Below are 101,582 nucleotides of genomic sequence, written 5' to 3'. Positions count from 1 at the left end.
TCCTGTCACCTTCACAGACGTTGCAATCAATTAGGTGTGTCCTCACGGATGGTTTGTCCAAGCCTGTTTTGTAGTGCTGATCAATCACCTGGTCCTTCTGCCTTTCAGAGATGCTCCTGCAGATCACATTTGGTTTTGGCCCTCAAACTGGGCAGTCTTTGCTGCCAGCCACGCTAAGTGCCAATAATCAGCCAGTTCTGTGAGCAGCATATAATTAAACTTGTCTCGTTTGGATTGAGATATTCAGGCTGCTGAACAAAAGATTTTCTCCTACTTCTCTGTGTTGGTTTTCTATGCTGCTGTCATCAAAGAATGCATTAGCAGCCTTGCAGCCCATATGGTCCAAGGTTATGAAACAAGAAAAATCTGTAAGAGGCAATAACTTTTGTTATATTACTTAATACAGAAAAACCTTGACATAGAAAAAGCGCATCAGCATTGTGCTCGTGGTCTGTTTGTCAAGACATTATCAGTATCGTTGTTCAACAAAAGACTTGCCTCTGGAACTAAAATAAAAAATGTTATTTAATATTTGTGCTACAGTACAGATCAGTCAAGATTAGGAGGCTCTATTTTGCTACTTACGAGCCCTAAGAGTTGGAGTTACTTTACATCAGTGCTTCCCTCCTCTTTGAAGGCCACTTCTGGTGCCCTTGAAGGGTTAGAATTGGCATCACTATGCTTTTTACAATGTATTAAAAATATTCTAGATTTTTAATTACAGCAAAGGCTGCTAAAGGACTTCCAAGAAGAGTTAATACACAGGCTACATACAAAGACACGTTACGACTTTCTAAAGCGCTGTGTATAACATCGAACCGCTGGCTGCTCCTGGCAGATGCCGTCCAGCATCAGTTTCCGTGCGTCAGCCCGCTCCCGGCCCCAGCGCCCAGGGGTGAGGCCCATTGTGCCGGGATTAGCCGCACACATGACCGTCCCACGGGGACAATAACCACCCTGCGGCTCCTATTCACAGCCCCTGGGCACAGGCAGGAGCCACAGAGGTCAGGCTCAGCGCGCTCCGTCCCAGTTATTCTCCAGCCCAGCCAAGCAGCAGCAGGCAAGAGCACCAGCAAACACGTTGGCTGTTACTTCTGGTCTGTTTTTTTTTTTTTTTTTCAGTGCAAAAACTGCTACTGCGAGACGTCTTTTGGTGCAGTCACCAGTATTTTGAAACTTGGGCTAATTTTAAAATATATATATTTTTGAGGCTTTTTTGTGTTATTAAGTGACTTGGAGTGGGACGATCTGAGAACAAAGCAGGCAGCTGGACCCCGCGACTGAACTTCAGCCCAACTGTTCAGCCGAAATACTAATCCTGAAGCAAGCAGGAATGGATTTCCTCGGGCTTACAGGGCCTGCGTGACCTATCAGTACAAAGGGCTCCCTCCGTCATCCTTAATGTGCTTTTGCTGAGTGTAGTATATGTAAGAAAAATGGAGTTTTTAACATTTTCTCCAGAGATCCACTGCTTTTCAGAACTGCTTGACTGCAGTGATGGCGATGAAGAGGAAATACTAGAATTTGGAGACGATTTACAGCTTAATCCTTTTGATGGCTTGCCTTACTCTTCCCGTTATTATAAGCTTATGAAAGAAAGACAAGAACTTCCAGTATGGAAAGTGAAATATACTTTTATGGAAAGTTTGCTTCATAATCAAATTGTGATTGTGTCAGGAGATGCTAAGACTGGCAAGAGCTCACAGGTGAGTATTAGAAAATACTTTGTTGAGCTTTTCTTATTTTTGGAATACTTATTATTGTACGCTTCTCAGAGATACTAATCATATTTTACTTCTTGCACAATTTTTTAAAATAAAAAAAAATAAAGTGTTCAATTTACTATTCACTTATACTAGATGCACCAGTATCCAGATTTATGTTATCCTGGTGTCTGGTTTTGGTTAGTAGTAGGCTGTTGCTACACTGAGTGCTGTGTGGCATGGTAATATAAAATATAACAGCATCCAGTTCTGAAGAGTTCAGCTGCAGTGCAGGCACACAGCTGTACTGGTGTCTAGCAATACTGCGTGTAAAAACAGATGTGCAGCCATCTATTGTAATCCGAGGTGTTAAGGCCAGAGAGAGTAAAGTACTAAAGGTGACAGAAAAATCAGTCAAATATAGATGTAAAGCATATATAAAAATACATATTTGAATAAGTTTCTGCAAATACTTACAGGCAATTGACACTTACTTTATGTTTCTCCATAAAAGCCATTTTACATAGTCGATGGTGTCTTTTAGGCTTCGGGGTAAGTTGTGTACTGAAGAATAATAATTTTCAGCCTGTGATTGTCTACTACGGTGTCATAAAACAACTAACAACAACCTCAAGCTACAACTTTTTACATTCTAAATACTAAATTTTAAAATTTCAAACCCTTTCTAAACACTGGCTGAGGAACATGTACATTAACTACTGTAGTTTAAAATTCAGAACCAAATATATAAAGAGAGAAAAAAATACTGTATATTGTATCTATCAGTACATGTACTGTAAATTTTTGTTTTGTTCGTATATGATAACATCACATCTCAACTTGAAAACCTATCAACTGTATAATTTCAATTCTGTTACAGAACATATCAAATACAATCCTTCCTTGCTGACGTTACAGGTGCATTTTCACTGTCTTCAGAGAGGCCAAGGCTAAGTATAAAATAGTCTAGGAGTTATTTCAAGCTGCTTTAGTATTTTGTCAGTAAATCATTCCTTTGGCATTTTGCTGGCTGCTATTTTGCTCAGCTGGAAAATTTTGTCATCTCCTCCCTTGTATTGACTAAACTTGTCATTTCTTCCTCTTTTTGTCCATCATCACATTGAACGTCAAGTGGAAATGGTAAACTCTGCAGTACCTCTGTTGGATTCAGCTCATATCCGTACTTGGAAAGCATGGTTTTGTTCTGATTAATGTTATATCAGGAAAGAAATACAGTGGATTTGCAGGCAGTTCATAAGAGAAGGTGGAGAAGTTCTCAGGGAATGAAGGACTGAAATCAGTAGGGCTGTTTCTCAGGGAGAAGCCATAGCCCTTCTCTCACTCCAGCTAAGAGCAAATGGTTTTTCAAGAACACACGATTTACAGAATTAATGGGAAATGCATCACTAAAGCCAAGATCTCAGTTGATTCCAAACATATACATATCCAATAGGACTATTAAATTCTACCGTTATAATAATGTATATAACAACCTAAGTCTGTTACTCCAATAAGCAGAGAATTGTCAAGCGAATATTATCAGCCACAATATGAGTGTTTATGGCTGGGAATTAGGAGGAAACTTTCCTGCATGTAAAGCTATAGGATAGTTTACTGTTGCAGGGCTTCTCGTACCTGTCAGAGACTGATGCTGGACACTGCTAGAGATCACATATGGAACTAGAAACATTATCCTTCAATTGAGAATTCCCATGTTTCCATTAAAAATGCACACAGCGCCTGAGGCCTGGAATATTTCTTGGAGTGGAAAGTCTTCACCCCCTGTAATTGACTGTGATTTATATAAAACAAATTTTGTATAATAATAAACTGCTTATTGACAACCTTCAGCTCTTTCAATTGTCCTAAAACAGGTTTAACAAGATGTAATACCTTACTGGCTTTTTAACCATTTTTATAAACACAAATAACTACACAGAAATAAATTTTATGTGGCTTATGTTGTCACACCTAGTTTACATATGTTAAGTAAAGCAAGGGATTTGAAACCTAATACTTTCACTGAAATAATATTTACAATGAAATTGTACATTCTTATAGCAATAACACATGATTTAGTATTTTCCAGTATTGATTTTCTACTGTAAATATATAAGCTAGAGAGCTACTTCATAACTTTCTGGAACAGTTCAGCTTCAGATACCTTGTTTGCAAAGTAATTAATCTGCAGTTGCATTTATTTATTTATTCAGGTATTTATCAGTTTGAAATCCTCTTCCTCCTGGGACACATTTCTCACGCCAAGCACCTGAATACAGCACCGCAGGGGCAGGGTTAGCACTAAGCCAGCTAGAAGCCTCAGTCAGCAGATGCTCACGGTGACACTGCCCGTACTGCCTGCTCCCAGATGCAATATATTCTCCCCTCAGCAATGTGTTCAAACTAATCCAAGTCCAGTTGAGAAACTCCCAGATAGACCTTTCAGCTCATGTCACCCCAACTCTCGACCGTTTAAGAGTGTCAGACTTTTGACATTTAGCTGGTGGATAATTTCTGTGCCAGGAGAAGCTCGTCTGCCCTTAGTCGGGCAGAGAGCAAGCGCCGGGTGCTCGGGTCGATTCGGTTCTTCCACAGATTTCTCCTTTTGCATTACAGCCTCTGTTAAACGTGTTAAGCCCTGAAGATGCCCGTTTTCTTGTTTACACGTAGATCCCCCAGTGGTGTGCCGAGTACTGCCTGTCCTCTGGCTACCAGCACGGCGTGGTGGTGTGCGCCCAGGTGCACAAGCAGACGGCCGTCTGGCTGGCCCTGCGCGCAGCCGACGAGATGGACGTCAGCCTCGGCCATGAAGTGGGGTATTTCGTCCCGTTTGAATGCTGCTGTACAACAGAAACCATCCTGAGGTTCGTGTGTTTAGTGTTTCAGCCCTTCAGCCTAGTGCGTGCCTTACGGTTCTTTGCGAGGATGCTGCAAAGGCTCGCAGTGGGCGGCTGCCCAGTCCTTTGTAAAGTTGCTTCTAATATTTTAAAGTATAACTATTGGAGGTTTTGCGATTAGCCAATAAACTGTAGAAGGCCTGAAAGAGGTATTCTGTATTTAATTGCAGTAGAGATTTAAATGGGGTAATGCTAGCATCTGCGCAAAAGTTCTTTAACCGTCTCGGTACACTCTGTATCCTTCTACTGTTTCTTACTCTGTGTTCCAGGAGTGTTTGTAGCCATAAGAGAAAGCAAAGCCAGAATATAAAAGCAATTAAAATGCTGTCTAGTTGAAAAAAAAATTAAAAAAAATCATGTCTAGAAAAGGGTGTATTCAGTAATGAGAAAAGCACTAAGGAAGATTTTTAAGGAATAAGAAATGTACATAATATGTCAGATATAGATAAATAAAAGCAGCCACACAAGGGTCCAGATTTTGAGCCACTCTGAAAGCTAGATTTGTTTTATCAGGTTACTTAATATAGCATATTAACATATATATGACTATAAAATTTGAGCCTTTTTCCCAGCAACATGAGCTCCCCCTGATTTCCAGTGCAGGGAAGGTACTCACCACTTCTGAAAATCAAGTTCCCCTGCTCTTCCTTTTATGTCTTTTCTTTTTCATGGAGAGCTGCGTACCCCTCACCCAGCAGCATGCCTTCCTGCAGCTGCACCTGATGTGAAAGGGAGACGAGTCCTATCCTTCCACATGTTGAAACCTGGTTCAAGAAAATTCAAAGTCCTACTGAGCAACACAGCGAAAAACAATATCCTTTGTAAAAATTATGAGTAGCAGGAATAATAGGAAAAAAAGTGGAGAAGGCCTTACAGTATGAATTAATCTCTCGTCTTGGTTCTGGCAGTACATCAAGTGTGTGTGTACACCTTCATTTCCTTATCTGAAAACATTAGTTCATAGCTTAAGGATTAGTTATGGCATGCAATATGCTGAGATAGTTTGGAAGATGAAAAGCAATATAAGTGATGATTTTAGGGCAGAATTATTTCTTCTTTTGCCTAGAGCATCTTTTCAACTATAGTGCCATTTAACATCATTGACTTTCATTGAGTTTTTAGCCACTTAAAAAGGATTTAAAGAGGAAGATGAGACTGTGATACTGTCTACAAAATAGGCAGTATTCATTCTTATCAAATCTGTCTTAGTAGAACAGAAAGAACAAAGCTGTCCCCAGACCTTGAATTAATTTCTTAGAGTCAAACCTGAATATTCCAAGAAACTTTGTGCAGTTTTCTGTTTGCATGGTGCAGATACTGTACAGACGATATGCTGCAAAGGGAAATGATGTCTGCTCCTCTTCTGAACTCCTATGGAGTCATCATCCTGGATGACGTGCATGAGAGAACTGTTCCAACTGATGTGTTACTTGGCATTCTCAAAGATGTCTTGATATCAAGACCAGAACTGAGGCTGGTAATACTCACTGCACCTCACATGTCCATCAAACTGCAGAATTACTGCGGCAGCGTCCCCTTCATAAGAGTGGAAAGCAAACACCATGCAGAGGTCGTATATTCCTGCAGCATTCAGGAAAACCATTTTCTGTCTGCACTGAGACTGCTCTTTGAGATACACCACTCAAAAGAGAAGGGTGACATTGTGATCTTCCTGGCATGTGAACAAGTAAGTTATTAACTCATTCTAGGATTTCTGATTTTAACCAAGACAAATTTACATCTGTGTTTTTATATGACCTATAAATATCTTGTTGCCAGAATTTAAGACACTGGACATTGTTAACAGCTTCATTTCAGGTTGTGTTTTTTTTTTTTTTTTCTGCAAAAGTGTTTTTGTATGCATAATGCTTCATTATCTGCCCAAGGAAGTGGTAGAGTCCCCATCCCTGGAGGTATTTAAGAGACAAGTGGCTGTGGTGCTTAGGGACATGGTTTAGTGGTGGACTTGGTAGGGTTAGGTGGTGGTTGGACATGATGATCTTATGGGTCTTAACTCGAATGACCCTATGAATCTATTATTATGTATATAATGTAAACTAAGAATCTATCAATTTTTTGTAGGTTTGAAGAAAACCATCCTCTTCCTGTGTGATGCAAAAAATAGCAAATGTGGCATACAGGGACAGGAGTCACAGATGTAGGGAGTTAATGCATTGCAACCCATTCTGGCATTGGGCTTATCATACTTTATTTTATCCCTTTTTGGCAGGAATGGACACATCCAATTCGCATAAACATCCTACTTCACATGAATGTTTTTACCCTAAACCTGCCTACAAGGTCTTTCCATTTGCATTCTCCTTTACAGTTGCAAATTTCCCAACCATTTGTGTACACAACAGCAGGAGGTAAATGCCACTCCAGAGGTGCTACAGATAATTCAGGAATCCATACGGATTTAGCTGTTCTAAACAGTGACATCTCTGAATCCCTAAAGTGACGCTCTAAATTCACTGCTGTCAGGATTGCATAATTAGGTCCTTCTCAAAAAAAAAAAAAAATCACAAAATTTTACACCCGTCAAACCAATGTGCCTATCACTTATATTCAAATAAACATTTTAAAATTTGGAATTATTTTAAATTATTATTATTTTTAATTTCCTGATAGTGGTCTCCATCCTTCCACTTTGTGAAATTAAATCTGCTTTAGAACAACAAATTAACTTTCATAGCTCCAGATTTGTGAGATAATGACTTTTCACAGGCAAAGATAAATTACTTTGAACTACCCAAGGGGTTTTGGTTTTGTATTTTTCTTTTGATTGTACTGCTATTCATTGTAAAAAAAAGGGGGATGGATATGTAACATTTTTAATGATGCTAGTAATCAGTTATAAGCTTCTTAGACACAAATTTTGCAAACATTAATGAATTCCCTGTATCAGTTCCTAAGATTACAATACATAATGTTAGAGAGAAAACACAGGCTTTCCATTTGGAAGTACTGGGAAGAAAGTTTTATTTCTGCTAAAAACAATTCTGACAGGCAAGCCCCACACAATACTAAAATAATAATTAATTTATTGCTGAGAAGAGATTACTTAGTTTTCTCTCTCATGATGAACAAAACTCTTATGAATCGCTACCCCACAGTTCACACCCCACGTGATCTTGCTTAACTGTGATTTAAAGTTTCAGCTTGCTAATGGCTCACTGTTCCTTAGCACTCAACTTTTTTCTTTCTACTGAACAAAAATGTGAATAAACCAAGAGCATTAACATTTTTGGTGTTGTCTTAGTGCCAGCCTTGCTATTAGATGTCATTACCATATTTTTGTAAGATTTCTTATGGAATATTGTAATTGTAACTACTATGGACGTAGTGTCACTCTCAAAGAGGAGCTCAATGTGCTTTTTCAATTTTGAAAATTTTTACTAATAAATTAAAAAAAAAATCTGTTTCAAACTGAGTGAGTCTATGCCTATTAAAAGTCATGCATAAGGTAAATTATTCTATTAAAAAAAAAAGACAAAACCAAAACAAAAAAAAAACTTTTAAAATTTGTTTTTGACCTCTGAATTTGTAACTGTTTTTAAAGGTGGTGTTCCATTAATGTACCTTAGGGGCATTTTATTTACTTTATTAGTCTTCACAAAATTTATTATTAACTAAGAAAACACTATAAAAACTTATATAAGTTTTATATAATAAGCCTCACCAATGGCTCACCTGAGTATCTGTTACAGCATTCCCAGGCCTGCACACATGACAAATTTGCAGCAAAATAACCATTTTTCAGAACTAAATCACAGATGTGGATGCATCCTACATGTCCTATATACATAAAGGTTAGAGGCCATTTCATAATTTCTCATTCTTGATGTTCCTGTACTATATTTATGCACATCTGCCTTCCCCTGGAGGTTGGTTTGGATAAGATTAAAGCTGGAGAGAACTGTTAAGGAAATTGCACAGGAGAAAAAGACATTTCAAAAAACAGCCCAGATTTTCCATGGTCTACATTTAGTGGAGATGTTTGCTGAATTCTCATACATACTTCTGTTCCATTCTGGTTTTGTCTTGTAATGATCATTCATGTAAGATTTAAATGTTGTTATAGTTTGATATATAGATAAACTTCATTTTAGAAAAAAATGTTTTAAATATTGATATTTGTTTTTCACATTCATCATAAAAAAATAATCTTTCTCCTGATTACAGGAAATTGAAAAAGCCTACCAAATTATCAGACAGGAACAGTCTAATTTAAATCCCGACCTTGGAGAACTCATCCCAGTTCCTTTATATCCCACAAAAAGAGACTTAATCCCCAAACCAAATCAAGACAAGCAGAAATGCTACAAAAAATACAGAAGAAAAGTGCTGCTCACCACAAGCTTTGGAGAATCTTTGATTTGGATTAAAAATGTAACCTTTGTCATTGATGTTGGTGTTGAAAGAAGAAAGGTTAGTAAAGTTAATCAAAATCAGGATGCCAAAAATGAACAATGCATAGAATTTTTTTTCAGAGTGCAGGAAAAGGAAAGGTATAATTGGTGCAAGTGATTTCTAGAAATATATATATATATATTTCCATTCTTTCATAAATCAGATTGTATAACATTTTTAACATTTCAGTTACCAAAAGGTAAATAACTTCCAAAGACATTGGTATGTCTTCAGTTTCTTAAATACAGAGCAAAATACAATTAGTTCTTGGCTACCTGCTGGCAGTTTACCTGGTTTAGTAGATTAACCTCATTCCTTATTTCCTTAATTCCTGTGTAAGCAGCGTAGTGCCACAAATTAAGTAACACAGAAGAGGGGCTCAGACAGGAACGACTTCTTTTTGAAGTTGCTTCTGCCCCGTCTGCATATGTGCTTCCATCCAAGTAGCTCAAAACATTGCAATTTATTTAATTAAGACCTTTTACAGTTCATTCTATGTCCTCAGTTCTTGTTTTCCATCCCATCCTGGGAAGAACTACTGCAGCAGCAAAACTAGATCTTGTTTCATTTATAAAAAAGAAGGATGTGAAGTCCTAACAAATGAGTGACAATGTAGGAACAAGTCACTGCATGAGCTGGAAAGCTGCACTACTACAGGCTTTATAACCGCCCTACATTTTCTGCTAGACAAAATAAATATTCCAGTAACAGGCAAAAGGAAAAATATCAGAGGTTCTGTACATAATCTGCTATTGAATCACCCAAATTGAAATTAAGTGTTCCTAAACTTTTCAAACAGGGATGACTAATGCTGATTAGCCTGGAGGGTTAGTTCAGGCAAAGGGTTGGGAACTAACACTACCTCTCATTTTCATTACAAAAAGAAAAAGAAAGAAAAGAAAAAGTGTCTAACACTGGCATTTTTAAGGGTTCTCATTTTGGGGTTATAAACTAACTCAGCCTCAAATCAAGGAAAAAAAAAATGGTAATACTTCTGTGTGGGAGGAACAAAAGTCTAAATACAGTTTTCAATTAGACCATGCATAACCCAGTTATTTCTGAACTACAGTTGTTGTTTCAGGTGGATGACTGAAATGAATTTCACTTCCATTTTCAGTTGGATGGAGATGAATCTCAATTCCACTTTAATTTGAAGCCTAAAGTAGAAGTCAGTGCTTCCAGATTTCTGTGAATCACAAATATGAAGTGATGGGAACAAATCAGTTTCAACACAGTCCTGATGGCTGTCAAATCACCTTTATCAATTACACAGTTTCTACCCTTTAATTCGATTACTTTGTCATAACAGCTGAAGCTCAGTCCTCTAGTATTCATTCCTCAGCAAATCAAATTTACATTCAATCCATATGGCTGGAAGTCAGTTCAATCTAGGCAAACGTTTGTGCAGAAGGAAATCCCACATAAGTCTTGCAGTTGGGATATATAATGAATTTACCCAGTGGAAAATAAATTTGTCCATTGTACTGAAGCACATTTTATCTTTTGATTGAAATCTTGCTTAAAGTAGACAAGGTTGAATCAGATGACTTGACTAGAAAAATGCCTTACCCAGCTCTTGCCGTATTGTACAGAAACTTATGGACATCACCTGGTGGTTGGAAAAGTGAGTAAATCAGCTCCTTATTCTAATCAAAATAAACGTAAAATTAAGAAAAAAATAAATAAAATGGGACCTTGCACATCCACATTACAGTCCTTGTGTCCTGTACTGACCTGACAGATTTCAGTATTAAGACAAAAATCTGGAGCTATGGAACAGAACATTATCAGGCAGTGTTGGGATTCTTTCTTTGGAAGAAATAAACTTTTTTGATGCTTTTCTTGGTGATACAATAGATACATTTTTTTGTGCTTTAGTATGTTACGTTTCTTCAGAAAAAGACATCCATCTTAGAGAATACTTACAGAGCTATTGCAAAACTTAAGCATCTGTCAATTTATCAAAGTGTTGACTGTTCTCATTTCCTAGCTGGTGAAATATACGTTATAAAAAGAAATGAAACTGTTATTACACACTGTATTCAATAACCTAGACAAAAATGCAGTACAGACCAATACTTCTGTAGTCTTCACTTACTTATCTGATGCTTAATATCTCTTTCATTTAAAGGTGTACAATCCCAGAATCAGAGCAGACTCTGTTATAATGCAGCCAATCAGCAAAAGCCAAGAAGAGATGCATAAACAAATTCTGGGCATGTCTTCATCAGGTAGAATTATTAGCTCAAAATGCAAACCCATCAGTGTAATTATTAATAGGATCAATGTGACAACGCAAACAAAGTAATTTTCCTGAAAACTCTTCCAGGAAAACTCTTCTGCTTGTATCCTGAAGAATTTACACACAAAGAAATGAAACCAGATTTACCAGCCAAAATACAGGAATCAAACCTGACTAGCATGGTTCTCTTCCTGAAGAGGATGGATATAGCAGGCTTAGGACACTGCGACTTCTTAAGTAGGCCAGGTAATGATGATGCACCATTTTTCCATATAGTTTATATTACTTTTGTGGTTATTTAAAGAATAATTTTGCCCTGTTATTCACAGTACTGTTTTTATTGAAGTACTTGTAATATAATTGCCACTGCTTTTACCACTTACCTACTAGAACAACAGTTCATAGTGCAATAGTTGCACTTAGAAAAAGGGTACCCACTATGAACCATTTGCTCTGAAAAAGACCATCAAGTATCTGAACGGAATTGGAATTAAAAAAAAAAAATCAATATTCCAGATATCTTCTCATCTAGGTTTCATATTATTTTCCTGGAGCCCACAAAGAAAATTTGTGTCCCATTGTACAAGGCATCGTACAGATACCTAACAAAATATATTCTTTTAATCAAAAGTTTACAACCCAAATAAACTACTCTTGTTACCTTGGGGATACATTTATAGGAATTCAGCTATCTTCTTATCCTCGAGCATCTCCAATCTGAAATTTACCATAAGCTGTTGCTTAAGGACAATATTATTTATAAAATAAACCCAAATAAACTTGATATTAGGCAGGAAATATGCTGAATTTTCAGTTAAGAGTGCAAAGAAAGTGGTTGCTTTATATTACTATTATTATTTTTTGTTTTACTGACTTCATATTTGGGGGCTTTTTCTACAAAAGGAAATTCTCCTCTGTTCTGACCTACCACAAAATCTGAGTACCACTGCAAATGCTGTTGATTTGAAGCTAATTACAGTGAGGGAAATACCACTGATATAATTGCTTTGGAGATCATGTGATGTGTTGCTAGTTTCATTTATGATAATTTTCCAGTGCAAATAGGAAGACCTTTCATATTGTCCTCCCCTTCCCTCTACACATGCATGGAATTAGAACAAACACTTGTCCTTCACATCTTGTGCACCTTAATTAATCAGTCACAAAGTTTAATTCCCACTGTTGGGTGTTGTGCTACATTCCAAGTGGAATTTTAAGTGGAATTTATTCTGCTTTTCCCTCGTCTATCTGCTTTGCAAAAGCATACCTAACAGAACTGTGAAAAAACATCGCCCTCCTGAGCAGTAACTAGTTGAAGATTGATGAGAATCAGCAAGTATTTTGGCCTTGCGAGTGTCACCTCCTGTGCTGGATCCAGGAAACCTTCATGGAAAATGGTTATGGAACAGAGTTGGTTTCCACTAAAGTTTAGAAAGTGTTTTACTAAAAAATAAAATAGAAATAAAAATCTAAAATATATTATTGCCTTTACTTCATATGAAGAAAGCTGTTCTTGAACTGCAGAAAGAATTAGTTATGTTACACTAGGAAACGCATTCAGCATTTTTGGATTTAAAAGCACAATGGAGACAGAGTTGGTATTCAGTAAGAACGAAATGCTAGAGGCATTTAAGGATTTCACAGATGTACGAATTCTAAGTTTTGTCTGTATTTTGAGATAATGCAGCTGAAGAAAGGATCTTGCTGATGTGTACAAAATCGTAAAGGCATTTGATGAATGCATCAGCTTTACTTGGATGGGCATTAAATATGAAAAAGTTTTTGCTAACTAGATGAAAAGTGTGAGTTCAAGGTATTGAGAAATTTGAGGAATTACTGAAACAGCGTGAGGAATGTTAGATACATTGCTTGACCAAAAAAAATTCCCACAAACACTGTAGGGGGTTAACTGAAATGGGATGAGAAAGTCTGCAGAAGTTCCTGGTCTTCCTGTCTCATGGCCCCACAAAATCAAACATTTGAAACACTGCTTTAATTGTGTAATAAAACTCTTCCCGGTTTATCCTAGGATAGACCACACAATGACTTTATTTGCCTTGGGGCTTTCTGCTTCTTAGTGGGCAAACAACCTCTTTCCTACTAAAACTTGGGCTGTATTCCTACTGCAGCTCTCCAAAGATGTCTGTAGAAGCCACCCTGTCAGAATACAGACAGTTTCACATACCTGGTGCTAAACAGGTTTGTCTGAAAGAAACAGGACTACTGATGTAAGGATATTTGTAAGGGGATTTAGTTATCTCACTGCACCGGCCAACGAACTCAAAACACGTCAAGCTTTCAAGCACTGAAGACCTCCTTTTGGGCCCTGCACCCTCCCAAGAGCTTTGGGTCAATGATCGGTACCTGTGGAAGCCCGAGTTCCCTCATCTGTGCTCAGAGCCCTAACCTGCACGCTTGGTGCCGTGGTGGCTATAGCAGCACAACAGCACCCAGCTGAGCCAGGGACTGATTAAAGCCACACCCTGAAGTTAAACTGGTCCCAGTTAAATTACAGCCCTGCGGCTTTTTCATCGGTAGTCATAAGGTCAAGTAGTTTTTAGACCTTTGTGGATTGCAAATTGCAGGGGAGTGTTGCAGACGAGGTGAAGAAAACAGCTTCCAGAGATGGAAAGCATCCTCTCCTCTGCAAGAGATCTGCGCTTCCCAAGAAAGCTTTGTTATTTTTGCAGCAGCTCAAGTTTAGTTGCACAAGTCTTCTGAAACCTGCAGTGATGAGGAAGGCTGAAGAAGATGAGGAGGGGTCTCCAAGATGGTATGCAAGCATAGAGTGGAGAAGATAAGCAACAAAGCTCCCAAAATGAGAGCCGTTTTGCCCACCCTCAGCCAAGCAGGGTACAAGATCAACTGGAAAACAAAACAAAACAACACTGCAATATTTCAGTATGCTCTCATTTGACTTTGCCAAATCAATTGCTGTTCAGAGGATATAGGTGCTAAAACCAGAAATAGCCTATTTTTCCCCCGCATAGTTTGTCCTGAGATTGACTACTTAATGGCTCTTCACCTCCTTGATTTCCTGTTGAGCAGAGGGAGCAAATGTGTTGCAGCTCCCCTGTCATGCTCACTCCCAGAAACAACGTGCCACAGGATTGCCCATGCACCATTTCTGTTCAGCTAACATTTTCAAGTTTTCTTTGCAATGGAAGAAGGAGAAGGGTTATGTTTATTTATTTATTTATTTATTTATTTATTTATTTTTTAATCAAAGGTGAATTTCTCCTAAAGAAAATGACTTCACCGAAGTGTCAGAGAAATGTATGGGCATGATCTGGCAAACAGAAAACAAATTAAATGTACACATAAATTCATTTATAAGGAAAAAATGCAAGATGCATAATATGGAAAGAATTTCTTCCAGTTGTATGAAGTACTTCTTCACAGCCCATTCCCTGCACACAGATTAGTGAACATATAGTAGATAAGCAAAGAAACAGAAATTACCTCAGTAAAATATTTTATTTCTGTTCAACAACATAATGCACAAGGTTTTCTTTTTCTGCTGCTCTTCCAGAAAAAAAATAAAAGCCTGGATTAACTCTGACTCATTACTGCATTATGAGAGCAACAAACATGTCAGGCTTACAGCTGCTGCATTTAATTCATGCTATAATCAAGATGAGCAAATGCAGCAGACTTGTTACCCTTTTTAGAATTCATGAGCCATATGAAAATGTATTTGGCACTGCAGTTCTGAAGTGCATTATTTGAATTCCTGTGCCACTATAATAGCGATGTCCTTACATGTTTATCAGTTAATCAGCTAGATCTTTATTGTGTTATATAATGGGAGAAAAGAACTCTTTTCACATAGATTGCCGCAACATTATGCATCACTGTAAATCACTGGAAAATCCTTATTTAAACTATGCAAATCAGTATAAAGACTAAGCCATGTAAAATTTCCGTAAGAAATCAAGGTGAAAGCAGTTTGCAGATTCTGCATTTGTGCAGAATTATCATAAGCAATTTTCAGATTAAAATATTTGTCGATGGCCATGGATCCCATGACATTTGAGACCTATGCTATTGTAACTCCACTGAGCAGGTATTTCTAGAATATCCATAGTAACAGGAGTTGTATAAATGTGTATCATTTCAAATCGTTTCAGAGAAAATTTGTTTGTGTGTTCTTTCATTAGAAACAGAGTGTGTCAAAGACAGAAGCCACGCGAGGTCTGCTCAACAGAGAGCACTTCATGGCGGATTTGTTACTCGAAGCTCAGTTGTCGATTCTTTTATGTTTTAATTTCGGAACTTGATTGATTAAATAGTATTACATATCGCATAATGGAAAGCTTTCTGATAGCGTAGATATGGCCACACACTTTGCATTCTGTACTGCAGCCTGGGCACCCAACAACCGAGCACATAGCATGCTGCATGCAGCCACCTGCTTCGAACAGGGAGCTGCTACCACTGCCCCACAGAGGGTACCCCAAAACGGGGAGGGGTGGCCCAGTACTGTTAAAGCTAGACTAAGCTCATGTCATTCAGTAAAAAGTAACAAAATAAACCATATTAATTATTAAATATTATTAATATTAAATATTTTTTCACACTTACAGGACTTTAAATTATACTCTGTGGATAACTGCTTGTTGCACAGTCATCTATATGCCTTGAGGATGACACAAAGCAGAAAGAAACCTGACTTCCTTCACAGTCACTGTTAGCCCTGCAGCGTGGCTGTAACTCAGGGCATTTATGTCAGGAAAACACAGGTCAGCCCCCATATCCTGGCTGTCCCCTCTGGCAGAACAGCACAGTAGGGTCCATTACCAGCCAGCTCGGAGGCGTGAAGCAGCAGCATAAGCAGGAATAGAAAGGCTACAAAGTATGAGTTTGGCAAAGGAATTTTAATGATCAATTATAACTATAATTTCAAAATAATAGCTATAGAATTGGTAGCATCAGAGCGTAACAGACTCATACAAAAAATCGAGCCTCAGAAGTTACAGGGAAAAAAAAGAGATTCAAGATGAAATCTGCACACAGAAGCTTGTCCTAAGAAACAAATACCAAGAAAAAATCTTTGCATAATTCAAAGAAAACCTGGCACTAGATTTCTCCATATCTTCAGTTCGTTATCCAAAGAGTAATGTTAAAACAAACAAACAAACAAAAACAGAAAACGCCATTCCCCAGAGCTGGTCTCCCTGCAGTAATTACTCTGGCAGCTCTTCATGCTGTTAAACCTAATAGAAAGTGGAAAAACTTGTGGTTTGCCAGGCAGCGAATCAGCTCTTTAAAGACAATGTCCCTTCACCTGACATCTGTTTCAGCTCCAACTTTCTAAGAGCTACCCTGACATCCACTTCAGCTCTAACTTTCCTACAGTTATTTCTGTGGAAAGGGAAGATCTATCAAGAAATTGGTATTTTAGGCACTCAAAACTTTCACTGAGTAGGAGATGAGAACACAGGGCCTGTCAAGTTAGATCCTCCAGATAAGCATGATATGCCAGTTCAATGGACTATTAATAATCATGAACTGTACCTTTCATTCCTGTCTCTAATACTCATTCTTTGTAGAACTTTGGGCAAATCACTAAATCATTTGCTTCCTTATGCAACAAGAGTAACACTTTCATATTTATTTTATCACCCAGTAAGGGCTTCAATTTCTGGCGTGTAGGATGTGATACAGAAAAGATTAAAGGTGCAGCTACCTTTAGAAACAGCTTACTCTGTTCATGTCAAAGCTGCAAAAAGCTGTGAAACTAAGAATGTCATTTTAAGTTAGCTTGAAACCCTCAATAAACAATTTCAATGCTAACAACGACATTTAGCTACACATTTGCTTTACAAAGCCCACGTGTGACCATCACCAGTAGGATGTGTAATTAATAAAAGTGGTCCAGCTTCCCTGAGACAAGTCCAGAGCAATCCAGCCTTAAGTAGCCAAAGAACACAGGCAAGGGAAAGAAAATATCGGAGAAGGAAATAACTTTCAAACTTCCAGGGATGTGACAGCTTCTTGTTGAAAGTACAGGATGTGTCTTGAGAGCTTCTTTTTGACTTTGCTCCTGTGAAAGCAGCAGCTGAGTCACCAAGCCTCGCGGTTTGCCTCCATGGCAGCAGCGGCCCTAAAAATAATGATGCTTGCATCATTATAAGACAATGCAGGCCGTTCTTTAAAGAAAAGCTTTCCATATTTAAGCATTTATACTAATTTTATTTATCATGATATACATTAAATGACATTACTACATATAATTACATTGTATTAATATAAGAATAATATCTAAAAGAACCCTTAAATGAGCATTTGCTGCCTTTACAATGGCTTTTTATTGACTGAGTTTGTGCCTCAAAATGCAGACTAATATACGAAACCCCTATTCCAATTTTCATTTTCTTACTATTCCTTCACCTGCTTAATCTACTTTTACCATCTTGTCTTTTCTAACACTATACAACTTTAGGAGTCAACTTTTTTTTTTTTTTTAATGTAACACTGATAGCAAAATTGGGAAGTAATTTGTGCTTATAAATCTCGAGGCAACTAACTCTAGTGCATAAAAATGCAAATTACTGATGCTATCAGGGAATTGAAATTGACTGCCATATAACCATATATTTTGTAACTTATGGCACAAACTACTTTGTTGATTTCTGGAAATTAGTTTTCCTTGATTTCCTAGTAATTACTATATGTCTGAATGACGACTCTAATTCCCCTGTATTTTCAGTCACTGATAACTCTTTCCTATCAGTGACTCTCATTCTTCATCAGATGTTACTTTTCATTTCCTTAAATATCTTAAGTATTTTCTATTCAGATGCTTCAGCTTTTGCAAGGCCTCACCTCTTACTCCATTGTACCTTGTATGTCTGATAATAAATGTTCTCTCTAGGCAGAAACCCATGTGAACTCTAATATTAAATTAAACAGGTTAAAACTGAAGAGTTTTGACTGAAATTTATAGAATCCTGAGAGAATTTCTCTGAAAATGAATAGTAACTGTTTTAAGATTAAATCATAACAATAACAGATTTACACTCTGGAGAAGTTCTGCAAAAGCAGAAAAAATGTAAAGGGAATTAATAAAGTATTTTCCTCTTCCTACATTATTAACTGAAAAGAGTTAAAAACAACAGGTGTTTGCTTGCTTCTCATTTCACTTTTTTCTTTAATTCATTATACCCAGTTAATTACAGAGCAAAGTGATGACAATAAACAAACAGTTTGTTGCCAATTAAGAAAAAAACCAAAGTCAAGACTTTGCTGCGGGAAGGCCAGGCACCCGGAGGTCGGTGTTATGGCTAAAGGTGACCTACCAAATCCTTACTGGCTGTCTTTGCTTTTAATCTTCACGATGCAGAAGAAAGCAAGAAATGATTTCTAGTCATCTATTAACAAACATACAACTCTAAACACACAGCCTGCTTGTGTACATTTTTTTTTAACTTAGAGATCTTGGGGCAATTATATGCAAACTGGCAGCAGCCCACAGAGATCTGAAAAAATTGACAGTGCAGTCATCAGTTTTCCAGGGCATGCTTGGCTGGGGAAGGGGCAAGTCCTGCTGTAATACAATTTTTGCCATAAACTTCAGAGGGACTGGGGTTTGTTATCCGCAACACAGAGGGAAAATATCAAAGAGCTCTTAAACTGGAGTAGGGGGAAAGCAGTCAATAATAGTACAGGGGCCAAGATATACAGAAAAAGATTCTGTCTTCCACAGCTTCAGATGCAGAAAAGCAAGATAAAATAGTGGAAAAAAGTAAAGGAGAAATTCAGCAGGATACTTGATGAAAAACAGAACCTTTGTCAAGCCCCTTTGCTATTTATTCCCATGCAGCTGAGAGGTTCAGAAGAGCTACTGCAAATACCATCTTTTTGTCTCTCGAGAAGTAACCGATGAGATGTAATGATAACTGATGAAAAGGGGATATTTTGTCTGTGCATATAAGCCATTTTCTGCATCTTCAAATCTTGTGGGTTGTTGTTTTCGTTCACCCCCTTCCGTCTGAGGAATGCACACCTATGACTTGCAGAGGTACTCTCATCCTCACAGAATAAGCTTAATAAGCCACTGAACAAAACTGATTAAATTGTGTCCATACTCCAGCAGTCTTCAGAAAAAAGAGCACTTCAGCCTGAAAGCTCGGTGTTCAATGTATGCAGAAGCAAAACTCCCCGCTGAACACTCCTGGCAGACCTCCACTTGCCTTCCTCTGACTTCGAAGATATGAAAACCATCACTTTGGTCCTTGTTCTCCTGCTGTCACTGTTCAGACATGCACCTTAAATATTCAGCTCTAGCTCATGATCTCCCTCATGTTTGCCTCTGTTTGAGTCCATCTCATACACGTGCTCCCTTCTCACCCTATGCGGCCCAAATTCACCCATTTATTTGCTACATTTTTCTCTTTTTCTCCCCCAAGTAGTCTCTCAGCCTACCTAATTATTTTCCTATACTCACTCATCATTTTTTCTGCCTCGCTGCTCTCGCTTCTCATACAGGTTATAAGGAAGTTATAACCTACAGTAAGGCAAAATTGAACATTTCATTTCGTGTGAACAGTGAGAAAGTACAGCCATTTGCTAGGGAGACATTTTCTTTTACTATGTTCCCATTATTCTTCTGGCATCGTGAGAAATTCCGTAAAGAGAAAAAAAAAATAAAAGCAAATACTCTATATACCTGCAGGATTGGTAAGACATGTACAACTCCTGTAAATGCTTGTCTTCTCCCCTGACCCTGGTTTCATGGTTATCCTTCTTAGAGCTGTTGTTACTTGACCACCAACCACTAAAGAGTATACACACAAAAGAAATAAGTATTCTTTGAGTAATTTCTGTTATTTTTAATACTGTAGTCAGCATTGTCTTGACTTTTAACAAAAACTGTTCTTGTAGAATAAGGATCAATGGTTATTTTCAGCCTTACAGTTGTTACCCCTTATTTTCCTCCTTAAATTTCCTCCTGAATGTTCTCAGCCTTCAGTTCATCTCATTTACTACTACTGCTTCTTACCCATCGTCAAATAATGGAAGCTGACTTCTATCATTTTCACATAGAAAACATACAACAGAAGTATTGCAGTGAGAATTCAGACATTCATTTACATGCAGCCATTCTCAGGAATTTGAAGTATTTTTCCTTTTTGTTAGCTCCTGAAAGCCTGATGCAGGCTTTGGAAGATCTCGATTACCTAGCGGCACTGGATAACGACGGAAACCTTTCCGAATTTGGAATCATTATGTCAGAATTTCCCCTGGATCCACAACTGTCAAAGTCGATTCTGGCTTCCTGTGAATTCGAGTGCGTTGATGAAATGCTCACCATTGCAGCCATGGTAACAGGTACTCCTAATTCGGGTCTTACTGCATGGCTTGGGCCACCTGCCAAAAACACGTCGACTTTTTCAAAGTCTGTTCACAGGGGCAATCCAAAGGCAAACTTGTATTGTTCACATCCTGCTTTTTCAAGTAAATGAGTGTCTTTGGCTGCTTAAGTCCTGATTTTGAGCATGCAACGAAAGACAAGTACCAAATTTGTAAGTAGCACTCCAATTCTGTGTTTCAGATGCCCCGTTAGCTTCCAGCCTTTTGTCAGAGCATGCACAGAACATTCCTTCCAAATGCACCTTCTTATCTCATTACATTCATGCACATTCATTACAGAGTGGAGAAGTAAATTAGGGGAAATTTCTAATTATAGACAATATTGAACTGTTGACCTACAAATAATTACTTTGTGATCTTGTTTCTCCACTTCCAATATAATAATTTATGAAATGAACATAACTTAAAGTGCTCGTCCCATCCTGTCCTGGTGGATCACTCTGCTCCTACGTAGCATTGTGGCACAAACCAGCTGGCCCCGAGCACTGCGCTTGTGAAGTCTGTAGCCAGAACATTTAGATTATAGGAGGTCGTTAACAGGAGGACTTTTTTCATGGATGTGACACAAACTTAGCCCTTTTGCAAGAGCCGCTGTTGAAATCTTACTAGACTCAGTTCTTCAGCAGCAACCCAACATTGAAGATTACAGGAAACTGAGAAAAATAAAAACAAAGCAGAAATACAGGCGGAGTTATTGACTAGAGTGCCTGGTTTGTGCATGTATCTAAGCATCTTAATAACTATCAGCTTGATTTTATTTTTGTTTTTTTCCTAAGCTCCTAATTGCTTCTTACACACGCCTCCTGAAACAGAAGAGATTGCTCTTACTTGCTGGAGAAAATTCTCACACCCTGCAGGAGATCACTTCACTCTTATCAATGTCTTCAATGCCTTCAGGGAAGCGGCTGCAAACTCCACAAGCCAACGTAAGTGTACCCATGTCAGACCAAATAAAGCCTTTTTTTTTTTTTTTTTTTTTTTAAGGAACAGTCATTGTTGGTATTAGGTTCATAAACCCTTTTTGAATTTTTTCTAGAATTGCTAATTTGCAGGGAGAGGAGAAACCTAAGATGGCAGCCTTTGCTAACAAACTTTTGTCTATTAACTAATTAGAAGTGACCTAGGACAGCACAACTCACCCAACAATAGCACTCACCCAACATTAGCACTTTTACAATCGTCATTTGAAGTGACATTGTAGAAAAACAGAAAGATGCTTCCTGCTATAAGAGCACAAAACCCAGGTTTCAGATGTGAAATGACACGAACCCAGCTGAGGAGGGACTTGATTTCCCAGCAGCCCAGCAATTGCTAAGGTGGTTGTCAGAGTAAAAGGAAGGTTTAAGGGAAGAAATTGGAAGTTGTAACTTTCACGACATTTACGGGAAGCCAAATGAAAGCCAGGGAACCATACAGCAGACAAAAGGACTTTCAGGGACTCTTCAGGTGAAAGAAGCTTCTCTGCTGCCAGGAGACATGCCAGAACAGCAGTTCCACTTTCTAATACAGGACAGCAGGATGTCCTAATGCAGGATTGTTTCACGTTCGGTAATGTTGAATGTCGGAAATGTCCAAGAGAAACTGTCCTTTAACAGCGCACGATATCACCAGCTCCACAAACATGATTTCACTTCTGGGTCCCAGCCTGAATCCAGAAAGTCAGGAAATACAGTTGCCAGTCATTCTATTTGAAGCTATTACCTTTTACGTACCAAGTAAGGGACGTCTAATATTTTGATTAAAAAATAGCTAAAATTTGATAAAATTACGTGAAGATATCAAGTATTGCCCACTCGCTTTACAGACAAGATCAGTGAGCCTAAGCTGTCCATATGGCTCTTGATAGCAGAATTTCGGACAGCTCTGACACAGCTACTTGCTCTAAATTGTGTTTAATCTATTGTACCAGTCAGAGCATTTTACAGAGCAGTATCTCTGCAAATAGTACCTATCAGTAAGACTGTGCTTTAAGCCAAAATACTGTTTTTCCCTCCACAGACTACAGTAATGAAAAATGGTGTCGTGATTATTTTCTAAGCTGTTCTGCACTGAGGATGGCAGAAATTATCAGAGCCGAACTAGTAGAGATTATGAAGCGTATTGAACTTCCCATTTCAGAACCGGACTTTGGATCACAAGAAAATACACTAAACATTAAGAAAGCTCTCTTATCTGGTTACTTTATGCATGTAAGGAAAAATACCGTGGTTTTATCTTACTGTGTTGTTAACTTACGTAGAATTCTTTCAGAGAACTTCAGTTAGGTAATGAAATCTTTTGATCATCAGAAAGGGTAAAAGCCCCTTTTCCTACACCGTATCAGACAAACACTTTAGCTGATTCCAATCTTCTCTCTGGTGTTCAGCTATCACAGCATGAAGTCCACATACTTTGCTGCAAAAAGAACGCTGTCAACATGCCTTTCACTCAAAAGAACTTTTTCACCTCAAAAAGCTCTAACTTGTAATGTTTTCTCAGATATTATTTCCTTTTTGAAGATGTTTTTTTGTGGAAATACACTGAAATACACTTGTCGAATGTTTAGGTATACGTAATAAACAGCTTTCTTCATCTCAAGCAAATGAGGTAACTCTAATTGTGCACATAAATAAGAAAGATTAATGCTTTATTTCCACTTGACAGCATGCTTTCCTGTACATCACTGTGCCCTACCCAAAAATACAAGAATGATTCCTCCAGATAAGTTATTACTTCAAGTGCCCCACAGTTTTTTAAAGTCTTCCAATTTTTAAGAATACATCTGTTTGTGCATAGACCCTTCAAAGCCCACCACCCAGTTCATACATTTACTGTATAAGCCTGTCCATATTTGTTGCAGATGGTTTCCTTTCAAATCAACATTCTCCTTAACAGTAAACCCCATTTCACAGTATTCAGTCCCTAGCTTTCCCCCAGAAATTTGGGAATAGGTTTATGTTCTCCCCATGCAAATATCTAGAAACAAGTTTAATGTCTGGATTGAATATAATAGGGAAACAGTGATCTATGCGTCTTGTACATTCAATTAAGTAATGGATAACTCTTTGCTTTTTTAGATTGCTCGTGACGTAGATGGCTCAGGTAACTACTTAATGTTAGCACACAGGCAAGTAGCCCAGCTTCATCCTTTCTCATCATATTACAACACCAGAAGAATTCCTGAGTGGGTTTTGTTCCACGAGTTCAGTATATCAGAAGACAATTTCATCAGAGTCGTCTCTGAGATATCCCCTGATCTGTAAGTTAACAATGGTGACACCACTTCTTCACTCGGGTCTCTACCACAAAAAAACAAAACTTAAGTCATAAACAGGGTCAGGATGTACGTGCATATTGAGAGCAATGCTTGCAGAACAAATCAACTAGTGTCTTTTCCTTTTTTGTTTTCATAAAAGTAGCTATCTTCTAGTTCAGCTGAGAAATCCTTTGTCTCATAACTGATTCAGGCACTGAGTGAGCCTCAGTGTCTGCCACTGTAACTGTTATCAATTCATCCACTGAAAAAACACCTTACAAGATGCAAAAGCTCTTACAAGGTAATATATATGGAAAAAAAAATCAAGGAAAAGTTGACACTGTGTACTTATAGATTAATCTAGCAGGAAAATTATTTGTTTCCTGAAAAGCTATTTTCCAGCAAATCTTTTTCTTGACATGTTTTATGTACCCAGCCAACTAAATCATTCCATACCAACTGTTTATGAATTCAAGAAAAGACTACAGCCTCTTCTCTGCAAAACGCTCTTTGTACTGGAGAATAAGCATTTCACTGTCCTCTCTTTTATTTCCAGTGGTTGTAAGAAAGTCTTCTCCTACTCTTATTGAACAAAAAGTATGTTCAAAATCCTGAGAAATTACTATTTAATGCAATCTGCAGTACTGAGAACTGAACCACAATGAACCAAAATCACCTGATGCATAGGCAGAGGATATTAAGTCCAGCAAGCCTACTGAAAGCACAAATCACTACTACATCTTCCAGACAGCTTTGTTTTTGAGTTTAAATACCAGTTTTGTAGCTGTATGCATCAGCGTATTGATAGTCTCTTGTATAAGTCTGAAAATAGCTATCCAAACACTTCAAAAATCAATTAAATAATACTAGTTTTGCCTTATTTCTTCAACAGGTTCGTGAAGTTGACACCTCAGTACTATTTTAGCAATCTTCCTCCTAGTGAAAGTAAGGATATTCTGCAGGAAGCGATCAATCACTTGTCACCTGTTTCAGCCATGAAGGAGGAACAGAAAACGAACAATGACAACAAAGAAAATGAAAAATATCACCAAGCTCCCACGGAACAAAGATGCATTATTCAATGATTTTAGACTATCATATATTAGATCAATATAAATAAAACAGTATATGTACTATACATCTCCATCTTAACTCATGTAGTTATTTTGAACTTCTAGCATAAATGTATTTACCAGAAGAAAACATACAGAAGCACTTTTGTTAACAAAAGGAGCTGCACACATTGTTTTGTTACATCGTAATATATGACTTAGATCTGGTTAAAAACATTTTGAGAAGTTCTTCAGGGTTTTTTTTGTAACACTGGACTTTTATTGACTGCTTAATGATGATACCAAAGTATAGTAAGATACAATATTGTGAAATATTAATTTGATGGGTATTTTTAGTTGTACCAACTACTTGTCTTTTAAGTGTACAGAGGAAGCATTTCAGTAGTACAAAACCGTTAACTCCATAGTAATCTTCTGAAAAATATAAAGTTTTGCATGTCTGATTTATAAAAAAAAACTTTATAGGAAAGTTCATGGAGAGAGATAGTCTTTGAGTTTATCCATAATTGCACTAATTCCATCAGCTGGAACTACCATAACAGTCCGCAAAGGTTTCATCGGTACATCATCAAAGGACCATCTGCCGCCCAAACAGGTGTCACTTTCCTCTTGCACAGAATAGTTGAACTTCAGAAGAGCTTTCTAAGCAACAGAAATAAATGCATTAGGATTAAGTGTTTTGATTAGCCTGAAGATAATACATCACCTAAACAAAGTAAAATTAATGATCCTATCATGCACATGCTTGTTAAGAAGAAAAAGTTATTTTCTTCCCTGTTGAAAGTCCACCAACACAACCTACAACAGAATCCACTATTAAGTGCATTAAACTATTTGCTTTTCACCTTATTTTACAACTCATATTAAACTCTAAAATGACTGCCATCATTACATTTTGGTAGCATCAGAATAAAAAACAAAAAGGAAAAACTAATACCCCTTCATTTGCTTACTGTGACTCATTTTACATGGTTTTAAAACAGCATCTCCTTTCATATTATTGCATCAAGAAATGTGGACCCTTAGAAGCCATTGTGCCTAATATTAGATGCAATAGAAATGGTCAATAATATTATTGGTTAATAATACTAGACCTTCAACCCTGGAACAAGAGCAAACCACTAGCTGTGTAATCTTGAGAATTAGCAGATCCGCCAAAACCCAGAGGAGAGGAACAGTAAGAGACTGCAGGCAGAATGGAGCCCACATGAAAGGGGATTGTTTGGGGCAGGCAACATGTGGAAGGCCTGATGGATAGGAAAAAATTTACTTAACAAGCATTTCTAGTAGTCACATGAGCCAGTTTATGAAGTATAAACTGAACTCCTAAGGAGAAAAACTAATCTAACATCTACCCTTGCAGGGAAAGTTAAGTTCCAGTCTCCCTGCAGTTTGGCTATTTACTAACTGTACCTCAAGGCTGTAAATTGAATTTGGGAAGACTGGAAGAACCATCAAATTAATTGAGTGGCTTTGCTAAAGAACAAACGATTTGAGCAATTGTTTTAATCTAAACTTTTAATCAACTCCAAGTCTGTTTGTAATACAGTTTTTCTTCTGCTCCCTCAATAACATTTTAAGGACCAGAATAAAGCACAGCCAAGGAACTGACAAGTGCAAGAAGGCATCTCTCTGTTTTATTCAGCTCTAAGTATCTGCCTCACTGCATTTAATACCATTTTATGGAAATCTAATTAACGTTGTGTGACTGGGGAGGATATACCCTCCAACACTAATTTATTCAGCGCATATATATTCTTAAGTTCAGAGACTAATCTTGAAGGATTAGGAAGGAATTCTAGTATTACAAGGATTCTAGTATCCTTCAGAATGTGTTAAATTATTTTGTTAAAAATGCTAGAAAGACTTACAAAGAAAAGTAAGTTCAGTTTGAGTCTACCCACTTGAGTTGAAAATTATTACAATTTAGATAAAAACGTACAATTAGTCTTTAAAACGCTTCTCTAAATAACTTAAAAACAAACACAAAATAGGTCTTTGAGAATGTAACACCTGGTAGACGCATGGGCATCACAGGCTTCTCCCCTTCATTTTTTTAATAGCATGTTTACACAGAGTTCATTTTCGGTTGGTAAAGCTGTTGTGACAAACACAAAAAGAAAACCCTAAACTTGTTGCTGCACAGAGGCTACAGCAGTACTCCCTATAATTATCCAAGAATGTGCCCGGTTACATTTTTCTTCTTCCCAAGGAATATAATCATAGCCATATCATAGCCTCTGCAGAGAGGAACGTCATGAATGATTACACAAGGAACTTGTGCCATTAACCATGATGCATGTGCAAGGACTTTATCCTGTAGGCACTGCCAGAAATGAAGAAACAATGGGCTCTTCACAAAACAATAACATTATAGAATAACATTTTTAAAGCTTCGGAAAAAGAAAAAAAAAAACAATGAAAGTTTCTATGCGTTTCAAATTACGTTTTTAATTTAATTTCCTGCATCCTTGCCTTTCTTGATTTCGCTTGTGACCAGAATTGTGTAGGCAGCCTGCCTTGGGAAATTAGAAGTAATATTTTCATCTCAGTATTTTTACACTTAATATTAATATACTTGTTCTGAGTATAATAGAAAAGGGAAGTGATGTCTACTTGTTTTCATCTTCAAAGGCCATATTCTGAGGAGTCTTTGAAAATAACAAGCATCCAAAAGGAAATCGACACATCAGCTTTGCACACAATACCAACAACACAACTGCAGAGCTTTGCATCTGTTAAGTTTCTTGGGAAGAATTCTCAGAGAAATAAATTTAATTGCATTACTATATCTAAACAAAGCCTCAACAGCTGTTTCTCTGACACTGGTCTAACTACATTAGAAGAAAAGGAAATGAGATCTGTGTTTTTAAGTGTTACCATGTACTGAAGGTTCTGATTGAAAGTCCAACAACAGAATACTCTGCGTGTTTTTTTTTGGAAACTTTATTCTTTTAAGTGTTTAAAGCTGTGACACATGATTAAGTTAGAGCACCCTGCAAGCTACTACCTGTTGTTCGAGCTGCTGCTCTCAAACACCACTTGTTACGTAGATCACGTTAGCTTAAACCCCTCTGACAAACCTAACCTGCTCAACCAGCAATTCACAAGCTCACAGCCGGTCTTCTCCAGTCAGCAGTTTAGCAAGTCGTCTGCATTTGCTATTATTCAGATTAAAGACAAGAACTCCACCAATAACCAAACTAAAAATGAGTAACAAATTGTTGCAAGGAACACTCAGAAGTCCTGGGACACGCTGTTAAATTCAATGCCCAGATTCATTACCATTTATTCATTCATCCTCAAAACGTGGACATTTCATTCACAAGTCTGACAATTATTACGTTCAGTTAAGGCTCTTCAACATCGCTACATAAGTAAAGAGATGGAGTTAATTCTCTGAGGCCAAGACACACAGAAAATAACACTTGATATTTCCCTTGAAGCCTCTGCCTATTGCAGGTATCCTTCACATTTTTTTCATCAACCTCACAGCTCTGGTATCAGGTAGTAATGCTGCCACAGGCAGTACCTAGGCAACAGCATTCTTACCATCATGCTAATTGTGGCCTGATACAAATCACATTAGTAAATTCATGCCAGTGCAGAGGGTTAATCAATAGTTTGGACTGATGGGTGCTTGTCAACTGCCAGCTGAACGTGAGCCAGCAGCGTGCCCACGTAGCCAAGAAGGCCAACAGCAACCTGGCCTGCATCGAAAATACAGTGCCCAGGACTGAGGGAGCGCTTGTCCCGCTGTACTCAGCACTGGTGAGACTGCTCCTCAAGCAATTTGTTCAGTTTTGGGCCCCTCACTACAAGAAGAATAGTATGAGTTACTGGAACATGTTCAGAGGAGAGCAATGAAATTGGTGAAGGGACTAGAAAACAAAAGACATGAAGAGTTGCTGAGGGAACTGGGGTTGTTTATTATGGAGAAATATGTAACCGTATCTTTGTAAAAATATCCCTCGAATTTATGGTGGTACACCTTTTTGTAGATGTTGTAAAGAAAAAATAAACATTTTGAACTAATCGAATCGAGTATGTTACCTCATAAAAGAATTCTTCCTCTGCGTTTGCAAACATTAATTCCTCCTTTTGCTGATTTCTCTTCCCTTCTCTCTTCTTAGAATTGCTCTTTGCAGCTTCTGTAAAGGTCTTGCTGATAAGAATGTAATAGTGGCACTTTCCACATGGTTTGTTTGTTCTCTGTGCTTCCGTCAACTCTTTCCTAAAGATAAATTAATGTTTAGAGGTGCAAGTTAAAAATAAATGTTTACACACACAATTTAAACCTTCAGCAGTGTAAAAGTAAAACTTATGATGTATTAGAATAGAAAGTATATTTGTACTGCATCCTATTCTTTTACTGGTGCCTCAGAAAAAAAAAATTTGTATACGCATTCCTAGTACTTAACACACTATTTGCACTTTAAATCAATAAAAATAAGGATGTCTTTTCACCTCCCTCTGCCAACATATCTTTTTTCCAGAATATTGTTCACGGCAAAGAAAGTATTTAAAAGGATTTGAAGTGCAGCTCTCCTTGAAATACATCACTTTATCACTTCCATGAGGAGCTCTAACAGCCAGAAGATACTCTTGCCCACCCTTGTGTTACACATTATCACTGCAATGCTCTAAAACCGTTAAGACAGAGAGACGGATATGAATTTGAGTTGTGACAAGTGCAGTCCTAGCAGTAAACCTCAAGATCAAGCCCTCGAGTACCTCGTTTTTTAATTTAAAAACCTTACTGACTAACCCTATCTACATGTTTTCTTTCATATAAAAGTAGTAATTCCTTGAAGGGCTATGTTACTGTTTGAACGAGCCTAACAGCAGCCAACCTAATCTGACTTCTAATCTCACCTCACAGAGAGGGGAAAAAAAAAACAACAAAAACAACACATCTTCGTTCAATTACTAGAGTTCCTTTACCAACATGATTTCCTGGTTCTCAATGTGGCATTAAAACAATATGCCATCGTATCACAGCTGATTTGTTTACTTACTGTCACCCAACCTATGGTGTAAATACAAGAATTCAGAAGAGATCAACCATCACCTAACCTGCTTCACTCATTTATCCGAAACTAATCAAAATACTGCATATGGTTTTCATGGGCCAGAACTTATCCACCTTCTAAGACTGTCCCTCAATCCAAAACTTCCGTTCCAGAGCCAGATGTTAACACATGATCAGAAATATCCAAGTTGCTCTATATTAGCAAAGTTACAATTTTAAAATCTTCCTAGATCAACATGAAAATAATCTGCAGTACAAAGACAAACTATAATACACACATAGCTATTTCTTTAGAGGAAATCTCTTAAAAATATGTGCTGCGATACCATCTTAAATGTATTGTTTGAAAAGCCTGAGGATGTAAAAAGTATTTAAAAAAACACAGAGGAGAGGAAATTTCATCTCATATGAGATGAAAATCGTTTTTTTTTTCAGTTCATGTCTTACTTATACCTATAGTATCAGTTCTCTTAACACAGTTCTATATAAATAAGATTTCTGAAGAGATATGAAGGAAAAGTACTGTTCAACATCACATCAAGAAAAAAAAAAACAACTTACTGAAGCTGCTGGTGCATGGGCAAAGCAATCTGTGGTGGTACATTAATGAATCTTTCACTTAGTAGGAAACCCACAGGCTTAGTATCATCTTTTAGGAGCTTATCCAGTTGTTCAACTACATGCTGTTCACAATTTTTCTCACACCGGCTTAGAATCAGCTCCTTGATTTGTTCAGCACATTGTGTACCCTAGAATCAAAGCATACATTTCCTTTACATTCACACATCTTGAAAATGAACCTCAAGAGAATATTCAAGAGGTCTATCAACGATTTCCTAAGTGGTCCCTAAAGCACTGTACAATGTCTCTGAAATTATTTACCAACCCTGAAGCTGAGGGTAAGCAACAGTTCTTAACTGATAGGAATGCAACTAGGAGCTACAACACCAGTACCTTCAGCAGAAAAAACTGAAATCTGCAAAAGATGAAAGTGAAGAAATACGAGAGGATGACAGTCCAGTTGCCCTGGAACTACTTGTTACACCTAATTTTAATTCTCTATTCTAATCTTAGCTTTATGTTTGACCTTCAGCAAGTTATGCAGGACTAGAAAGAAAAGAAATTCAGAATACTGAACCAACTGTCTAGGCTTGCTATACAAGGCAGAAAAGCAGAAGAAAGCCTCACTTAGGACAGCCTAGAAGTTAATCATGAATACCAACCTTCCTTTCAGTTAAGTTTAAGAAGCTTATAAAACCAAAGACTTCATCATCGTCGTCATCTTCATCACTGCTGTCTTCCTGGACCTCTGCTTGCTATTTAATAAAGAAAAAGCAACAATTCATTTTGACATTCTATTTCCACTCCCAGCAGCAAAAAATGTTCATCTTTCTAGAAGATGCTCTGCAGATGACAACCATCTAGGTAATCTGTACCAACGCACAACCTACAAATTCTGGTTATGGTTATGGAAGTGCCACATCATGGAATGGCTCTGTGTATTTAGAGCCAGCTATAGAGAGCAAGGTCATGCATCTTCTACAGCAGGATCTTTTGAAAGGCACTAAAATTTGATAGCTCATATTTAATATGCAGCTTACTGGCATAAGGGATAACACTACCTTAAGCAAAACTTTTTTTTCAGTTTCTAATGCAGAGGAATAAACCTACAAAGCCTTAAAAAAAGAACATAGAATAGAGCTTTAATAAGAAGGGTAAGAAAAAGCTCAACAACACTCCATATTAAGAAACTTGGCCAAGCAATAGGGGATCGTGCAGTTGTAACATAAGGATTATGTTAACCTTGGGCAGAAAAACTGGTGGCACGAGAAAACACGAGAAAGTATAGCAATGACACAATGCAACCAGGTACCATGGCATTAACTGTGCCCTGCAGCCACAGCCTGTCTGGGTTTGAAAGGAACAGCACCACGAGATCCTGAGCGCTATACAGAACGGTACTGAACAGCTTCCTTGGCCAGCAGTAACTCAGGAGTCTCTGCAGAGTGCTCCAATGCCACAGGAAAAGGAATTCAGGGCTTGCTTCAGGGTCCTTTCCTACACCCAAAGAATTCTGCAGACTACTGAGGAAACCACAAGAAGAAATTGCATGGGGGTATTTTTGGTGTATACTTCTCTATATCCTGAGAATGCACGGAAATTATAAGGTCCTATTTCTTACTGAGATGTAACAGAGATACTTCAGCGTTATGACTCTACCACACCAAAACTCATTAAGAAAACTGAAGAGACTTCTGTATGTGAAAAGAAAGCAATCGAAAGAGTAAATCAAATTCCTCGTTTGGTTGAAACTAGACATGGAAAATCTCACCTCCCATAGAACAATTATTCTCAAAGCAAGAAAGCAAGCAAATTACAAACAACATTAAAGACAGGAGCCGCTTCTGGAGATGTGTTATTTCATTTTAAAGTAAAAGGTATTGTGCCTAATTTACATAAGTGATTTCTATCTTACCTTGATAATACTTCCAATATGATTCTGTTGTATTAATATATCCGTTAATTCAGCAGTGTTAACAGGAGCTTTTAGAAACAACTGGAAAATAAAGAACAAGTATTAAGATGTTTTAGACCTCATACTATATCGCAGGCCACTCAGTAGAAAATAAAATTAGAAATTTCTCTAAGTTATTATGCAATGGTGTGTACCTTCTTTAACTTCCATTTAGTGGGGTTTGTTTATTCCTACAATGTGATACCATAAAGACCAAAAAGCAGCTTCTTAAAGTGCTTGCTCCTTGACTCTTCACAAGCTGGCATTTTGTGTATTGAGTTTGGTACGATCTGAACAGTTGCTGAGCTTAAATTTACAAGAACGAAAAGAGCCAACAGAAGACTGGAAGCTGCCACACTGAACACACACATTTAGAGCTGTAATTTATAAAAAGCTCTCCAAAAAGATGATTAACACTGAATGAGGTTTTCCAGGCAGCAACTAACACAATGAAGAAGGAAGGATTATACACACTGTGGCCTACGGTTCATTGGGTAAAGTTCTTGAAACTGTGGTTTAGTAGACACATTTATTAAAATGTGGGTGTATTTAATCTTCGTGAGCTGAACCACAGTAAAACTATGATCCCATACAAATAACATGAATCAACGACTCTGTGTGACTCTACTATTTAACAGAAATAACGTCCAAGCTAACAAGAAACCAAAGTACCTGTTGAAGTAACTTCTTTATCCCACTGTAGTCATTGTCTGATATTGAATGTGCTTCAAATTCAATATTCACTTCCTACAAAGAAGCAAAATGCAGAAAATCAAACATACTTTGCTGGAAGCCATATGAAAACAAAGCTAGACTATAAGAAACTTGAAGCAGTCAACATCAGAAGTTGATCTTATTTCCATCTTTCAGTAAAATCATCAATTTTACACTTTTTATCATTTCTTCTGTATTCTTCAGAGCACGCTTGTGAAATATTTTTTTTAAAATTAACTTAAAATTGCATTGTAAACAAACCTTCAATGCTTTGTTCCCCCAATCTGGTTCCCATAATTATGCTTACTATAACCACATGCACTCTTAGCGTAAAGAAGTTTGACCCAGCCACTTAAACTCTTAAAACTGCAGGATTGGAGTATAACGCCTTGGCTAAAGATGAACTTTTCTGCAGACATTTAGACTACTACATCTGAAACCATACTTCTGCTATTTCCTCCAATATCAACGGAATCGTTACCCCACTCTGGAAGTCTGTTTAGTAGACACACAATGAAACACAGAGCAAAAAAAGGATGTGACCTGTACCTTCTTCCAGAAACGTTCTACTGTTATTCTATTTTACTAGTACTGCCTGTCAAATCTGTATTGTCTACTTATATTTCTGTGAATCACTGTTCAAGATCATCTAAACTGACTTTGCTATTTAATTGTTGGGTTTCATTCCACTTTCTGAACGATTTAAACAACCGAGCCTTACTTTTTCACCCATTAAGACCCACAACTCTCTCTAATCCCAAATCAAGGTCCTGGACTTGACTGCCCGCTGGGAGAACAGCCTTAATAGCATATTTACAATGCAGAAAACAGGTATACAACTAATTTTGAAACGGGGAAAATGAAAATAAGGACGCTCATTATCACATATATTCTTCTGTGGTCTAGCACGGGTACGTGACACACAGAAAACACCCTCAAAACTCCTGCCACTCAAACAGTGCTCCGAGGCTCAAGAAACTTCATCCACAAACACCACCCTATAAACCACTGTTCTACCAACATTTTGTAGGAAAGCTACATAACGCGCTTTAAAAAATATGTAAGGTCAAACTAAGTCAATACCCATTTTATGTGGCACGTATTTCTAGTAAGTGGTAAATGTGCTTTTTTGTCACGTTAGTATGACTGATACTAATTTTCTATTGCGACAGGTTAAAAGTATTTTTTTTTATTTGGTAACAAGCTAACTGAGGCCTTATCTAAGAAAAAAAAAGTTAAATAACTCAAAGTAAAATCCTAGTGAATAAAATAAAGTTAGCAAAATATTTGTTTTGAAATATACCGAGTTAAAAAGAAAAAAACATGGATACTTCTACTCTTTTGCTCCATTTACACCCTATGAAAATGAGAAATGGCCTTATCACCCTAAGGCTGTAATAACGTTGAAATCTGGGGCCCATCCTCCCAGAAAGAAGCCCCTGCCCAGCGCCGTGCTGTACAACCGGCGCGTTCCCTACTTGTGCAGGCACAGCCACATAAACAGAGAGCTCAGGGAGGAAATCAACATGTGATCTTGATGCCTGGTGTGGCTCTTCTTTTCTTTAAATACACAGAAATTAACGCCAAATAGAGCACACGTGTGCTGAAGGCACTCCTTTTAAGCAGCTGGCTGTGGCTCCGCACAGGAGCTCGGCTGGTCGCTGCATCACTCCTTGCAGCTGCGGTCCCAGCGAGCACGGGGGTGTCCGCAGCGGTGTCCTGCTGGCTCCAGCACACGCCTCTGTGGCTCCACAGCTCACCTCGGTCACGACGAGCCACACGCGGCGACAATCGCTCACCTGGAAGAACAAACCTCGGCCGAGCGCGCCCGGATAAAGGCAAGGCTTACAGGCGGACCAAGGCCGGGGGCGAGGCGCTACCCCCAGCCCCCCCCCCCGAGGTGCCCCGGCCCCACTCACCTCCTCCACCCGCTCCTCCTCCGACCCCGAGCCGCCCGAGGACTCCGAGTCCGACTCGGAGCCCGGCCCCGGGGCTGGCGGCTGGGCCCGGGCCCTGCGCTTGGGCGGCGTGGCCATGGCGGGGCGGCGCAGGCGCTGCGGGGCCGGAAGGCGGCGGGCGGTGCTCGGGCCGGGGCCGGGTGAGGTGGGCAGGGGCCGGGGCGGTGATGGGGGGAGGCCGGAGGGGTGGGGAGGGTAGCGGGGCCCGGCCCGGACCGGGAGGGAGGGATTTGGGGTTCCCCCACGGGGTGCCCCCCTCGTGCTGCTGGGGCCGGGTGTGCCCAGGGCAGCGCTTCTGGAAGCCCTGGGTGTGTGCTCAGAACGAGCCCGAGCTCTGCTGAGGCACCCGAAGGTGTCCCGTAAATGTGTCCTCGTGTCCCCTGCGCACCGACCACCTCCACGCTTGGCCTGCTCCTGCGGTTCCTGGCAGGTGCCCGGCGTGTGGGAAGGGGTCTGGGGCCAGAAGTGAGGCCGTGGCACCTGTGGTGTTAGTCAAAAGAAACCGCTGACCCCAGAATCGGAGGAATCAAGTGCTTCCTGCTTGCTTAAAAAGGTTAATTCCTAGGCTAGTTAGAGGCAATGTCAGGCAAACGAACAGAAAAGGTAGTAAATTTAAGTGTAAACACAATGGAAATATGGTCTTCCTAAACAATAATAAAAAACTGAAAATGCATTGAAAAATCCTTCTCACCAGAAGTATGAAAGCTGCCACTAACATTTGAACCTCTAATGCAGCTCATGTTCTGCATAGGACTTTGGGTCTAGCTCGTGGAGAAGGATGGGTGCTGATGAAGCTGTCTGAAGAGGACTGGGCTGCTGCCGACCAGAAGCACAAGGCCTGAGGTCTAATTTTGGCTTTGTACATACAATCCGGACAGGTCAGAATTTGCTTGTCCCTTTTAGGTGTCAGGTATGTCCGTGGTGGGCGCTTCTGGTTGTTTGGTTGTTGGTGTTTTGGTGTGGTGGGGGTGTTCGGAGCTGTATTTGCTCTGGAGCGCTGCCAAAATATAAATGCTGATCCGTAGGGAGAGAATTCAGTGTGGGAAAAAGATATATCGGCAAAACCCTTTGCTGCAGTACAACTGTTTCACTGGGGCTGCATGCGATATATATCTGCATACGGTTTTCCATTGTATTTTTGAAACTATATCAGTCAAGAATCACGCTAATTATCAACATTGCTCCTGGTAAAAATCCATGATGTAGTGCAGAGGTCTGAGTTCTTTGCAGCTCCCCTGGACTGGCATGTCAGGGAACAAGTTTTGTGATAATAGACATCTAAATTGCAGAAATTATTCTCAAAAAACTCTGCTTGCGTTTAATGGTGTATGTATGTTATGTTAACTGTGATTTGGTAAATTTGTGAAATATGATTCACAGTAGCCTTACAAGTAATCCTTTTTCCTTCTCTGGTTATTAAACCCAGCTAATTTCTGTAAAAGAATATTGGTAATAAATACATAGTATCAAAAATCCTAGCCCAAGGTTTTTCAGAGTTTTTTTAATGTGTCAAGGGTGTCTCCAAATTCATCCCCATTTCTGTTTATGATGGAACAGACAATTCCTTTTACACTTGGCAATCAAACCTTATTGTGTGGCCCATAGAGTTTCTTACAATCAAAGTAGGGTTAGAGTTTAAGATATTTTGCAGCACTTGGTGTCACCTAAAAGCAGAAACAAAAGGACCCCTTTATTTCTTTTTGCAGGCTGTCCTCTGTCCTAAAGCTAGTTAGTTCACAATTAGTTTGGGGAGAGCTTTTAAAATGAAAATGCCCTGCAGAGTTTTACTTTGTAGACACGGTTTTATATTTTTAAAAAAAAGGCAAAGCTGCTCTAATAGGAGAGAATACTTTTCTAAGGGAGCAGGAACCTGGAGATACACAGCTAGTAATCAGCTCTGTATTTTAACTGAAGGCACAGTGATGTTGAATTTTACTGTTCAGTGCTGTGAATGGGAAGCATTTCAATGATGTCTGTAAGCATTAATAGTGCTCTGAATGCACAATGTGACCCAAAAGTACCCTTCTTCTAAATTAAGTAATGTGGACTAAGAGAAATAGCATCAAACTAGTTTGAGTCTTTGATCACAAAGAAATGCCTCAGAAGTTCTGATCACTCTTCTGGTTTGTTATCAGAGCTACCTCAGTGGTTCCCTAACCTCAGACTGGCCAATACAAGTTTTTTCCATCTTTGTGTGTGTATTTGCTGAAGACAGAAAATCTGTTGTCCTTTTATTAGCTGTTTGCAAGCCTAATGGCTTTTAAATGGTATTTTCTTAACATTTGAAAAGCAATCATTGAAGGGTTGTTATTGGCACACAAGCAAACAATGTGCTTGTTTCCTGAGCCAAAAGTGGGAGGCCAGCAGCATCCTATAAACTTGGCAGTGTAAAACTTACTAAGGTTATTCATATGCATTCTCATTTCCAGATGTAAGCTGGGCACCGTTTGACTCTGCAAAGTCCATGCATTGCTCTAAGTAGAAACTTTTTATGGTTGTTTAGAAGTTTATGCATTCCTCTCTTGATGAAATATAATAATATATAAAATGAAATGTATATGTTAAAATAGAAGATCTCTAAAATACACTTTCAGCAGTTCATAAGAACTTGCATGTAATTTTTTTTCCCATACAATCATCCAGTTTGTGTTGCTCCCTAGTGGAGTCTTAACTTCACCCTAGAAATTGACGTATTTCGGTTTGAAACTGACCGGGTGCGTCTATTCCTCTGAGACCTGGTCAGCCTTCCCTCCTGCCTGCCTGTTAAGACATCATTTTACCTGGATTCACATCGATGTGAGCAGTGTTGGGGCACAGCTGGTAAGAAAGTGGGTTTGGATGGGTTGTGACCCTAGCATTTTGTGTGCCAGCCCTGCTTTTGGAAATGGGTGTGTTCCACTTTTTTGTATGGTCACACCTGCTACCAAATCTGCAGAAACCTGTCTGAACTGCTTGGGCAAGAACAGAATGGCCGAGAGGCTTATGGCTGCTGAAAAGGACACTAATTTTTCAGCATTAATACCAGAAGCTCTCGGGGGTACTAGCTGATCAAAACAAATGTTGTTTTTGACTGTACAGACTTACAGATTCCCTAGCTCTAATTCAGTCTTCTGTTGGGCACTTGCAGCCCCTTCTTGGAGTCAATAAACAAGCTGCCTTCTGGCAGAAATGAAAATAAGCCAGTGGCTTCTAGCAGCCTTCTAGTGGTTGTGCAGTCTTGCTCCTTTTATAAGTAAGCCAGATGGCTGAGTCCAAAAGGCAGTTGTATGATCTCTTTGTAGAGGGGACAGCTAGCTAATTGCACCTTGCAGTAGTAGTTCATGGTATTTTGTAATTATTTTTTGGTTTCAGTATGTTTTCCATGTAGGATCTAAGTAAAATTAATTTGATTATTGTAACTCACCTTGTTAAGTGTGGATATTTACTGTGGCAAATAATGAATAATAAGAGATGGGTAATAAGGTTTAGATGGGAAGTTAGTTCATTTCTAACTAACTAAAGAAATAATTAGAGCTCTGCTCTCCCCAGATGAACCTGAATAGACTTTCATGTTATCTGGGGTTTTTATTACAATACCTTTGGAAATCATTCTTTCCAAAAAGACTTACAATCTTGTATTGTATACTTTGGAAGGACTTTTTTAATTTTTTCCTTATGCTTACATATTGATGACTTCATAATGTTATTAAACTCTATATATTAGCAATATATACTTTGGAAACAGGAAGGTTGGATTGGAGTGAAAATTTTGAATGTGGAAACGGAATGATTCCATGGTACTCATAGACTTTAAGGGTACCTGTAGATGTTTAGAGCCTAAGCACTGCAGCTGGAGTTGTAGTGAAGATTGTTAGTAACTTCAGTATCACAACAATCAGGGCTACAAAAAACTGCCTGCAAACTGTTTACAAGGATGTTGGATTTCTTTAATTACAGTCTGTTATAATCTTAGTGACTGAGAAAAGTCTCTTAGGGCTATTTAGGCTTAGTAGCAACTGGATACTCAGAAGTATTTGGGAATCTAAATCTTGAAAGCCATGGGATCTACTTTAGCATTTGCTATAGGTTGAAATCAGTGAGAATTGTACTTTTCAAGAATATGACCCCCCAGCAAAGTCCTTGTTTCTTTCTCTGCATGTGCTTCTAATTGCTGCCACTGACTTCACGGGGTATTTCAGAACAGCAAAGCCTAAATGGTTCCCATCGTGCCAATTTTGAGTACTGGAAGTCTTGTAGAAGTGGGCACTTCCACGTCTAACAGTAAGGTGCATGGAATTAAACACCTCAGTTATAAAACAACATTAACCTAGGTTTAAAAAAAAGGAAATTTAAAATCCACAAAATGACTGTATTATGACAGTCAGGTACTGAGTTGCTGGAGATGATTTTCTCTGGGTGCACTTACACCACCTGCATTTTGCAGTGCTTCTGGCTGTAGAGGAATGCGTGATGCCATGCTTGTTACTTGCACCCAATCTGTTTAGTGTTGTCTTAAGCTGCCTTTTCAGAGAAGTGTTTAGATATTTTTTCAAAGACAGAAATTTGTCCAAACAGGTCTTTTTGGTCTTTGAAGTTTTGAGGATTTCAATGCATTTCATGCACATGAATCAAACTTAAGACGTTCTATACATCTGAATATTTGTATTTGTTCTTTTTAAAGAGAATTAGCAGGAACATAACACATGAGTAATTAAGGTAAATGTGCAATTAGAGAATAGATTTGTTTGTTTCTATTAGTCCATTTGTTTACTTTGATGCTTATTGGATTTGCTTAAGGGTTGTAAACCACCATTGAATTCAGCACCAGAGTCACATTTTGAGGAACTGAGAACCTTCTTGCATTTTTCCTATCTTCCATTTTAATGGCAGAATATATTTTTTCAGTCTTGCCTTGTTTACTACAGATGTATCAAAAAAGGCATATGAATTATGTGCATTATATTCAGATATGTATGTCTTTATACCTGTTTGCATTTAAAAAAAAAATGAAATGCTGTCCTGCACATGCTTGCCCCCCTGAAAAGGGTGAGAGACCAAATACACCCAGTTATATCACTTGAACGTGCAGACTCCCTATGAGGAGCATAGGGTTGAAACTGGCACAGAAAAGGATAGAATAAAACAGAATAGAACAGGATAACGTTGTTACAGATAGGAGCACATTATATTGCTGAATGTGACTGCATTTTAAGGGTTGTTGCTTCCTTTACAAAATATTTTCTTTAAATTCACTTTCCTTGATGACTTTCATTGTAGTCTCTCCCTTAGGCGGTGTTATCTAAAGCCAGCATGTTATTTGCTGGTCTTATCAGGGTGGATATTCATTCCCAGAGAATGTACATTAACTGCTTACTCATTGTATAGACAGCAGCGCAACTGTTAGCGGACCAGTTTCTTCTGAAGCTGAGCTATTAAAGTTGCTATTCAGTAAAAAGACCTCTAGATCTATTTTAGATTCTTTTATTGTATTTCAGAGTTCTTTTGCAATTATTTGGCAAACAATGAAGGTTCTGTTACTGAAGGACCCCAAAGACAAAGATTCAGGACCAGATCCGTATATTAAAGTGAGTAAACTTAATAAAAGTAAACAGTTGTGCCACTTCACTATTATATAATACTGTCATCCAGTTCGTTAAGATAAATGAATCTAATTGTTTCAAGTGAAAAAGCTGCTCAAGCAAAATTAGGAGTACGTGTCTGAAATTACAATATCTTCTAAGGAAAAAAGTAAACTAGAAAATTGGCTGTTACAAATTTCCCATAACTGAAATTTTTTGTACTGAATTCAGCATTAAAATTCTTAGACAATGCTGATATTAAGACAATTTAATTTAAATTAATAGTGGTTATGTTGATGTGATAGTTCTATGATTACAAAATAATTTGGTGATTTCAACCAGAAATGTAGTGGGCAAAGGAGGCTGTGTGTTGCTGTTGCCCTTTCTTCTGTAGACTTCATTGATGGGAGTAGTTCTTGCTTGTGAAAGCAGTTCTGTTGACTTCAAGGAATTACGGAGATGTTCAAGGATATTGGCAGGGTTAGTTGATTATTTGTCACTTGGGAGTTCAGGGCTATGTGCTGATTCCTACTGTAACTACACAGTAGGAGACCTCAGTTTCACAGCTGTTTATTCAGAATCATGCTGTAATACTAAATCTACCAATATAGATTCACTAACAAAAACAAATCAGATACTGTTGTGTTTTAGTTTAGGAAAAAATACTTGTGCTGACCTAGTCAATTTTTTGAAAAAATATTTAAAATGTAGAAACTTATTTCAAGAACTGTACATATTTTTCCATAGGAATTAGGATTATATGGACTTGAAGCAACTTTGATTCCAGTTTTGTCATTTGAATTTGTATCTCTCGAAAGCCTATTTGAAAAGGTAAGTTTTGAGTTATTTGGGTTGTCTTATTTTCAACAAAATTTAGGCCATAATTGCCAAGGTGCAGTATCTTATCTTGATTTAATAATACTGCTGCCTGTTTTAGTACCTCTTTGTTTTTCTACAAACAGATGTTTGTAATACAATACAGCATTGTACCCAATAACAAGTATGTTGTTGATATTTTCTAAAGAATTAAGTTAGATAGAATAGTAAGGGATAGATTTCTGTGGGTGGTGTAGCATTTTGTCACAATAAAAAAGTAGAAGACTTGGGACAACTAAAGCTTACCTGAGGTTCACCCTTACATTGTGCTGAAGTTGTATACTGCATCTCCTATGTGCATGGAATAAAATTTCATAATTGCTGGTCTCTTTGTACTCTTTCTTATTCATTTTCATATGTTGAAAAGGTTTTCTGAGAGAGGTTACCTTTACTGAAAATCTCCAGCAGCATTTAATTCTGTTAGGTGTTTGAATGTATCGCAGTATGCGTTTACAGGTGACCCAAGAACAGTTTTCTTTTTTGTACTGATTTTTGAGAGCATGCTGGTGACCTTAACTGTCTTTTGAGTGAGCAGAGGGCAAGCAACAAGGAGCTGGCTGGGCAGTACCACAGTGTTAAGCTTGGAAAAACAATTGATTTTTCCTGTGTGAATTTGGAATACCTCCCATGTCGTTCCCCTATCCCAAAGGTCATTTCAGTCACAAGGAACCTTGTCTGCTCCTACTGATTTTCAGCATTAATATCACACAAAGTATTCAATGTTTGTATGCATTTATCATGTAAATATCCTGGTTACTGATAGTAATCAAATATTTGCCTATTTCAGTTTCAGATATTTATTGAAGCTGCTTTGTTGTTCACAAGATTATAAAGAATTGATCAACTTATTTTTTTAGATGTATATACTCACTTCTACTTAAATCTGCTGTTTATAAATAGCTCTCTCATCCAGAATCTTACGGGGGCCTGGTTTTTACCAGTCCAAGAGCATTAGAAGCCATCAAGATCTGTTTGAAAGAGAATAGTAAAAGTGAAGGTAAGTGCATATTTATATTCCTTGTTCTTTCAATTTCAGTATTTTGTGAAGTTTGTCACTTTATTTCACCCATCAGAAGCTGTTTGGAGTACTCCTTTTGAAAAAAACATCCTATAGCTCTTTTGACATCGTAAAGGCCTCATGCTAAATGGAGCTTTTAAGGGACTGAGTGTTGGTTTTTCTGCACTTAAGATGCCATTAGAAATGAAAAGGATAAAGCTTTTGGTGTAAATTACTAATTAACGTGGGCTTTTTCCTCAATCTGTTGTGGTTATCTTTGTTGAAGCTACAAAGTTATAAACAAACTCATGGATGAGCAGTATTTTGCTGCAGTGCCTGGTTTTGTTTACTAAACACTATCCTCCCTTTAAGGGAGGTGCTTGTTACAGAAACTGACCACTGCTGCTACTCATGTAATTCATTTGAAATCTTACAGAAAAAGCTATTTCTGTCTTGCATATAAAATTTCTAAAATGAATTAAGCGTTAGCTAAAAAGCAGTAAAGAAATGGTAGTACGTAGAAACCAACAGATCAGTTGTGAGGAAGAATCCTGCAGAGTGCTAAATACAAACTGGCATACCAATGAGCTATCAAATCTTTGTGAACTCTTCTAAACTCTTCTGAGAAGTGATAACTTCCAGCATTGAGTTCCTGTGGATATTTACGTACCCTTACATTTCGTGACTATCTGCTCCATATTTGGGCTGTAGTGATAGTAATCAATGTACAGTGAGTGAGGTTAACCTCTTGAATAAGTGGTAAATACACTGATACTGTTCACTTACTTTAGCATTTTCAACAGCAGAGGGCTATATTTCAATATTTTTGGATCAAATGTGACGTCTTTCATACAGATACCATCCCCTAATCTTGGTTAGGGCTTTTGGAAGTTGCTGAAGTATATACTTTAAACAAATGAGTCTTCATTTCCTATTCGGGTTCCTTTTAAAGCTACTCAATGCTTATCTTTCCTACTTTTTTTACTGATTTAGGAAGGTTTCCTCTGATTTACTTTTTACTGTTGTTGTAGCTTCTATTTCTAATATCTTTTTTCTTTCCTGAGAATGCTAGAAAAGAACTGAGTGTCCTATGCTGTATGGTTTTTAGACATGATAGTAAGACTTAATTTATTTAGCTTTGATCCCTTTGAGTTTCAGGCATAGGGATAAGGTACCTGGATTCAAGAATTAACGCCTAAAGGATGGAAAACCATTTTCTAGTAATTGTGGTCTCTGGTACATTTTATTTCAGAGCTAATAGCTTTTTTTGGTGTATGTTTAACATACAATCAGATTCTACATTTTCCACATGTAAGAATAAGAATTACTTTATAGAGTATGTAGTGAATACATATACATTTTTACCCTTTTTTGGTGTTAGAGAAGATTTTGTTCTAACAAACAATTCAATTTTAAATCTACATCTGTATTTGCAAGTTGTAATGTTCAGTTTGAAATTCACCAGTTTGTATGTTGAAATCTCGCTTTGTACTGTCTGCTGTCCTTTCTCAGAAGTTTTGTTGCTTTTAAAAATTCTTAATACAAAATATAAATGAACATTGCAAGTTGCATATGATCTGACATAAGGTGAAATAAGCATTAAAAGTGCTATTTTACATAAGCAGATAAGAGCTATTTACTCAAATGGAGCTTTTAAAAATGTGTTTTTGACTGCTATTTACACAATGGAAAGAATATATTGAAAATTCATTTTTATACATCCCCAGATTTTGCTGAAACATGTAGTGCTGTATTAGTATTTTGCTGTACTTGTAGATTTAAACAGAAGTCCAAATACACATTTAGCATTCATATTCTGTTGCCATATGGTTAAACTTACTGTTTTACAGCCTGGTCAAAATCTCTTAGACAAAGATGGAATATCAAACCAGCGTACGTGGTAGGAAAAGCTACAGCTTCTCTAGGTAAGCTGGAGTTTGAAAGAAGTCGTCTTAGATAAATCTGTCTTAAGTACAATTTTTGGAGAATTGGCAGCTGTTCAAGTGTGTTCAGAAAAAATATAGGTAAGTTTTATAAATTGATATTTTGAAAAACAGATAATGTGTATACAGCTATCTGAAATAAGCATGTACAGATCACCATCTGGTCTCCCAGTACCTTTTTTGTAATGTGATGGTAACTACTTCACAAATTTGGTCAAAAACGCATGCTGTTCTTAATTCCCAGATTATTTTTTTATTCTTTTTGGAAATGAAATCGGGCAACAGGAATTATAGCATAATTGTCTGAGATGGTAGGAAATCTGATGCACTGGCCCATCTTTCCTTCTGCTTCTGTCAGGTATTTGCCAAACAGAAGTCACCAGCATACAATCACGTTACTTCAGTGGGCCAGCTGCTTTATTTGTCTTCACACTGATTTTAATCCGATGCAATATAAATTTGGTGTGCACAAATAAAAATTCAGTGTAGGTTTTAGTTCATGTGAGACTTTCTTGTTGTAAAATTGCATAAAAGCTTTTATCTTGCCACTGAACCACGTAGGAAACATCACAAAAACCAATAGCATTTGAGAATTTTAAAAGTCTTGGTGTTTTTCTGCCTGTAGTCCAAAAATAATCTGGGTAAGTACTGGCTACCTTCATAAGAATGTTTTTGCAGGCAGGCTACTAACAATACTGGATCATGTAATGGTGACACCTAGCAAGCACTGTGAATCAATCGAGTCTAACCCAAATTAGTTAACTTGTCAGGGATTCATATTATGCCTATTAACTTGTTTAAATAACAGCAGCGTTAAACTCTGCAATTTTCTGATGGGATTTCTGCCTTTGTTACAAACAACAGCAGTAGCCTCACTGGGAAGTGAGCTCCAATCAGACCATGTCAGGAATTGCAGGCCATTCAGCATGGTCAGGCAGTGCTTTTTGCTTCACCACTTCAGGTGCGAGAGTTGAACTCTCCAAAACAGCTTAGCCATCCCCAGAATTTTTCATTTGTACTCCTTGTATGTGTGTCTCTAGAGCCAAAATTGAATCTTTCATAGCACGTTACTTGTTCAAATGCTCACATTTTTTGCTTTCAAGGAAGTGTTTGTGTGCTTAGATCAAATTGGGTCTCCCTTTCCAACCTACATGTTTCTGTGACTGAATCTGAATTGCTCTTATTGAATTGTTGCTGTTTTGCTGCTTTTGGTTATAGTGGAAGAAATTGGCCTTTCCCCACAAGGAGAAAAGACTGGAAATGCTGAAAAATTAGCTGAATATATTTGCTCAAGTAAGTATCTAAAATCTTCTACTTAAATTAAGCTCATGTGCATCGTTTATTACATATAAAGTCAGGTGTACCTTGAAGCAGAAAAGTATATACTACGTAATTCATCATATGTAGAGTCCTTGAATTCAGCTTCTGGGAAAATACTAGTGTTATCTCTAAAAGACAATATTTTGAAATCCCTATTAAAATACTAACTTACATGGAATCTTGGACTCTGTAATTGAATACTATAAGACCTGGTAGACAAAGTGCTTTTTTAATTAGTGGTCAGAGCTGTAATGATTTGAAATTGCTGTTTAATCATGATTTAAATGATTCTGACTGTAGGTGTGCTGATTCTCTGTGAACTTTGAATGACCTGATCTTCCTTGCTTCAAACCAGCTGATGCTGGGCGTTTTTCACCAAGCCATAATTCAAAGTGCAGGAGGGGAACTTCTTTCCTCAGAATGAACACACAGTTTCAGAGAGCTATTTTTCAGCACCAAAGGAGGGGGATTCTGGAGTGGTTCTGAAGAAGCAGCAGGTTCTGATAGCCGCTAGTGGGAAAGAATAGGTTTACAGCCTTTCACATAGAATATCTTGAGCAGAGGACAGTTTCTTACAACACTGGAAAACTACAGAAATTAACTTGCTGCTTTAGCATTTTCATTATCATTACAAAAATGACTGCCTTTGAATACCCTTCAGTTTTAATAACCAACCATTGATTTTTCAATCATTGGAGATTGTTTGTTGTTGATACATATAATCGTGCTTGGAGATTTATTGGATGGTGCATATTTATGCCCTCACAATTTATAAAAGTGGCTTACAGAAAAAATACACTAAGTGGTTTTTAAGAACCTCTGAAGTACAGCTTAAATTATATCTAGTTCCTTATTTTTGTATTAATTTATTTTTCTTTATTCTTTTATTTGTTTTAACATAAGTAAATGAAAAGAGTAACTTAACATCTTTTATGTCAATAAAATTTATTGTCAGAATAAAAATAAAATCTGCAGCAATGATATTTCTTTTGCTACTTGCTGTGCTTTGGTACCAACTTCAGCTTAAGGGAAATAAAGGAGTTTACTTAATTATTTAGTGAGGTTTAGTGTCTTTTCAAGACAAGTAGTTTTCTTAGATGGGAGTTCCTCACATTAAGAAAAACTATTTTGAGAGATGATGGCACAGTTGTGTGCAGCTGTATACAATTTCACCTTAAAATTCTGTGCTTCTATTTGAAGAAAACACAAACTCTCTGCAAAGAAAGTGTTTAATTCCTGTCCAAAACCATCAGAGCTTCTATCTGTATTTAAAGGTAAAGGATTACTGATAATGAGTTTCAGTTTACATTAAAGAAAACTATTTCTTCAGTTTCATTTATTGCTCATCAGAACTGCTCTTACACAACATTTTTAACAATGTACTTTAATAAGCATTGAACAGTTAGTACACCTAAAACAATCACTGTATGGGCATCTAATTTTACTAGGGAAAGTAGCTGCAACTGCTGTTGTATAAAAACAATTGTCAGATAATGGTGTTACAGTGTTTTAAAAGCTTACATTGTAGTAATCTTCAGAACAGTCCCACACTTTTTTGAGACCACTTCCAAGTTGACTAAAATCTTTTTTGAGTTTTCAAGAAGTGGTAGCAGCTAGTGTGACCAAGGAAATCATAAGTAGCATGTATATACTCCAGATCAATTTTGAAAGAAAATAATTGAGATTCTGTGATAATTAATCCTATAATACTGCAACATTTGATTGAACTGTGTTAGATTTGAGTGTCTTCACTCTACCATTTTTCTCATGTAGAAATGCGATCTCACTAGGCTATTCGATTTCATCTGAATCCTTCCTTGATTCAAAATGTTCTTTGTCGGTTTGCAGAGCCCTAATACTCATTTTTATTAGATAAAATACAGTAACGAAAAGCTTTCCGAAATAATTAACTCATGTGAGAGCCCTAAAATCAGCAAATTACTGAGAATCTCATAGACTCTCATATAGATGGTGCTATTTCATTCTTCCCAAGCCTGGTGTTGGCATTCCCCATCGTTATTGTGTTTTCCCTTTCATGTGAGTGCACTCAGGGTGTACAGAGTTAGGATGGCTGCAGGAATAGAGATGTAACCCAAGAGACACATGGTGAATAGCATTATCTGGTAGGATATTTTTTGAGCAGAATTTTTTTCCTCTGATAACTTATTAGAAACATAGTCCTGTGAAAACTGCATCCCAGGTGTGTCATACTCTACAAGAGAGAAGTTATAAACAGGACCAGAAAAGTTCTCCTTTCAAAATAACCAGGGGGCTTTCATGTGTAGGCAGTGCAACAATTACTTCTCTTCTAATCTTAAGAAGTAAAGGGTAAGAGGATGTGAGGATACCCACTTCCACTCTAGCATTGGAAGTAGAACCATTTTTCCTTGGGGAAGTAGGAAAATAGACTTTCAGATATACTGAAACTTTTCAGCAAAGTATTTGTCCTCTTCTTTGACTTCCTGAATATTCTTTTACAGAGAGAGCGCTGTTATGTACAAAGTGGGACTGAAATTTTAAATGTAAGAATTGGGGAAGATTGCCTCTCTGAGGGAGAAGAGATAAATTGTGCAGTACTTGTTTGTCTTTGTAGACTTTCAAGGGGAATAGAAATGCACTTTATCTTTCACAAGATCTTTTTAGACAATGTATTCATATTATAGTTACGGAATATTTTTTAATTTACATGCTAAGTAGCTCTATCCTCTGAATTGTGGATGCAGTTGCACTGCAAATGTTTTCAGCTATTTTAGAGCTGTGTCTGTGATGAAACATGCAGCATTTGCAGCAGTGTTCAACATTTGATACCTTTAAAATGTATTAAATCTATCATGTTTGTTCTCTATTAAAAATGTTAATGAAATGTTCTTGTTTGTGTATTTATAGGAGAGAAACCTAATTCATCATGCCTGCTTTTTCCTTGTGGAGCCCTGAAAAGAGAAGTACTTCCTACAGCACTTAAAGAAAAAGGTTGAACTTCCATTAGAGCCTTGTTAAATTAGTCAGTTGTGAGAGAATTTGTATCTAAAGATTTTGAACCAAATTTGAATAAGTAAAAATTGAGTTTTCTATTATGTTGTATAGAAGATGGGAGTAAAAACTGAGGTTGCTGTCCACAGTGCTGGGACTGAGTTGTAGTATGGCTTGAGCAAGGTTCTTTGCCTTTGTTCATCACCTTTGTTCTCACCTGTGAGAAGGAAGAAGACTTATTCACAGAAATGTTGCAAGACTTGCCAGTTTTTCTTAACATGCGTCAAGGTCCTCTGGTTACTAAAGCTTTATTGTGTCTTGTATAATTGATAGTAGAAACAATCCAAGAATCCTTCACATAAATTTTTCTGTATCTTTTTAATCTTCTTAGGCTGAAACTTAAGTGCAATTAGTATATTAAGAGTGTTTTACTGAAATAATAGAAATTAATGAAATACTATTTAGTAATGAGTGTCTATTCTGATTCCAGGCATACCTCTGGAAAGCCTTACTGTATATCAAACAACGCAACACACCAATCTCCAGGAATCATTGAGCAGTTATTTCTCACAACAGGTATTGGATGCTGATGTAACTTGAGAATTTTTGAAGTTTGTGATAAAACCTGGCAAAATATACTAATTTTTATCATGTGTCTGCAAACAACAGTTGTGGTGATACAGGGATTTCCTATATAGGCTTCTTTTCTTCTTATCCTGCTGACTACCAAGAAAATACTTCAGGAAACACTATAGGCAGAGCATAAGTCTCTCAGTTATTTGTTACAGCAATTATAAAAGTCACAATGCCTCTGATGGAAGAAGAAAACAAAACCTTTCACACCTTGTCTAACTTCCAGAAGACAGATAAACTTCAGAATCACTGAGAAATAATGGCATAAAAAATTACATATTCGGTTTATTCCTTTGAGCTGGATGAATGCTTTTTAGATAATACCATGTAAAATATTACATTTAGTGAAGTTACTCTTTGAACAGGATTTTTTAATTATTATTGTCATTGTAATATTACTGGACAGCTTTGAAATTTTGTGGGGCAGAAAACTACTACTGATTTCTCCTTCATAAGATAAGGCCATGTTCCTTCTCTGATTATCCAATTTATTAATATGAGTCTAGTTTAAGTGTTAAATTCTAAGTGACATGATGTTGACAAACGTATTGAGTTTTATTTGCTAGAATTCTTATTATTTTCTCCTTTGAAAACTGTCAAATGTCACTAAGCAAGGATCATTACATAGTAAAAGATTTGAAGCTAGTAATAATTGACTTTATTTTGCTGAGATTGGCTTTGTGAAATTTCCATTTGTAAGAGTCTACATTATATCTAGGATTAATTTTATTCAAAATGCAGCCTTTCCGTCTTGGAGAAACTTGGCCTGCCTGAGCATGTTGCACCTCTTTTTAAAATCTATGCATTAATGTCTTGTTAAATCACATATTGATTTTAAAGTCCTTTTTCAAGAGGTCCTAAAAGGCTATGGCATGGGCTGTCTAGCTGATACATTGCAGTATCCTGCTATTCCTAGGTGGATATTACAATTCTAATCCCCACAGAACTTAGTTTATACCAGTTATAAAAGTGAGTCAGTAGTAAATACATATTCTGTAGCTTCCTGAACTCTTTTTATGGAACTCCTTACTTGCTGCAATTAGTATGTTAGTTTCAGTGTGAAGCTATTAAAATGTTTCTCATGAGCTTTCTGGTTGTTAACTGATGATATTGTGGTTATATAGTGCCTGGATAGCTGATACAACATTGCAAGTGTTTCTCACTTTGTGAGACAATGAACAGCACTGTGTTAAACTATCATTCTCTTTTCTATGAGCTAAGGCGAGCTTCCAAGTCATGCACCGTAAAATAACAGCAGATGTAGAGCTAGCATATCCTTCTAGCCAAACAGAAAATCGTGATAAAGAAGGCATGTGCTTTGGGTCTGCAGGTCGGGAGCTTGGGACCTTCACGCCAGACAGAATTTTGTAGAACTTTCTTTTGGCTACAGAATGTTTCTGCTGCTATCTTAAGACAGCCTTGTTCTGGGAGAGAAAGCCCTCCCAGTGGTGTGCAGTTTTAAGCCAGCACCTCATCTTCGTCACAGCATCTCTGGGTGGGCAGAACTTAGGATAAACAACAAGAGCTGGGAAGCAGAGAAAATGTCCAGAACTAAGACTGAGAATGGATTTAGGGAAATAAATTGAGTTTATTTTTCTAAACAGGAAAATGAGTATGGCTGCAGAAAAATTTCAGTACTTTTATCACCAGTTTGTGTGACAAAGTATTCAATTAAAGTTGCACCTGGATTTCAGCTATCTGCACCACAGGAAACCCTCTGTGTTGGTTTAACATCTGTTTCTCATCAACAACAAAAATTCATGTCCATGTAGAGACAGTTAGAGAGGCTTGTATGAAAGTGTATTGATATTATGCTGGAAATGTGAGAAATCTGTGCCAACCTGTGGTTTATTTTACTCAGGGAATCCCAGCAAGTGTTGTGTTCTTCAGTCCATCTGGTGTCAAGTTTTGCCTCCAGCACATTCAGAAGCTATCTGGGGATTTTATCAACCACGTGAAGGTACTTTTTTCTTTTCAAATGGTGGTGAGATACAATAGGGTGTAAGCTTAGGTTGGGAGACTGAAGGAGAGGAAAGCTGTTGCACCCTTTACAAACTTTGACCAAGAGTGCCTTAGACCAAAAAAATAGAAAAATACAAAGTCTGGAAGGGGTAGGACTGTAAGTGTAGTCTCTAGCAATCTATGCAAGCTAAATAGAGGTTAAGAGTGCAAAGTGTCTGTAGAGAAGCAGCAGCTTACCTAGGTGGAGACTGCAGAACACAAAATTTGGGAATTGTTTGAAAATTCTGTTTTGCGTTGAGAGTATAGAGGACAATGCTCTGCGTTTGCTTGCAATACAAAACCAGCCATCATAAAATAAGCACATGGAATACATGATATAAGAATATTAAACTTTGAGAGAAGGTCAAAGAGAATTGTATTATGAATGCTTTATTTCTTGTAAGTGATCAGATATCTGTGTTAAATGTGAAGTAACAATCTGAAAACTCACAGAATAATTCACTTCAAAAAAATTGTCAGTTAAGTCTAACAAAGCAATACCCTGAGAAATTGAAATACGAGAATTTGTTTTCTAACTTACATTTTTAAGACAATAAGTCTGTGCATGTTCTGTCACAGTATTGCATAGAATGAGAGAAAAAGCTAATGTTTTTGCTAGTTAAAGAGTCAGAAGAAGCATGTATTCTTGAATTAGGAACTGTTTTAGGCTCAAAGGAGAAGAGTTTGCATCAGTACACATTGACACATCTTAGTGATCCTAGGAATTAGTACAGAAATTCTAGGTGAAAAAAGGAAACAAATCATTCTAATTAAGAGACTTTCTTAATAGCAATTAGAGATGCGAAACAAATAATTCCAGTTCTCATGTCCTTTAGAGTTATGAATATATAACCATGCTTCTCATTGCAACATAAAGAAGAAAAACATCTTATTGTACAGGATTTTTGAACTTTCGATTTACATAAGAAAGCGTAATCCCCTTGTGATAGCAGATAAGAATGCTAGTTTGTAACTTGTTCCAGTAAATTTCAGTAAAAAGAATCACTGAAGCTGGTACTGGCAGTTACTGATCACGTACCTTACATGTTTGTTGGTGGAAAAGCAGCCTGATTTCAGTGTGGGGGGAAGTAAGGCCAATGGCTGTCTCTCAAGGAAGCACACAATAATTCTGTCTTCAGCAGTACAAGGTAGCTTGTAATGCGATTGTCCTTGTTTGTCTGTTCAGCCTAACCACAGATGGGCTATCACCTGCACCCATCAAGCTGTTGACACTGTATTCCTTGTAACCTCCACTTGTTCTGCTTTCTTATTGGCATGCTATCTTATTTTGTAGCTGAGAACCCTTTAACAAAAAAAGAGTTGTTTTCACCTAGATTTATTTTTTCCCCAACAACTTGCCCAGTTTCCACTGGGTAAAGGCTTTATCTTCTCCTAGTCAAGGTGTGATTAGCTCTTGCTTGAGTCAGCAATTACAGGCTTAAGCATATTAAAATTCCTCTCACTTCCTGTTCTTTTTGAAAGAACTATAAATGTTTGTAATGAAGGAAGAAATAATCTTTCCTAAGTAATTTCCAAGTAGCTCAACTGATGGCTGGTTTTTAGTAGTGAAGATCTTCAACCTGACTGGTTAGTACAGTTCAGTAAGCTCAGACGTACAAGCTGATATACTGACAAGGTCAGCAAATAAAGCAGGATGTGTACCTAAGTCACTGTTAAGAGCTCGTACCATACCTGCCTACACTAATTGTAACTGCAACCAATGTCATTTCAGTTTGCTGCTATCGGTCCAACAACTGCTGAAGCCATGGAAGCAGCAGGAATCCCAGTAAGCTGTACTGCAGAGAGTCCAACTCCCCAAGACCTCGCTGCTGGGATCCAAAAAGCGCTTCGCTTACAGAACTGCATTTTATCTAAGAACACAGCACATACTTAAGGCTGAATATGGTTCTCTAGAAGGTTTTTAATTTTGCAGACCTTGTCCTGCAAGAAAGTATTGTTTGGGAATATGCAATGCTGTCCTTGTCAGCAGCTTGTGAGAGCAGCTTGCATCTAAATAAGAAATCAGAATCTGTCCAGCATGTCTTAAAGCCTCTGGCTATTCCCCTTCATCTTATGTGTGCAGTGTAAATATTTTATGCGGGCATTCCTAGAAAACTAGCTGCAAGAGGCTAATCTGCATCAGTGTTATGTTGACATTTCAGGTTCAGTGTGTTACCTCAGGTATCTTCCCCTAGTACACAGGTTTTCATTCCTGTGTATCAGGAATGTGAATCATCAATTTTACATGCACATCTTCTATTTTTTCTGTAAAAGAACTTCATACTTGCAATGAAGTATTCTTTTTGTTGTTTTAAAGCTTACTTGTTTTTTGCTTTCAAATATTTATATTAAAGTGATCGTAGATCCTCAATGGAATAGGACAATTCCTGGAGTAAAGTTGCACTGTGTGGAGCTGATAGCAGGTCAGTTATTGACACTTAATATCCTTACAGTACAGGTCTTAAAAATCAGGTTTTGATTTCTGTTTCTGTAAAGGAGGAGGATTTATTAACAAAAATAAACTGTCTTGTCATTGTTAATAATGGTGTTAGAGTTGTCTAGTTTGGTTGTGGCTTATGCTTTAATTGTTTATCTGTGAAAGGAGAAAAAGTAATCCTGTTTAGCATTAATGCTACCTTCAGCCAATGCTATGAAATTCATAGATTTAAATCATAATGCACTCAATTATAATCCTCATGAAAGTCACTTGTGTTGTTAGTATAATGCTAAGGTTCATAAAATAACAGACAGAAATCCTCATTTGCTCTAAGTTTATATTAGCTTAATTCTGAGTATATGACCTGAATTTCCAATTAGGTAAGAAGCTTTGTACCTAGGATAAGAGTTAATCTGAACCCATTTATGTTAATATAAACGGAAATAATTTCAAATTGTATATGTGGGTTCACCAGTCACACTGGGCACAATAACAACCATTTGCTTTATGAAGCAGTTTGGTTTCTTGAGATGAAATAGAATCTCAGAAGTATACTAATTGCTGGAAGATAATGTTGAGCAGTGGGAGGAATATTTCATCATTAAAGAACATCCTGTAGGATCCTGGGATCGCTATGGTAACTGGATGGAGCTGCAGGACTCCGTGCAGACGTGCCCCCAAGGAGAGAAGGAAGAGAATGAACAAGAAGCAGTTGTTGACTTTCTCTGCCACTTTTTTTAAGAACGATTGAAGTTAAGCTGTTTAACATTCAGATACAGCTGGGTAGTGCCATTATAACATGGAGTGTGCAGAACTGTTCATCTCTGCATTCAAAAATAAATCTGCAGCAGACTGGGGATTTGGAAGTCAGTTCAAGTCCCCTGCAGTACTGCTCACATCTGTAGCATTGGAATAGAAGACAGCTGGAGAAGATTTGTGTGAGCTAGTGCTTAGGGGCAGAAGGAGTGGTAGGGTCAATCAGAGAAGAGAGCAAGAACTGGAAACAGAAGGTGTTCACATGGGCTTGTGCTCCCTTGCATTATATAGCAAATACTTCGGATATCTAATTATTTGCCTTGTTCATCAGCTCAGGCCCTTTCTACAGGTCTCTCCAGGAGACACTATCTGTTCCTATGACTTCCACGTAACATGTTCTTACAGCATTTAATATAACAAAAAAAATCACAAAGTTCTCCACCAGGAAAGTGGGTTGCCTTACATCTGCCACATCAGACTGCATGCTCCTTCTTGACCTGTGGCAAACAGAAGATAACTTGGAAGACTTGATCTGCAATAGGTGAGGTTGGTCTAAGGGAGGCATAACTGGCATTTGCTGAGGAAGTGGGAGGCTGTGCAAAATTGCTGTGACTCAGCTGACATTGTCTGAATTTCAGATCCAGACATACTCATTGTTTGTCAGTGAGCAGAAAATACCAGCTCTATAGCTTGGTTCACTGTAGCACTTAATATATTTCATTAAAAAGAGAAAAGGGAATAGAATTGCAGCAGCTGAGTGACCTTTCCAGTCAGGTCAGCTGAGGGCCGGGCCTGGCTTTATCCAAGGAACCTGTCCACACCTGAAACAACCCTTCCCTGGGGCTCAGTTGCCAACTGTGTTCTTCCCAGGTTGGGGATTAGGATTTCTTCTTTACAATGGGCCAGTGGTTATCTTACCCACTGCCACCCTCTCTAGGACATGGCATGAGCCTGTTCCTTACAGACAAACATTGCCTAAGGAAGAAACCACTCTTCTAGTTGTGGGCTTTGTGATAGCAAGTCTGCCTCTGTAATTAAGCACCAAGAACCATCCTGCTGTCTTACTCAACCACTACAGTATTCTTAAACCAGTGAGGGCTTAACATTTTATTAGTAAGCCCCTTGACAGATTGCAGATCTGATGTATTGTGTGTCTTGGTGAAATATTCTAAGACATCAGCTCCATTTTGTGACAGGAAAGCAAGAAGAGGTTACACAACTTCCCCCAAAATAAGCAGTATGAGGCTTAACTACATACAGCAAGTTCTTTGTTCTCAGGGCTTACACTGAGGGTCTGCTCTTAGATGGGCTGACAGGGGTGTGCCAAATACTAAGAGCTGCAAGAGAAGCACATACTGGTATCTCTGTGAGCAGCTGCCTCTAAAATCAGCAGGATGGAGGAGATGTGAATGATGCTGGAGAAAGCAGTGCCTTTGAGCCTAGGTTGGTGTAGTTCCGTGCCAGTAAAACGCAGTCAGGAACGGTCCTGTCTGAAAAAGCCCATTTCATCATGTTGCCTTCCCAGAATAACCAGAGATGACACTGTAGTCTGTCCTTTTTCTCTGGGACAGACCTTTTAGACTTCTGTAGTGAAAATTGCAGCAGTGCATGCACTGAGCTAGCCTGCATGATCAGAGCTGCTCAGTGGCTTTCAGGGGACTTCTCCCTTAGCATAAGGAACCTGCCAGTGCCAGTCAGATCAGTAGACTAGTCACTGGCCAAGACTAAGTGTCTGTTCTCTGCACCCAAGACTGCTACTGATCTCAGCAGTCTTGCTTAACTACCTTCAGCTCTGAAGAGATTGTCATGAACATACTGCTCCTGCCCAGCTGCACTGCCAGGGTGCCTGAGGATACCAATTTCAAGCACAGTGCTTTTAGGCATCTTGCCTCAGAAACCTGCTGTTCAATTTTCCGCAGCTTTCACCTCACAAAAAGTGAAGGCAGTATTAAGAGGTGATGGATACAGGCAGACCCCAGGTGGAAAAGCAGGAAAGGACACCAAAACCCAAGCCCCCAGTCTGCCCTTTCTTTCACATCAGGCACTTAAAACTGGAAGCACCAGAAATCAGGTATGTTAAGCCTCTCATCTTCCATCCTTTCACAAGGTGTACATCCTTCTTTCAGATGCATTCAGGCTCTGGGGTTGCATCAGTGTCTTCTGAAGACAGATCCAAGGTATAATTGTAAAACCACATTAAATTGTTAGAGGTTTCCATAAACTGTTGGTTATTTTTTTCTGTGTGAAAAGAACCTGCCCTATATGAAAAAAATCATTTCTCTCACCTTGATCTTAAGTATCACTGCCTCAAAACAAGCAGCTTAGTTTATGCAGCACGCATGTAAACTATATATATGTTTAAGTGACAAATATACTCCTACCACCTAAAATGAGCTCCACTTCTCATTTGCAAGAAGAAAAGATTAAATAAGCAAACACCCACAAAAAAAACACAAAAGAAGCAAGCCCCCTTTCCTTGTTTCAAAATAGCAGCTGCCCTTCCTGCACTGGACAATACCTTCCTCCCTTGCCAAGTCTTACCTGGAACAGACACACAGTTGAGCAGTTTGCTTCTGACAAAAGTAAAAAGGTCACAACCACTAAAAACAAAGCAGAATGTTTCATAGGTTTATTTAATAAATAAAAATTTTATTTAAAAATATGCTTTTATTTATTCACAGTTTCAAGTCTGAAAAACATAATACTATTCTCCATCAAGTCAAAACACAGCTAAAACCATTCACTTCCTGTTGTAAAAGAAATACCAGTGATGGCTAATATTTGCAAGGACCTTGCAAAGCTAGAAAGGCACCCATTTTTGTGCAGGACAGTAACTTCAATAAGAGAAACATGTCCACATATTCAACAGGAATCTCCTTGTACAACTTCAGTTCATGTTACAGGTTAAAGTGTTCCAATTAAGCTTTGCTTACAAAGTATATTTCATTAAAAATCAAACCAGAGCAACTGTGAGATTACATTTTAATGCAAAATATTTGCATCACTGCCAAGCCCATTACCTTTAAGAGAAAAAAATGTGCATTTCTCCAAGATAAGAAATTAAGTTTTTATCCAGAACCCCAACTTTGCATTTCAAACAACGAAACGCTAATAACCGAACCATTACGGAGCTATCACAGGATAAGGATCTCCTGTTCTTTCCCCAGGTGTACTGTGTAACAATATAGGCAATATTCTTATCACCTTTGATAAATCCAAATATAAATCCAAATCCCACATGGGAAAAAAATACCACTGCTCCCACGCAGATGCAAGGCACTATTTCTGCTCATTTGCAGCACTTAAGTCACTGACCTCCTCCAGTACCAGCTTCGCTACTTTGAGTCAGCTGCTCCAGCAGATTTAGGATTACCTCTATCCGCTCCAGCAGAGTCATGCTTTTGTTAGCAGTTGCACGCAACAGAAGAGAGTAAACTTGCTTGTTTGTTTTAAGAGTTATTTCTTCTTCATTAATGGCCCTGAAAAAGAAACAGATAAAAGCTATTAATCTGACCACAATATTTAATTCTACAAATTATCAAGACGATCATCAAGGTTATTGTGTAATAATTGTCCACATGGTTGGTGCTTGGATTTGAAACTCTTACTTCCTTAGTTCTTATTTCCTGCCATTCCACAGCATTGCAGGCAGAGCCTCTGCTTACACTGCAAGAGGGATAAGGAGTTCCAGTTTTTCTTCAGCTCCAGCCTGGCCATTTTATTAAGTTATAATCCCAAAACACATTGTAAACCCTCCAGTCAATGTCTCTGTGCCAAACCTCTGTGCTTTGGTCAGAGTTTGGCTAATCTGATCAGGCCAAATGCAAACAGACACCTGAGCACTTGTGGGATGCTATTTGCTCCTGTGCCGTTGCCTCCCATTCGCTCAGCCCTACAAACCACTACGGACATCAGCTTCCTGTTGAAGTCTGAAGCCCGTGATCTGGCCTCATTCTCTCTAGTTCCATACACCTAAATTACTTCCACACAATAGAGACTTCTCCATGCCCAAAACCTTTACACAAGAGCTTTTCCTCTTTTCCCAGTCTGCAGTCAAAGCTCCTGTTAGTATTTGTCAAAAGGAGAAAACTGATCTAAGTCACACGAGTGCCAGCTACTGCTTCAGCAGTGTCACCCCTCCTCTGTGCCACCCCACGTTTAACATCCAAGACTAATAAATGACCCAAACCAGAAAAAAGAAAAAACTAAAAACGCTACTGCTGGTATTACAAATAAATCAAGTATGCATGCATACAAGTAGCAGTCAGTTTAATTATAAATGCTTCAGGAATTAAAAATTTAATTTGCTTTACCTTTTTGTTAACACTTGGCAGAAATCAGATTTATTTATTAAACAGAACAGGTAGTCAAAAATAATAAAAGCCACTGAAATGCAAAGTATTTCCAGGATAAGCTACAAGAATTCCCAGAACAAAGTATTAATTTCAATTACTTCTTTCCTCCAATTTACATAGCCACGTTCAGTTATGCTTATGCATTTAATTTCTAGAAGGTAAGACTGATTTCATTCAGTTTTATTGCTAGTCTGCAAGTTTCACTATCAAACAGCTTTACCACATGTTCTTCTGTTCTCTGCCAAAATGCATTCAAGACTCAAATAGTATTCATGAGCTCTAATTTCCTCCCTTTTCAGCTTGCTTATTAAAACCCAAGACAGGCATCATTTTCTCCTTCTGTAAAGCAGAACTAAGGAAGCATATGGAAAACCTATACAATGTACAAGGCACTAAAAAGGATAAATAAAAAGGTAGTTTTAAGCTGAGCCTCAACCCTCTGCTGTTTCAAGAAGTTTAAGACGTTACAGCAACACTCCCATTTCACAATACTCAAGTTTGAACTGCAACCTGTTCCCTGTGTGAAATCTTCAGTACAAAGCCTCGTTCAAGAGAGGTTCAATGGTAAGAAGTAAATGGAGAAAAGTTTGTTACACAACACTTAGCCAGGTCATCAAGCCACAGAATTGGAACAGTTTAGTCAGTTACCTGGGACATCTACTTGGTTACATACAGGTTACACTTTAATCCTCTGCTTTTCACATATTCAGATTGCCACCTTGTGGAAGCTCTTTTCTCTAAGCGAATGCACCTAAGCCATCACTAAGTCTCATGTTTTTCCATTTACTTGTCTCCTCTCAGCAAACAACTTATTGTGCAAGATGAATTCATCTTGCAACTTACTGCTTCAAAATAACACTTAACATCAGCAGCATTTTAACGTCACGAATGATTAACAACTTCCAACTTCATCTAGTAAAAGAAATAACAATTGTAGATTGCAGAAGCTACAGCAACATGACACATTTGCAGCTGAGGGGATAAAAGGTGTTCTTTGGATCCCCAAAGCAACACCACACACGTTCACATCTAACCAACTGAAGCAATGATACAACAAATTACACTGCCACACCTGATCACAGCAGCACTTCAAGGTCAACAGAAAGAAGATAAGCCAGGCATGCTCCAAGCTCCAGCACAAGACAGAAGATTGTTTCTTCTTGCACTCCATTTGGCATTAGAAAGGTAACAATGAGCATTTTCCCCACATACATCCTTCCGTTTACAGCACTACTGGTACACCTACATTTATTCTGAAGTGTTCAGAATGTTCAACGTGAGCTCAATGTTGTCACTGGTACATTTTATTATCAATATCTATCTAAAGATCAGTCCTACACAGCAGCTTCTCCCCTCACTAACCTTGAGGTATCCTGCCACAGATGAATACCAACATCAGTAAGACAGAGGACCCCATTATAAACATACCCAACGCACTGAACAAACACTTCTATTTACAATAAATAGAATCAGGACAGTGAGAAGTATGCCAGCAGTTTATGGCAGTACAGGTTAAACTGTTTCATGTGTGCATTTACACCTATGAAGGACAGGAGATTTATATCCTACGAAGGATAAGCTAGATGCTTTATGCTCTCTGATATCTGTGATTTTTTAACTGTATTGTGCTTTTTATATAAAAATTACAACTTATTTTCTTGAATAGAGGCCATTCAGGCTAATACTTTGTCTGCTCTCAGTCTCGGAATCCTATCAGGAAAGGAGAGAGAAAAAAATGCTGAGCCTAGGCACACACAGTGAAGGTGTTTCTTGGTCATAACCTCAGTTACACACACAAAAAACATTCAAGCTTTAGATGATCAATGAACACACCAAAAGTCTCCCCCAGAAAAGAATCACACTTTAGCATGCCTAGAAACGTACAGTCTGTACAATTTATGTACCCACAGCACATCTACACAACACATATCAAGGTTCAACTTACCCACTCTTCTTTTTTGTTGAAGTTAACAGTTTAATGGACTGGAGGAGAAGGAATGACATTCTAGACTCAAAAATACTAAGTAGCTTCAGTACTTCTTCCTTGTTAAGGGCAGTGGAGGAATCATTAGGTGATGTATTTGCAGTACTACTCTCATCTTTACTTATCTACAAAAAGAAAAGCGAAAAAACATTTCACCCAACTCCACCATTAGAAGAACTGCGATTAAGTCAGATGACCATACTTGCAGGGTTGCTTACACTTTACAGGAGTGGTACCAACTGCACAATTGCTGGCTATAAGGCCTCAGTAATCGGCTTGTACTCACACCTACACAAGTTATTACAACTACCTATGCTAAATGTATTTAATATTTAATTATAATACCAGGCAAATACGGACTTGAATATTCAATCTGCTGCTCAAATTGTCAGTAAAAGATGATCACATCAGCAAATATGAGTCGATGTTTATCTAGGCATCAAGAACACTGCCTACAGATAGCCTTCCACGTTTTAATGCTGAAATATTACATAGATTTTATAAAAAAATCTAAACTTCAGTGGCATTATATAAAATGCTTTTTACGGAGGTTAAATAGAGGAAAAAAAGACTCTGAATGCAGAGATCAGCACATCAAAGCAGCAAGATAGAAGGGGAAGGAAAGTCTTGGAGAGATTTCTTGTTCTAAAAGCCAAGAACTTATGGTTCCATTCCATGTCGGATTATTAGTGTTGCAGGAAGAGGTGGAACTTCTGACAACACTCAGATATAGGCAGGTTCTAGAATTTTTTTCATCTAATTCCACCTAACAGCTAGAACTACACTACAGTAGGCTCAAACCCTGTTTATATCATTTAAGCAGCTAAGCCAACTGAGCAGACAAGCCACACCTTAATCACCAATTGACCGATTTTATGCAAATGCACCAGACAAGGGAGCAGACAATCGATAACTTGACTTCTGTTTACCTGTTCACTCTCTGCTGCAAGCTCTTTTCTGATGAGCTGGAACGCACACTTGGTCTTAACCATTATATCGAGGGCCCCAAACAAAGTCTTTAGTTTTCCAGCACTGCTGTTCTGACCTGAAAATCAAGGACACTGTTAATGGCTTATGTTCTGGTTTGTGCTTTTTCTTTCTTCCAAAGACTGAGATTCTCATTAAAAAAGCACATATTGTTCTAGTTGAATGAAAAACAGTAAAAGAAAAGCCTCTCCTCTTCCAAACAGGACTATTCTGAGAAGCAGATTACTCCTGCTTTCATATGCAGTTATTTAGAAGTGAAATAAGTTAACAGGAATTTAGAGGACTACTGCAGAAAGACAGACTTACTTGCCATCTGGAATTCTGCAAATGCCACTCTTTCCAGCTGCACGCGAAGAAACTCACAGGGTGCATCCTTCAAGAGTTGAAAGAGTCTCACTGCTTTACTATAATGGAGATCAGCAAGTACACGATGTTGTTTCCTCAAATGCTCATCACCAACCTGCACTCCGAATAGGGTACATAGTAAATGTCAGATGATTTGTATGTTCATGAAATACCCATTAGAAAAAAGTGTTATGCAAAGTGTTAGGTACCAACCATTCCTCATCTCATTTCAAAATTGTTCATCTAAGTGTCTGCACACTTCTAGAACGCATCACTAGCCTACCACCACTGAAGTTACTGTATTTTCATAGTTAATACTAACGAATCCATATGAAGTAGAACCAAGTTAATCATAAGAAAAACAAAAAACTAAGATACTGCACGGCAATGTAGACTGGCATACTGCTTCCTAGGGCTTTAATAAGTCATTAGCAGACAGCCTTCTGATGGATCATTAGCAGAAGTATCACAGGAGTGACTTGGAAGCAAAACCAAACTGAAGATAACACTCATCATCAACAGCCTCTATTGTTCCAGATAGCTTTGCCCAGTCAGACTGTAACAAAGCTCAAACACTATGAAGGACAGGAGGGCTACAGGGCAACCTCACTGCTCTCTGCTCCCTGTAGAGGGGAAATGAAGGAGGTGACAGTCTCTCCTCCCTGGTAGCCAACGATAGAACGCATGTGAACAGCACAAAGCTGAACAAGGGGAGGTTCAGATGAGACATTAAGAAATTCTTTATCTTGAGGGTGGAAAAACACTGGGACAGGCTTCCTAGCACAGTGGTTGATGCCCCACACCTGCCAGTATTCAAGAGACATTTGGATAATACCCTCAATAACATGCCTTAACTTTTCATTAGCTCTGAAGTGGCTGGGCAATTGGACTTAGTGATCTTCATAGATCCCCTCCAACTGAACTATTCTATTCTAGTCAGAAGTAACAGCTTATTCGCAGATCAGCGTGAAATACATCTTTCTGGTTAAATCATTTAAATGAAGATATTCTAGCTCTAGGTAGACAGATAAATATCAGTCTTCACAAATATTACACATTAAGCATGGAACCTATACAGAAAAGTGAACAGTTTCTACTAATACCTGATTTCTCAGGCAACTGTGGTACATGGAAGCAAGCCTGTGGTGGATGGTTGCAGCCCGATACTGGCAGAGAGGCTGCCGTGGAGACACTGTATCGACATCACAGTATTTCAAGGACTTCATCATGGCTTCACTAACTTCCTTCTCTATCTACAAAAAAAACAAAGCCACGTAGTCATGTTCTAGTTTCAAAGTAATCACACTATGTGGAAGTGTAAGGGTTAAATCTATTAAACAAAACCTAAAAACTTTATATGACTCAAGTTTTATGGTTTGCAAGAACTACTTCATACAAGATTTTAATCTAATAAATGTTTACAAGTTATTCCAGTATCAGCTGCCTGCTGTTCAGTTTTTCAAGAAAATAGCTTATTTTATCAGATTTTGTCTCAAATCCTCTTCATTACCTGTTCCTGAGCCTTTCTAGATAAGGGAGCATAATCCTGCTGTAGGGTTGCCATAGTGAAGTATGTCGTAGACAGCTCCCAGTTCACAGAATCCCAAACAGCTGGATGCATGTCTCTCTTGCCAAGTGATCTTAATGCTCTCAGATAGTAGTCAATAGCCTACAGATTGTAAAATAATGCATTTATAGTTACTGCTTGTAGTGATTATAAATACAAGTTCATTTCCTTTTACCCGTTCTCAAGGAATGATTTCAAAATACGCCTGAGCCTTCTTTAGTATTTTCCTTATACCCATTTTGGTCATAGTTTTTAATCCTGACCAATACATTCCCTTCTCCTTTGTATGTGCTATTGCCATCTGTTAAATATCAAGATCTGAATGTCACAGCACTTTGCGTATCAGAGCAATGGAATCAAACCTAAACACTGACAAACAGAATCTATTTAATCTTAAAAACCATGAGAAAGCATTTCTCAAGATAAATGCCAAAACATCAGAAGTGCCGGTTACATTATGGAAATGGCCAACTTGCAGATCTGTTATTGCAACTGTCCCTCCCAGGTACACTAATTACTTTTTGCACTCTCCTCAGTAATAAGCCAACAAGGACCATTCAAAACTACTCAAACACTATTTGAAACAAATCCGTGTCTAAGGAGTTATATGGTTCCTTCAAGCATAATACAAGTTTAAATGAACCAAAAAGAAATTATGTGGTTTTGCATCCTAGACACATTGTAATAGGGAGGGAAGACTAGCCATTAAAAACATGCCACAGGGGACATTCTAGGAAAACAAACTCAACCTCCTCAAACCAACACTGCAACATGAGAGAGGCAGCTTTAAGAAAAAAACACACCCCCACACACCAAAAAACACAGGAAACAAAAAGAGATCAAGTTATAACGTTAAGACTCATCACAATAAAACAAAGGTACTTCCGAAACATGCATTTGCTTTTGGTAACTTCCATGTGTGCTACATTTTTCACTACAGGTATTTACTTTATTTTACGTATTAAACATGTTTAGGAGACCCCTTTATTTTGGGGCAGAAGTCCAGGGGTAGCTACTTCGCTCCTTATTTTTACACATTCAAAGGGAAACATTCAGGTATGCAATTTCCCGTCTACATTTAACCAACAAGTCGGAAGTAGTACATTACCTTATTGTAATAAAGGGCCTCTTCTGGGGAAAACTCCCTTTTGAAGTCACCTTCGGTCGCACAGTGCGCTTGAGCACAAATTCGCATGAGTCTTCCCGTGTTGCACAGCAGGAGAGCAGCATTGGTTGCATCATCAATTGACTCAAAATTCTGAATTCCCTTTTCAAAGCAAGAGAAGCTTTTCTTCCAGAGTTGCTGCTCTGTCGTCGATACGTTCTTACTCACTGAAGTGAAAAACATATAGCTTATCAGCAGTTTAAATTCTCAAAAAACACTGAACAAACATTTCCATTGTTTTCTCACAAGTTTATAAAGATGGTCTTTTAGAACTAAAATGTAGTAAAATATTCTGAAAACCCAATTTCATGGAAAATAACCTCTGTTAATACCAGAAGTGCACTATACACAGTACATGTTATAAAAAATTATGATAACATGACAAAAATCATAAATTAGCAGAATAAAACAGATTATAAATGCTTTTTCCCCCACTACAGTAATATTCGTGATATGACAATTGCTCCTACGGACCTTCAGTATGAAGTAAGCAAGAAGTGATTTTTACAGACAAGTGAAATTCAGTATTAAGGTTTTTACTTCAGCTAAATAGCAGTTCTGCAAAAACATGGTGATGATGAACAATCACCAAATTAAAGTCTAACACAAGCTGCTCCAAATATTAATTAGACAAAGGTCACAGAACACAGCCAGTATTTAGGAGTATTTACACTGAACCACCAGTGTCTAGTTCGTTCCAGTTTAAATAACTAGTACTTCTAGACTTTTTTTTTTTTAAAAAAGCCAACCACCAAACAAAAAAAAAAAAACAAATTTTTGGAGGGCATTCAACATATTCTATAAGAATTTCTCCAAGGCATCCCATTATTCAGTTTAGGTTCAATTAATGAAGTATACACGCTACATTGATCTCTAGACCATATAATGGACATTAAATTATTATGTCCATTATAAATTAATGGACATGAAATTTCTAACATCGTTTTTAGAAAAATACTTACTACAAAGCTCTTCAAATGTCATCTTTATAATCAGGAATTCTTAAGATTTCCCACTCTACTACTGAACATAATCATTGTTCTAGGTCAGTAAAACAGTGTACAGTAAGAAGTGGAAAAAGAATGCTTACCCACTCTCTCAGTCTGCACTGCAGCAGCCTGGTTCATGTAAAATACTCCAATTTCATTCCTGATGTTACCCATCCTCTTCAGCACCTGTATGTGCTGCTCAGGATTTTGCTTTTTTAAATTACTGAAGAGTAAAATTTCATAAGCTGCTTCATAACATTTACAGCTGACTGAAAGTTGGCATTCCAGGTCTGTAGACAAGTCAGTAGCCCAGGCAAACACTAAAAAACAAAAAACAAAGCCTGCCTGTCAAACAGTACTTCCAAATAAATGCAGGTCTGTGACAGCCTAGACGAAAATGACTAAAGTATAAGACCAATGTCAGGATGATCACAATTTCCACACCCAAGCAGGATCTATCCAATAGGTAAACAATTTACATCTTCAGTTAGTTTACAGCTCAGGCATGTCATGCAGTATCTTGATAACCTCTGTACTTCTGACAGAGATAAGCTTTCCCCAAATAAAACAATGAAACATAATGAAGAGTGAAATTACTTTGTCTGCCACACAGCTAGATCATGACAGTTATCTTATATTGGTTTCATACCTTGGCAGCTGGATTCTCTGTGAAGACTGTGTAGTATTTCCTGATCTTCCTTTGTCTGGTAGTTATATTCTTCAAGATACGCTGCTCTGTTGTTTGCATTTTGAGCAAGCATTAATTGGATATCTCCACAAAGCGTTAAACACTGACAAAGAAATACTAATACTTCAGGAAGCATGCTGGCACAGAGACAACAGTAGGTATCTATTAGAAAAGAGCACAGGGGTGAGGGAGGGGGGAAGAGAAGAGAATCACACTTCAGAAGTTTTGACACGGTCTGACAGTGTAATTGGTTTTATGTTACTTGTCACATTTATTCTCCATATCCAGACAACACATGTCCTCCTAAGAAGAACTAACTTATTTTAAAATCTTTCTACACATCTGACAGCTTCAGAAGAGAGACTGGTTTGTTAAAGATGAGCATCGACTGAAAATTACAAATACTAATTTCAGATTTCAGTCTAAAACCAAGGAAAACCAAATTTCTACAGACCAACTCAAGTCAGATACAGCCTGAAAAATGAATCTTCAAACGGCACAGCTTAAATTTAATTTTCAAGTCTTCCAAGGACTGGAAAGCTGAAGAATTTTTTGAGTTACTGATAAGCATATTGATGCTTTGAGTAAAGATCATGTTCTTGTTTTGTATGTGTTCTTTCACATACACGCCCACCACCCTACAAATACGGAAGCAAAATAGCAGTACTGCAGCAGTAAGTTGATGACATTTTCTGATTACTTAATATCCCAAACAGCCTGATTTCCCCTTTTCCATTTTCCTTGGTAATACATCAGGGTGTAATTCATTTTAGAGGAGTGTCCAATTCAGCTGGTGAACAAGTTTGTATTTCTGAAAAATCTGGTAAACATTTAGATGAAATGGGAACCAGCAGGCAATTCCAGAGAGTAATCTGCTTGCAGTGCTAGCACTAACACAGAAGGCTACCTCTGTCTTGGACCAGGGCTGAATGCTCCCACCTTCAGTGCTCTGAAATTTAAGATCTGTGCTATAAGTTTTTCACTGCATCAAAATAGGAGTAACCTTTCCTCCAAACAGAGATGAGCGAGTTATTCTTACTACAGCCTTCTCTCCAGAGCACTGAGCTACACACTTAAACACAGAGGCGTCAGACTTGTCACTGCACGCCACTAGGCTAAATCATGCACAGGAGCGTTTGATATTGTGAAAGATACGTACAGTCAGCGGCACTGACGACAAACTAACAACTTACCGTGGCACTGTAAAGCCAGCTTGATGTATCGTAACGCTCTCCCATACTTCTGTAGAATCATAGCAGCATCAGACAGGACATAATAAGCCTTTGATGATTTCAGAATGAGCTGGAGCTTCATTTTATATTGCCATGACCCAGGAATCATTCCTGACTGACTGGAATGCTTACCCTTCTGAAATGAGCCCACTGTAACACAAAGAGAACCTCATCAGTAAATGTCATGGCCATAACATAAGCCACAGGCGTGGCCCAACTTCACCAGTATACAGACTGGATGTAAATTGCCATATTACAGCTCTACACGAGGATACCACCTTGCCTGCTGCTGCATTTTTCTTCTGCAGAACAGACTCAACACTTGAAACTTTTCCACTTATTTCACCTGATTGCAGGATGTTGGAATACAGTGAGTACAGTGCCAGTGCAGCTAACCTCCCACTGTCTGAACGGCTTTTGAAACATTGGTGCAACAACCGGGGCTCTTCCATTTGGTAGCAGCAAAGAATGAGTAAGTTACTGGCATAATTTGCCACGTTTTCTGCCAAATCCCTACGGTATGTTCTGTATTAATGTCTCAAACTAAGGAAGTCTCCAACACCAAGGGAACTGATAACCTAGTCATTCCTACAAGTAAGGCCAATGTGCTTCTCACACTAGTTCCAAGATATCCTCAGCATAAGATGAAGAACATTCCTTCTTTGGTGCTGCTGTTATTATGGAACCAGAAAGAAAAAGCCACTGACTTTAAGCACATTAGAGGTCCTGATGCCAAGGGACAGAACTTTGCTGTCCTGACAAGCAGGTCTGAAGCAGAATAAGAGGCTAAGTAAAATATTGAGGATCTTTGCAATATTTACGTCCTACAGTACCCAGGAAACACTTGTTTCTAAATAAAAAAGTTATGTGGGCATTCTCCTTTCCAGCTGGCAAGCAGCTGCAATGTGTCATCAGCTCCAAACAGCAGAGACAGAAGATAGAGCCTGGCTGCAGCAGAGCTGAAATCAGCACACTGTTCTTACTGAGCTGACCCCAGTCACATTTTTCCAGTAGATCTTGGTAAAAACTAATCAAACGTTCCACATTAACAGTACTGTGCGGAATTCATGCAAGCTTGACACAGCTCAACATCTCTATCAGAAAGCTGCATTCTGTGGTCACATATCTGATATAAACTAAGAAAGCATTAGTACATCTCCAGGTCATTAACATCCATGAGAAACAAAATTAGAATAAAAAACATCAGAACACTTAAATAAAACTCAGACTGAATTTTTTTTTGTTCAGAGATTTAAAGGGGAAAGGAAGAAAAACGAAAGAATGAAGAACTTTACAAATATATAAGACTGAAATTTCTTTGCTTACAGGACTTATCACTCTGCAGAAAACTATTTTCTTAAGGAGTCCTTCCTAGACTCTTTTATGGGACTCAAGAGCAAAATAAAAGCTGGCTATATAGCCTGAAGCTTCTGGACTTTGAGTATTTAAAAGCACCTTTCTTTCCTGCTTCCTTCCACAATTTAGAGCTACACAGAAAAACCCAAAATCCTAGTTATAATATGTATATAAATATGTATGTCTACTATAATACATAACATGTATAATATAATCCTAGTATAATATGTATACGTTAATTGCAACGTTTATATGCTTGCTGTTGGATACTATGTGTAACAGGGAAACCTGCCAGAAGAGTGAAAAGTTCTTTCACAAAGCTTCCAAGTCACAAAGAAGAGAGACTACTGAAACTAAACAAAACACAAGACAACCCCCAAAAAGCCCCAACACAACACACACCCTACAGACAACTTACAGTGCTCCCCACACCAAGTCTACTGAAGCCCAAACTACTAAGCCCTTACGGAAATCATCTGGAAGCCACAACTAAGTAAGATCCAGCAACATTATGTGTTTAATACAAAAAGATGCTTTGATATGCAAAGTCTCCCAAATGTGCTATTCTCTTCATATTTATGAAGAGATACTGCATCCTCTAATTTTGTTTTTATGGAGTATATATATATTTTTGCTTATACAATAGTGTAATTAGCAACCTACAAGTCTACTGTTTTGACAAACAAAGTAGCAGCAGTTTCTGTTGGTACTTGAAAGGTCTTATTTGCACAACAATGCAACTTACTTTTGTCTAAAAATAAGGCCATCTGTTTTTCCAGACACTCAGGACCACCACTGGTGGATTCATCTTCATATTTCAAAGGGATTGGCGTGCTGGGGTCAGCTGCAGGAAGGTCACTCTCTTTTTTAACACTGCTGTCAACAGACTTCAAGCCCTACAAGAAGAAATGCTTTAATTCACCTTGAAAGCAATACTTCACAAATACTGAAGACACCAAGAATTGTGTACCAGGTGAAATACCATTAGAAATGTGACAGTAAGCTTACCTCCAGGACATAGCTAAGCACCAGCCGGCAGCGTTCCTCAGTGCCGTGGCAGACAGGAAATGTACAGCTAGGCTTGTTTGAGGGGGGCAGCAGGGGAGAAACAGGAAAAGAACAGAAGTTCAAAATACAAAATATCAAAGTTACTAGCTAGAAGGAACAAGTGACAAACTGCAGTAAAAAAAACTTGTTAATGAAACATTTGAGTCCTACACTGGAAAGCACCACAGTATTTGTTATCTCAGAGAGTAATTCATATACTTGCTTACCACTACACTGCTTACTTTAACATCTATACTTGGCTTCTTTCAGTAATCTCTTCCTCCTTGCTTTGTCTCTTGAGAAAATTTAGTTCTCAACATTAATTATGAAAGTTTCCACAGATAATCTGCAATGCAGACCCAGGCAGATTTGATACCATAAGGAAACCCTTCCATCAACCTACAAATTGAAGCAGCACTTTCAACATCTTTGCATTGCTTGGTAGCTTAGGGCTTTTTTTGGTTTGTCTTTGATTTCTTCTGGGGTGGAGTAGAAGGGGAAGAGGAAATGGGAAATTTAGTGTTTCTACACCTGTATCAGTTCCTGTGTTTTCAGCTGATGGATCCTCAAGTGTTAAAAATTCATATGGTAAGAAGAGTCACAAATTTTTTAGGAATGTTTGTTCATTGCTACTCAGCACAGAGATTAGAAGAACAGGTTTAGTTTTTGACTGATGGGAGTCATTCAATTCTGTAATCTTATATAATAGATAAGTAAAATATCAGAAGTAAAACAGTATGGACAGTTTCTTTATTGGTCTTCTCAGTTTCTCACTTTCCTGTTTTTCTATAATAATGAACATAAGATACATTAAAGGTAGCAGTGTCACACTTCTGCTCATTCATTTACAAAGCACACTTATGCCAATGAAGCTTCAGGAATACTATAGTTATGCATCCAGCTGCCCTCTTAGGAAGAAGATTCAAAAAGACATGAAGTTTTATTCTTCATACATATGAGGAGTATGACATACATTAAGGCAAACTGCCATATCCTGACCAAGTATCCTACAAAGACAAATTAGAGAGGGAGATCGGAGACTAACCCCATGGATCTAAGCTGATGCTCCAGTAAACAAAAACTTAATATTGCTCCAGAAGTAGGGGGAACTAGAAGAGGCTCACTATCCATGTAAACTTGTGGTCACCTACAACTGTTAAACATGACTGCAGTTGACTATTTTCTCTGCTGCTGTAAGAGGAATAACTTTTATGTTTTAGTAGCTAGTAATGCAGAATCATGCCCCACAAAAACAGGCGCTATACAGTAGAGGAGAAGTTTTACAATACAGAAGGTTTAATGTAAAAGCCTCAAATTCTACGAACAGCTAAAGAAAGGTTTATTTCCCTTCTGCCTCATACTTCTGTTAACCTGAAATCAAAAAAACACACAGAAGAAATCCTACAATGATAGCTTAGAACAAAACTAACAGGTAACTGAATTTTGATAACAAACCTTGCTGTATCAACGCTTTCAAGAAACCCCTTAAAAAAATCCACAACTTCACTTACACGTATTCGATGAACAGACTTGTATTTTTCTGGTACTGATAACTCTCCAACAGATTTAATTATAGCCACTGCTTTATTGTCATCTGGTGGATCAGAACTGTTACTGTAAGAACCGTTTTCATCACTGTCAGGCATTTCTTCCTCTTCTTCACTATAACTTTCATCAGAGTTTCCATTTATAGGGAAGTCTGTACTGTCTTCTTTTTTAGGTTCATCCAACTGAAAAAGCTCTGATAACATGTAGTTTGCTGAAGCAATTATCTTTTTAAATAAGGAAAGAAAAATCAGTGATTTATTTTCAAGTTAAGTTCTTCTGTTGATGGGCAACATCAATGCAATTTGTCTTAGGCTGTATTTACAGGTAATCAACTACCTAACTGTACTCAGACTATGTTCTCAGAGTGTTTGACCATGTTTCAGTGCTAAATTTTTAAGCAACACTTACACTATCTTCACTGATTTGTTTATGTTGTCAACAATTTGTATGTGCACACAGACCCTGCAGTCAAGCTTGTCCACATTTGTTTTTACCCACCTTACAGATGAAAATAAAAGACAAAATCCCCCAACTTCTAGAGAAGAATAATATTCCTTACAAGAAGTTTCAAGCTGTTTTCTTTCTACCTCAAGTTTACTCAAAGCCTAAACTCTTGCTCAGATAGTTCTCACATTCCTATCACAAGAGGAATTTTGACACTCAGAGATGAGTCACACTGCATCAAGTCTACTAGGAAATTTGGGTCAGACCTGGTTAAAAAAATACACCACACATACTGCCTTAAAGTGATCATATTTTAGGCACCTGGACCTTGAATTGGCCTGAAAAGTTTTCTATTACATGCCTCCCAGGCTCCACCTCAAATTAAGGACTCCTGTGTACCTCAAGAATTATCCAAACACTTAAGCAATAGATTTCAGGCTTGAAGTTTTAGATTTAGGCATCCAAATAGGGAGGGATCTGACGGCCAAAAAGACTTTTCCACTGTATTTGCACAAAGATACACAAACACACTGTTCTTACTTGAGGATGTCTGCCATTGTCCAATAACTTAAGACAATTAAGAAGCAGTGTTCTGATAGTGCCATAGTGCTTTTTGTTCTGGTTTTTCTTCAGCATCATATTACAAGCAACTCTAAAAGAAAAAGTTGAACAAATTAGTGATCCCAGGATAATTTCTTTGTGTTAGAAGGAAACAAAATCTTTAAAGCAAGTTTAAGTCTTTAAAGTTATTTAAAAACTCACTTGTACAGAAGAATTGCCACTGGCATTGTAAAAGGATTTTGATATTTGTCTTCTGTTTCTTCACAAAGGGTGGTTAGGTCATAGAGCTTTACTATATCACTCCCACTTGCTGAAAGGCAAGACATTTCATTAATCAGCATGACATTAACATAAATGTTTTCCTTTTTAATCTAAAGTTTATCTAAATTTACTTACCCTTAAATAGCCAGTAAGTATGTCCTTCTTTGGTGCAATTTGATTTTAGAAAAGATAAGATATTTTGAGCAATATCTTTTATCACTTTGGTAGAGAAATTAGAGTTTTCTAAATTGGGAATATCTTCAGTCTTGATCATTTCATATTTCTGCAAGGAATACATTTTAAAACAAGATTAGGAGGCTTTTCTGCTACTACCCCACCCAAAGCAGGTCAATGTCTCTTAACTGCTTAAAGAAACAGTCTACTATTATGATACAGTGTCAAAGTAATTTTTATGACTTCAGCTTTTATTGAGTAGTGCTATCAAGATATGCTTGCTTTTAAAGAGAACTCACTGCTATAATAAACTTATGCCTAAGTAAATACAGAACAGAAGGTGAGAAAGAAGTTGTGTAGTTAACAATATCTACCCACTATTTCAATGAAACTTAAGTCAGCAACTACATGTTACCAGGTGCAACGAATGAACCCAGCTGGTATCTGTAGGCTACTGTAAAACAGTAAATATAATCAAAACTTAAAAAGCATGCAAGTGAACATCACAGGTTCTAAAGATGCAAGAAAATGCTTCATTTCTGCAGCTACTTTTTTTTTTTGGTCTTCAAGCATCTGTGCAAGTAGGAATCTTGCATGCATGGACGAGAGGAAAAGAGAACAAAATGTTTTCAGATGACTGTGTAAATGTTTCTTGTTTTGCAATAAAATTTTTGTAATCTTTGTCAGAAGAGTAAGATTAGAAAGAGCTATTACAATTGCAACAATCTCAGAAACTGAAGAAGTAGGCATAAAGCCAAGAGTCAGGCTTACCTGAACAATTCCATTAACATGAAAGCACATCACAAGCTCTGGTACATTGCATATTAAGTTGTCCAACCAATAGTCAATTCCTGTTAACACATTTATTGGCTTGTTGTTATCCCTAAAAACAAGTATTTCCACTGTTATTTAAGTCCCTGTTTACACTCCAGAAAACAAGGTACATTTACTAATGGGATTTAAGTCACCTTAGTGGAAGGATATTAAACCAATTATTCATGAATTGTTATATTTTAAGACAACAACCAAGGAGTTGCATCAAATAAAAAAATGTACTGATCTCTCCAATAGAATACATTCACATTCCCTTGGCAGTTTTAAGTTTTTGCCTACACTTAGATTGAAGCTTTAACAAGCTTTACATGTCACACTATTACCAAAATAGTAAGTACTTCTAAAGGAATGGCAGCATTAGCAGCATCTAATTATAGTGCAAGCCTTCTCCCAGACCTTCCAAAATTCCTTTCAAAGCAAGACTGTTAATTTCTAGATGTGTCTTAAAAAGATGACAAATACACCAAGTATGTTTCAAGTTTTTGCTCATTCCCTGAATATGCATAGGCAGGAACAGAAAGACCAATAGCCAAGTAATCAACATAAAGCATTTTTGAACAGAAAACAGCCAGAACACAGAAGTACTATTGTCACAAGTTTTGAGTACTTACGAAGTGCCTAACTAGCAGCTACTGAAATTCAAAATTCCAGTAAAAGAAATGGTACTGCCATCTTTTATAAAACTAGCAATAGAAGAAATTATGGACATTGCGTTTTAACATTCAAATGCACGCTAACATCTGGAAAGGTTGCAAACAGCCACTACTTTCAAATAAAGATTTAGAGCTAGAAAAAGCAGCAGAATACCTCAAGTCCCAGTGCAATAGCACAGCTATGAGACTTCCTGTTTACCAGCACTTCAGAATGCCACTGCCATTTAAGTCTAAAGCATGAATTTTCTTCTTTAAACTGCACGTAAAAATTAAGAATCAACCAAAAGACCTGCAGATAGTTCAAGAGGAAAGCAAAGCAAAACTCAGTCAAGGCTGGAACATATAAACTTGTTAACTTCAAAATTCACCTGAGACGTAAGCTCACAGCAGGGTATCTTCCACCTCCAAATATAGGCATATTTGATCCTACTAGCATGTGGATATCTTCAAAGGTCCACAAGATGTTACGGACAAAGTCATTTTTAAGTCCCTTCATTAAGAAAAAAAACGGTCTATAAATCACTGGTATAAACACACGTTCTCTGTGACAATCTGCAGAACTACAGGAAAGCAAGATGCAAAAGCAGCAAATAAAAGCACAAAATGAACTATGCTATGCGTTCACATTAACTTAAAAGACTCAGATCACAGATGCCACAAAAGCTACTTCTACAGGGGACTTAATTTTTCTCTTGGCTCCAATTTAGACCAAATTTTTTTTTTAAGTGTTGGATTAAATTGGGGGGGGGGGGGGAGGGGGGGTTGTGTTTGAGCTCAAATTTCACATATAAGCATACCTGACTGTTTTCCCCGTCATTGAACAAAGTAGTCAGGTTTTGTTCTTTGGGGGCTGAGGCCACATGCCCCACTATATATGAGGGTTCAAGAGGCACACTTCCCTGTGAAGAGCACAAGGATAAGGAGTGATTCTGCTGCTGACGTAAAGCTAGGCCATAGAAAAAGATTATATATTCTGAACAACAAAAGCACAGGAAGCAAAAACCTTCACCTCTACCATCTTTAAATAGATATATATATTAAACTATAAAAAGCCTTTAGTCAGTGACTAGAATGCTTCTTTAGCTATAGCTAGTACCAAAATTTCTTATATTCTCATAGGCTGTAAAAAGTTTTTATAGAAACACTAGTACCCCAGAGTCTGCACCAGATTATCAACCTCGAGAATGTAAGTCCTCCAGGCTGATATAAAGAAGTCTAGAGAGAGACACTGCACAAATGCACACAGCTTCTTTACAGCAGCGTCTGCTTTGTCAGTAATTCCTAAAGAAGGTGAAAAAGAAACGTAACCCTTTTTATAAGAGCACTGAAGTACTGAACTATTTCTCTACTTTAAAATATTATATCAGAACATATACAGTAATAATTTTAAGACCAATGCAGCTTAGAACCTCCATAACTTAGCCACCCAAATCATTTGGCACACCTCATGGTAACACCGTTTAGCACAGTAATTATAATCTAGGTATACTTAATACAACAAATATTTTGGCCTCTCAAAAATGTAATTCCTATATTGCATTACTCAAAGAACAGGGGAATTACCAATATTCCTAAATAAGCTTAGCCACAGAGAAACCCTGGATTAGAGCCCAGCTTGTTGTATAAACACACAACACAAATGGAAGGGAGCTGTGTTATCTCACAGCAAGTATTGTATACATTGTTTAACTGTTTTGCAAATATTTTCACAGATCCATATTTTCCCCTTCAACAATAAATTCAGGGCCAGAGAATTTATTTTAATGGCAAACTAAAAAAAAAAAACTAAAAAGCTTCTATACACACCACCCAGGTATCAAGTTTTCTTACTTCCACGTGAAATCATTGATAACTACTCTTACCCATATGTAGTCTCTCAGAGGTAAGTATATATGTATATGTAAATGTGTATAAACATAATATATTGAGTACTACAATGACAGAAAAAAGTTTCTTCTGAAATTTGGAGCACTGAAACACTGGCATGAGCTAAAATGACAAGATCTAATGCCTTAGTCCCGTCTCTCATGCAAGAGTATTACAGTAGCACCTTTGAAAACCTGAAATAATCAATATTCTATAGGGAACACAAATATTCTCTATGAAAACTAATGTGTCCTTTAAAACACTATTATGCTAACCTGGTTAGAGGCACCTGGATCTTCAGATAATGAAGAAGGCATTTCAAATGGAGCTGGCCAGGAGGCCTGTCCTGCTTCATCACCCTCACCTGGAACAGGACCCTCCTGGTGCTGTTTTGAACTGGAAGGAACAGGCTGAGCAGCTCCATCACCATTAATGCTGACAAAACATTAAAAAGTGGACAATATGCAATGAGAATGTGCTACAGAATTTAAATTTGATGCGTTAGTCTCAGACAGCTTTGGTAATGCACTTAAAGATTAGTATATTGACCAGTTTTACAGTATTGTGGCAGCTGTCACTATACCTAGCATGTTTCAAGTCAAATTCAGTTTTCAGAAGGAGTATTGAGATAGGGCCTCAAGTCATGTTATTTCATACTTTAGTATTTTAAAATGCTGCAATGCCTATTAAAAACATTTACATGTTCTCATTCCTCAGTTTCCTCCATATAAAGACAAAGCAGTAAATAAGACAGACCAATTCTAACATTTACTTCAAGAAAAGAAATGGAGCAGAAGTTGGTGCAGAATTCAACACTCATGCAGATATAAGGTTACCTGTAATATAAGAATTTGGAAAGTATAGCCTTCTGGTACCAGTGTTCTTTACTCTTCTTTTTTCGTTGCCACTTCTGATCAATCAGCCTTTGATAAAACTCTTTCAGCCACGTCCAGTCCCCTGTCTAGTCAATATCATAAATATGAAATTAATGTCAAGAAAGATCTGCAAAGTAAACCAAGTACCTTATTACCTTATGAATATTCAACCATCATCACCAAAAATTACTCCACAGCTAAGCTCTTGAATTGCTCATTTACTGAAAATGTATCTTCTAGAAAGTTACATTCCAAGGAGGTCAACTTCTAACAAAGTCAGATACATGGCAAGACACCGCACAGTATCAAATGATTAATGATAAATTTAGTAAAATAGCACAGCAATATAGAGGCAATTACAGGAAAGACTGATGTGGGATTTTAATTCTACAATACTGTAAATAGAAAGACATCAGATTCTCTGCTGCAGTTATTGGTTAAACCAACTGCTGCAAAATAGCAGCATGTGCTTCATGTAGACCTTTAGTACTACCATATGGTTCTCAGGAATTTTGATACATGTATGCTTTCTTGCTGGCTACACTATTCTCAAAATAATGCATTTTGACCATATGGCATACTTAAAACAACACAAATGTTAACCTGAGATGATCTCATGAAGAGTTCTTGAATATCTAGCTCATCCAACAAGAGTGTCCGCCCAATGCGATGCACTGCCATGCTCACGTGTGACTTGCTGTACGGTATCTTCAGAAGCTTTTTAATATTCTTGCGGGAGAAAAGAGAACAGAGATTACATTCCATATAATTATACTTTATCATAAATCACAATTCTCAGGGAACTGGAAGCAAAGAATACACTCCTAACACTGGAGTTTGGACAGAGATCTGAGTAAAAAGCTGTCCAAAATAAACACAGATAAGTGAGTACGTGTCTCTTTTTCTTCCTCTGCATCATCTAAATTCTGCAAAGTGTTTCAATAGACTTTCACTTTCCCTCACAGGATACAAACACAACAGAAGCCATGACAGTACTTTACGATAAGGTCATACAACACAGAAGTTTGAATGATGGAACTTACAATTACACGTACCTCTGAATCAGACACAACGTCCACATCATTTCCAATGGAGTCAATGAAGTCATACGCCATTCCAAAGCTACACAGAACAGTACTGGTTAATATAAATGCAACATCACATTAAGCACAGACCTCCTTGTTCTCTAAAGGAGGTCAAACCTCTGAAAGCTTTTTCTTAATGAAAATAATAGAATTTAGCTGAACATTACTAGGGGCAATGAGATCTAAAGTTAGTTAGCAAAAACATTTTGACGCCCCACAAGTTCTCCTAATATATCATTGGAAGTGCTTAAATCCAAGTTCAAGACATCCTAAAAAGCAGTTTTGTTGAAATCAAGATGATCTGAAATATTGTGTTTCACTTAAAATTTCATTATGATTTAAAGACCTTCTGCATACCGTAAATTTCGCTAGCTAGTTGATTTAGCACGAATTTGCTTGTTCAACATGGATTTAGGAATTACTTCTGAAAACCACGTACTCACTGGCATTCAACTATTTAGCAAACATGGGATTGGACTAGATGATCTTTTAAGGTCCCTTCCAAACCCTAACATTCTGTGTAACAGCCACACAGGACGCTGACACTACTTTTCGGGTTTGCCCCTTATATTACCGTCTGGGTTCACTGATATGACTATGAAGCTGCCTTTTTTTTTTTTTGCCTTTAATTAGCCAGTTCCAATTTCTAAAGACCCAGAACAGCCATAAGTGGGCTCCTTGACCACCCAGGGGAACCGCGTTTGTTCCATTTCCATCCCTCACGGAAAGCAGGGCAGCTAGCCGAAGCAGACTCGTTTCTGATCAACTGACAGCAGCCAACCAGGGACGCACGTGAAGCCGGCGTCACTGACTCAGGCAAGGTGTCAACAAGCACTTGAAGAAGTAAAATCTATCAGCAACATTGGCGTTATTAATCGTTTAGAAAGGAAACAAGGTTACGGCACAGAAAAAAGAGCAGATGATGAGAAAGTAGAAGGGTCAAGAAAAAGCAGTATCTAGCTGTTACCAAAAAAGCCTTTACTTGGAATTCCATAGGGTCTGAGCTCACTGTTAGATTTAGCCTTAAAGATAGATTAAAAAAAAGCCCAGCCTGGCGCACTCACCTCGAGAAAGGCGTGCTTTTCTTGTTGCTGCCGAGGATGGCCGTGCCCGCCGGCCCCAGCCGGGCGCTCTCCCTCAGCCAGTTGGCGGGGGGCAGCTTCAGGTCCGTTTTCTCCTGCAGGCGGGCGAAGGCGGCCTGCGGCGGGGCGGAGGAGTACTTCACCACGGCGCTGCTCTTCACCTCGCCGCCTCCCGGAGCCGGCAGCGACCCCTCGTCCCCGAAGAGAAGTTCAGTTTTAATTGCTGGGACAACGGCAATTACGCCTGCACCGTAATTAGCGCCTGCCCTGCCGCTCCCCAGCCCAAGGGGCTCCCGCAGCCCCGTTACCTGCTTGGGCTCCTCCGCGTCTCCTCCCCGCGGAGCCGCGGCCGCCCCGGCGCCGCGGGGCTCCGCCATCTTGTGCCCGCCGCGGAGCCTCCCTCCGGCGGCGGGGGCACGGCCCGGCGGCGGCACGGGGGCTACGTCACGGCACCAACGTCACGGCGCCGCCGCCGCCTCTCGCGCGCTTCCCCGTGAAGTCCCAAGAGGCGGTGGAGGGCGGGAGGTGGCCAATAGGGGGCGGGGGCGGGGCCGCTGCGCTGAGGGGACGGAGGCGGGGCTGAGCTGCAGGGTCTGGTCGCGACATGTCGGCGCTGTCCCGAGCTTCGTCACAGAACCTTTAGGGCTGGAAAAGCCCTCCAAGATCCTCTGGTCCAACCACCCCCTACCACCAATGTCACCACTGAGCCATGTCCCCAAGCACCACGTCCACCCTCTCCTTGAACACCCCCAGGGACGGTGACGCCACCACCTCCCTGGGCACCCCGTGCCAACGCCTGACTGCTCTTGCTGAGGAGAAATGTCTCCTCATTTCCAACCTGAACCTCCCCTGGCGCAACTTGAGGCCATCCCTTCTAGTTACCTGTGGGAAGAGGCTGACCCCAAGCTCCCTGCACCTTCCTTTCAGGGAGTTTTGGAGAGCAATGAGGTCTCCCCTGAGCCTCCTCTTCTCCAGACCAAACACCTCCAGTGCCCTCAGCCGCTCCTCACAGGACTTGTGTCCCAGGCCCGTCACCAGCTTCATAGCCCTTCTCTGGACATGCTCCAGACATGCTCAATGTCCTTCTTGTAGTGAGGGGCCCAAGACTGAACACAGTGAAGGGACAGGCCGTCTGGGCATGGGGTGGGGCTTTTGGTTATGCTGAGAGGGTTCAGCGTTATGGAGACCGGCTGGAAACCTACAGGCACCTTAGGTACAGGGTAGCAAGCTGTGGCATGCTGGCCTCTGCTTGCACTCCAAATTTGGCAGAGACTTAGCTGTGAAGTGTTACGTGAATTACACCATGAATAGTACCCACAGGCTTTTTCCATGCTCATCATTCATTGTTTTTCTATTGCACGGTATTGTTCCTTCCCCATGCCAAAGCCACAAGTTTTTCATGTGACACCTGCATGCCACAAGAGAGTACAATTGGTGACTGGTTGAGAAGTTAGTTGCACAAATTCTGGCTGGCTGGCATCATCCCCCAAACAATACACATATAGCCACTGGGCAGGGTCTGCCTTTCTTTACTGGGGTACTTCTCTGTCCTGCTACTGATCTTCACTGAGCTTAGGTGGCCTTAAATATCCTTGAATTTCTTCTGTTTTCTCAAAGTTCATTGAACATGGCCTGAAGATTTGAAAATTATTAGGCAACTTGACAGACTGCAATTGCATAAACCTTGTTTCCCTTGTAAACCAAGCTAAACCATTTGCAATAATGGGCTTCAAGTTATTAAATCTGAAAATAAGTAGAACGGAATGAAAACAAACTGTAGTTTCATTCCCTGTCTGTCACATTCTTCATTATCCTTCTCTGGTTGTTCTGTCACTGACTTCCTTGGTCTTAAAAATAGCATGAGCTATCTGCATAGCCTTGTGATCTGATCCTGGCACGCATCAGTACAGTTCATTACACTCAAGGCTGAGAAGACAACAATTGCATTATCTGGAACAGTTTATTTTTCATAAGCCAGGTTTACATTAGCATCTGTAAATCACCACAGAAGTCATTTTATGTTGTAATTAAAAGTAACTTATAGCATGGCATCATTAATAATAACAGCCAAATTATTGTTCTTATCTATTACCAAAACTTCAGCAGATATGTAGAGACAGAGTAGGTCATTTAGAATAAAGCCTTGAGAAATGGCAGGATGGCAGCTAGTATTCCCAAATATCATTACCTGTGTCTGATAGTAAGATTGAAAATTTGACTTTCCTGAAGGAACTTTGTAATTTTCTTTAAAATAAAGGTCTATAACTGTCTGAATAATTCATGCTTAAGTAATACAAGTACCATATTTTCTCTCATTTCATTTGCTGGCTATAGCATCTGAGTCCCACTGAAGTTAGCCTTAAATATCAATATGCTGGAAAACAGGCCAGTGCCACTTGCCATTCAAGTGTCATCTTCTTGACAGTCTGTCAAGGCCTGGGAGACAAAGTCTTGGTCTGTGCCTGATTTAGTGGGAAGGTTTGCCTTGGCTACTGCTCATGAACAGGCTTATGTTGAGGTAAGCAAGGGCTTTGTCTCTGCCCCAGTTTTTCTTTCTGTGAAAGAAGCCTTACATTTTGGTTCACTCTCTACTTCCATAAAATGTTATGTTACAAAATATTATGTGTACAAAAATGTCTTCTACACCCGTCTTAGAGACAGTAACAGGAATGAACACACTGGGACTTCTGAAGCCAGCCGGCAAGCATCACAGTGCAGATCACCCCAAAGCCACCATCCACCATGTCCAAGCTCGTTCGCAGACTCGTCCCTGCTGTTCTCCCTGACCTATACCCAGCGCTCCTGAGCAGCGCTCAAGGGCCGGGTGTGCTGGCAATTACACCGTACAGGTGGTTGCAAGTTAGTCCTCAGACCTCAAGGCAAAAAAAATCCCTCAGGTGCTGTCAGGTTTTTTAAACAAATATGGTTCGTGGATGATTAAGGTGCATATGTGTGTAAAGCAATTTTGAAAAGTGCCTGAAATTGCATCTTAGAAATAATGTACCTCGTGTCCTTGTTTTTTCTGCCCAAATGACTCTTCAGCTACCACCATTCGGATTGTAAGGTGTCACTGAAGTGCTGAAGAATTAGTAAATCATTTTAAAACTGAACTCCATTTCTCTCACATTTCAAGACAGCATTCACTACTTGTGCCACATTTTTTCCTGCTGCAGCGAACCAGTAAGAGCAGTGGTTTTGCTCATCTGTTGATCAGATCTTACTGAAATGCCAGCATCACTTGGCAACTCGGTCTCGCTAAATACAAAGGCACAACACTAAAAATACGACTTTAATGAGCTTTGCCAACATCTGTTGGCTGGGACTCCTGCACATAAACTACAAATCCTGCAAACTTTCCCCAGGGCCGAAGGGTTCGTGGCGTGGAGACGTGACCCCTGCCCACTTTATGGTGGGGCCTCTCCCCACCACCCTGCACGGGGCAGGGCAGGAGGGCACGGGGGGGCGCAGAAAGCACCCCGCTTTCTCCCCGCACTGTCCCCTTGGAGCTCTGGGGGCGCTTCTCCTCTGTGAGGGGAACAAGCACCCGCCATGGCAACCGCAGTGTGCCGGGGGCTACCGGGCCAGAGTGGCAAGGGCCAGCGGCCTGCGTGGAGCCATGCCCAAGGACAGGTGGCCCAGCCCCAGCGCAGAGCGCCCCGGTGCCTGGGTAAGGGGCGGCGGGAGGGTTTTTCTTAAAACAAAACTGCACAGGACTTTTTTTTTTTAACCTTGAACTGGGTGAAAAGCAATGTGCTGAGGGTGACATTGGCCCTCAGCGAGGAGAGTCCCCAGGCTGCCCTCCCGAGTCACAGGTGTTTTCGGGGGAAGCGGCGCTCTGCGCTCCCGGTGTTTATGAGGAAAAAGTGTCCTACATATTCACAGAAATTATACTAAAGCAGCCTCTAACTGAGTTGTTTTTTTTTTTTTCAGTTTTCCAGCAATGCTTGAGGTCTTTAACATTTAGTCCTAATTGGTGCTCTCCTGGGAGATGCCAGCCGACATTTCCTCCAGCTCCCGCCCTCAGTGGCCTCCCGGCGCAGCGATGGCGCAGCACTTTTTTCACTCTCTTAAGCCCTTGAGCCTAGAATTTCTCAGTTGTTCCCAAAAAGTTTTGTGCTTTCAAGCCTACTGTCATACAACTGCAGGAGTAGCGTGGGGAAAAGAAGGAAAAAGAGACAAAGACGTTAAATGTTTTTACGAGGCTGAGTATCATTATATAAACAATTTCCGGAAAGTTCCTGCAGAAATAGTGTTCTTGTCCATTTTACTGATCCGCATCGTAAGTTTGCGGTAGTGCTTGCATTGTGTGGGGGAGGCTCCCGATGCTTCTAAGGGCCACTAGGTGCTGCTCCAATACCAATAATACAAAAACAACTGGGAAAACACAGTTTTGCCCACATTTCTGATCTGATTTTTTTTTTTTTTTAATTGATCGCAATGTTCGTTATTTCCCAGTTTGCTCATGTTGGAGGATGCCAGAGTCAACCTGAGTCAACCACCAGCTCTGCCCTGAAGCAGGCCCAGGACGCGCAGGCGGCCCAGCACATGGAGGGCAGGCTGCCGCTCACATACAGAGCTCGGGAGCAGGTGAGTTACCGGGTGTGCAAAATACAGCCCGTTACAGACAGACTTTCTGTACGGTACCACTTGCTAAGTTATAAGTAAGAACAGCGCTTAGATTTGAGGTAGTTAGCAGGGCAGTTGGAGCAGGCAGGCTTTGTGCCTCAGGGATTAAAATGATTGCCGGCTGTGCAAAGGGAGAAATGTATTTCACTGTTACTTGGCTATAATTTGAGATACTCAAAGCCCTGCTGGTCTCCAGTGCCAGTTACTTTTCCCTTTTATTAGTTATTATAGCTGTTTGAGACACACTTATGTGCCAGAATATATTATGATCGATTTCAGTCCAAAATCTGTGTGTAAAGTAGCCCTATAAAAGCATTTAATTGAAATTTGATGATTCCTTTTGAATTGTCAGAAATTGTGGATATTCAAACAAAGAATTATTTTTGCTTATTAAAAAGTTTGAAACTTCCTATCTGAAACATTGTTTCCTTCATAATGAGAATTGAGATAATTTTAGAAGCAATAAGCAGTAATTTTAAATCATATTTAAAATATTGCAGTTTCATAAGCACATCTTTATGTCCTTATTTTATCATCACGCTGAGTTTTGCTTTGCACACTTACTATGGGCACAGAATATTTTCTCTTTTCATTTTCTGTAAGCATAGCAATTACACTGAGTTCATTTCACAAATTTTGCTATAACAAAGGGCAGAAATGGGCAAGGAAGGAATATTTAAAAGGGAAGCTTGTGGCTAGTGAAAAGGAGACCATTAAAGTATAATACAACTATACGTGATGCTGATTTTCTATCTTTCTGAGGAGCATCTGGCCTTAACCACTGTTTGGAAAGAAACAGGTTAGATAGATGTTTATCAACACTAGTATGACTGCCTGATGTTATTATGCCTTGTGTTGAACAACCCTTCACTGTTGAAAAGCATTAGTGGAATTCCTCTCTCTCATTAATAAAGAAATAAATGAGGTTAGTACTAAGAGTACAAACAAGCATCAAAGGCTAAAATATGATGTCTTGTGAACAATCTGAGGAGGAAGATGACATGTGACATTTTAAAAAGAATGCTGATCAGTGTTGGAAGCACACTGCGTGTGAAGCTGGATGATTCTAATCTCTTTGTATGAGGGAACTCACTCACTGTGAGGTTAATTAATTTTCTAAGAAACATAGGACTTTTTAAGCTTATATTATATCTTATTTATTACTTTGTGATAGGCATGCAATTATTCTGTAAGAGATTTTTGTAAACATTACTTAATATGGGGAATCCTTCCAAGAAATGATATTCAACATGTAACATTTTGGTTTTCAATTTTCCTGTAGCATATAGGCACTAGTAATGAACACTACTCCTAAAATGTTCAGATTGATGTGTAATTGCACTAGGTTATTATAGTAAGTCTAATATTTTACTGACTTTGAAGTTGTTTATTTTTAAGCACATCCAGAAGAATATATCTGTTGAACTTACCAGGCTACGGTCTGCTTGAATCTATATGAGAGAACAAGTGAACATGTGGTATCTCCCCTCAAATATAGAGAATCTGTCTGGTAAACCATATTGCCTAAGCTATGATCATGCAACTGGACAGCAATGCAATCAGGCAAATTCTGTATTTGGTCATTCTTCTTGCTCGGGCAGGCCTTCGGTTATATTTATATTTAGAACCAATTCAGGTTTTATCTCATAAAATCCACTTATTCTTGCAACACATTTAAAAACACATATTTTACATTAAAATCTCCTCTTCTGTTTGGAGGTGAATATTATAGTTGGAAGATGAAAAATGTATTTCACAATGGTAAAATTAAAAAACACTAGAGCATTTACAGAGAAAAGAAAAAAAAAAAAAAAAAAGAAATTCCCAACATGAAACAGGAAAATAATGTTTGAGGAAGAACAGAGGCCATCTAATAGTCCAGAAGAGCTTTCAGTGTTTAGTTTTTAGCTATTTTAAAAATATGCTAATGATATATAGTAAACAAACTTTAAAAAATAAGTATGTTAAATTACTTTTTTTTTTTTTTTACAGCTGTCCTTTTTTCTTCTAAAATTCTTGTTTCATTTCAGAGTCTGGATGAACATTATGTTAAAAAATGGAATTATAAATTAGTTATGTGATTAATACCTCCTCCACTTCCCCTGCAACAAGCAGTGTACATGACATTCAGTACATAAATCATAGATTAATTCAGTTTTGAGGTCCCTTTTGTAGTTCATTTTAATTAGCTTTGGGCTTGCTAGTGAACAAACAAGGCAATCCTGACATATATCTCATATTTTGTTGCTTGTATGTAACATTTCTTATTTGAAAATTCATGCTTTTATATTAATCATGCATATGTGCAGCAAGTCAAGGGAACACAAATCCTCCTGATTATTTTGTAAAAAATAAAAGGAAAAGAAAAATACAGAGGGTCCATTTTGTCCCAATAAAATTATGTGTAAATGAAGATTTAACATACGAAAATGATTTCTGTGTCAGAATGGAGCAGCTGTGATTTCAGCATCTGCCAGAATATAAGAACTAAGACTAGTAGACTCCAAACAAAGTATATGAAAATTCATATTTTTTTTCAATTTTTTTTTCAGAGAGCAGTGAACAACAGCTTCCCATTTTCTTCTCATGACAACAGACACTGCCTGCAGAATGTAGGGGAATATTTTGATTTTGTAAGTACCCAGCACTGAGAAAAATCAGCAAGATCGTTATCTTTTCTCTCCCTTGCAAAAATTATTGATGCTCAGAATTGTGAGAAGAGAAAAATGCAAATAGCAAAGAAAAACACACTTTTTATTAGTATAGGGATGTGACTTCTCTGGGACTGACACATGTATACAGCAGCACAGATGGTCATTGAGAATTCAAGAAGAACATAAAGCTCTGTGATCTGGGTCTCCGACAGGCATTTTCTAGTGGTTCTGCTAGGTATGGCTTAGCATGATTTTGTACCCAGTTACATGTCCTATTACTCAGCTAAAAGTGATTGCCTTGTGATGAGCTTTTGGGGGAGTCTTAGCCACTTCACAGCCCCACGATTCACAGTCCTTCATATTTGGTTCAGACTCATCTTCATCATAAGTTTAAACAAAATCCATAGGACACCCACAATATATCTTCATACCTTATTTTTCTTATTACCTTATTTCCTTTCCTTATTACCTAATTTCCTTCATACCTTATTTCCTTCATACCTTATTTTCCATTTCAGCTCTCTTTAAACAAAAGACCTGTTTAAATGTATGTTGCAGAAGCCACAACTTTGAGATTTTAAATTATTCTGGCTTTGCTGTATGTGCAACAGGTTTGTGTTTTTCAGCTTTTGACATTTTTCTAGGCAGTAAAAGAAACTGAGCAGTTTACAAGGTAATGAATAAAGGAGGAAGAAGCAAGCTGTGATATTGAAAGCCTCCCTGACTTTGGGCTGTGTTAGACCTGGCTTTTGGGTATTCATAATTCATTAATACTGAGTAACCTCCATTTCTGTGCACTTCATGCAGTGTCTCACAGTTCTAGAGATAGTAATCAAACATAATTTCAAATAAATTTCCTGCAAGCTACAGACTGTGAAAATCAGGCTCCGTTTCTCTGTGGGGATAGTTTTGAAGATTCAGATTTCATAGTCTGTCTCAGTTTCTTTGCTGCAGTCCAAACATAAAATTATTAACCTAATTCTCTGGGTTACTCTAAAGATTAGTTTAGCTAAGTATAGCTAAACAGCTTTGAGTATATTGTATGCCAGAGAAATGCAGAGTGTAAGTGGTTTATTAGTAGTAGTAATGGATGGAAAGTCAACATATTTCCTATTATATATGCAACCAGAAATGTTCGTACAGGCAAGTCTGGCAATATTATTTTTAACTTGCTAAAGATCAACCATGAGTTCTTGAAATCACTGTGGTAACAGCTTTGATAACTTCCTGGTGGGGTAGTGACTGTTACAAGCTTCATCTGTGAAGCTGTGATTGTAAGTCATATGTTTACATGAATTTTTCTTTCAATCTTTTTTCTAGGGTATGGGCCGGAGAAAGGTGGAACCAGAGAGAAGGCAGCAGAATTCACAGAACTTCTTCCTGTGGGCTCACGAATCAGTTCCTAGCAGTGAGGATGGCTTAACCATTTATCAGACATCATTTGTGAAGGATCAGAATACTGAGAGCCCATTCTGTAGGCGATATCCAAAACACCACACAGAAGAATCTCGCACTGACAAATCTGCTCCTGAGAATGGAAAAAACATGCAACCAAACAAGTCATCGTAATTATAAAAACACCTTTGTAGCACTGACTTACATAATCAGAGCCTTTTCTGGAGATCTGAACTAGTTGTCACTCAAATGAATGATGAAATAAACGTGTGAAGTGAATAAGGTGGTAGTATAGCTGAGAGTTCTTTGAAGTCAGCAATCCTGGGTTACTCTGAAAACATGCATTACTGTAAAAAATTTAATGAAGAAAAGCATTGTGAGGAAAAGCATGATTGTACATACTTTTAGAAATACCTGTATTAGGAGAACATAGGTGGTGACTATACTTGTGTTATTTGATACTGGTTGATCCTCATCTTCACACAAAAGCTCCTTCAGCTTCAGAATCAATGGTATGGCTATACCTCAAGCAGCTGACAGCATCTGTGTTGACAGAAGTGTATAATGGAACTGGATCCTTGAGGGTTCACCACAGCAGGGAGCCAAAACTGCATGTTCAGATATGAGATAAACTTTTCTGAAAGGTTTTATAGAGATGAAGGCATGTTGCTAGCCGTTAGGGAAACTAGATAACAAAGACGCTGAGCATTAGATTGCTGTGCAAAATAACTGTGATGCTTTGTTGTAACACAGCAGTAGCGTAAGTAAATAAAGAAAGGATGTGGCAGGCAATGTTTGTGTGCCTGTGTGGTAATTCTAGAAAATGGGATCGTATGTATGTATGTGTCATTCATGGCAGTAAGGCAAAAAACAGCTCAAGCTGAAAGTGCAAGGCTGCATAAAAGTTAGAGTTTCAAGTAGACTGGCTCTGAACAGAACTGATGGTTTTATAGTTACATGTCCCTAAGGAAGTGAATTCAGAACCAATCCTCTGAGCGCTCTGCTCCCAGGATACTTACTGACTTTAGTTATGGGAGGCATTAGAGTCAGACCTCTAAATAATGTGTTTTCCTCTTCTGGATCATTTCCATTAATATCAATAAAATAAAAGACAAAACTACGTATCTTATAATATACTATAAATAAGCTTGTTGCTATGCAAGATATTTTTTTCTTTGTTTACAAGATAAATGGAAAAAATAAACTCTAATCCCTTAGAATTTCTTGCACTATAACAGATGCCAGAAAATGAACTATGTTAAGAAATGATTTCTTCCTTTCAGTAAACAGATACATCTTTTTGTGTCGGCTTGCAATGGGTGATTTTTCTGTGTGCCATCACCATAGATTATATTAGAACATTTCCCCAAACATTTAGCAATTTTATGAGCACATGCTGAAATAATAAACTTTTTATATATGAAGTTTCCCTTACTAAAGTTCTTGGGGTACATATACAATACGCAGAAATGCAAAACGTCATAGAACAATGTGAAAACAGATAAAAAGCCAAGTAACATAGTGTTATTAAAAAGAATTATTTTTTCTCAAAGACTGTCTGCCTGACAACTCTCGAGTCAGAATTTCCAGAGCTTTAGCCAACAATTTCATCTCCAAACCGATTCAAAACTAATATGTGTGCCAATCACATGGTAAATGAAGTACCCCATGCTGTTTGGCGTACTCAAGAGGGCAATCTTGGACCTCCATCAGAAGGAAGAAACACATTCTTGCTACATTGGTAATGTTTATCTATGGTTTAACATTACAACTGGATATAGTGAACTAAATTGCTGTAGTTTGTTATGCCTTAAAACACCAGTGGGAAATTCCAGATTTCTTTTTTTTTCACTATTTTTTTCTCAGATTTTGACTCAAATATAGATTTTTTTTTTTTTTTAGAAGTAACTGGATTCATCTAGTTACATGTTCTCAGCATTATGACAGAGATTTTGGAAGAGAAACTGTAGAGCTCATGCAACCTCTGTACAAATTGAAGTACACTGTGCTGGGTTGAACAAAACTGGTGATTCCCACATACCACATGCTCTGACTGTGTTTCTTTAGTAAATAACATGCGATACAATACACTGAATTTTGAACTGAATGATAAAAGCCCCAGATAAATTCCCCAGAAAGTCATAGCCTTGTATAGTTTGGATAAAATCATTGATTTTATTTCATCTTGTCACAATAATATCTCTTAGAAGAAGTCCCTATTGAGTTAAAATACTTTTTCAATGTTTTTTTTTTTTTTCTTCTTGGGGGATGGGAGAAAGTGGAGGAGGTCTGGTAACTCCCATAAAGGTTTCCTAGCCAGTGCAGGAAAGCGCTGCCGGCTGGTAGTTAATTAGGATCAGATGGGTGGAGGAAGGCTCAGCACAATGAGCACACTATGGGTTAACTCAGCCAAATACTGCTCTGGAGAGGCAGAGGGTATGCTGTACCTCGTGCTCATACAGATGGGCTTTTCTGCACCTATTTTTTTTGGAGAAGAAGAAAAAAGTCATTTTTTTGCAAAGTTTCCTTGAACAGGATCTTCAACAACTTGTACACAGCCAGAACCTCTGTACAGAAACAGACTTTGTCCTTTTGAATAAGCAGCAGTCATAACACTCTGTTTTTTCTCCTGAGCCTACATCAATTTGGGGACTGTCCGTATAGCTTTCTTAAATGGTCTCTTTCACATTAATTTAAAATAAAAAAACATTTATTTCGGTATGTTAGCTAAATTCACAGAATTCAGGCAAAATCGATCAAAGAAGTTTAAACCAAGGGGATGGACACATGGCTACAAGTTCCTTTGGTTCAATGTGTTGATACTCCTCGGCCTGGCAACAGGCTAAAATTTATTAGTATGTCTTGAGTTGAAGAGCAGCAGCTTTGTCACTTACCTTTCTGGGCCCTCAATCAAAAGAGCCCATTTCTCGAGTTGTGTCAGGACACCTGCATTGGAATATGATTTTATGTTTGTATTTGGATGGTTATGTCCACGTTTAAAGTATTTTTTTTTTTCTACCCTATGTGCTGATAACTAGATCTGATAAAATGGTCTCACTCCAAGCTGCGTTTGCTTGGAGCACGTAGCCTTCTGGTAAGCTGGATGTCAGCCTTCCTTCTGCAGTTGTTTCACTTATAAAATGCCGTGACCTATGAAATACAGTCATTTTCACCCTGATAGGCAAAGCGCTGGCGTGGTGCGATAGCAGATGAGTTTGGTTTTCCTACAATAGGGGGCAATATATAATTTTTTCCTTTTGTTTACTTGCTGTCTAAAGCAGCTTAAGGAAGGAGGATGCTTGATGCCCGAACTGCCCGCCCCGTGGGCTGGGTTGGGCAGGAGGTGGAGTGCTGCTGCCCGAGGAGCTGGTAATTCAGTGGGGATGCAGCAGCTTGACTTCCAAGTCATCTGCTGCTAATCGAATCACTGTGCTCGTAATCAAATCCCTTCGTGTAGCTCAAATGTGGTTTCTTAGCGTGTGCTCTCAAGGTTAGTCAGAGTGAAGTAACTCGATATAAATGGTGCACTGAAGATGAGTATTTTTTCCCTCCCCAAGCTAGCAATTCCGCTGGAGATCTGTTTAAACCCACAACTGGTGCTGTTTAGTGATATAGTTCAAGAAGTGCAATCTTTTTAGTGTAGATAATATTAATCTTTATGAAATGTTCTTATGCTGGTTAAGCTTTTCCCTAGCCGAGTGAAATACTAGCATAGTTGTAGCAGTGCTATTGTTGAACCATAAGTATAGGTCTCTGTCTAATAGAAAAGTGACCGTGCTGGCTGACAAGAAATATTCCTGAGGCATGTAGAAACTTTGGATTAGGCATCTATACGTTTACATCAGAGTCTCTGCAAATTCAGCTTTTAACTTCCCTCTGTCACTGCTGCATCATCTGATGACACAGATGACTAGGGCACAAAACAGACACCCATTCCGCCCTGGGATGAGAAAGGACTATGTGTGTATATATATATGTACATACATATATATACATATATATGTATATATTCCAAACATCTTGCTTTATGCATGCCTCCCTGACAAAGTATGAAAATAATGAGCTGTTAAAACATTATCTCTGGGATATCAAATTAAAGGGAAGCCTATTCAGCAGGGGAGGAATCCTAACTGACCTTAATTTGGATGTATGGCAATAGTGGGTGTGAACGAACCATTAGAGCACCCGATTTATGATTCAGTCAGGCAGCCGTGCAGCATTTATGAAAAGCACGTTGTCAGGCTGCCGTCCTGTCAGATCCCGGTTTGTTGTACTTCCATATAGTCACCTGAAAGCGAAACATCTCAGGTTATCCTCTCTCAAATGTTGCATAGAGAAAGGAGCCTAGTTTGAAATAGGTAATTTTCAGACCAACAGGATCAAAGAAGACCCGGGGCGCATGTCTAGTCCTGTTTCCCACTCAGGCCAGACCGGTGCCAGCACTGGATCAGCTCAGTTGTGGCTTTGTCAACCTGAGTCTGCCTGCAGGACCGAGGGAATAACAACATCTCTCAGCCTGCTAACGGGAGGTGCTTCTCAAAGCCTTCATCTCTCCTGAAGCCTAGAAGTTGAAACCGTCTTTCAAAAGCTTGTAAAACAGATGGGGGGGAAAAAGTGAACTTGCATTTTCTTTTTCTCCTCCTTCCTATAGAGAATATGCAGCTAATTTTGTATGCACCACAAGTCGGAACTGTAGACCTTTCCAAGACGATTCATTTAAACCCCTATTAATCTAATGGTGGATGCTAGAGAGACCAATAAGACTTCCGCAGGTGCCTAAAATGCTGCTTCTGGAGAAGTCCTGCGTGCCTTAGTCTTGATAGCACCAAGCACAATCCTCTGTCAGGAAAAGATGAGTGAATTAATTATTCTTGTGTCACCACTGTGCTTTAAATCAGGAGGAATGCTGAAACATGTCAAGTTCTTCAGAGGTTACGAGAAGAGCAGCAATTAGCACCTCTTTGTATAAAACCTTAATTATTGCAACACCCATTGGGAAGAGGTTATTCTTTCCTCTGTTCCTACAGTTTGAGGAAGAAGGCTTTGGGTTATTACACAGTGATGCAAGTTTTCTTGGCCTTCCTCTTACTGAGACCGTCTCACGTGCATGTAATATTTAGATGTTCATCAGATCAGCAAGGGGATGCTCACGTATGTACATAGACGAGCACGATGAGCCAGCCCAGGGGTGAGGACACCCCCAGGAGAGGGGCTTGCCTGGATCAGGGTCCTTTTATGGATTTTAAATTTGAAATAAACATGACCTGAAGCAAGGACTGGCACTCAGGTCTGCCTCCTCGCAGGTGAGCGACCCAGAGAAAGCCTGTGCTTTCTTTCAAGCCCGATCAATATTTAACTGTTTCATACAAAATGCAGCAGCTTTGGCAGAAGGGATATAGGATGGTCTCTTCTCCAGACTACCCAAAACAGTTCAGAAATGCAGAAGAATTTTAGAATATTCTTTTTCACCTCGCTGCAGAACGTATGGAAGTAGTAAAATGACAATCACAAAGCACTCCACTAATTGTAATGAGTTAATCCGTACAGTAGAGTAGCACTATGAAGTACTTGAGTAGCAGTACTCATTTTACAGATGACTTAATTGTGGCACGCTGCACTGGCTGATTGCTTGAAGTCCCCAAGCCAGCAGCAAAGCCATGGTTATAAAATGGAGCCAGGACTCGACTTGTAGGCTCTTGCTGTAGGCCGCCCTTCTTTCCCTGTGCATGGATTTCCTGCAGAGCTTCGTTAGAGACCTCGTGGTCTGTCTGTGTATTTTTTAAGAAATGATGGTTGTGTATATGCTTTTATGAGCTCTTTCAGTGTTCTATGGAATGAGACAAATTTCATCACTTGAAGGATGCTATTTCCAAAATAGGAGTGTATTTTAAATTTAAATGAACACACGCTTTCCCTCTCTCATTCTGTCACCCCTCCCTCCCCAAATAAAAGTCACATTTAAATTGTCCAGCATCTTCTAATGCCTACAAACAGCAGTGCCTACATATGAACAGACCAACGGAAGTAGCACGTACAGTGTTCAGAAGTAAATTCTTGTGGGATCGGGGTCTATAATACTAACCAGACATTCAGGCCTCAAATGGCATTTTAGGCATGCATTAATGACCCTAAGCGACAGACCTTCTCATCTTATTGCTTAATTAATCAATGGCCCAGTGGCACATTGGCAGTACTCTTTTTCAAGCTGTGCCTCCCCTCAGATGATAATCAGATGGTATATGGCTGTATCTACTTATGGGAAAGTCAAAACCCAATAAATAAAGTTTAATTTCCTGATTCCCCTGGGATATAGTGATTCTTTTTAACAATGCTTCTTCAGTTGAGTTGAAATTAAAAAACAGCATGATCAACATATTGCATAATATTTCATGGATGGAGTTAAGTACCAGGTTCAAAGATTTGATTTAAAAAAAAAAAAAAAAAAAAGGGCCAGAGGGGGGAGAAGGCAGTTGATATGGAGAAGACTGTTACAGAAGCAAAACATTTTCCATCAAAATGCCTAATCCTAGCTTTGTTATTGGTGTTAAACTCTACACTGGCAACTTTAAAGCGTAACTGTAAAGGTTTTCTGTGCATGTGAGACATCAATTTTCATTCTAAATTAAGCTTGCTATCATTTGGAATAGAATTAACGTTTAATCTTAAAAATATTTTTGTAATGTGCAATACAGTTAGGTACCATAGGAGGGCAGATGTGTTGAATGGCTTTATTTTGATACGCCAGTTTTACTTCAGTATGAAATCTACTGTAGTGAGTTGAGTTACTGGATTTCTACCAGTCTTTGAGCTCTGAATCATCTCAGAGAAATGCAACAATGTGATTCAGACGCAGAGTTAATGAAGTCGCATGTCTTTATGGACTTAAACATTCTTTTCCAGTCATTCATTTTTGATGCTTACGAAGTTCAAAGATTATTTAATCTATAGTTATTTTGTTTTGCCTTTGAGAGTTTATAATCTGACTGCAGTAACTTACTTTAATCAGAGTGACAATATCCAGCAAATCAACAAAATTCGTTCTTTAATTTACTTACTTAGATTTAATTCAACTTTTTATGACGATTTTAGCTCCAAGCTTTCAATACATGTTAATTTATACTATGATTTTCTTTATGCTTGAAGTTAAATTCAGTCTTAAATACAAACGAGCTTTATCCTCTGAGTTAACTAATTCCATATGAAATCTGAAATTTGAAATTCCATTCAATCCGTGTTTGCCTCATCAAGAGAGGGGAAAAGTGAATGAAACTTATTTAGTTAGAGGGAGAAGTGTGTGTGTACTTTCATGGCTTAGATAATCCCTCTTTGGGACTGGAAGGGACCCCGCTGCAGTGAGGGGCCACCAGGAGCTCGTGCTCGGGTCTCCACCGACAAGCTGTTGGATGCCAAGGCACCATCTCGGAAAGTTGGTGTGATCTCCCCGGTCTGCCTGTTTAGCTCTGGTGTCCCCCACAGCTAATATCGAAAAGACAGGTCCCTAGGTCACTACTGTTCCTAAACAGAGACTGTCCCGCTCTCCTCTCTTACCACATGGTGGTTGTAGAATGACGGCTGTCCATGGGTAATGCTACTTCTTCTGAAAATGGAGAAAAACACACACCACCTCGCACTCAAAGAGTAAGATGAACATTTTGTCTGTCTCTATAATGAAGTCCCTGAAGTAGAAGCAGGCTTATTAAGCGGTGAAGACATTAAGAGGCACAATTTCTAAGCCGAATCCAGCCTTTCAGATGCAGGAATAACTGCCTGGCACCCTGACCCTTTCTTGCTGCTCGGCTAACCCCACCTCTTCCCCCTGAGACTGGCCGAGTCTCTGTGCAAATACACCGTAACGGCTGCAGGCGGGATTCAGCCCGATTCGTGGCAGCATCAAGCACCTCTAAAGGAAATATGCTGAGGTCGTGGGAGGATGATGTGGCACAGTGCTACTCCCTTGTCCACAGCCACACCAGCCCACAGAAGGCAAACCCTACCGAGGTCCATTTCCCTCTGCTAACATTTTTTGGGAAGCCCTTGCTAACAGTTGCTCCTTCTATTCCGGTGTTGCTTCAGACTATCGGCATCTCCCAAAGCTACGTTTTGTGAATGTACCTCAAGGAGCAAGATCCTCCTCACCTTCATTCTCCCCTGTTCTCTGGTTGCTGTTGTCTTAGTATCTTGGTTCTGATCTTACTGCCAAAATAAAAATGAAAAGTCAATATGGAAGCTGTTACACATGCAAAGATGCTGCTGAAATCTGTCAGTAAAAGTCCTGGGTCAGAACCCTGCCCATTTGATAATTTCACTTATCCTGGTATGCAGATGTCTATCACTTTGGATAAACTTTGAATAATCTCATCCTGGTCTCCGGTGTACTCTAAATGTTGGCATCTAATGTGAATAAAGTCTGTAGCAACTGTTGGTCTGCTGGTTGCACTATGTGCAGGAAGTCTGTCTTCAGATTTTCTTTGCGCTGTAATAAAGACTATTTAAAGCTTTTTTTTTTTTTTTTTTGTAATGGAAACCTCTCTCCCATTTTTCTGAATGGCATTACTGTATGCTAACATGCCGACAGAGATGGAAAAACTATTATAGGCAGCTATGTTTTGCTATTTCTTCCCTACTTCTCCCCACTCCCCTTTAACTCCCCCCAGTAGGATTTTTGCAATACGTTCTAGAAATACTGTATGCACTCTGACACAAAACAATATCTCCAGCAGTAATAATAAATTAGACGCTGTGGGAATTTAAGCTTGTTCTTTTGTCCAAGGTGATATAATGGAAGTCATTCATAATGAAGAAAAAAGTAATTGTTATGCAGCATTTTTGTATTAAGCATGCCTCCCCAAATTATCCTGAGTATAAAAGAGAATGTTTTTAGAGCTTTGTTACAACCACGGTTGAGCAAAATGCATGTGAATGTCCTCTTATTTGCATAGCTGGGATTTCTTAAAATATAAACCATTCATATGTTGTTAAGCTCCCTCAAGCCTTGCTACCTCACAAGACATGTCGTAGTTTTATCATTAATCAAAACAAAGCCAAAATCAATAAACATGCATAATCAAGACTCTCTGATTCCCATATGCAAATACACTACATATTGATGAAATGTTTCTGAATCTAAAATAGTTTTGCTCTTTTTTCCTCTCAGGAGTCCCTGAGCCCTTTAATTTTAATATTTTATGCATTGCTATGCAAACAGTGTAAGAATGAGTTCATGTATCAGAGATAACAAGTTAAAAGATAAATGCTGGATGAATCTCCTAATACTTTTTTTCACTTTGTTGACTTTAAAGGCAGTTTAGGCATCTGAAAGGCTGATAATTACTCGACCTTTCAGGGCCCAATCCTGCACTTGGCAAATGCCATTGCTCTGCTGTGCGCGTTCTTGCTGGCACCAGAGCTCAGGCAGTCGGGTCCATTCACTTCTTCACTTTGCGGAAATCAGTTTTTTCTTATGTGCAGGGCAATGGAAATTTTGAATAACAAGGGGACAGAAGTGCTGTTCAGTTGGGACAGGTTGGCATCCTTGGCGTGCAGCTGAGATATTTATGGGCATGGCCCAGGTGAGGTGCAGACCTCCAGTGCTCAAACTGGTCGAGGCTCAGATCTTCTTCTCTAACAAATCATGCACATGATTATTGCTCTACACTGAGCGCTGCCCTATATAGTTTTGAATTCTTTATCAAACATATGTCTGTTGTGATACAAGGAACATTACTGTCTGCAGATGCACCCAAAAACGAATACTTAACAGAAGACTCGCTAACTTCATAGGTTTTGGGGGTGTTGCCCCACTATAGCTAAGAACTCGTTTCAATGCATGGCTCAAATTAATGCCGCAAGTTCCTTTAATCTGAATCACAAACCTCAAACGGGTGAGCTGTAATGGGGTAAATCATATCAGCAACTCTGCTTACCTAGTTCTGAAGCTGCACAAATCCACAGCAAGTGCAAACCACGGACCCAGGAAACAAGAGCACCAGTAATGAAAGGATAAAAATAAAACAAAATTCTGTGAAGGCCAAAGCTAAAGGAAAAGAAGGGCAAAAAAGATCAGTGGTAGAAAAGCCAGGCTGCAATTAAGTTGAAAAAGTTCCTTGTTTGCTAGTCAAATAATAAGCCGTGTCAGAGCTGTAGAATTTTCTATTCGAGCATAATTGCATCTCTTGTGTATCTGTGGGACTCTGCTAACCGCAGGCACGATCCTCTCGTGAGTCATCCCCTCTGAGCTGATTTATTAACAATGTGAAAAGCTTAAAGGTGTGAAGTTTATTTTATATCATAATAAAATAAATGTGGCAGCGATCATAGATTAGGAAGCGTGGTTTCAAACTTTCGAGAGTCTTTTAGGCTTGTTAATTTGCTGCGGATAGGTTTCACAATGGGTACGTCTGTTTGCCAAGCCATGCTTATTTATATTTGCTCACGGCTTGTTTTCACAACTGTGGTGTACGATAATTTCCTAAGCCTTTGATAGAAATGGGTGCTCACGTGAAACAAATAGGCGGATCTTACCTGTAGGTGCTCCCCTCATGGGTGGAAGCAGAGCAGAGAAGGCAACGGGGTGTTATGGATAAACCGCGTAAAGCCGAGGGGTGCAGGGAGCTCCTCAGGGCGGGTGCTTGCTGACTTCAGTTTGTTACGAGAATGGTTTAAGGGAAACTTTTTGTAGGTATTATTTTTTTTATTGACTCTTTAGTGGTCTGATCCAAAACTTTTCCTTTTGTAACAGGATAGAGTTTAAATTGTTATGGCAGTTGCCTGTGCTACAGAGCGTATTTGGCAAAGGGAGGAATAAAGGTAACTGCAGCAATGGGATGATGACCGAGAGGATCAAATGCTTCAGGCCGGAACACCTCGTGACGTGGAGAAGCTTGCTTTCTTCACTTAAATTGCTTTACTGCTGCTGCACAGTGCTCGATACGGGTTTGCCTACCTGCCTGTGCTTTAACCACACTGCTGTTCAGAGGCAGCAGCGCGCCCCGCCAGTATCGCTGTGTGTGCTACCAGCACTCCAAAGAGCATGGCAAGGCAGTCCTCAGCATCTCCCTCCCTACTCAATTTCCTGAGACAGAAAAAGGAGTGGGAACTGTTTCTGTTTGTTTTGCCCATTGCTTATACAGTCTGAGGTGGGACTTAGCCCCTGACCTTTGCCTTCCTCATCTTGGTGACTGTAGTGCAGCACTGCTGCTCCTGTGTTGCTTCTTGCATTACGTGCATGAGATAAGATGTGTAGTCTTCTACACCTTTGTTGTTGATTCTAATTGTAATTTGTTATTTTGATAGGTCCAAGGCTAATGAGTAATTGTTATGACCTGACAAACTTTGCACTTCTATGCTACATCTTTTCGCACTCTTTTATTTTCAAAAGTTAAAAATTCATCAGCCAAACCAGGAAAAACAAGCTACAAAGCCTATCTGGTTTTGGCAAGGATGGTAGAGGAAAATAAAACTGAGGCCATTTTTTTATTGCTTGTGGAAGGTATTCAAATAAATAAGAAATTAGACATAATGAGAGTTGTGATTCGAGTGATTCATATTTTTAAAGCTCTGGGGTTTCTTTGGCTCAAACTTTCTGAAAAAGGGCGGCGTATTACCATTAATCACAAGCAGGGATCTTCAGTCTCCAGGACTGTCAGCCAAGCACCTCTTCTCATCGTTGCACTTGAAAAGGGGAGAATTCGAAAAGAAATTTCCTGGTGATCCTGAGAAAAAGCTGTAGGGTAACAGAAAACATGATCTTCTCATCCAGGTATGAGGGCTGTAAGTCTGAACATCAGTGTGTACTGCAGCTCAGAGGACTGATATTCAGGGGGTTATTAATCTCTAGCTACATGGAACGCCATTTATATTTAGACAAACACAGCGTTTTGTGTTTTGAAAATATTTTTCATGTGAGACTTCTGAAGTGCATTGTAGAGAATAAATGGACCTCTCCTCACCCTGGAGAGGTATAATTAACCACTTGGCAGGGATAGGATTGGAACCAAGGAATCCCCCTTGCCTTTATGTCCTCGCCCCACTCTGAGCATCTTCGTGACCTTTTTTGGAAAAGTTTTGCAAAAGTAATATCTTTTTTTTTTTTTTTTCACATCCTCAGTTTTGTTGCGCAGTGTGGTCTGTTTTAAATAAGCTCTACAGTGCAGTCATTTAAGGAAATGAAGATATTTCATAGCACGCCTTGCATTTGCATTTGAATATAGGCCACCCTGCTGTTTGATTAAACTGGAGTTTAAGAAAACTATAAGAATCGAGGTTCATATGCAGTGCAGTACTTCACACTCAGATTGCAAAGGTTGTTGAAGGAAAAAAAAATGATAATATCCTTGGAAGTACATGACTAATGAGAATATATATAGCACTTCTGAGACAGCTCAAATATATAATTATTGTGAGGATTTCACAGACACATAAATATAATGATCTTCAGCTAAGTAAATTGCTACCTACCAATGAAATAAATATGGTCCCTTCAGAATTTGAAATAATTCAGTACTGTAGGTGGTGGGAAATGATTCACCTTAGCTGTTATCTCTGGAACAGTAATATAGAAATATATCTGCCAGTACTGTTACATTTACATTGTTCTTCATATCCTGTGGAGTTTGTCAGAAGATCTGTGGTCCCCGCTGATTTCCACCCCCTTATTTTGATAAGGCTCTGCACAGCATGGCTCAACAATGGGTTGGAGCAGCTAATATTGTTTACCACAGTAGGCATCTCAGCCATAATATTTTTCCAAGAAACACTGATGTGTTTAAAGGTCAGGTTGATACTGATTTGACTGCTTAACATGAATTCATTTTTCTAGGAGTAGAAGGGTGTACATGCCTTGGGATAAAGGTTAAACTGTTGTTTATGCACTCGATAGGTGGAAAACACAAGGCTTTAATACACATATCGTAATAGCCTATTCCGGTCAGTCAGGGAAATGCGGTGCTTTACATTTAAATGGAAGTTTTGAACGCACAGGCATTTTCTGACTATCTCTACAGAAGAAAACTAACCAAAAAGTTCAGAGTTTCCCTGGGAGATGATGACTTTGCAGCCAGCTTGATTTCTCTGTGGGCACTGTGGTCCAGGTCTCTCAGCAGCACCGCTAAAACTCAACGTGGGGTGATGAGGTGCCGGGGTCTGCCCCCTCCTGCTGGGGTT

The 101,582-nt window shown here is 38.6% G+C and overlaps 5 protein-coding genes and 1 long non-coding RNA gene across 20 annotated transcripts; 3 read left to right on the top strand and 3 right to left on the bottom strand.

Annotated features, from left to right (window-relative positions):
* Positions 1–300: 300 nt before the first annotated feature.
* DHX32 (DEAH-box helicase 32 (putative)) lies at positions 301–25,515 on the top strand. Its single transcript, XM_080598541.1, has 11 exons — positions 301–1,706; positions 4,374–4,567; positions 5,915–6,287; positions 8,786–9,031; positions 11,145–11,244; positions 11,343–11,501; positions 20,397–20,588; positions 21,407–21,556; positions 22,629–22,819; positions 23,687–23,868; positions 24,758–25,515. The coding sequence occupies exons 1-11, from the start codon at positions 1,437–1,439 to the stop codon at positions 24,948–24,950; spliced, it is 2,250 nt and encodes a 749-aa protein (XP_080454667.1). The 5' UTR covers positions 301–1,436; the 3' UTR covers positions 24,951–25,515.
* LOC308197666 lies at positions 15,950–20,400 on the bottom strand. The gene is made up of 2 exons (XR_013953215.1): positions 18,084–20,400; positions 15,950–17,361 (listed from the first exon to the last, which is right to left on the bottom strand). It is a non-coding gene; the product is annotated as an uncharacterized lncRNA (long non-coding RNA).
* On the bottom strand, positions 25,175–35,274 carry BCCIP (BRCA2 and CDKN1A interacting protein). 2 transcript variants are annotated; one of them, XM_080598532.1, is made up of 8 exons: positions 35,119–35,262; positions 34,960–34,998; positions 33,158–33,232; positions 32,447–32,527; positions 31,194–31,286; positions 30,532–30,719; positions 28,992–29,172; positions 25,175–25,580 (listed from the first exon to the last, which is right to left on the bottom strand). In XM_080598532.1, exons 1-8 carry the CDS (start codon positions 35,233–35,235, stop codon positions 25,410–25,412), a joined length of 945 nt encoding a protein of 314 aa, XP_080454658.1. In that variant the 5' UTR covers positions 35,236–35,262; the 3' UTR covers positions 25,175–25,409. The 2 variants fall into 2 exon arrangements, with proteins under 2 accessions (XP_080454658.1, XP_080454659.1); XM_080598533.1 differs by lacking the exon at positions 34,960–34,998 and having other exon boundaries at positions 35,119–35,274.
* UROS (uroporphyrinogen III synthase) lies at positions 33,285–53,992 on the top strand. Of its 7 annotated transcripts, none has more exons than XM_080598540.1 (11): positions 33,285–35,037; positions 35,909–36,000; positions 40,632–40,721; positions 41,463–41,546; positions 42,492–42,588; positions 44,439–44,513; positions 45,750–45,824; positions 48,738–48,821; positions 49,312–49,397; positions 51,316–51,414; positions 53,188–53,992. In XM_080598540.1, the coding sequence occupies exons 3-11, from the start codon at positions 40,659–40,661 to the stop codon at positions 53,347–53,349; spliced, it is 825 nt and encodes a 274-aa protein (XP_080454666.1). In that variant the 5' UTR covers positions 33,285–35,037; positions 35,909–36,000; positions 40,632–40,658; the 3' UTR covers positions 53,350–53,992. The 7 variants fall into 7 exon arrangements, with proteins under 7 accessions (XP_080454666.1, XP_080454664.1, XP_080454662.1 ...); XM_080598538.1 differs by having other exon boundaries at positions 35,893–36,000; XM_080598536.1 differs by having other exon boundaries at positions 35,893–36,067.
* EDRF1 (erythroid differentiation regulatory factor 1) lies at positions 48,828–80,230 on the bottom strand. 6 transcript variants are annotated; one of them, XM_080598526.1, is made up of 27 exons: positions 80,055–80,230; positions 79,729–79,937; positions 78,635–78,701; positions 78,183–78,308; positions 77,541–77,665; positions 76,980–77,139; positions 75,636–75,737; positions 75,207–75,328; positions 74,123–74,234; positions 73,313–73,460; positions 73,118–73,226; positions 72,896–73,007; positions 71,875–72,135; positions 70,325–70,396; positions 70,062–70,212; positions 67,922–68,110; positions 66,690–66,890; positions 66,142–66,360; positions 64,995–65,218; positions 63,830–63,988; positions 63,423–63,572; positions 62,281–62,434; positions 61,917–62,032; positions 60,949–61,112; positions 57,964–58,127; positions 57,190–57,248; positions 48,828–49,038 (listed from the first exon to the last, which is right to left on the bottom strand). In XM_080598526.1, the coding sequence occupies exons 1-27, from the start codon at positions 80,121–80,123 to the stop codon at positions 48,850–48,852; spliced, it is 3,933 nt and encodes a 1,310-aa protein (XP_080454652.1). In that variant the 5' UTR covers positions 80,124–80,230; the 3' UTR covers positions 48,828–48,849. The 6 variants fall into 6 exon arrangements, with proteins under 6 accessions (XP_080454652.1, XP_080454653.1, XP_080454654.1 ...); XM_080598528.1 differs by having other exon boundaries at positions 48,934–49,213; XM_080598530.1 differs by lacking the exon at positions 48,828–49,038 and adding an exon at positions 51,462–52,758.
* Positions 80,231–82,697: 2,467 nt separating this feature from the next.
* TEX36 (testis expressed 36) lies at positions 82,698–89,211 on the top strand. 3 transcript variants are annotated; one of them, XM_080598019.1, is made up of 4 exons: positions 82,698–83,413; positions 84,202–84,333; positions 86,925–87,005; positions 88,347–89,211. In XM_080598019.1, exons 1-4 carry the CDS (start codon positions 83,039–83,041, stop codon positions 88,593–88,595), a joined length of 837 nt encoding a protein of 278 aa, XP_080454145.1. In that variant the 5' UTR covers positions 82,698–83,038; the 3' UTR covers positions 88,596–89,211. The 3 variants fall into 3 exon arrangements, with proteins under 3 accessions (XP_080454145.1, XP_080454146.1, XP_080454147.1); XM_080598020.1 differs by lacking the exon at positions 82,698–83,413 and adding an exon at positions 83,454–84,025; XM_080598021.1 differs by lacking the exon at positions 82,698–83,413 and adding an exon at positions 83,455–83,947.
* The last annotated feature ends 12,371 nt before the right edge of the window (positions 89,212–101,582 follow it).

Source organism: Anser brachyrhynchus (assembly GCF_964034855.1).
Source record: "Anser brachyrhynchus genome assembly, chromosome: 6".
In the NCBI taxonomy this organism is placed as follows: Eukaryota; Metazoa; Chordata; class Aves; order Anseriformes; family Anatidae; genus Anser; species Anser brachyrhynchus.
Note: the sequence above shows the minus strand (reverse complement) of the source record. Positions and strands in the feature narration are given on the sequence as shown.

What these genes read in the sequence shown, in the direction of transcription:
- EDRF1 (XM_080598526.1), bottom strand. Translation starts at nt 80,123, where the DNA reads ATGGCGGAGCCCCGCGGCGCCGGGGCGGCCGCGGCTCCGCGGGGAGGA. An exon ending in CAGAGAATCCAGCTGCCAAG is followed by an intron (nt 66,361 to 66,689) that starts GTATGAAACCAA and finishes TTTGTTTTTTAG; the next exon opens with TGTTTGCCTGGGCTACTGAC. An exon ending in TGCAGAATTCCAGATGGCAA is followed by an intron (nt 62,033 to 62,280) that starts GTAAGTCTGTCT and finishes CTTGATTTTCAG; the next exon opens with GTCAGAACAGCAGTGCTGGA.
- TEX36 (XM_080598019.1), top strand. Translation starts at nt 83,039, where the DNA reads ATGAGCTTTGCCAACATCTGTTGGCTGGGACTCCTGCACATAAACTAC. An exon ending in CAGAGCGCCCCGGTGCCTGG is followed by an intron (nt 83,414 to 84,201) that starts GTAAGGGGCGGC and finishes GTTATTTCCCAG; the next exon opens with TTTGCTCATGTTGGAGGATG. An exon ending in TAGGGGAATATTTTGATTTT is followed by an intron (nt 87,006 to 88,346) that starts GTAAGTACCCAG and finishes TCTTTTTTCTAG; the next exon opens with GGTATGGGCCGGAGAAAGGT.
- UROS (XM_080598540.1), top strand. Translation starts at nt 40,659, where the DNA reads ATGAAGGTTCTGTTACTGAAGGACCCCAAAGACAAAGATTCAGGACCA. An exon ending in GACCAGATCCGTATATTAAA is followed by an intron (nt 40,722 to 41,462) that starts GTGAGTAAACTT and finishes ATTTTTCCATAG; the next exon opens with GAATTAGGATTATATGGACT. An exon ending in TACAGCACTTAAAGAAAAAG is followed by an intron (nt 48,822 to 49,311) that starts GTTGAACTTCCA and finishes TTCTGATTCCAG; the next exon opens with GCATACCTCTGGAAAGCCTT.
- DHX32 (XM_080598541.1), top strand. Translation starts at nt 1,437, where the DNA reads ATGGAGTTTTTAACATTTTCTCCAGAGATCCACTGCTTTTCAGAACTG. An exon ending in CGACTTCTTAAGTAGGCCAG is followed by an intron (nt 11,502 to 20,396) that starts GTAATGATGATG and finishes CCTTTTTGTTAG; the next exon opens with CTCCTGAAAGCCTGATGCAG. An exon ending in TATCTGGTTACTTTATGCAT is followed by an intron (nt 22,820 to 23,686) that starts GTAAGGAAAAAT and finishes TTGCTTTTTTAG; the next exon opens with ATTGCTCGTGACGTAGATGG.
- BCCIP (XM_080598532.1), bottom strand. Translation starts at nt 35,235, where the DNA reads ATGGCCACGCCGCCCAAGCGCAGGGCCCGGGCCCAGCCGCCAGCCCCG. An exon ending in TAAAGAAGTTACTTCAACAG is followed by an intron (nt 32,528 to 33,157) that starts GTACTTTGGTTT and finishes TTTATTTTCCAG; the next exon opens with TTGTTTCTAAAAGCTCCTGT. An exon ending in AGGAAGAATTCTTTTATGAG is followed by an intron (nt 25,581 to 28,991) that starts GTAACATACTCG and finishes TCTGTTGCTTAG; the next exon opens with AAAGCTCTTCTGAAGTTCAA.